This window comes from Tyto alba, unplaced genomic scaffold (assembly GCF_018691265.1).
Source record: "Tyto alba isolate M040663 unplaced genomic scaffold, T.alba_DEE_v4.0 Super-Scaffold_13, whole genome shotgun sequence".
In the NCBI taxonomy this organism is placed as follows: Eukaryota; Metazoa; Chordata; class Aves; order Strigiformes; family Tytonidae; genus Tyto; species Tyto alba.
The window spans coordinates 12670817-12814995 of NW_024881275.1; the positions used below are offsets into that span (position 1 = coordinate 12670817).

At 41.2% G+C, this 144179-nt stretch overlaps 3 protein-coding genes and 2 long non-coding RNA genes across 5 annotated transcripts in view; 3 read left to right on the plus strand and 2 right to left on the minus strand.

Annotated features, from left to right (window-relative positions):
- Positions 1 to 48835: 48835 nt before the first annotated feature.
- On the plus strand, positions 48836 to 88986 carry LOC104357822 (atrial natriuretic peptide receptor 1). The gene is made up of 24 exons (XM_033001528.2): positions 48836 to 48844; positions 55129 to 55225; positions 57963 to 58095; positions 59310 to 59318; positions 60518 to 60641; positions 62619 to 62723; positions 63354 to 63456; positions 64949 to 65094; positions 67738 to 67810; positions 70065 to 70212; positions 71685 to 71771; positions 72037 to 72180; positions 73051 to 73172; positions 74795 to 74936; positions 78458 to 78528; positions 79458 to 79543; positions 80507 to 80626; positions 81507 to 81600; positions 82402 to 82489; positions 83247 to 83386; positions 84545 to 84697; positions 85597 to 85695; positions 87974 to 88065; positions 88593 to 88986. Exons 1-24 carry the CDS (start codon positions 48836 to 48838, stop codon positions 88755 to 88757), a joined length of 2550 nt encoding a protein of 849 aa, XP_032857419.1. The 3' UTR covers positions 88758 to 88986.
- On the minus strand, positions 80354 to 100527 carry TMEM215 (transmembrane protein 215). Its single transcript, XM_009963312.3, has 2 exons — positions 99586 to 100527; positions 80354 to 80416 (listed from the first exon to the last, which is right to left on the minus strand). The coding sequence occupies exon 1, from the start codon at positions 100325 to 100327 to the stop codon at positions 99608 to 99610; it is 720 nt and encodes a 239-aa protein (XP_009961614.3). The 5' UTR covers positions 100328 to 100527; the 3' UTR covers positions 80354 to 80416; positions 99586 to 99607.
- A 247-nt stretch (positions 100528 to 100774) lies between these two features.
- LOC122152901 lies at positions 100775 to 111028 on the plus strand. Its single transcript, XR_006164876.1, has 3 exons — positions 100775 to 100901; positions 103488 to 103577; positions 109967 to 111028. It is a non-coding gene; the product is annotated as an uncharacterized LOC122152901 (long non-coding RNA).
- A 29240-nt stretch (positions 111029 to 140268) lies between these two features.
- Positions 140269 to 140835, minus strand: LOC116963792. Its single transcript, XR_004408393.2, has 2 exons — positions 140726 to 140835; positions 140269 to 140544 (listed from the first exon to the last, which is right to left on the minus strand). It is a non-coding gene; the product is annotated as an uncharacterized LOC116963792 (long non-coding RNA).
- Positions 140836 to 140915: 80 nt separating this feature from the next.
- The window catches only part of TOPORS (TOP1 binding arginine/serine rich protein, E3 ubiquitin ligase), a 4732-nt gene continuing 1468 nt past the window's right edge, over positions 140916 to 144179 (plus strand). The window contains exons 1-2 of the mRNA XM_042788035.1: positions 140916 to 141093; positions 142106 to 144179. The exon at positions 142106 to 144179 is cut by the window's right edge and continues 1468 nt beyond it. Of these exons, the coding sequence (XP_042643969.1) occupies positions 140929 to 141093; positions 142106 to 144179 (2239 nt within the window). The 5' untranslated portion in view covers positions 140916 to 140928. The remainder of the gene's footprint in view (positions 141094 to 142105) is intronic.

Sequence of the window (144179 nt, forward strand, 5' to 3'; positions counted from 1 at the left end):
CATCTATAAAAAAATATCCAGGTTTCTGCTTTTTTGTGTTCCAGATTGCTTTGATACACAGTCATTACTATTCCTTCACTGGAATGAGGCTTGACCTCTAGTTTTGAATTTCTATCAAATGGCAGTGATATGCATGAGTTATTAACAGTAAAGACCAACTTAATAAATACTTTATAATTTTCTCAGCAAAAACATCTATATCAAGGACAGGAGGAGTAGGAAGAAAAGGATGCGTCATAGTATGAAAGGAAAAATTTGGTCTAACTTTGAAAGCAAATGCCCTGCTCAAGCTCAACTGCCATGAGAAGTGATTTCACTATGAATAGCTGTTGTCTTAAACTACAGATGAGAAAGTTAGAGAAAACCTGAAAGCCTCAACAATGACACCTGACAAAATGCAAAGTTTTTAAAGCATTCCTAAGATATGATCGTATTGGGCACAGAGGTCAGACAGACTGGTCTCTAGTTCCCCGAACAGATAGATAATCATATTTTATTTATTTATTGAAAAAAGTAAACTGGGAAGCAAAACCAAGCACCAATAGCTTGGAAGAGCTGTAGAGTATGATTAACTCCATGTAGTTTTACATAGGGTAGTATGCCACTACACAACTTCTTCAAAAGCCATCATTTATGCTTATTTCACTTAACTTGAAGAAAATAAAGAGAAGACCTATTTCTGCTATGTTCTCAAGGAATTATTTTTCCATCCATTCTTTGTGTAGGAATTCAGAGAGGTAGAAAATTTCATGGAAGCTTTTCCATATAAAAACATGGTAGATGAGGAAATAATAGTACTGGTTTGACATACTGGACTTTCTGGGAAGTTTTAAGTTACAGAGGAGAAAACTAGTCTTATTTTCTCAGCCTTTGGTGAACTTTGGCAGCATATTTAAAAATTTGTAGATGCAAATTAAAGAAAACTTTAAGAGCAGAGAAATCAAGTCCTCAGTAAAAAAATATGCAAGATTTTGAATAATGCAATTCTAGTATTTAAATTTATTAATTATTAATGTTACTATATCACACTACAATCATAACCCTCAACTACTTTGTACCCATACACTGTATTTTTCTTAAACTTCCCCTAAAGCAGCTGCCAGTGTCAAGGACAGGATATGAGATGGGATGGTCCACTGGTCTGAATAATTTCTGTGAACCAATGCCTGTGTCATGGTTTAACCAAACAGCAACTAAGCACCACACAGCCACTTGCTCACTCCTCTGCTGGTGGCATGGAGGAGAGAACTGAAGGGTAAAAGTAAGAAAACTCATGGGCTGTGTTAAGATTAGTTTATTAAGTGAAATAAAATATAATAATAATAACAACAATAATAATAATAGATGGTAATGAAAAGGAAAGTAACAAAAGGAGAGGGAAGTAAAACCCAAGACAAACAAGTGATACAAATGAAAAACAATTCCTTATCACCAACTGACCTAGGCCCAGCCTATTCTTGAGCAGTGGCCCCCCCGGCCAGCTTTCCCCCTAGTTTATATGTTGAGCATGACATTATATGGTATGGAATACCCCTTTGGCCTGTCTGGGTTAACTGTCCTGTCTGCGTCCTCCCAGCTTCTTATAATCCCATCCTACTTGCTGGCAGGGCTGCATGAAAAGTTGGAAAGTCTTAGTGTAAGCACTGCTCAGCAACAACTAAAGCATCAGTGTGTTACCAACACCATTCTCATCTTCAATCCAAAACACAGCACTGTACCAGCTACAGGGAAGAAAATTAACTTTATCCCAGCCAAAACCAGTATCACCAACTACACAACAAGAAATGCTAACTATTGTAATTGCAAAGTTTTAAATTTACAATGCATTTTTGTATCCTTATGTAACTTTGTGGACTTAACTGTGGGAGCAACAAACTGCTGTCAGGGACAAACACCCACTGAAACAGGGTGTTTAGACCAAGAATAAAATTGGCCTACATTATTTAGAAGCTATATTTCACTTTCAGCTGAGTGGAATATTCCTTTGAACTTTACTGTGAAAATTTTGAGGAGGGGATGAAAAATAATCAGAATTGCATTGCAGTGAGATTACTCCATGATTTGCTTGGGTGACAACGTGAAGCACAAGGTCAGCAAGGGTCAACTTTATCCAGGGAGTTTAGAAGCTGGCAAATCTTCACAGTTACAGAAGACATCTGCGCATCACAGGTTAACAGCAAGAGCATAATTCATACCATGGACTATCTACAGGAACATGGTATCAGCAAAAGAATCACTAAGTATCTAGTGTTCCACTTTATGATAGTCTCTATAGGCTCAGCAGAATTACACAGACTTTGTAGGTATAGGCTTCTTGAGATAGTAGGAAATTGAGTATTTTATTGCTTTGGGGTTAAACATTCAGTAATCCCTGAAGGTCATGGTTAACATTTAAAGTCTAAACCAAACCACTGAAGAAATCAAAGCAATTTACTCTGGGGCTGCCAGTTTGTTCATTAGACTGCAGAGTTCCAGGTCAAATTACTTGAACGTGCTTAACTTTGAACACTGAGACTTCACACAAGAGTACCCTATCTGAGCAAAAGGATAGACTCAGAATTTTTTTGATAGATCATTGTCATAGAACGGTTTGGGTCAGGAGGGACGTTAATGATAATCTAGTTCCAAACCCCTCGCACTGGAAGGGACACCTTCCACTTATCCCTTTAGATGACATTATTTTCACAGGAGAGAGTTTGGTGCAGGCATCTAGATGTAAGCAATAGCAACAGCAAGCTAGCTGGGAATAGTGTGGTTCTGAAATACAGTGCAGGTGAATCATGACAACAGCATTTATAAAGCAAAATATTATTGCTTGGGGACATCTATTCCTCAAAAAAAAAAAAAAAAAAAAGAGAAGGTTTCCTCATACAACAGTGATGACTTGATGACTCTCATTTTATCAAAGCTATGATTTTCTATCAAGACACATTTTGAAAGAAAAATTTCAAGCACTATAATCACTGATAATGAAGCACATATGCAAGCACTTCTCTGGTCCAGAGACCAAATGAGACATTCATTCAATTATTTTTTTATGTAGCATTACACATCAATACTAATGGTATATATTAGCCTGATATGAATCAAAATATAATTTGGTTTTCTGAAGGATCTTCCATCCAAAAAGAAAATCCCATCACACATGATTTATATTGCTTAACTTTAAAATCCATTCTTGAGGACTGTCTGGTTTAGTAGTTTTTGGAATTAGCTCAGAACGGAAAACATCTTCACAAGAATTCAAGCAGATTCTTTTTTCCTACTCAGGTTAATTGTCAATTTTCAGGAATCATCCAAAAAGTGTTCAAATCTCAGTTCAAAGTACAGGAGCATACATTTTTAGAGGGAAGACACTAAGCTTCCACTGCTATCTTGAGCCAACAGGAACCAGACACCATGTAAACCTCTGTGAATCTGGGCGTTCAGGTTACACAGCTTGTTCAGGATCAACATCTTGAGGGAGAAAGAGCCCTAAAACCAGAGCACAAAAATGTATGAAAGCAAGGAAATGTTAACTTGTACGCCTGTAACTGTAGTGAGTTACTGACCCATCCCTCAGCTGGGCTTGTGAAAACAAGTAATACTGAAGTGTGTTTTTCTGTCTCATCCTAGAATAAGGCACTACTTGTGTACCACAAAATTTGTGCTCTAACTACTTAGTGATAAATCTGTCTTAAATTACAGCTTCTAAACTGCATTTCTTTATGTTTAGCATTGAATCTGAGCACCTATGATTAAGGTACGTTTCTTTCTGAGCAGGTGATTTGGGGCAGAATGGCTTACTGGTTCCTGAGAAGCTGGGCTAGTACAGGGCATGTTTCTGTATAGGTCATTAGTGAATGATGTCATGATGTCATTAGTGATGTCATGGTAAGCTTTTTAAGCCCTTCTTGGGATTGTGTTGCTCTCTCTGATGTTCAAAGGTTCCAGATCCCCTCAGCTTTTGTGGAGTATAACCATTAATTGAAAAAAAAAAAAAAAAAAAAAAAAAAAAAAAAAGAGAGGAAGATGTTAACAAGACACTGTGTTGTGGAGGAGCCAGGATGCAACTCATTATACCTCCAGTGAAAATTCCTACCCTCACCATGTTATGGGTAAACTGAGCAGGCAACTCTTAATATCCTTTCTTCCGTTTCCATGCCTTCCAGATTTCCTAAAACATACCACCTGAAACACACAGCAGTGCCAAGTTCACAGCCATGCAGCGCTGCAAGCGTTAGCATAGGGTCACCAAGAGAGAGACAGACAAACAGCAGGACATTGAGAGCTAGTTTCCAGCATTCCTGCAAAAATACACTAACTGCATTGTGTGTTCCCTGGTGGAGTCCATCCAGCCTTGCCCAGATTTCTCTGCTTTCCAAGAAGTTGCATTTAGAAACTAAGTTGTTTATACACCTTCTTTGACTGACTCTACTAAGTACATTGGCATGAAGAGTCTGAAATGTCTCTCCTGACTGTCGCCAAGGTAAATGGACAGAACTTCATACTGTTATTTCACATACTAAACCTACTTTGCTCTTCTGCTCATTTCTCATTTACTTGTAAGGTTGTAGGCTCAGGCAGAGCCACCAAATGCATACACAACATGTCCAAAATCAGATTAATAGCATGACGACAAAGGATGGGAGATTGTATACTTGAAGCATCTTTGGATGCATTAGGGAAACACCAGGGTCAATAACGGAAAGGAGAGCTCCATCAAAAATGATGGTAGAGAGACTTAGTGCCTCCAATATGGCAATGCTACCAAGGGAGATGGGGCAGGGCCAAGACACAGACTGCATGCGTATCTCTAGTTTTCATTTCAGCAATAGCTAATGAGTGCTACAGACATCTTAACCTTTTCCAGGACTTTGAGAGCTCTTGAAGGAAACTTTGATGGACTTTGCATTATGCCCTCAATATAAGGCTTACTAGTAAAACATCTTAAAATATAAATGGGAAATTAAAATGAGAGCACCTACTTCTGCTATCGTTTCTATAGTGTTTATATTTTCCCAACCTGCAGCTGTCAGCACTCCCACAATATTTTTCTGTTTTAGAGATTTTTTTCCCCTCTTTTGGTTAGATCAACCTGTTGGGAACCTGTGGTGTATATGAAGAGAAAGCTGGAGCAGACTGGGGACAGTCAGTTCAAGTAGGTTAGGAAGCAGATGGTGCTAGGGTAAAAGAACCAGCACAGATGATTACCCAGTTTGTGCACAGAATCAGCACTGGACTAAACTTCTTCCGGTCAGGTTAAGGTCCAGCTGTCAACTTGGAATAGTCATTAGTTAAAAAAACCCAATATTCACAAAAGATACAAGGCAAGCAGAAGACCTCTCAAAAATCAGACTACATAAAAAAAGCCAATTATCAACATGTACACATGGATGGGTGTCGTGGTTTAGGCCTGATTGACAGCCAACCACAATGCAGCACCTCTCTCTCCCTTCTCCTCCAGCAATGAGAAGGGACAGAGAGCCAGGCTTGGGGTTCAAGTTAGGACTGGGATGGGGGAAAATCCCCTTTTTATGATCACAAGCAAAAGGCAGACTCATTAGGGGAAGAAAAAAAAAGAACATACATTTATTACAGACACTAACAACACATAACAAAGTAAGACAGTGAGAAGCATTGCCACATCTTGACAACACCTTCCCCCCACCCCTCCCTTCTTCCCGGGCTCAGCTCTGCTCCCAATATCTCTACCTCCTCCCCCAGTGGCGCAGGGGCAGGGAATGGGGGGTGCAGTCAGTGCTGCCACTTCCTTCATCTTCGGTGAGGGGAGTGTCCAAAACTTGTTCCCCGCTGCTCCATTGTGGTCCCCCTCTCACAGGAGACAGTCCTCCACAAACTTTCTCTGACTTGAATTCCTCCCACGGGCCTCAGCATTCCCCACACTGCTCCGTCATGGGTCACTAACTTCCTCCGACTGGATTCTCTTCCACGGCTGCAGCCCTTCCCGAGCTGCTCCGGCGTGGGACTCCCCCGCATGCTGCAATCCTCCCAGCACTGAATTACAGCAGTGGGGCTGCCTTTTCCCACGAGACCCCGGCCTTCTTCAGGCACAGAACCTTGATTATCCGAGCAGGAACAACAGGCCACAAATCAATGTCTGCTCCACCGTAGATCTTCATGGGTGGCAGGGGGGCACTGCCCTGCTGTCTCACCACAGGATACAGGTGGGTCTCTGCTCCGGCACACCTCCCCCCTCCTTTCTTCCTCCGTTCCTCCACTGACCTTGGTGTTCATGCAGCTGCACCAACTCCTCCTCACAAGTCCCACTGCCCGTCACCACGTCCCTTCTTAAATACGTTATCGCAGAGGCGCAGCTGATGGGCTCAATTTCCCAAACAGAAGTGGAGCTGACGTGGAGCTGGGGGAGCTTCGAGAAGCTTCTCACAGGGGGCCGCCCCGATAGCCCCCTCTCCTGCCACCAAAAATCTCCACCACTCACTCAACCCAGGACAATGGGGCCTTCAATCTGACCCCTCGTCCCTGCCTAAGTGGCCACCACTGCATGACTGTATTTGCATGCACGTTGTTTGTGGCCATTCTGCAGGGACATCCAGCAGACCACCCTTTGTTAAGCAGGCGTCAACATTTACTTGCATCAACAGCTGAAGCTCTTGAAGGAAAAGGCTTCACATGCAACTATTTCAGTGTGTACATCTGTGTGTCTTGGATGGAGTGCAAGTCATCTATTTTGCCCTTGAGCATGTTTGCATGTCTTCGTGTAGCAGCATTGGAACATCCTACCAGGAGCTGTCTCTTGAAGTCTGAAGCCTTGCACATGCAGTAATTTCCTCATGGGTGGTCTAGTACATATGCAGGGAGTCTGCTAATATTTTTTGGCTCCACCCACGCAGCAGTCATTGCTGTATTCAGCCTTAGGCTGGAGGGCAGATCAGGTTATCTATTGTCAAAGTATAGGGTCTTAAAATTGAGAATAAATCTATTTGGACTCTGAAAAGAGTTTAGATAACATTTCATATGCAATCAGAAATGGAAGTTGGGAGAAAGAAAAATTCATTGCATGCAGATATCTGGAACTTCTTAGCATGAAAGGAAAATAACTGATTTACTTCCAGAAAAACAAACTGCTTCTCATGATGTGATTTTAGGAATGTCTATAAAACCACAGTTTTGCTGAAGAGTAGCTCACCTCTTGCCTTTCAGAAATCTTGTTTTCCTCAGAAGGCCTCTGACAGCAAGCCCAGTGCTCAAAGGGAGTGTTTATGTGTGCACAGAAAGCTTTACGGTATTTCTCTATATTAAAATTCTCAGTTACCTCTGCAGCTAGGAGCTAGAGTTTGCATTTATTTTTTTTATGCCTTCTAAGTAGATAACATTTGCTCAAATTCACAAGACACCCATTCATCTACCATGTGATCATGAACAAGTTTAACAGCTTGGTTACATTACACAAACATATAACATCTAAAATACTGATCCCACTTTCCCCTGACAGATTAATTAGAAAGGGAATTCCTATGCCCAGCTACTAAAATGTTTTCTCAAACACTGGAATCTTATTTTCTGTCTCCCAAAAGCAGGTCATGTAAAGCCTATAAATGGGAGTTCTAACTACAAATTTACTTATTTTAATTATAGAGTCTAAAGGTCTTCCAATTTCATACTTTGTTTGATGGCAAAAAGTCAGGAATGGTTGAATAGAACACCTGATACAAGAAGCTAAGGGAGTAATGAGAACAGAGAAAAGCAACATCAACAAAAGTTTGCTCTTCAGCTCAGCCTCAGACTGATTTGCCTTCCAAGCACATCCTGTAACATCAGGGAGGGTTACAAGAGGGCAGCCTTGCCTGAAATTATTTTATATGCTAAACAACAGTGGTCACTGTACTCCCACAAAGATGAATAGATGAAGGGAACCGGAAGGAAAAGAAAAATCTTAGAAAGGTAAACTTTAATTTCTCACTGATCAAAACTGCAATGGTAAAAGACTTCAAAGTTCACATTGATACACAGTTGTTTGCAGACTTCTTCAGTTAGGCTTCACATGAAAAGTATTTGATATTTTTTTCAGCTGTCTAGAATCCACTAATGACTGCAAATTAAAGAAAGTGAGAGGCTAATTATTAAAAATAAAGGGACTTTTAATAAATCAGAGAAGTTGAAAGATAGAAGAGACCAGTTAGGCTATCTCAGCAAGCCCAGAGCTCATCCTGACAGTACATTTCCAGAGCCGTGTCCAATCCAGTTTTAAATGACCAGACAGTGGGATTGCCTGTGTTCTACCAGTCACATCAGAATATGCAGATGTAACACCAACAGCTTCATAGATGTTGTGTCAGCACAATGCCAAGCACATAGACAAGTTGGAAGAAAACTATCATCAGACAAGTGTCAGCATTGGAGAGGTTGGGACCCTTCTCAGGACTCAGGTGAACTGCAGGAAAGAGGCATTGTTCTGGTCTCTGTACCGTCTGCTAGATTTGAGAAGCATTCTCACCCAATTCCTACCCCATTAATACAGATAGCAATGAGAGTGACTAGAAATCAGGAGGACTCACACACAGCAGAGTATTTCACCTCCTGATTTTTCATCCCACCAGAATTTTTTGTTATCTGCACAGAGCACAGATTTTCCAACCAGCAATATAAGGGCTGTGGCTGACCTTAGGACATAAACTCTAAGTTGAAAAAAGAACCAAAGATGGATCTTGCTAGGAGGTCACCTTATGTGGTGTGTAACAGTGCTGTGTGGGTCAAAATGGATCTAACGCTTTTGTATGTGAGAGACTTAACAACCCATTGGTTGAAAGTTTCAGGGAATGCTTTTGTCCAGACTTTGTCTAGGGGGTTTGAACACAGCAGAATTTCTCTCAATTTGTCTTTCAGTCTTGTCTAAGGAAAGGACAATGACAACATTGGTTTTGTCAGTAGAAACAAGTTCTGCAACTTCAAGAAGACCACAGTCCAAATGTCTCACATGGGCCAGAAGCCATTCAACAGCTTCAGGACATTCCCATTGTTGTTGCATTTACCTGTATGTATTGTAGTTGATTGTGGGAGTGTCTACTGTGAATCCTCACTTACAAAAACCTGCATCACTATTCCTTCCCAGGAACAATGTGGCTGTCGTCTTAACAGTAAAAGGATATTGTGGGACAGCACTAGAGAAGTAAGAATTTAGATTATTTTATCTAACTCTTGATGGGCAAGTTGCCATGAGAAACAGCTTGGCTTCACCATAAATCCCAAAGAAGTTAGCTAACTCAGTCTGAAAGTAGCAACTAGAGAAAAGGCAGCTTTCCATGTGGTTGGAAACAGTCTCAAGGTGACTATCCAGAGCCTGTGCTATTTTCAAAATGAAGACAAAGTAAGAAGATTGCTTCCTGCCTTTGTAGTTTCTTCCTGGGGCACCCACTGGGTCGTGTACAATCCAGAATAACCCAGTCTAAAGGATTTATCGCAGCAGCTGAAGACTCGTTCATTTTACACTTACCAACATTTCCTTTTCTGAACTGAGTGCACTCTCCCCACTTTTTACCTCGTTTTTCCTCTGCACCGAAGTTGATTGCTGCTTGACCTGTATCACAGCATCACCTAAAGCTATAAGGTTCCTTTATCCAGGAGCTCTGGAGTATGCTGTTTGGAAGGGGTTCTTGCCCTCATTTCATGCCAACTCTTTTTTCATATTAATACTTTGAACTTGGGGGAGCTGTAGGGGAAGGGAAGAAAGGGGAGTGTTTTCGTCAATTCAATTAGAGGTGCACATTGTAACCAGGACGCAGCACAGTGCTGCTTTGCGTTACTGCCACATGGATCTCATTTGAAATTAAACACAGAATCAGAGCTTCTCATGTCATTTCCAAATGAAAACCAGGTGTTTCCAACCCAGAAGTGCCATGCAAACATTGTGCCATATTTTGTCTGAAAAGGTTAAAAAGCTACAAACATCACAAAAAAAATGTCTTGCTGACCAGACTTTGAAAGAAAGAAAATAGAGAAATGAGGACCCTGGTTTTTATTCTTTGTATATCAGCATTTGGAAGGAGTGTCTGCTTAAGAAGGTGACCTACTCTCTCCTCAGTACCATTCCTCTTTAGGAAGTTTGTCTCAAAGCTGATTTTAAGAAATAAATGGTTATAAAGCTCTGCAGAACTAACACTTTTGCAATATGTTGCCCTGTACACACACTAGATATACTGATCACCTTTGCAACTGAGACTAGTGTAAGCAAAATGTTTGCACACAGTAGGAAGGACACCAGCACAGAGCAAAGAAAGTGTAGGCTGTTGTGCCTGTTACTGAAAACGAGGGAAAGGAACAGACTTGAAATGCCATTGCTTCACACTCTGAATAATATGGAAAAGTGTTTTTATTTTATATCACTTGGTGTCAGGCCTCTCTAACCATGCCCAGGGAAATAGATAAATAGACACAGCACTTGCACGAAACAGAGAACGTGGGTATGGAACATGGAAACTGAGCTCTGGTTGAGAAATTGGGTTCTTAAGAGTACACAATGTCTCCCAAATATTGCAGTACGAAAACACAACAAAATTGCTGTTTCCTCTGTATTAAAGTGACATTGCTAGAGGCAACTATCCTGAATGGCAATAAACACTAATAAATCAAGAGCGCATTATTAAAGCAGTAAGATTAAATAACAAAAACAGAGTTTAATGTCTTTAATAGATGTTTGTTTGTGATCAGTTACTTGAAGGATCAGACTTCTATGACGTTCTATGCAGTGCTGATGCTTCAATGTCCTCGAAGACATACTTTGTCTGACATGCCAGAAAACATAATCTTGGATCCTCGTAATTCATCTATAAAACCTAACAGCAACAGAATATTCACCTAAAGCTGCATGTATGTAAGTCCTTGAACATGAAATGGAAGAACAGGATCAATTGATGAGTTTTACGTGAGTACTTTCAATCCGACAGGCAACTAACTACACCGTCCTCTGAATTACACTATTTTGGGGGTTGTGGTGCTGTCCTGTTTTTACAGTTTGAAGTCAGCATTAAGTAAATTGCAGTGTATTATCCTCCTCTGATTTCTGGATTATGATTTCCTTTATGGCTCTCTTGTATAGAACTAAACAATTTTAAAGGAAGTAGAAATTAAACTGATTAGCAATGGAACATGATCTTCAGCAGTGAAAAAGTTGTCCTCACTTTTCATCAGTGTTGATTTATTCCCGCTGTTCTTTTCCACTGGGGACTGCTGATACAGTTATACAAGTACTGAAGACTGCTATCCACATCACAATCAGCTTTATTTAAAGGTGCATGAAGAATTGTCTAAATGGCTAAGGGATGGATATTTACTATCACAGCATTCATCAAATAGCCATTTCAAATTAAGACAAAAGACGCTGCCTGAAAGGGGTAAATAATGTTATTCAGAACAAAGCAGAAAGAGTGCCTCAGTGTGCAGCAAGAACTGCTAATCAATACACTCCTGTGCAGTGCCACCATAAATACATTTCTCTTTGAATCTTCAAAATAATTCTGATTCATGTAGGAAGTTGCCACATGACTTTCTAGAAATATTTTGTTGTATAGAGACCTGGAAGTTAGGGCAACAAGTCTATTTTTCTGAATAAGCAGGACACATTTTCAGAAAAAAAAAAAGTCAATATTCCTCCTAAATTAAAGTAATATTTTAATGCCGTGGAACAAAGGTATTATACAAACATTACTCCATTCTAGCAAAAATGCTTGCCTTTGCCTACACTAAATCTGATATTTTTAAGGTTAGATCAATGTTGTCCACACTGAAGAAAAGCAAGTACTCTTCATAAGGAATAATGTTTGCTTACTCAGCACTATGAAGGGTATTAAAACCATTAGTACTGATAAAGTACTCCTCAAGGAGAAAAACAAAACAAAAAAAAACATATGCATTTTCCCTTTTCTCTTATCAAAGATTTCTATTCAGCATCCAGAAAGGCACCTAGCTGTACACAGTCACTAATATAAACATTAATTGCTCTAGAGTTTTCTAGCATCCGTTTCCTTTTGTAACGACATAGTCTTCTTTTCAGTGGCATGGTGAAAATACAGAGGAGGCCATGAAAGCATAGAAGTGTTGGCATTGATCCCTCTGTCAAAGAGGTAAAGACACTTCACATTTGTCTTTACATTGTTCCCCTTCCTTCCACCACTCTTGATTTCTTTGAATAGGCCTATACTCCTTCCTATCAAATAAATTTAGTTCCAGTCCTTTTTTTATAAAAATTCTGCTTTACTTTCCAAATGGTTAATTTATGAGCAAACATGTTTGACAATTTTCTGTGGTCATCTGTGATGGGTTTCTGTGGCCACCTGTGATGGGTTTCTGTGGCATGGTTTTTGGTGGCAGGGAAGGGGGCTACAGCGGTGGCCCCTGTGAGCAGCTTCTCAAAGCTCCCCCAGCTCCAAGTCAGATCCACCTCTGGCCAGAGCTGAGCCAATTAGTGATGGTGGTTGCACTTCTGTGATAATGTATTTAAGAAGGAGAACCTGAGGGGGGGGAACTTGCAAGGGAGACATTACGAGAAGGATGAACACTGAGGTCAGTGGAAAGAAGGAGAAAGAAGTAAGGGAGGTGTGCCAGAGCAGAGGCCCCTGTATCCTCTGGTGAGACAGCAGGGCCACCACCCTTCCACCCATGGAGGTCCACAGTTGAGCAGAGGCCAACCTGAAGCCTGTGGAGGAGCCCACACCAGGACAGGTGTCTGTTATTAAAGGAAGCTGGCACTCTGGGGGGAGAAGCGGTCCCTCTTGTTGTAGTTTGGTGCTGGGAGGACTGCAACATGCAGGAGTGACCTACGCTGGATCAGCATGGGAACAGCTGCATTTCATGGGCATGGGAAGGACTCATGCCAGAGAAGGTTCGTGGACGACTGTCTGCAGTGAGAGGGGAGCCACGGGGAGCAGGGGAGGAATGTACGGCCTTCATCCCCCATCCCAAGAAGGAAGGAGCAGCAAGCTGACTGTAACCCCCATCCCCTGCCCCCTGCACCACTGAGGGAGGAGGTAGAGACATGGGGAGCAGAGCTGAGCCTGGGAAGAAGGGAGGGGTGGGGGGAGGTTTTTTGGATGTGGTGGCGCATCTCACTGTCCTACCTTATCTGTTAAGTGTTGTCTTTGCTAATGTTTGAATTAAAGTGATGTTTTCTTTTCTTCCCCTAACAAGTCTGTCTTTTGCCCATGACCATGGCCAATGGGTGAGCACCCTCTCTGTCCATAGCTGGAATCCTCAGCCATTTTGCTTCATTTTTCTCCTTCCCATTTCTGATAGGGGGAAGGGGTGAGTGAACAGCTACATGGTGCTCAGTTTCCCTCTGGGCTCAAACCATGACACTGTCTATGAACCTTTCCTAGCCACATCCATGACAAGAAGCACAAAGAAGGACACAATTTCTGCAAGACCCAAATTCATAACAAATAAATTATTTACAATAAATAAATAAACAAATAAATAATATGACCTTAGGCTGGTTCCTGGATGAGTCAGCAGAAAACAGATTATGATGTAAAGCGAAAGCCCTTTAAATCTGCTTCAATACTGCAGACAGGTTGAATAAATTAATTACCTTGTGTAAAGACATGCAATATCCCCCCCAATCTAAATCATAAATGCATTAGAAATTAAGCCATGGAGAACTTTATGACTCACACTCAGAAGATATTTACTTTAGTGGCTGAAAGTGTTGCTTAAACCATCTTGGCTGTGTGTTGTGGTGGGTGTTTCAGAAACATTTATAGAAGAGGCCAGACACGCCTGCTTCTTGTAACAGTTGTGCCTCATCTGGAAAATTCTCCTCAGTTCTGTGTAGGTCTGACCTACAACACCTAATGGTAACAACAGGAAAGCACCTCTGACTTTAACAGTAAGGATCAAATCATACCAGCCACCTGTGTTTCCCTTTTGCAACAACAGTACTGCCTTAAGTAATTTCTATTGCTGACAAAAGTTATTTCTCTTTATTCATCAAGGGTCAAATGTCAGTTTATAACCATGTTACTGCAGGTATCAATAAACAATTATTCTTCATACCACAGGATAAATGTCTAGCTTTTACAAGCATTCTCATGACTTGAAATTCTGCAGCAAAGCCAAACAACAGGTTTTTATTTGGGTTTTAATGGAGCCAACTTTACCAGGGGAAAGCCAGAGCTGTAATCTATTTAGATAATCTTAAATTTCAAGGATAACATTATATATCATGTAATAAATGTCTTGAGTTCAGCTAGGATGAGGTTAATTTTCACAAGAAGCTGGGAGGGGGCACAGCCAGGGCACATGACCTGAGTAAGCCAAGGGCATATTCACCACCATGCTGATGTCGTGCTCAGTGTATAATTAGAAGAGCTTGCGGGGGTCGTGTGGGTTGATGATTGCAGCTCGGAAAGGGCCTGAGCGTGGGGTACTGGGTGGTGAGAAATTGCAGTGTCAGTGTGTATCACTTGCTTTATATATTTGTTTTATTAGTATTGTTGTTGTTACCATTTTATTCTCTTCTTGTGGTGTTCTATTAAACTGTCCTTATCTCAACTCATGAGGGTTTACTGTTTTTTTCTTCCTCTCCTCCCATCCTACTGTGGGGGAGAAGTGAGCAAGCGGCTGCCTGGTGCTTTGTTGCTGGCCTGGCCTAAACCACAGCAATAACATAATATATATTGGGCCCAAACCCATGCACATGGAGACAGATACTCATCTAGGCTGATCCATGGTAGCAGTACTGACTTCAAATGGGTGTTTTGCTTTCACCATCTGTTGGACTGGTCCAAACAATGATAGTTTTAAAAAAAACATCACAGCAACTTTCAGGCTAAGACTGCTGGAAAATTCAGAGGCCATGGCTGTACTGTCTGATTTGCTGGTATCAGAGACCTGAGCTAAGGGATTTTTGCTTTCTGGCATCTGTCGCAGCCACTAAAACCTAAAAAAGTGGTAAGCCTTTCCCTCCAGACTTCTGCCTGGCTTCCTGTTTACGTTCTGACTTTCATCATCTTTCTATTTTCTTCCTGAGGAAAACAGTCTGGTCTCTCTTTGGCTAGCAATGCTTTGCTCCCAAGGCTGAAAAGTTTTCTGCTGGCTCTGATTAAGAATGACACTATCAGGTGAGAGGACAGGCTTTCGCACTTGTACAAACTCTCAGAATAACCTTGATGCGAAGAAAACGCCAGTCATACTGAGCCAATGAGAAATTTACGAGTTTTGTTAGGGCCAAGATTCATTAATATGTGTCTGTTCTCCATGTTTAATGCTTAACTGAAAATTAATTTTCTGTAAGCAGCAAAATTGATGTTTCCTTCCACAGAAAGGAAAAAATCCATCCTATTTAAAATAGCATAAAATCTCATTGTTTGAATGACAAGGATAGCACTGTTGGATGGTATTTTCAAGCATTTGTGCTCAAAGACGATCTTTGTCCAAGTGATAGAGCAAAGTTCAAGACAAAAATCACTGTACTCCTTTAGCTAGACTCGGAAAACTCACTTATTATCTGGCTTACACTTTCACAACAGCCAAAAAAATGTTAAGCAAGCAGCCACTGATAACTCTAAAGGATCAGTCTGAAAATTCACAAGGCTAATTTTCAAAAAGTATTAAAATATTTACACTAGGGAGAATATTCAGAATTCTAGCAGTAAATATGCAAAAATTCAGTAAAATGTAGAGAACTTTGGAAATGCCGGCTTCTGGAAGTAGGACAGTTGCTAACCACAATGATCAGGAAGAACTCACTGCAGAGGAGGTAATCCCATTAAAAAAAATATATATCTCTGATACTGTTTTTCATATTGATCAATTTTGAGAATTGTTTACTGCAGTGCAATAACCTCAATTCAACTGTTATTATTCTACAGTGAATCAGTAGGAAATTTGCCATCAGCCTCAAGGGTTGAGAAACGCTGAAGTCCACAGCCATATCAAAAAGCACATGATAGACATCAAAAAAAGCTATTACATTATTTTTAGCAATAGAATAGAATAGAATAGAATAGAATAGAATAGAATAGAATAGAATAGAATAGAATAGAATAGAATAGAATAGAATAGAATAGAATAGAATAGAATAGAATAGAATAGAATAGAATAGAATAGAATAGAATAGAATAGAATAGAATAGTTCCAGTTGCAAGTGACATAATACAATCATCTAGTCCAACTGCCTGACCACTTCAGGGCTGACCAAAAGTTAAAGCATGTTATTAAGGGCATTGTCCAAATGCCTTCTGAACACTGACAGGCTTGGGGCTTCAACCACCTCTCTAGGAAGTCCGTTTCAGTGTTTGACCATCCTCTCAGTAAAGAAGTGGCACTTCATGTCCAGTCTAAACCTCCCCTGATGCATCTTTGAACAATTCCCCTGTGTCCACAGGATCCCAGGGAGAAGACCTCAGCACCTCCCTCTACAGTTCCCCCTGTCAGGAAGCAGTAGAGAGCACTGAGGTCACCCGTCCCACTTCCTTTTCTCCAAACTAGACAAACCCAGAGTCCTCAGTTGCTCCTTATAGGATATGCAATAATTAATTTGCATTTAGATAAAGATAGCTTAAAATCAAATCCATTTCCTAGAAAGTCATATGCACATTTTACAGACTAAAGTTCATTCTAAATTCAGATTAGTCACTTGCTACAAATTCTTCACTGCTGTCCCTAAACCACAGAATAAGTAATTCCAGTTAAATACAGTTTCCATTGAAGTATTTTATAAAGAACAAATTTTTCAACAAATTTGACTTCAGCCTTGTGAGTCAGTCAGTCACCAGTGTGTCACATTTTCAAATTTCAGGAAGAGTATCTTGCTGAAGAAACAAATGACGGATTTGGGAGCTTTTAACTTTAGGATGATGCTGATAAAAATTACAAAGACTTGTCTTTTCTGTAGGCTTCCCTTCCTTGGGACTGATAACCTGGCTTAAACATACGAATACATACAGCATGGTAAAACAAAACACATCTTTAAGGATTTAATTTCTGATAGGTGAAAAGTCCTCTCCTGGTCAGACAGCATGCAAGCGTTCCCTTGATGTGCTGCTGGCTTCAGCAGCGTTGCACACTGGCACTCTGTTGACATCAATACCAATAGAGAAGTTCACAACCACATAGGAGAAAAGTTGGAACATTGTGTCCGCCAAAATTCAACAGGAAGTGCTCTAAACTCTCCTAGACATAGCTGTTCTGCTTCATCCTTTTCAAGAACACTAACACAAGAGAGATAACAGGATTTTCTGCAGCCTAACAGTACCCTACTGTTTAATGGCTGTGCCTGCTAGAAATCAACATCCTGCAGGTTGAAGTTTTATTTCATGACTTTTCAGCAGCACAGGATCATTCCAATCACCATTATCTGAAGGAGAGTTTTCAAGACTTTAGGTCACTTGTGACTGGAGGCTGCAAGAGGGTGTATGTGAACCATTAGTATATTTAATAAAGAATTTGAAAAGCCAGCGATTTCAGCCCTTCAGTGATAGCACCCACATGATACAGCATGAAACCTCCCTCTCCACTCTTATCTTTAAAGACAGGATGGTGCTGATCCATCTGCCTTATGCAGAGAAACAGCTCAGGCACCACGTACTCTCAAGAAGACATGGACAAACCAGGCCTGTACTACTCTGTTTCACAGACAGTTGCTTAAAGAGTGTCAGATTATTACACTTTTTTTTTCCAGTGAATAAGTGTATTAATTTATGCATCCCTCCCCTGATATTCTCCAAGGAACACTGGGTCCAGTCCTAGTACCCATTCACTTCTTTCCTGTGCAACTCTTCATCCCAGTTCCCAAACATGGAACAATGGGGGAAGGAAAGACAAGGCAGTTTTTGAGTTGTCGGCCAAAAATTTGCACCTGTAGGAAAATGAGAAATATCACTTAGCTTTTCTAGTGAAAAATCCATCCTATGGTGCCCTAATGGAGAAGAAAAATAATTTTAAGCATAAGAATCTGAGAAACTCTTCAGAAACTTAAAATTAAGCAAAAATAGTTGGCTGAACCATGACCACATGTATTGGTGAACAGACTGAAAATAATTAGTTCAGTGCAAGTTATTGTGAGTTTCTGATTACCTCTGATCATTAAACTCAGAATTGCATCACTGCTTATTGTCCATTTATAAGCCTGCCTGGTTTTTTTCACATTTGGAATATCATTTTATCTCACAAAGAGTATATCCTCCCAACCCCACTGCAAATCAGTGGAAGATAGAAAAACTAAGCAGACAATAGAACAGTGGAAAGATGCTTTTGTCACCTCGTGCTCTGTCACTCCCCACCTGAGACAGGAGAAACCCTGCATTCTCACATGCATGTGAGTTAAATGATGTGGTTTTGCCTTTCATGTTCAGAAAGCAGGAAGGTGAAAAGCAGGTGAAAAAATCAGAGGTCAAGAAGTGAGATGCAAAATTTACTTGTTATGGTGAGAGTCACCTACAGCAGACTCCATCATACATTTAGTCATGGACATAATATAAAAGATAAAAGAAAATCAGCTGACAAGCACTGTGGCAGAAGAATAAGTATCCAGACAGTAAATCTTAACAAAATCAAACAGGATAATTCTCTCAATCTCACCTCACAAATCTTCATTGTATATTCTTTTGAGGTTACCTTGCATCACGTTTGTTGGAAGTATTTCAGTAATCATCAGCACAAGTAACAAGAACTATAGCATTACACCAAGCTGTCTATTACAACAGTCTTCCAAATCCGAGTCCACCAAGGAAGAACACCGAGGAAATTTCATCAATTCTTGAGTCACAAGAATTGTTCCATAGGTATAAGGATGGAACAATTTCCTTCCCAATATACTGGCCCCAATATGCCATAAGCTATGAATACTTTACAGTGTCTTGATTCACTACAAATGCAGGGATTACTGGGAAAGAGGTAATGAGGCAAGCCAAGAGTTTTCCCATATGGTTTCCCAATGAAGTCCTGTTGCTCCTTGGCCTTTAGGTGCCAGAAAGCAAATTAACTGCAAGTTTCTAAGTCTGAATTTCTTACTTTTTTATCATTCTAAGGCAAACTTCAAGGATATATTTTGGAAATACTAAGAAAACAGGAAATTATAAACCATAAATTGCAGAGAAGAAAAGAAATGAAAGTTCTTATAACTGAGAAATTCCCAGAGCTTGTGGATTTCTGACAGAATAACTCATACTGGCTGTATGAGCTGTTTTCAATAGGAGTAGGTGTGCAGAAAACGAAGCAGCCTGAAGCATAAATAGACTTTAGCTAGGACAATTTTGATTCAACAATCATAACAGTTTGTGAGTTTTATGAACAAAAGGAAAATCCTTTCAAGACACTCTTTTCACATCTGAAAGCAGAAGCAGCTCAGTTTTGAGTACTTTTTAGATTAGTAAGTTATCGAGACAGTTCAGTGTAAAATACTTGCAGGGTTGAATAGTCAGAGGCTCAAAGAACCAAAGCTGCTGTTTAACACAGATTCCAGAAGACACAGAGAGAAGTATGTCCATAAACACATACCTAAAACATATGACATGTCTCAAAGTAGCCCCTCCATATCTGATGAGAAGAATTAAAGTGTCATGAAGCAGGCATTTAAGCCTTGGAAAATAATTCCTTTTCTAAGGGGACAGCAGAAACCAGTGTTGGTTTCCTTCTGAAGACTAACTTACAGGCTTTGTCTAAGGGTCCAAATGCAGAGGTCAAGACAAGAGTCAACCACAACATACACTGCTGTGCAGATCCAGGACAAGAATTTTTAATCCTTGTCATCACATACCTAGAATCATAGAATCAGAATATCTCAAGTTGGAAGGGACCCATATGTATCATTGAGTACAACCTCCTGCTCCTCACAGGACTATCTAAAACTAAACCATATGACTAAGAGCATCATTCAGACACTCCTTGAACTCTGACAGGCTTGGTGCTGTGACCACTTCCCTGGGGAGCCTGTTCCAGTGACTGACCACCCACTCAGTGAAGAACCTTTTCCTAATGTCCAGTCTGAACTTCCCCTGATGCAGCTTCATTCTATTTCCTCATGTCTTATTGCAGGTCACCAGATAGAGATCAGCACCTCCCCCTCTACTGCCCCCCTTGAGGAAGTTGTGATGAGGTCACCCCTCAGCCTTCTCCAGGCTGAACACAGTCCTCGTAAATCTTGGTCTTGAGGCTTTTTTCACCATTTTGGTTGCCCTCCTCTGGACACACTCTAATAGTCTGATTTCCTTCTTACATTGAGGTGCCCAAAACTGCACACAGGACCCAAGGTGGGGCCACCCCAGTGCAGTGTAGAGCGGGACAATCACCTCCCTTGACCGGCTAGCTGTGCTGTGCTTGATGCATCCCAGGGCATGGTTGGCCCTTTTGGCTGCTAGGGCACACTTTTGACTCATATTCAACCTGCCATCAACCCAGACCCCCCAATGTCTTTCCATTGTGCTGCTCTCCAGCCTCTCATCCTCCAAACGGTATGTATAACCATGATCACTCCATCCCAGGTGGAGAATATGGCACTTGCTCTTGTTAAATTTCATATGGTTGGTGATTACCCAGCTCTCTAGTCTATCTAGATCTCTCTGTAATGCCTCTCTACCCCCAAGGGAGTCCAGGGCTCCTCCTAGTTTAGTATCATTGGTAAACTTATTTAATGTACATTTCATTCCTGCATGAAGATCAATTATAAAAAAATTGAAGAGCACTGGCCCTAAAATTGAGCCCTGGAGAGCCCTGCTGGTGACTGGCCACCAGCCTGATGTAATTCCGTTTACTTTATATTTTTGCATCCGACCTGTCAGATAATTGCCCACCCAACGTGTTATGGATTTGTCTAGCTGTGTGCTGGACATTTTACCCAGAAGGATACTGTGAGAGACAGCATCAAAAGCTTGCTAAAATCCCAAACCACCAAAACTACTGGCTTGCATTGGTCAACTAGGTGGGTGACCTTGTCATAAAAGGAAATCAAATTGGTTAAGCAGGAATTTCCCCTTGTGAACCCCGGCTGGCTATGACCAATGACTCTCAGGTGTTTTTCATTAACTCCAATAATAACCTTCTCAGTAATTTTACCAAGCATTGAAGTGAGACTGACAAGCCTGTAATTACCAGGGTCTTCCTTCTTTCCCTTCTTGAAAATTGGGACAATATTTGCCAGTTTTCAGTTAACTGAGACCTCTCCAGACTTACAAGACTGTTAAAAAATAATGGGGAGAGGTCCTGTGACGACATCAGCCAGCTCGTTCAGTACCCTGGGATGAATCCCACTGTCCCTGTGAGAAACTTCTTGAAGCTCCCCCAGCTCCAAGTCAGCTCCACCTCTGCACCAAAACTGAGCCAATCAGCTATGTCTCTGTGATAATGTGCTTAAGAAGGGACCTGGTGAGGAGTAGTTGGACTTGTGAGGAGGAGTTGCTGCAGCTGCATGAACACCAAGGTCAGTGAAGGAACGGAGGAAGAAAAGAGGGGGAAGGTGTGCTGGAGCAGAGACCCCCCTGTATCCTGTGGTGAGTCAACAGGACAGACCCTCCTGCCACCCATGAAGATCTACAGTGGAGCAGACATTGATTTGTGGCCTGTGTTTCATTTCGCATGGTTGATCAAGGTGCTGTTCCCAAAGAAGGCCAGGGTCTTGTGGGAAAAGGTAGACCCCACTGTTGTTGTTCAGTGCTGGGAGGATTGCAGCATGCAGGGGTTGTCCCACACCGGAGCAGCTTGGGAAGGGTTGCAGCCTGTGGGAGGGACTCCAGTTGGAGAAAATTGGTGACCCACGCTGGAGCAGTGTAAGGAAATGCTGCAGCCTGTGGGAGGGACTCATGTTGGCAAAAGTTTGTGGAGGACTGTCTCCTGTGAGAGGGGGGCCACAATGGAGCAGGGAACAAGTTCCAGAAGCTCCCACCACCAAATATTGAAAAATTGGCAGCACTGACTGAACCTCCCATTCCCTGCCCCTGTGTGCCGCTTGGGGGAAGGAGGTAGAGATATTGGGAGCAGAGCTGAGCCCGGGAAGAAGGGAGGGGTGGGGGGAAGGTGTTCTCAAGATGTGGCAATGCTTCTCACTGCCTGACTCTGTTAAGTGTTGTTAGTGTCTGTAATACATGTGTGTTCTTTTTTTCTTCCCCTAACGAGTCTGCCTTTTGCTTGTGACCATTATGGGTGATCTACCCCTCCTGGTCCTATCTTCAACCCCAAGCTTGGCTCATCTGTCCCTTCTTATTGCTGGAAGAGAAGGGGGAGTGAGTGGCTGTGTGATGTTCGGCTGCCAATCAGGCCCAAACCATGACACCCATCAGGGCCATAGGTTTACGTACATCTAGCTGGAGCAGCACCTCAAGTCATTTGAAGTTTACCATTCCCCCAGTCACAGTCTTCCAAGACAGGGCTCTGGGCATTCCATCACCTATCATCAGTGTTGAAGACAGAGGCAAAGAAGGCATAATAAACATCTCCACTTTGCCTATGTCCCTATTTGTGAGGTGACCAATCTCATTAAGCAATGGACCTATGTTATCTCTAATTCTCCTTTTGCCATTAACATATTTTAAAAATGTCCTACTACTCTTTTAAAATCTGCTCTACCCATTTAAAAAAGCTCTACTACCCACATATATGCAAGAAGCAATTACAATTCTCAGGCTCTGATCTTCAATGGACTCAGCAGCAAGAGCAACAAGGTCCACAAGATGAACATGCACTGTGCAGAAGTGATGCTGGTTTCCAGTTTTAGAGATGCTGCTCTTTGACATGTGGGCATGTCCCAGACTGGCAGGCCCTCCCCAAGTCCAGGAAAGTTATGGGCAACAAAGCTTTTAAATGTCATCTGCTTCTCTCTCTTCCACATATGTCTTGAATGTACCAAGTATGCCCTGCAGCTCCTGACAGCACTCAGATGTAGGTCTAGGCAAAGAGACTTACAAGCATATAAGCTTTCACTTTTCATCTAAGTCTTGCCCATTTTCAAGGTCTAAGTGACTTCCTCTCCAAGGTTCTAGGTGCAAGGGGCCATAACACCTTCACCCACTACCAGCATTTTTATAAAGAACCAGTCCAAAAACCGCTTGCCAGCAAGCTGCTCTTCTGATCAACGCCTGCTCAAGAGCAAGTCCTGCTGCTTCAGCAACCAAATTCTTCCATGACACTTTGATCTAATACCACTAATCCCTGAGCAACAAACTATTGAACAGAGCGAAAAAAGACCATCAGAGCTCCAAGAACTATGTATGAGCATATATTCAGTACTCTGCATTGATCTGCTGACATGTTAGGTCTAGATATAGCTGAAGAAGTGCCTCTACCCTTAGAAAGGTTAACAAACCTGTGGAAATTTCAGGTTCACAGCAGAATTGATATTTAAAACAAGTATCATGGACAGAGGTAAGAGAAGCGGAAAGAGAGATTGTCCATTAGGGACTTTATCCAACAGAAGAGGCTAGCATAGAAGTTGAGCATGCTTGCCATATGAGATAATGAAAAAAGTAGTTCTTTTCCTTCTTTCAGTTGACACACATCAATAAAGCAAATTAAGACATAAAATGATACTAAAGACTGAATTGCATGGCCTTTGCCCTAACCAGAATGAATGTGTCTTCCAGGGGAAAAAATAGTTTAGATCATCAGTAACAGCAATATATAAAGAGTCAACATTTGCTTCACTGCTTACCTCATACCAGATCACATTTTTTACCTATTTTGTTCCTGTTGACAATTTTACCAGCTTGGAAACAGAACGTTGAATTTCTGTAGGAATTGGAATGGGTTTCCTTCCTCTGTTTGCTACTTTTGTTGCTGCTATCTTCTCACCTGATGGTCATAGGATTGCTATTTCAGACCTCAGGGTGTTCTCTGGTCAGAATGCAAAGACTAACATTTTCATAATCTCCAGAGGAATTTTAGTATTGTTAAGACTTGTGCAAATATATTTCTGGACTGCTACTCGTCCATTTATATAGGAGGGGAAAAAAAAGTCTTAATCTTTGTTTCCTGTCTCACTGACCCTGCTTCAACACTGATCATGCTTTTTCATTTGGACAACAACTACTGCAGCTAGATCTAAAATTCCCATCAGTTCCTGTGGACAGGAGTTTAGGCTCTTTGAGGTCATCTCCAAAACTGGTCTTCAGGTCTTTGCTGAGCCAATATTACTCTTGCTTTCAATGTCACCCGTGAATTCAATTTTAAATGTTCTCTGGATACACTTCGGCATGAGCCCATAATTGGGGAATTAGGGATCACTGTTCTCTAATAACTCAACACTGCTGCCTCTTTCCTGCCAGATCTGTGACACGAGCTGAAAATTAACCCGGAGACTCCTTTCTTCATCCCACCCAGCAAGGAGCAGCAGCAGCTGGGTGAGTTATCCGTCATGCCTCTGACATAACACCCCAGCCCGTGCCACGGCCGTGGCGTGTGGGAGAGGGAAGCAGGTGGCACATTTCTACAGGAAGAACCAATGCCTTGGCAAGAGCATCGCAGCCAGCAAGTCTGATCATCCCAAGCACGCAGCCACATTTCCAGGCCCCCTCACCATCACTTAAAGAAGCTGTGCTATTCCTGCAGGTGCTCCTGGGCCACAGCTTGGAAAGCAAGTGTTCTGCCATATGGGGCCCTGGGCAGGGAGCCACCACTGAAGATACGTTTGGCACGTAGGCCTGCTGTTAGGGAGGAGATTAAAGCATACTGCTATGAGTGGCGAGGGAAGATGAGACTCCCACATGACATGCCATTATCAGCAGATCACAGGCAAGTGGCGAGACGGCTTCAAATCTGATTTTCAAGATGAGGGCAGCAAGCCTGCTACAATACTAGAAACTGAATTATCATGAATGTGAGTCTGACAGGACATTACACCTGAGAGATGGCTGAGGGAGAGGGAAAAAATGCAGTACAAACATTCAAAATTCCCTGCAGGAATCCCCATGAACACACTTTCTGTCCTTTGAGCTATGTACAGGAGGCTACCAGTGTAGATGAGAGGGAAAATGTCTCTAACACAGACATGACAGCAGATGTCTTTGAATAAACAATTTCAGGGTGGGAAAGAATAAAAAAATATAGTAATGAATAAATAGTTTGTCCACAAATTTAAAAATTGCAATACATTTCTTCGTGAACTTCTTCACAGTAACAGTGCATACTATTAGTTGCATCCTTGTGTGTGCTTGAGTTACACTATGCATTTTTCTCTCTGTTCACTAATTTCCTTCCAAATATAGGAACTTTCTTCTGTAATGGCATGATTTAATTCACCATGGGAATTGTCATCTTAAATTTTATCCAGAAATTAGATTGTAACTGCATACCAAACAGCAAACAGTCACAGTGGAAATTTTATGAGCAAAAATTTCTACGTAGGAATGAGACTGCAAATATTTGTGAAATAGAGAAATTAATGAGAAGAGCAGGATAAATTAATTATTTACACTTTCAATCAGAAAAACCATGCTTCTAAAACAAAATGTTCTTGCAAAATTAAGCTCCATACTGTGTGTTGCATTGCACTGCATGATACTCCAGGAGAATACCTATCTTAATTAAACACCATGTTCTTAGGATGTTCTACATATACTTACAGCCTACATATACTAAACTGTTCTGTAGAAAAGATCTGGCACCTTAATATTTTGGCAAGAAGGGGAAATTTAGTTAGGTCTAGACACAGATTGGCTTGAGCTTATATTAATGAATACTAATAAATAACTTTCTCACATTCCTAGAGTCACAGAGTATGTTAGCTACTGCTTGCTATCTATAAGCAAGAAAACTGTCACTGATCCCTTCTGCCATTAATTAAATTAATTACCAACTACAAATGAAGGTAAGCAGTTCCAGTAGGACTTATTTGATTACCTAGATCAGCTGTTTTCATCAAAACTTCAGTGTGCTCAACATCAACAACATAGTTAGGCAAGAACTTAGCGAAACAACATCCAAAAGAATGACACATAGACCGGCTAAACTGTGAGACAACAGAGCTATCTCACTGAATCCACTCCCCAAGTTAATAGACTAGCAAAGCTCTTCCCCAGCAAAACTGACAGCGTTTGGAAAAATACAACACTGAATACAAATACTGCAACCTTTAAACATTGTTCTCAAGCCAGAGCCAAAAAGATGTTAGCAACTTCATGTCACAGGAACTTCAGCTGTGGTACCATTTTACAGTCACTCTGTCACATGTGTTTAAAAAAAAAAAAAAAAAAATCAATGTTTAACCGTAAGAAGGTTTTGTAACACTATGTAGTACAAGCATTGAATCAGAAAGCTGTGGTAGATGAGGAAGAAAACAAACATGAGGCAACAGCAAGTAACATAAGGCTGCCTCTCCAGTACCTCATAGCAGCCTGGGTACAGCCAGCAAGGCACTTTACCTTGGAAACTGGCTGCCAAGGTGAAAGGAGGCCACCCCACCCTGACCATCCCACTCTACCTGGCTGCGGGAATCCCCACTGCCAGGCAGGAACATCGATCGCAGGGTGTACAGCATGGGAAAGCAGTGCCTGAGGCATTAGCATTTATTAGCGGTCCTTTTGGATGCCAGCTATTAAGAAGATATAGAAACAGTGGGGTTAAAACCCCTGACAACTCCAGATGTGAAGGTAAAGCAAACATAAAGGGACTCCCTGCTCAGTATTACCCATCTTTTTCAGATGCAAGGAACAAACCACTATTTGGAAGAACTTGTGTCATCTCTAAGGGCAAACAGCAACAATTCATATAAGAGAGAAATGCAGTGAAATGATACCACCATAATAAGACAATACTGGCCCCCAGTGGTTTTTAAAAGAGGTCATGCTTGGGTTTTTTTGTGAGTTTTTTGGTTTGGTTTGGTTTTTGTTTTCATTTTTGGTTTGTTTGTTGGTTTTGTTTTTTTTTTTTTTTTTTGGGGGGGGGGGTAGGGGTGTGGGGGGTGGTAGTTTCTGTTTTGTTTTGGTTTGGTTTGGTTTTTTTTGCCTGTAAAGAACTGTTTCCTTCCACAACAGATTATTGATGAATCTCCCACACCTTGCCAACTAAGACCAAAGTAAAGACTGTGATTTATTCCTGAGCAAGAATGCATAAAGTTTTGTTTCAACTCTTCTTGATTCAGTTTTGGCATTCAATAATGTAATTTGTTGTAGCAAGAAATAAGATGCAGGAGCGTTTCCGTCCAATGGAGTTTATGCTCTGTCAAGAGCTAGGCGGAGCAGAGACCTTCAGTCCCCTCTGACTCTGCCCAGGTTCCCATACCAGGACATCTCCCTCTGAAGTCAGAGTATCTGTTGTGCTGGTTGTCCTATCCTTAACTCACACTTATGGCATGCCCCACTTTATTGTTTACCTAAGAAAGTGTTAAACACAAGACAGCATAGTTCCCTAAACTTTTCTTACTGCTATGCTAAGAGGAGTGGACTATGTATGGGCTATGTATATGTTCTATTAATATTCTAAGGAAAGCTCTAGAGTATGAATGAGAATAGGAAAAAATGTTTTTAGTCCATTATTTGTCACAGGAAAAATACTGTTGTGGCAAAACAATTTTTCTTAATCACTTTTGCAGTGGTTGACTTATGTAAACACCATCTGCACAGTCACAGAAAATCAATTAAGCAGTGAAATAAACTGAAAAAAGAGATCTATATAGCGAGGGCAAATGACAGAAAATAAAGAGGGGAGCCATTCTCCACTCTTCTCGAAAAATATCCGAGGACTCAGGGACCACCACCTGCACAGCTGTACCTGGGAGGTATTTAGAGAAGACTGTGGGAGAAAGCTCTACATGTTCACCTCTTTTGTGGATGTGGTGATAAAAAGTCCAAGATTTTTTCCACTTCTTTGAAGGCCACTGAGCCTGCAGACATCACCTGAAAAACCTGAACTTACAAATACTCAAGGGAAGCATCAAGAAAATGCTTGACATGCAATAGCAACACTGTATAGCAGAAGCAATCCAAATCCTACCTCACCTCATGGTAAGGAGCAGTCAAAAGAACAGGGAAAATACATCTTGTGAGAGGACTAACTGGAGTGTGGGGATGAGAAAGGAACAGGCACAGCCTTGTTTATGCAGGACTTGAAACAATAGCAAAGAGTTGCAATGTTAAGCAGGGAACACAGCATGGCTTTGCAGTGAAAATCCAGGAGTCGGAAGAATAATGTATGGATTGGGCACAGGAAAAGGCTCTCAGAGAAGTATGCTAGCAACAGAAACTCTGAAAAGACCTTTCCTTTGGTCCATGCTGAATATAGGTAGAACAATTTGGGCATTCATGTACACACTCCACAGAAGACTGAACTTCCTCTGTTGTCTGTGCTGCCACTCTGACTTAGGACTGTGGGAAAGCAGTTCATTCAAGGTTATGCTTTTGCCCTCTGGGGTATAGTGGGCAACTGAAATGGCAGATTCATGGTTTTCTGATAGGAATTTCTCCATCCAACCATAGCATCATCTTTTGGTTGCTACAGACCAGAGCCAGGCTCCTCCTGTCAATAACATGACTATAAAAGCTGATGAAGACCATTACCAGCATAATGGGCTCCTGCTATATATATTTTTTGTTTTAGGTTTAACAATTATGTACCCAAATTCTGGCTTTTTAGATGTCTGTCTCAAAGTAAACCTCCCAACCACATACTGATTTAAAATTCTAATCCCTCAATGCATTTATGTTTATTCACAAATGTAAACACATACTTCACTCAACTGGAATCTTTAATGAAGCAGCAATACAAATAAAATTACACAACTCATAAAAAGACATACTGTAAACTTCACTGATGTTCCCGTCTTTACAACAGTTGTCAAATACTAAAATACCTGGGCCTTACACCAAATCAGAGAAAAGACATATGTAATTATCACTTTATTCTACTTGGCAAACCAGTGTAAAACTGGATGGTTCTGTCAAGTCAGAGAAAGATGGGAGAGCGCAGTTTACAAGATGAAACTTGTTAGAGCTTGAAACATCTGCCTATATCTATCTACTCAGAGTCTTTAAGAAGCACTTGCACACTGGCTCACATTTGACTCAGCTCAGTCACATACAGTGTTCAAATTTATTTCCATAAGAAAAGAAAGAATACAATAACCCCTAGCAGCATTGCAGGAAAATGGCTTAGACTCAGACCTCCATTACAGTAGACACAGTTGCCACTGGTCAGAAGATTATAAGGCCCACTTCATCAATGTGTGTTTTATCTCCCTTTTTTTTTGCTCGAGTAGTCACACCTCCTTCACACAAAGATGAATTTTTTTATTTCACTGAAAAAAAAAAAAAATGGAACCAAGTAATTTATTTCATTTTTCACATTTGACAAGTTTTCAGGATTATAAATTCCACTGTATTAAATATCTTTCAAACATGAGACCAGATATCTTCATGTTTACAACACATTCTTTTGTCACAGCTTGTCAAAACACAGACAGTCTTGGAAAATCTGAATAAGCATTCATAACACTATTTTAATAGTCACTGGTCACAACGTTGATTTATTTGCTCTCAGAGTTGTTGTGCTTGTTCTCCAAGTTGCGTTATGTAACACCTCACTTGCTGTACACGTTTGCTGTTGTGTTGTTTATCACCTCTGGGTGTTGGGTTAAGGTTATCATTTTGCTGCACTGTGTCACACTGGCTTTGTGTGACACAATACAGCATTTGTACTCAGCGTTGCCGTCATCTCTGTACTTCGGGAACCATCTCTCAGACACTATCAATAATTACACCTTCTACATTTTCTCCTTGGCGAGCTAATCTATGGGGGAGACACCTTCCTCCATCTTCCTTCCCCCCACCCAGTGGGATCTGGACTGGCAACATAGGGATGAATTATTTATGGCTTTGTGGGCCCATGACACCTCAGGAGGAAGAGATGCAACATATAGATGGGCTTGGAATCGAGGGGTGGACTCGACCACGGACGCTATCGCACAGGTTACCCATGAATGATAAACATGTGCTGCGATCAAGCAAGCCAAGCAGTTAAAGCATCTCTGACATGGAGGACAATGGCTGAAATATAAATATGGGGAGGCCTGGCAGATTGACTATATCACACTCCCACAAAACCGCCAAGGAAAGCACCATGTGCTTACAATGGGGCAGACACTGGATGGCTGGAACCATATCCTGTGCCCCATGCCACCACCTGGAATGCTATCCTGGGCCTTGAAACACAAGTCTTATGGTGGCATGGCACCCCGTAAAGAATTGAGTCAGACAATGGGAGTCATTGCCAAAACAACCTCATAGACACTTGAGCAAAGAATATGGCACTCAGTGGGTATATCACATCCCCTATCATGTACCAGCCTCGGTGAAAATCAAACATTAGAATGGACTGTTAAAGACTACAGAGAGCAATGAGGGCTGGGACATTCAAACATTGGGATACACATTTAGCAAAAGCCACCAGGTTAGTCAACACTGGGGGATCTGACAATCAAGCTGGTCCTGCCTAATCAAAACTCTGCTGTACTGTAGAAGGGGATAAAGGCCCTGTAGTGCACATAAAATATATCCTGGGGAAGACAGACTAGGTTATTATTGCCACAGGCAAAGGCAAACCCATCTGTGGGATTGCTTTTGCCCAAGGACCTCAGTGCATTTTGTAGGTAACGCAGAAGGATGAGGAAGTCTGATGTGTTTCTCAAGGGCATTTGATTTGGGGTGAGAAAAGCCAATGGTTAGAACTGTATGATCTTAAATGCTTTGTAAGATTCTATGTCATCGTTACTCTGGTTGCTATATGCCTTATCAATGGTATTACAATAAAAATTACCCAGATTAATGAAGACTAATTTTGATGAAACTGGGCAAAGTGCAGCGATGATAGAGCCAAAACTGGCTTCATTATGCAACAATCCAACACCACACACCACCTCTTCTTCTCTGAAGGCCTGCTATGACAGATGGAGCCCAAAGTCATGGACTAAATGAACTCTACAGACATTTTAGACAGATGGCCCATAGAATAAGGGAGTGATATCTGCATGTATATATCAAAGAACATGAAACTATGTATTGGAACGTGTGGGACCTGGGCATGACATAAATAATAGAGAATAAGGGGTGAATATTGTCCTAGTTTCAGCTGGGATGGAGTTTATTTTCTTCCTAGTAGCTGGTATAGTGTTGTGTTTAGATTTAGGATGATGTTTTAGTTATTGTTGAGCAGTGCTTACACTAAACCAAGGACTTTTCAGCTTCCCACACCACCCCACCAGCAAGTAGGCTGGGGTTACAAGAAGGTGGGAGGAGACACAGCCAGGACAGCTGACCCAAACTGGCCAAAAGGATATTCCACACCATATGCTGTCATGCTCATCATACCAACTAGGGGGAAAGCTGGCTGGGGTCTGCTGCTTAGGAACTGTCAGGGCATTGGTTTGTGGGTGGTGAGCAATTGCATTGTGCATCACTTGTTTTGTATATTCTAATTCCTTTTCCATTATTATTATTATTATTATTACTATCATTATTATTATTATTACTATCATTATTATTATTATTACTACTACTACTACTACTACTACTACTACTACTACTACTACTACTACTACTACTATTACTATTTTCCCTTCCTTTTCTGTCCTATTAAACCATCTTTATCACAAACCACAGTTTTGACTTTTTTTTTTTACCAATTCTCTCCTTGCCTCCCACTGGGGGTGGTCAGTGGGGAGGAAGTGAGCGAGCGGCTGTGTGGTGTTTAGCTGCCTGCTGGTTTAAACCATGACAGTGGCCACAAGTGTCTTTGTTAGCCCAGGAAGTTTAAAACCTTATAGTTTTAAATGAAGTACCCAAGGGTCCATTTTGATCACAATATCTTAACACACTCTTTAACTCAGATGCTAGTTTAGCTCCTACCTCTCTCTCCTCTTATACCCAGGAAAACCTAACTGTACTAGTTTAAGCAGGTGCTTAATGAGTTGTTTTAAGTGATGTGCCATCTTCACTTTTGTAGGGAGACAGGGCTGACACAGTGGCACTGGAAGAACAATGGTATCTTCACTTGGGTAAGGAATGAGCACATCCAGAAACTTTTCTAGTAAGTCAGACTTGGAGCAGTTCTGGGTGTCAGGTGAACACAACACCATAGCATGTCCCTCACTAAGTGCTTTGTTTCAGCCTTCACAGATGAGATGGATCCTCAGTTCATCCTCACCCTGGCATTTACTAAGGCCCTCAGCGTCCTGCAGAGAAAGCTCAAGGACCGTTATCTCATTGCCTGATTGAGCAGGCACCTGTGCAATTTTCATACTCTGTTATGATGGTGCAGGTTCACTACCCCTCCTTACTTCCTCCAGATAAGTTTTGTAATAAATTCAAAATGACATAATACTGACAGGCAAAGATAAGTAGATTAGCTTAGAAGGGAAAAGAAACACAAATGGGGCTGGGAAAACTAGAATTTAAAAGGATATGCTTAGTGGTTTGAGTGGATGTGATAATTATAAATGTAGGATTTTGTTTCTTAGATTTAAACATTCAAATATAGATTTTTCCTCTATACTTCAGAAAGGGATTTTTTTATTAGAAAGATGCAGGTCAACACAAGGATTCAAGAAACCAGTGTTTTCAAGGGAACACGTCTTACTCTTGCCTCAGGAGGTGGCCATTAATAGCTAAAATGCCAGTACCTGAGGTAGGTAAATTTGCAAGGATTAACAGAATGGAGAATTGTTGCAAACCTGAATTTAACAGACAATCTGTAATCTTACTGGAGCATTTACACTTGTACATAAAGCAAGCAATTAAACAGATGCCATGAGCTCTTAAGTATGTTATTCATGCCGTTTAAGTTTTTTTCTGAGAAATTACTTTAATATATATTTCTAGTTATAGTCACAGCAATTAGCAACACAGAGAATCAGTCCTGCTCTTGTGACAAAACTCTTTATGCTAAAGGTCTAGAAATTGTACCCTAAATTCATGAGAAGGGAATACAATTGTTTCTAAGAGCAAAGCAAGGTTTTGTTTTGTATTTTTTTTATTTGCCATTCCCTTAGCTCTGACTCTTGTTACAAAAAAGCATGGCTTTATGTTGTATTGTATAGACTCTTACTTAAAAGCTAATAGAAACCCATATTAAAATTAAATTCCATGACGTATCTTTTTAGGCCTGAGTGACCTACTTGAGACTTAGGTAATCCTTAAGTACGAACTCAGTAAAGGTTGGTTGGTTGGTTGTTTTCCCCTGAGATCGGAAATTCAAGCAAGCAAATCTGAGACCTTATATTTTTCAGCCAATATTGTACAAATTTCTCATGGCTTTTTTTCAAGTATGGTGACTTCTTTAATACAGATTTCCAGAAATATTGCTAATTTTGTGATGCATAGGTTGTTTCCTTTGCTCTTTGTACGATGAGGCAGGTCCTCCTTGTTCCCTATTTGGAACTTGGTTTTCTTACTGAAGCCTGTAAGGTCACAATTCAGAAGGCTGCTGCTCAGAAAACCACAGCAGTTTCAGGAGTTGTGATCTGAGTACCGAATGCAATAAGTGCTGCAACAGACAAACTGACCTGGAGAAGGAAGCTTTACATACTGACAAAAAAGTCATCGAAGGAAAGCTCCTTTCACAGAAACCGTTATGACAACAGGGAACACAGTGACATGACAGTGATGACTGTGCCAGGACGCTCTGTGGCCACAGCCTTGCTCTACTTATCTTTTGTCCCCTACATACTGTAACTCCAGAGTGAATCCTTCTGAAATCCAGTCCCTTTTTCTTGGTAACAGTTTAACATACTGAATGAAAGTACTGCCTTGGTTAGATGGGGTCATAATGTAGGCTATCAGCACTCTCCAATCTCCAGGAAAGTGACAGCCATCGGGAGTTGCAGATGGGAGACTCAAGGGAACAGTTCGGAGGCCTGACGCTTTCTCAAGGCATCTTCCTGATGGGCCATAGCTTCATGGTACTAAGTCAGGTGCAGAGAATGAGGACATCACACAACTAGCCAGAAACAAGAAGTTCCTCACTTTTCTAAGCTGAATGGTGGCCAGATCTGAGAGTAGAGATGGCTGAAATTGTCCCGCAGTAAGCGGTATAGCACAAACCTTGGGTAGATCCCAGCCCACCTCCTGGCCTTTCTCAACTTTCTAGCTGTGTTTCTTAACCTCAACTGTTTTTTGAAGCCCAGATACATTGCAGCCCATGTTTCCAACAAGCCATGGGCATACAGGAGGAAAACAAATATATCGTCAGAGTCAATCTTGTGCTTGTCAATGCAATTCAACAGGAAAGGCAACATGCTGGCAATTATGTGAGCCTTGTAATATCAGAGTCCTCGTTGCCAAGCACAGTGCAGTAGATTTGAATTAAAGTTACGTGGTTCAGTAAAACATATTAACATGATGAAATAAAAAACTGACTGCATTTTAAAATTCAAAATCAAAATTTGAGTGTTCCAAGGCTGCCATATCCTGTAAGGAAACAGAATTCAGATGATGTGCAATACACAGGAATTGGTTAAGCGCTATTGAAATAACTTACTATACTAATTTTTTTAATATTCACACATCTGTAAAGAACACTTCTGAACACTTTAATCCCTCTTTCAAAATAACCCACAAATCTGTGTATTCAGAATTACTTTCTGGCAGCTGCTACTCAGTACAAGGCTCACCAGAACTGACTGTATCTACCTTTTACCAAATTGCTCAACTCAGCACCTAATAAAAAATTTTAAACCTTTGTTTTATCATGTACTCATGTCTGCTACTTCAGACACCTTTAAATGTGCATGACTCATTGCATGTTACACATGCCTGTCAGTTCAAGACAATTCTTCTCTCCTGCCCTTCCTGGTAAAGGGTAGGAAAAAGATGAGCAAGCAATGAACCTACTGCAGAAGTAATGAGGATGCACTTATATATTTGTATGCATATCTGTAAAACACATGACCATGCATGACTTCCCTGTGATGTCCATAATTAATAGTTCTGCCTGCAGAAGGTCATAATATCAACCCCAAACCAATGTTTAGCATTACAAAATTGTCAAGCTGCTCACACTCAAGAATACTGACCAAGTTTAGGTTGTTTTTTTTTTTTTTTTGTTTGTTTTTTTTTTTTTTTGTTTTTTTTTTTTTGTTTTTTTTTTTTTTAACTACACTTCGATGTATAAATCAAACAACTGTTGAAATATACATCTGCATGGACACCTGCATGTTTAATGCATGTAGGGTGTGCAAACATTTTCTAGAAATGATTAACATGGCAACTGGACATGAAATCTTAACTTTCTTAGAAGGTGTTTTGAACAGATTCAAAGCAGCATTTTAAATGGAGTTACTTTTTCCCTGTGATTTCTAAGGTGACAGGCTGCATCCAGCCTAGCTCAGCAGGAACTGAAAGCTGCCATTATCGAACAGTTACTTACCAGCCCACATGAAATGAACTGACACAGTTAACTTGACCCACACAGGCCCAGAATCAATAAAATTGAAATATCTTTCACCCTTCAATAGGGCACAAGGACAGGTGACCAGCAAATGCAGTAATTCCATTCTGGAGTGCAGTTGTGGGCTGGTATCTAACAAAGGCATTTTAAAGCGATCCAGGGATATTTTGTCCAGTACCTATTTTCACATTTTTGAAAGGGAGAAATCACTAACTAAATTTAGCTCAAATTCACGTTTTTATGAATGGCAACATATGAAGCTATTGCCACATACTTGGTTCTATCAAATGGTATAATAAGCTCTTTTGTACAAAGTTTAGTCACACTTAGAACTGTTCCACTTTATCCGAACAGCATCTATTAACATACAGAAATCATCTATTTCTCAAGAGTTTCCTTCTCTTTTCACTAGTGAGGCCAATAGCAGGCTCTCTATAATCGAGGCATATTAACTGACTTTCAAGGAGGAGCCTAGTAATGTATGCATAAACCTATGTAGCATGCAGTTTTTTATATTTTACATTCTTCTTACATCTCCAGTGATCAGTTTGGCAAGAGAGAAAGCAGGTTATAAAACAGAAAACGAAATCTTTGCTTTAACCTGTCATAGAATATTTCTTAATTTTGTTCTCCTGGGATTGTTACTGTTAATCTTGAAAGTGCAATACAAGGACCACTATATGCTTCTGTACTTATCATTAATCATATCAGTCACATCTCTGAAGTTACGTAACAACAGAGACTCTGTTATAAAATTCAAGCAATGCTGAAGGACCGTAAAGTCAGAAAACATTTGTTGTGTGGATGGCTAACAGAAAAGTCAGTATTGTAGCTGTGTTTCCATAGATTCCTAGGTCTCTTTCTTCTGCTTCTCCAAAAGATGTATAGAGATTTTATACCAGTTAGTATCAAATAATGAAAAGACTATTTTCTTATCACTTCTCTAACCATTAATCCATACTTTTCAGTGCACATATAATTGGCATGTAACTTAGAAATTCCTATGAGTTTAAGAAATAAAGTATATTATCTATATAGTATTAAGAACACAAAATATGCGAATGTGAAGTTTGCACATTCGGAACAGAATTTTAAACTTAGGTCTATTTAAGTATTCTCCAGTTGCTAGAAAAGCTCTGCAGTTTCATGTTGACACCCAGGACCTTCATGCAGTTGCTTTCCTTGAGTTTTACTTGTATCACACAGTTGGCAGGGGACATGCAGCCATGATTTACAGACTCACACTAACTCTGCACAGCTGTGAAACCCACATTTACCGTTTGCACTGATCTTCTTCACCCTGTACCACAGCCTACAGACCTGCCTTGAGAACATGGAAATTACTCTGGAACAGAAATGAGAGTGAGTAGAAACATCTAAACACAGTTAGATGACTGTTGTCTTTAACAATCCTGTGCAATCACTGTTACTGAGTAGTAAAGTGTTAAGATCACTGTTTCTAATTAAAGACCATTCATTTTACTAACATTTTTCTGAGTTTCCCAGAGGAATATATTCACACCACTTTAGGGTGGTAAGGTTTTTCACATGTGAAACCCAGCTTAGCAATTTGTCCTCACAACACCAACACAGGAAATCAACAGCCCTAGTTTAAGAACACCATGTCCCCAGAGCAGCCTGGCTCACCCATGGGACAGCTGTGGGGCATCGAAGCATGGTACAACCAGGGAGGTTTAAGAATTATCCTTGAGATCCTTGTTTTGCAGAGCAATTCCTCCTCTTCTTTGGGACGTTTCTCTGGGAAAAGTCCAGAAAATATAGAACCAAAGGACTCTCTAGTGGGTTTGCTAGTAAAAAAAAAATGTATTTATAAAGGAACTGGATAGAAGACACTGATGTTTTTGTCATGTTGTGTTACTTCAGTTCAGCAATGCCATCTGGGATAAGTTACTCTGTGTTCGGTACTGGACCTATATTTGTCTCCCGTGATGTGCATGTTCCCAATTTAGTATTTTTTCCTATTTGGTTTAGCCTACTGAAACTGCTGCAGCTGCTAATGCTCTAGAAATTCCAGGAAAAAGAGAACTTATGAACCTATGGCCTTCATATTTTTTCTGAGAATGCTCTTGCAAATTAGACCACACCACACAGTATACATTTTTTTTGTATGAGGAAGGTTTACTGCATAATAACCATTTGGCTCACGTAAGCTCTGTCAGCTTGTCTTTCATCAGAGAGTGCAAACAACAAAAACAACGATGTGGTTTTCACTTTCCTATCAGATATGTCCACATAGCCTATGGAGCTACCTAACCTGAGCACAGACCAACTTCTCATGATGCAAATTATGTTCCAAAGTACCAAAAATCTGAGGAAATCAAGTCAGGGGCCCAGGGTTTCTGCAGCTAGCCTTGATCCCCTACTCAGACCCTGAATAACTTTGGCTGGTGGGGATGGTCTGGCACTTTCCACAGCAAGTGCAGGACTGGCAACCTTGGGCACATCACAGAGCACCGGTCTTCAACAGAAGCAAAAGCTGGTGAGCACTGAGCATCCACAATGTCTGGGATTGCTTTGTTATTCTTTTTTCTTCTCTGCAGCTCAACCTGCCTTTTATAAACTGAGTCAATTAGCACTTCTCTACTGTACGTGGTAGGGTAGAGGCAAGAGCAGCTGTCAGGACACGGCAGATAAGGGTGGAAGGGGAGGGCGGGTGGAGGACAGCTGCAAGCAAGTCTCCCTGACAGATGAAACTCCCCAGAAAAGCAAGTGCTGCCCTGGCAAGGGGGCCATCAGGAAGGTGAAGAAGGAGATCCCGCAGCAGCCACATTGTGGGCAATAGGCTGGCTAGCCCCACGGCTGCCCCGTGTCACCCGGAGGGGCAAACTCCCGAGGAGCTGCCCCACGCATCTTCCTACCCCATGCTGCTGCGGGCAGCTGTCCCCCAGCTTGGGCTGCCCGCCATCGCCAGCTGCCCCGAGGGCTGGGGGCAGCCCAGGCCGCACAGCCAGCCTGCCTGACCCTCCCTGCAGCCTGCCCGCTGCCATCTTCCCTGGTCGCCACAGGCCGCCATCTTCCCTCGAGCCTGGGGAGGCGCAGGGCAGCCATACCTTATGCAAATCTGCCATCTGCTGGGGAACAGTGGGTGAAGGGAGGCTTTACGAAGCCGTGCTGCCTGAGCGAATCCCAAATGAGTAGTAAATACTAAAACATGGGCTGTTTTTGTTTGTTTTTTAACTTTCGCATGTAGCACACCACAACTTCTCCGACACGTGGCATGCTTCTTAGAAATCCATGGGATTTGGCTTTTTTTTTTTGGCAAATGGAATATGCCACAACTGCTGGGTTCTCTTTGGCTGTACAGCAGCTGATGGTTTCCCTGCTTGGCTAGGAAAGTCAGAAGCTCTGCAAGGCTCTGTCATTGGGAAAAACTATGTGGCAACAGGGTCTGCAGCCTGGGGCAGGCCCGTCAGAGGCATCGGCTCAAGGACCTGGGCATGACCAGCGGGAAGTGTAAAATCCCTGGATCCCCACAGGTATTGGGATCTCGCAAAGCCGCCTCGGTACCTTGGTCTCTGCCTCACCACACTACAGGCCCTGGTGCTGTCTGGAGGCCTCTGCACCCCCATGGGCTGCCACCATGCTGTCAGCATTGAGAAACACGAAGGCCGAAAGCAAGCCGCGGGGAATCTGGCAAGATTCTGTCCCCTGACCACAGGGCAGCTTGTTAAAACTGAGGGTGAAATGATTTTCAAGTCCAGCCAAACAAACTGGAAAATGCTGCCTGACTGTTACTCTCTCTCTTCTTTGAAGGAGGTTGCAAAGTTGAGATTCTATCCTCACAGCTTAGTGGAAGCCTTTTCCACAAACCATCCTCATTTTTAACCTGAAGAAATGCTGTAGCTCTGAGAAGATGTGTCATATTGATCACATCTCAGCCTTTCTGCTGGGGCTCTCCTCTGCAGACCTTTAGCTCCAGATATGCTGGTGGTTGGTGATGCTGATATTTCTCTATTAAAAGCAAAACTGACAATCAGTAATAAATAACAGTTTAATTGTTATTTCAAGTAATTGCATATTAATTTGTACTGAACTAAATCCAGTAGCTGAACAAAGAAACATCACCTAAGATTATAGATGACTTTAGATTAAATGTTTTATGACAAACAGTGGATCTGAGTTTGTAACAGGCAGATGGCTGTTACAGATTGTTATAACTACCTTTTACTTCTGTTAACAGGGAGTAGTAACTCCAAGTTCAGGTTCTCATATCAGATGTAGATCCCATTGTTTACATTTGAGTATTTTAGCTATCATTCTGTCAGCAAAAAATGCTGCCAAGGAAACAAAGAAACCAGTCCTGGAAAACAGTTGATTGCAGCATGACTGGTAAAGTCTCGACAGGTGTTTCTAGATTTTCAAATGTGGTCCTTAGTAATTCCTTGGAAAGTCTGAATGGTGCCAAATAACTAGGTCAATGTCTTCGTTTTGAGTATTTTTCTTTGCTGTTATTTGTCCCATAAGAAATAGTTGATAGTTGCTCTTACTGCCCCCCATGTATAAATTTTCATTCCTTCCAGTCCTCCCAATAAGTCAATCAAAGTGTCAAGGGACTAGAATAAGTTATTCAAATTTTAAATGTATTAGTGAGAGCTGAAAGTGTACTGTTGATTCAGAATACCATATTCCTCTTTTATGTGATGCCCCATTGTGTCAGTTACTGTTGAAAAATAAAACGAAGACAGAAGGTGAAGCTTTTATAGATAGAAAATCAGAGAATGCCAGGAAAGCTAGTGGATTTCTGTTGACTAGACCACAAGACTAAAATTCCAAGTCTTCTAGCTTTCAAGTGCTCAAGCTGTGCAGAATTCCAGTCTGTTTCCGCACAAGCAAATGGCTTGCTTGTCAAGGACTGAACTACGGCACTCGCCATGTGTCCTTAGCCTGCACTGTGATCTCTAGCAAGTCACTGGACATTTCCATGCATTATTTTCCCATCTTTTAACACACACCCTAAAAAAGGGCAAATTTTATTAAGCATTGTTCTTCAATACTTTAGACTATTTTGCATCTTATCACAGAGGCAGTTTTCAGGAAGACATTCTCAAAATGTTACCTTGTGTTGACATACAGAACATTAATAAACATCTTTGGATGGCCACAGACATCAGCCAGGTCCTACATTGGCCGAGCAGCAGTTAGCAGGTACAGCTTAATATAGTGGTATTGCCTTATAAAGTGGGAAGTATCTTGTTTGAAGGACAAACTCTGTCTTGTGCACTACTAAGTCAACCATGTACTCTAGAGAATTATGATCTGGAACCAGCTGATTTAAAATAAAAGGGATTATCAAAGCAGTCACACTAGTCAGGAATTTGAAAGGCAGGATCAGTTGCCCTTAACTGATATTGTCAATTGTTTATGAAGCAACCTCTACTTTCTTCCAAAATAGATAACTGGGACCTCGCTATTTATTGTTTTTAAAGGAGACAGTGGCACTAGAGTCATTATTAGAAGGATGAGGAAGGTTACAGGTAAAGCTCTACAAAATGCAAGAAAGAGAGTTTGCACTTATTTCAACACTGCTCACAATGTATCATTTCTTCTTAAAAAACAAGAACCAAAACTGATATGAAATTACTAAGATAATACAACTTCCTGAGAAAAGTAGATTTTTGAACAGGGCTCTTGGAAAGTGTCTAAGGCTGCAGCTTGACTCCTTGTGGGGAAAAAAGGGGTGTTTCCCAGGCACTAAAAATCAGCCTTTAAGGAGGAGTGGAAATAGATGAGAACAAACTCTTGGTGTCTATGTTAATCATAGCCTGGTTGGAAGCAGGAACACCTGAACAAAAACCAGTATCGGGATCCTAGAAGTTGAAAATTGTACTCAGAATCTCTGGCATTTGAGCTTATTTTTAGGAAAGAGGCCAAGAGGTTATACTGGGTACTGAATTTTATTTAACGTCAGCTTGCAACTACTGTCTATAAACACACATACACATAGCTGTAAGGAGTCCTATTTATTCTTACTCTGCTCTATAGCATTACTAATTCATAATACATTATTACACATAGTTTCCGGAGAGCCAATCAAGAGTCAAATACATAGCCATTTGTAATGATTCATGAGGATTTCTTACCTGAACATTTCCTGGAGGACTTATGTTAAGCACTAGAGTTTTCATATAAATTTTAAAAATTTCAGTCTACAATTACATGTTATAATTATGTACCACATCTCGCCTTAGTTCAGAACTGATAAGCCAGTACAGCTCAGCAGCAATCAACCTTTCACTCTTGTAAAACATATTTTCTAATGTCTAGGTTGTTATTTAGTCATTTACTTGCAGCCTTGTTTCAAAAATAGGAAAGCTGAAGATGAGCAAAGTTCAACAAATTACACTAACACAGAGCAGGTCAGTCTATGACAGAGGTGGAACTGCTCCTCATGTCTGGATAGCACAATCCCATCCACATTTTTGAGCTACACAAAGTCACAGAGGTAACCCACCAGACCATTCAAAAATCTGTTCATATAAGGATATCAATCTCCGTTAGGTTTTCACTGGCAATGACATCCTTAGAGCATTTTAGTTTCAATCACTGAGTCAGTGGTAGCAGCCTGTGGACTGATATGCCATTCCCTACATCTGTTTCTTTCCTCTAAGGAGTTTTGGTCTGTCCACTGTTAAATACCTCTTAGTTATAAACTCTGACAGACCTCCTCAACTGAGACTACGATTTGAAATTTTTAAGACTTGAGCTTTTGAAATGACAACTACAGGGATCGAAATACCTGGATCATATAGTTAGAAAGAAAAACTCAAGTGTGTATACACGGATTAAAAAAATAGCTTTCTTTGCAAGAGCACTGAGTAGGTCTCCTACTTGTGGTAAACCAGGAGCCATTAATTATGAGGCTCTTAAGAGTCCTATTTTTAACAACCATCATAAGCAAGTTTATGTTAGATGTCTGCATGAGTGCTGTAAACTGCCTCCTTAGCATTGTCTCGGGAGAGATTCAATAAAACTGTAATGCTATCACTCCACTGTGCTTATAGAGAGGTGGAACATGCCATAACACAGTTTCAGTTGCAGCGAAGTTAATAAGTTCTCCAAGTACTGTTATTTTCTGTGACTAAATGTGATGAGCCTAGGTTTGATTTTTAACTATGGGACGAAGGGCTTTGTCTATTTATTTGTTTTTACTCTGGTGCCCGAGGAACTTCAAAGTGGATAACAGAGTCACCACCTTCCTGTCTTTTCTAGTTGCTGAAAATGCTCTCATTTTTTGAGGTATCCCAGCACTTCCTAGGTCCTCTGTAAATTCATCTTCCATTAAAGAGAAAGTCAGAAAAATATGTCCTTTCCACTAGACCTCATCTTTTAGAGCTACTTTTCCTCTTTTCTGCAGAAAATAGCTCTTAGAATAAGTTCTGCTGACAATATTTTAAGCAGGTTAAAAATATATCTCTATCTATCTACCTATCTCTCTCTCTTAGTTTTAAATGAAACAGTTAGAAAAAGAGATGTAAGTGAAATTCGTAAGACCCAACCTGAAAACTGAGGTCTTTTAAAAATACATTACATGCTCCAGAGAAAAGATATTTAAGCTAGAGATAGAAAAATACAGACAAATGAGTTTTAGAAGTATTATTTTTTTACCAAATTTTAAATGAAGGTGAAAAAAATACTGAGGAGAAAATAGAGTTAATCCTGGAAATTGAGACAGGCTATATTTTTCCCATAATTTAGCAGAGTAATAATGTCAAGCTGCTAATAAAAAAAGTTAGAAAGTCCCGAAATAATTATAGTGGCACAATGATGCATTCTGGGACAGCTTTGACAAAACTGATTAGCTCATGGAATAGGAAACAATTCTAAATGATATTGCTTGAAATATTTTTTGGTGTGCTGAATGCCTAATACAGTCTAGGGAGGGAGAAATTCAGGTTACAGTTCTGCAGCCAACAGTAACTGAAGGCTTGTGAACCCAATAGGAAGATATGAAAACTTAGAAGTTTCTCCATTCTGCTTAATCCAAATCTTTTAAATCTACTGCTGTAATACAGATTTGTTTCTTATATCTGTTTCCTTTAATTCAACACTGTGACAAAGCCAGAGTAAAAAACTTCTTTCTAAAGAATTCACCTTCTTGGTGTTGTTTCTTTGTATGGCTCTCACTGTCAGTATTACCTCTAATGGGTGAGACAGGATTCACCACTGAGACAGAACTGAGATTCTCCAGTAACAGTAAATGAATGTCACATATACAGAATTATTTTTGTGATTCCTGCTGTCCTAGGACTAACGGAGTTAAATATGTGTATTCTTGAACTAACTAAAAGTATTAACAGAAGATCAGCATCTTGGCTAATGAAATCACCATAAAAAAAAATTAAGATACACCTCTACCTATTTCCTTGCTTGCCTGTCAAGTGTCATTCTGAACAAATTCTCATTGCCATCTCCCGTTACTTATGAAATCACAGGGCCATCTTGCAGTCTCTGCTGCACCACTGGCCAGCATTCAGCAAATCTGTTGCCTCAGTTTCATCTAGCAGTCAGGGTTTCCAGTCAGGAAAAAGGGGACAGTGTAACAGAGCAGCTGGACTATGTCTGCATCCCATCGAGGGCACTTTCAGCCCAGAAATCCAGTGAAACACATTTGTTCAACACATAGGTAAAACCATTTCCTCACTGTGTGATGCCAGGCACATGTAAACCTTTGTCCTCACAGCTTTGGTCTTTGATCCTGCCTGCTACTCTCTACTCTGCTTGCTGTCCTGGATACTCCTTGCTCTGCTCCTTGCTCCTTTAACCACAAACATTTTGGCTATTTAAATTCTTTTAGAACACATATAGCCTGTAGGACTCCACACAGTCCTATTTGTCATACAAGTCCAGACAACTTGGAAATGTTATTTCCCTCTTCTTCCCAGGATTTAACATTTATACCCCAAAACTTTTTCTTGGGCACTTACCAAACCTGGTTATACGTACACAGTTACAATACATACATTGCAATACTCTGTATACTGTGTGAGTATATTATATGATTCTCTCACAAATCATGACTTCTTTTTTAAACAGAAGTGCTTCCTAAGCACATAAGAATGGAGTGAAAAGTGTTTCTTCTTAAGAAAATCAGAGTATGTCCCACCGGTTACATGCTGTGAACACAGAATAATGCAGTGAAATGGTTCTGCTAATTATAGGTCATGTTCATTCCATGGTTGGAAGTGAAACTGATCTCACACCACTCATAAGAGAGAAGAGAATCCTCTCTGTGGAACCAGAAAGATCAGATTTTAAATATATCCCAGTCATAATACACAAAGATGTAGCTATTTCACAAAAGCTTACTAACTCAGATTTGTGGGGGGTTTTTGAAGCAGAACAAGGTGTAAGTTGGTTTAAGACCAGACTTGTGTGCTGGGTATTTATCAAACCAATGGTACATCAGAGGGAACAAAAATAACCACTGAGTTATTTAAGAGAACGATCCACTTGTTTAACCAAAGCCACATAAGTAATCTTCTCTTCACCTTTATGCTAGCCACAGATCCCCAGTGGAATTTCAATTTATATCTCTTACATAATCAGAGCACACTTTTAGGGGAGAATTTGACCCTGACGGAGGCAGGAGGACTGGAGAGACTTGCTAATAGTCATGTGGTAAAAATAGTCTTTTCATAAGCCCTGCATGAAGCACGGAGAATGTCTTGAAACATGCCCTAGCTAGTATCAGAAATAGCTGAGCCAGAGATGAAAAGCATCCTTCTGCTCAAATGTAAAGGGAAAAAAGCCCCTAAGATATTCTATAATAGTCCTCATGAGTCACTCCAATGTGCTAATGAGTTTGTCACGAGCCACCATTTAAAATGGCATCCCTTTCTCATCAGCACAGAAGCACACCAGTTACCCAGACATTCTTGTTCTCGTTCACTCCTTCTCTCCATCAATCTAGAATATACTAACATCAGTCTCATTTCAGGGTCTGTAGAAATCAGTCCTCACAGCCCAGGTGTTTATTCACAAAAAGAAAAGTGAATAAGCCTTATGATCCCTGGGAAGCAGCACTTTCTCCAGGAGAACAATTTCTTTCCTAGTTTTGCCTATACAGCATATCCAGTTTCCCTACCTTTTCTGCAGGTAGCTTGGTTCTTTAATCCCCTGTTGTCTGAGAATAGTAGGAGATTTGTCCTAGTTCGTGCTTGGAGGGCTAAGGATTTTGTGTATTGTTCTTCCAAATTAATTACTCGCATCTCTAAACTTGCCCATCAAGTATGGAGCTGCTTATCCAGCTTCCATGGGTTGTAAAGAAGGCACTAATAAAGTGAGTTTTTTCTTCTCAATGAAGTATGGAGTACAACATATATACAAGTTAAAAGTCATGTATTAATGGGATAAGTACCTGGGGCATGAGGAGAGGACATGGCTAGTCTTTCTTATGATTCGGGAAAGAGTGGTACTATAAATGAATGCAACAATTGGTAGTGGTCAAGCATTAATAGAAAGCTATCATTGTTAAGAAACTAAAGTGCCTGCATAAATTTTATAAAAATCTCTATAACCACAGCCAGTCTGAAGCAAATATTTTGAAGTAGGAGTGTGCCTGGAAATGAGACTAAATCAGTGGTAATAATGTTCATTTGAAATTACTAGAGAAACCCCAGAAAATCCCAAGATATTAGTAACATCTGTGTTTGAAGTTAACTGTGCATAGAATTCTGTCCTGATAATTACCTGCTTACTATGAAAACAATTTCATGTTTGTTTGTAAAGTGTAAGCTTTTTACAATGATTCATGCTTGCAATTAGAAAGAGTTTAGCAAAAGATGCTGGAGAGAGGTGACTCTATGAGGTTTTGAGCAAAACATTTACATTTTCCTTTCTGGGTAGAACTTTGCCTTACTGAGTATTTACTCCTGAATTATTATTTTTTTTTCTTTATTTTACTGCAACATCACACCTGATTTGTCCTTGTCAGTGAGCAGCAAGGGCAGAGTGGTCCCTAAGGGAAGGAGATGTAGGGTGACAGCAAGACAGGCAGAGTAGCATCACCCCTAACAGAGCCCAGGTCTACAGTGCCTGATGAGGGCAAGCATGACAGGTGTGGAGATATAAACAGGGTCAGCTGAAAGTGGAGATTGACAGATGAGTCCATGATGATGAGACAAGTCTGAAGCCAAGACAGGAAGTCAAATCCATGTGTCAGGGTCAGGATTCAGTTCAGCAGGGTGCCTGGCCAGGTATAGGCATAGGTGCAATGTAGCTCTGGCAGAAAACAAGTGTGAGATCCCAGCCTAAAATAAGCTCCTAGATAAAGGTGGAGAGCCTTTTCAAGGGCTTCTTGGGCAGCTCTCCCTCACATAGCTTCAAGGCTGGAGAGCTGCACTATCAGTGCTGGCCCTGAGATCAGGCAGGATATCTTCCAGGAGAGAGGGTTATGCTCAGGACCCTGGTAGCCTATGTCAGGATTGTGAGTGTTCCCCTTAATTACTCACTGTACACATATTTATACAAAAAACAGAGAGGATTTTTTTCCAAGAAGTAAGTGGTAGTAAACCATAGGGAGATTCAGTAGGTATCAGGCCTCTGGCTTCTATTCATGACTTTGAGAATCTCCTGATTTCAAAAGTTTAAAACCCAAGGATTTATTATATAGGAATTAAATGATAAGGGAAGTTAGGGGTCTGGAGAAAAGTGTAAGATGAGAAGACACAGCTCAACTCCTAACAAATATTTGTCAGAGCAGAGCAATGGAATACTTCATGGCAGAAGCATATTGACACCCCATGCTTCTTTTTAACCAGACTGCACTAGAAGCCGTTAAGGATAACACTCTGGAGTGTGCTCTCTGAAGGGAGAGAGATATCAAAAGACAGAAGAGAAAGCTAATTAGTAAGTAGATCTAGGCAATACAAAAGTGAAATAATGGAAAATAAAAATCCTCTTTATAAATACTGACTTACTGTGACTACATTTCTCCTTGCAGTATGTTCTCAAGTTCTCCATTCTGAGACTAGTATATTATTTGAAAAAGCAAAGACAAGAGCCAGAGGTTTCAGTCAAAGTGAGGCTGAGCCCTAAGTCAGATGATAGTTGCATGTGGCCACAAAAGGATACCTTGTTTTATCCCAACAGGAAAGTTACATCACATATTTGGGTTTCAAATGCAAAACAGTTTTCTTCTATGTCTCTTCTTCTCTGCCAGCATCTGAGCCACTGTTCCTTGTGTCAAAGCTACAGTGCAAATGGTAAATTGATCTTAGGGTGATAAACTTGACAGGAGAAGAAGTTGCTGGTTCCCCAGTGTTTTCTGACAGAAGGAAGGCATGTCTGACTTCAGATAAAGTAATGTACCCAAAGCACCAGAGAATCCTAATGGCAGAGAAATCTTTTCAGGTTCAATAGTATCTGAAAATCCTCAGCTTCCCCCACTATTTCTGACGAACAGTCAGTCACAAAATGGTCTACAAAATGACATTATGCCAAACTAGACATTTGTCAAATTTGCTCCACTTGAAGCACAGATTTTAAAAGCTCATAGAGACAAGGTCTCCATAAGTAGAAAAACTGGTATGTTAAACAAAGACTGTTTTTTAATTCTTTCTAGAAATGTGACATTTATTTTAATTACAGTATGAGAGTGCTTTTGTGATTATGATCCTGGTCTGCATTTGGGATCACTTGTTTGCATCCAAAGATCCAGGGAAAAAGTATCCATTCCTGCTGTTGAAATCTGTTCTTCTTAGACTTATACATTTTCTTTAATCACTCTCTATTTCTGTATTATATTGCTGAAACTAGCATAATCCTTTTTCCCTGTGAACAAATGTGAGAACACATTTGTGTGAGGCGTCTTGATATGTAGTAACTGGTAGAAGACAGGTTGGTAAAGACTTCAAGCATGTGAAAAGTATACATAACATCTTAACTATTCTCTGTGTAGCTGGGATAAGTACTGAGCTGAAATCATAGCAAAATAGAAGCAGGTGGGATTATAGAGAAAACTTTCTGATGAGAAAGAGTAGTGAAGCATTGGACTGCCTCACAAAGGAAGGAGTAGATTCTCCACTCATGAAGGTCATTAAAAATAGGTTAGGCAAACATCTCTCTAGCCTGACATGCAGAAATGATCATGTCTTGAGGAAGGAAAATAGTTTTGACCTCTGTTTCATTTTGGCGCCAGTCCAAAGAGATGATCTAAAAGGCTAAATGATCCTTCAGTTATAAAAGGCCAAGAGACCCCCTGTCTCGATGACTTCTCAGTGTCTCTTAGGAATTCCTGATTGCATGAGACCCTAGAAATGTGGAAGCAATTGTGGATTATGAGGGTGTCTTTGGCGGGGGGGGGGGGGGGGGGGAGAAGGGGTGTGTGCAATGTCAAAAATGTGCAGTACTAATGTGCATAAAAATATGGGCAGAAAATCATTAAAGAATTCTGAAAACAGAAATGAATCATGCAATGAGAAGTGAGGAGGAGAGGATAAACCCATTAAGGCAAAACACAGATTTCATTTGAATGCTGCTACAACCAGTGGATCTTAGGAGCATGATACAGGTAAGAACAGAAATGTCCCTTAAGTGTCATATGTCACTGACACCCCGATCTTCCACAGTAGATCTTAAGAGCAGCCAAGTTTGCTGTTCTTAAGCACTGCAGACATCTATAACATTTCTGCCTGTGTGGGAGGTCTGAAAGATGGGAGGCATTTGAGAACATCAGTGATGTTCTGCTAAGTTTCTTCCCAAACAGAAAACTCAGATTATTCTGTGCTGAACTGGGACCAGTTCTTAAGCCTCTCAGGCAGTCTTCTTATCAAATTGAAATTCATTCTCACGTTCTCAGATTTGCTGAATGTCCTCTGAACAACTACAGCACTGACATGCTGCCATATAGTAACAGAAACCCAATGATTTATTCAAGCAAATCCCCTGATGCAGAAATCTCTTTTATGTACTTAGTCTAGGATTTTCTAAAGGTTAACGTGTATCACTTTGAAAGTGAAGTTCCTGTTGGCTTGTCTGAGAACTGTGAGTTCAGGTTTTCTTATCCAATCCTTTTAGAGGTTTTTGGTCATGTGTTATATCAAATTATTAAGAGTAACTACATTTTCACCTAGAAAGATGATCACTGTTACCTGTTAGTTTTGTAGCTGTGAGAATTATTGCAAAATTCCAGATGTCATCATTCTTGCCATCTTCTCTTTAGAAGAAGAAAAATTACAGATTGCTTTACATGATGAAAATCCTGGAATGTTGCTTTCTTTCCACAACAGCTCAGGTACTGGTCAATCCTCTAAACAGAGAATAGTGCATATTCTTAAACAAAAATAATTCTTCTTCATGTCTGTGACATATCCCAGATGATAGATATTTTTGTTTCAAGTTTTGATATATTTTCTAACATGTTTGAGATGAGTTAAATATTTAAACTTCTTTAGTTAGTGCTGCAAAACAAACTTAAATTGCAGCAACAGAACAAGCCTTCCTGTGATGCCCCATGAACTAGAGTTGACATAGGAATGCATCTATAGAAGCATAAATTTGTTCAACATTCCCAGTAACTTCAGAGTCCGGTGAAGGCTACCTGCCACCCTACCAACACCACTTGCATTGTTGAGGTTTCTGTGAGTTTATGAGGTATATATAACATTGTAGGTATTAGTCAGAAGAAGCACTTTCTTAACTGTAGTTGTCAATGTCCCTAATTATCTTTTTAGAAAAATCTTTCTCTGATCTGTCATGCTTTCATACTGCCTCCCAACTCTGTTCCTTTGTGTAAACTATGTAACTGCTCGCTCCTGCTGGAGCTGAGTTAAACTGTCATCAAAGATTAATCATCTAACATTAACCTTTCAGATCTTTAGTAACAAATATGTCATTACTTCTGTTTTATTTTATGATTACTGTTCTTTAAGCCCAAGGCCTCTTTCTTCAGAATTCTCTCAAACTTCAAGTATTTGGGAGAGTGTGTGAGAGAAATTAAGTGATACTACAAAGTTAAAGGATGGTGTGTGTGCAAGGCTCAGGAGCCTGCTTGCAGATCTCCAGCATTTCACCAGACCCACACCTGTTGTCTGTTCAGCACTTCCAGAAAATTGAGGGCACTCAGTACTTCTGAGGCTACTAATCTACTACAAAACTTATGACATTGTTTAGTCTTTTAATTAAATTACCAAGAATTCTGGAGAAATTCAGATGTTGTTTTTTAAATTTGCTAATCCAGGCTCAGCTGAGGTCTGAGTCTCACTGAACCACAGGAACACACATTTGTGTTACTTGAATAAAAGTTTGTACCCAGAACGGAAAAGACAAAGAGTGAGACAGAAAAAACACTGACCCAGTTAAAACTAATGCAGCAGAATAATAAAAATATTTTTTAAAAATGCAGTTGTAACCAGATCAGATTTTTAATCCAATTGTCCAGTTCATCTCATAAGCAGCAGAAAGATTGGAGCACCAGCACCACAGGGAGAGCACACAAGAAGCCCATGCTGCAAGGCCTCTTCTAACACAAATACTTGTTTGTGTCAATGTGGAATTACAAGGCAAAATCAACACCCTTTGTCTGTGGGACTGCATTACACAGGACAGCAAAGCACTTTCTGCAGGCTGAAAATGGGCAAACAAATGGTTATGGTGAACCAGCAGAGGTGTGATCACTTGCTGTGCTGTGGTAACATGGGAATACCCCAGAGGTCTGGGAATTTCTGTGGGTACCCAGTGGATCACTGCTGTTGAGAAGGGGAGGGGCAGGAGGCCATCAGCGGCTGCCACCAAACTCCCAGGTGAGAACCTGACATCAGGATCTTTGCTACACTGCCCCCAAGTGCTCCGTTTGTGACAGCTTGTGCATGAAGAGGAAGGCGGTCCTGAAACCAAATTGCTCTCCAGGGGAATCTGTCTGCCGCTGTTCTGCGATGAGACACTAGAGGGAAGCGTCAGAGTGCGCTGGCCGTGCCTGCTCACCACAATCGGAAGCCTTGCTGCTCTGTTATGATCCCAGTTAGAAAGGCACTCAGACTCTGTGTCGTTTAAAATGCTTTTTATTACAGGTAACACTATAAAATGAGAATAGGATAGATTACCTTACCTCCCTTTACATGCTAGGAGCCCAGAGCGGTGTAGCATTGAGCAGGATGACAACTCATGTGCAGGATGAACATAATCTGCATAGTGAAATTTTGTATTTCATGAACTTAAATTTTAACTACTGATTTCACACATGAGAACACAGTTCTGATAAATGTTATCTTTGGAAGTCAATCATTTTGAAACTTCAAATGAGCCCTGGTAGTGATTTTTTGAGGTTGTTTTTTGTTGAAAAAATTTTCTTGCTAGAGAATTTAATCTAAATAAAAATTGTTTACTCATCTCTATCTGAACTTCAGCTTGTTATCAAGACACAAACCATCTGGAAAGTTTGAATGCCAGAATAAATAAGTATTTTCAAGGATATTTGAAGCTTTCATCACAGTAATTTTTGTTTTGGTATGTTGCTGGAAATTGCTTTCCTAAAATATTTGAATGGACAAAATTAGCAAGTTTTATTCAGCAATATTTTAACCATTGCTATTGTTTTCTACAAATATTGCATATTTATATTTTAGTTATAAGGTTATTTTCAAAACATTAATAAAAATACTTGTTTTTACCAATATCTACAGTGATATTTCTCATAAAACTCTGTTATATCTATATTTCCTCTCTGTTTGGTAGTAGAAGTTGTTATGGAGTTAATGAATGAAATGGAAATAATGTAGCTTAAGGGACTATCTTAGCACAGCCAACACAATAGAAATAAACCTGTAAACATAAAGCTCTTTAATAAACTTTATCTCCATCAGTAGAAATTACCTATTTTTTTTCAGATTAAGAGACCCTTCTAAGAGAAGAAGCCAAAGAACTGTGTTATTGTACTAAGCTAGTCAAGTGGCTGTAGGCAGAATTCAGTTAATCTATGCTAAACTCATTCTGTGTCAATAAACTCATTTGTAGTACAGTGCAATGTTAAGATGCTAATGCAAAATGTGTGACTGCATATAACTTTCAAACAGAAAAAGCAGCAAATATAAAGCGAAGATTATTAGGTTTGTGATGGCCATCTCACTTTATTCAAATCTCTTTCTGATTTTCTTTATATACAGAGATTTGTAGATAAACCTGCAACATGTGTTACTCACTAAGCTGGAAATCCCTTCTTTTTACTGTGGTTCAAATACTTGTATTGCAAAGTAGTCCTCACTGGTTGTCTTTTTAAAATTTCCAGTGCTTAAACGTAGGGGTGGTAATGTGTTTCTCAAATAGCTGGGATAGATTGTTAAATCAGATAATCACCAGCCATTCTGATCTATCCATCTTTAATTCAGGATTCCCAAACCAGCTCCTTGCCCTTGGCCACCGTCCAGGTGTTCTGAACTTGGTAATAGACAAGTAGCTATAAAGGTAATGTGTGATCTTAACAGTCCTTGAATCATGATATTAATGTCATGTGAATATTTGACAGTCCTATTAAAGAAAATAGGATCAGTCTGGTAATCTTTTGGCTGCTGTAGGGTCTAACAAGTTGTAATCCTTAGCTTCCCTTCCAGCAAATTCCTTATTAAGCACAAGATATCCTAAAACAAATCACCAGTAAAACCTCTCCAAAATCTTAATATATGTATAATTATTTTAAGCAGATAATTCTAGCAAAAAAAAAGGCCTTTTTTTTTTCCTCTTCTCTTTCTACCATGTAGCCAACCTGAAATTATACAAAGACTTCCATATATTGAAACCTATGATTTAGGTGAAATGGTCATAGTAAAGCCCAGGAAGACACAACAAATGAGGATTAGGATTGCACTACAAACATAAAATTCCAACCTAAAATATTTGTATTCATCTATACAAATATCCCTTTCATGAGTGAATCTGGACAGATTTTTTTAAATTGACCTACAACCCCTTTCAAGGTAAACTGGGCACACACTGAGGTTTTTAGTGCAATTTTGATGCAATAAATAGTGAAGTCCGAGCATTTTGACTAAGATTCTTAATGTCAGTTTGGGCTGAGAGCCAGAATTCCAGAGAAAACACAGGGAAATATTCAGCAGAGCTGAATCACAACTGAAGTTCTATGTTGGCTGTGACTTCAGCAAACAGAAATAGTGATGAACACATCAATGTTTTTAGAGTACCAGTGTGGCTAGGCAGAGGTCTGTTTCACCTGCTTATGTAGCAAGACACTTCACAGGTAGAACTTGTCCTACACCTCCAGGGACTGAGAAATTGAAGGCAGAGGGTCTAATACAATTCAGGCTGGAAGGAACCCCAGGAGATTGCTGTAGTCCAAGCTCTAGTCTTACAGTTCATTTTACATCGGTGACCTTTTCTTGCCTTGCACCTCTCCTCCCCCAGGCCCAGCAATGTCTCTGTGTTTATGTCCACAGTATTGATTCATCTGCTCGAGGGTCAAATGCTGCCCAAGTTCAACAAGGTAATGAAATAAAATCCTCCCACTGCTTTTCTAGCTTTGAGCTGACAGGGGCACAGACTTCAGTGGTCTGAGAGCGGGGCTGCCCCTAAAACAAGTGATAATTTTTCAGAGAGGTTCAGCAGAGGTGCAGAGGGGTGTTTCCACCATGCACCAAGAAGAAGTGGGGTAGGGGAGAAGAGGGAAGGAGGAGGAAGAACAACTGCAGCAGCTGGAGTTGCCAGGATCAGCTTGCCTAGCAACCCCCTGTCTTCGGCAAGGGCATCTAATTCAGTAGCTACAGCAACATCAGAAGCAGCCCTGACACCTGGCGAGCTGGGTGTGAGTTAGGGAGCATGAGAGCTGTCAAAACACCAGCCTCAGGGCTCCGAAGCCTCCTCAGTTTATTGGTAGGTAAACTACATAGATCTGCTTACCAGAACTTACTCCTGTGGTCTGTGCATATGGGAAGAACTGCGTATGGCTTATTGCAGTGAGACAGCTATTTAGACTAGGCAATTGTTGAATGTTACTTTAGTAATGCAGAAAACAATAGTAATAGAAGAATATATTGGAAAGATCAGTTATATAATTCTATTTTATTCCACAAATACTGTGATAAGTAATTGTATAATCCAGTAGGTGATTATCCTCCAAAAATATATAGAAAAATAGTAGTCGATTATTCGAATAGAAACTATTGTCTTTTACTAGAAGTGGAGTAAGACCAGGGTGCATTACCATAATGTACTCTGTTCTGTTCATATATACCCTAGAGTGTATATTTTAATACATGATTAATATATCTATTATAATATATGTACAGGTATAATAGATATTCTGCTCCTGTTGCAATTCAATCTGTATGTTATTATGATACTGTATTCTACCTGTAATAGGCTTATTCAATATTAATATTATCTATAGTTATGTATTTTAACACTTACATAATTAACAGTTGTATTATTATAAAGGTACAACAGAAAATAACTCATTCAGAGACTTTGGGTGTAAAAGATTAAAAGAAACAGAGCAGTTTGGTGGAGCGGAGATTTGCCATTTTAAAAGCAAACAGAAAAACCTCTTTAAAATGTCTGTTTGCATATGGTCCTAGAAGCAACCGCTCTTTGTAGAGGAAACCTTTTGCAAGAGAAGGATTAGCTAATTTCTGGATAGATCAAAATAATATACTGTTCTAGTTTGTATACCCCTATAAAGCTGTAAATTTTTGTTCCAGAAGTTGAAGAGAGCAGAATGTACCAGGCTATATTTCCACATTTGGTTTAATATCTTTAGAAGAAATATAAACTTTGGAGATGGAACTCATCTTTGCCTTGTTCCCATACTGTCTTTTTTTGGAGTATATTCATAGACTTTTTTTCTGGCAGGTGATATTAGTGGAAGGGTGGCATGATTTAGATAACAAAGACTATGACTGTTGGCCCCTGGAAAAACCAGATGAGTATAATATGCTGGACTGTGGAGGTGAGTGAGTCCTAAAGCTGCTCAAGATAGAACATCTCTTCCTTAAGAAATGGTTGAAAGCCCAAAATTTAAGTACTCAGAATAGTACCTAATTTGTGATGAATGTTACGCATGGTGGAAAGCACCTGAATCAGTGACAACCTCTCTTTCTACAAAAATAAGTGTAAAAAAACAACCAAAAGATGCTTCAGGGAAATTATTTGTCCAATATTCATTGGTTCCAAAAGAAAAAGTAATAGCAACAGCTGAATCCCTTCCCCCGGACAGAAACTGAAAACATTTTATTTCTCATTAGAAAACCAAATGCAACTTAATCCAAACAAAGCAGGCAGGCAGCTCTGCATTGCAGCAAATTCTATTGAGTCATTGCTGAAATTTTGTAGTGTCAGTTTGAAAGTGGACTGTGTTCAAACCCTTCAGTCAGTACGCAAAATCACTGATTCTACACATCATGCTTTTCAACCTTGCTCAAAACTGTGTTCCATGGATATTTAAAAAAATCTGAGTTTTTAAACTGCTTATTCTAGTCAGTTTAAAAAATGAGTTTACACGATGAGATAATAAAAAATATATATATTTTTTTTTTATGTTAGAAATACACTGTTTGAGATTGGAAAATAATTAAAGAGCAACTGAAATATGGGAAATTCAATTTAAAAATAGGAAAAATCTTTTCTTCTGTAAGGGTTATCAAATAGTAGAACAGGTTGCCCAGAAACCAGTTGTGGTTTCTCTGTCCTTGGAGATTTTCAGAATCCAGCTAGACAAAATCTAGAGCAACCTGCTTTAGGTGACCCTGACTTGAGCAACACAGGTTTGGACTAAATGATTTCCAGAGCTGCCTTCCAATTTCAACTGTTCTGTGATTTTGTGGCTCTCTAACTGATAAACAACTGATGTAAAGGTACCCTTTTGTTTCTGTTGTAAAAGATAAGACCAGAGACAATGTGTTTCAATAGGGTTTTTAGAAAAAAACAAGAACACCTGAGAAACTAATACTGATAAAACACTCCAGGAAATATACTGCTGTGTCATGGTCTGAGCTCAATATTACAACTAAACATTTTCCAAACAGTTCCATTGGAACAGTAAAATTCAAAGACTACCTAGATGATCGTGAGCTTAGACTTTTATCTCTGTATGAATTCACTATTGCTTTAACATGAAGCAACAATGTATCAGAACAGATGACTTGTTTAAAGATATTCTTACTAATAATCAAAGTGTGAACTGAGTACAAGGGAAACGAATATAAGTGTTTTTTTAAATTAACATATAACATATACCTTTTACAAGCAGTTTTAGAATGAACTCCAGTCTCTATCCTGTCTTTCTCTGTGGTTCTTCCTTGTCATCTTCTGGGCATTGCTGGAAGCAAAGCAAGAGGCATATACTGTAGCCTCATTTCTGTGGATTTAACACAAGATCTTCAAAGCATTTAGGTGTGGGAGTATCTATCGTTGAAAGAAGAGTTTTGTTTATCTTTGTGAGACCTTCAAAGGGAACTAGAAAGTAATTTAACTGAAATGTATGCTGACCTTTTGCCTTCTCACACATTCTCTGAAGATCAGCTCTCTCTTACCTTTTAGTGCAAATCGCACTAGCATTTTTCTGTAAATCTTTGTGTTGTAATATTTCTCATAGTGTTAGCATTTATAATGAGTATTTACTTTTCAAGGGAGATATGAAATCAAGAGGTTATTTTACAATTTGCTTCTTTATATCTGAAAGGGAATTACACTTAGGGGGAAAAGCAGCAGCTTCACTAACAGTGTAAGTGAAAAATACACTTATAAGAACAACTCTACAGTAACAAAAGAGTTTATAATTGAACAACAGCAACACGAAAAGTGAGGATCTCTTGAAGGGCAGGTTTACCCATCCTCTGCTGAAGGGATTTAAAACTTCCTGACAAACTGAGCTACACACTCGCATGATGTAAGTAATTTCATGTGGTGTGAATTAAAACCTTCATCCAATAATATGGAAAGATGTAGGTGAATGGAGTGGGAAGATTTTGATAGTGTTGTTTAATAAAATGGATTAAAAATTTCTCCCACCTCTTATTTAACTTAATTCCCAGGCTCAGAGCAGGTAATATGGTGTTCTTGTTCCTGGTGTTCCCAGGAACAAGAGAGATGACTCAGATAAATCATCTTTCCCAGTAAAACTGTAGAAATGGAAAATGACAGATGTCTGAGTAGCACTCCTTCCACTGTCCTCTGTTCTAAATGTGATATGGTTGTATAAAATGAGAATATTTTCCTAAATATATAATTATTAGTATATATCATTTATGTCTTATGAGGCTAAGGGTTTTGACTGAATTTTGTGTTTGCTACAGTTGTCTGTTTTTATTCCATACTGAGGTGTGCCTCAGTGAAAGCAGCTAAGAATGAAGAGCAATGTTTATTGCCTGATCAAAGAGGAAAACAAATATATCAGGACAAGCAGAACTGCATTATATTGGAAGCAAAGTTACTCTATATAAGATGATCAGACTTTTTGTCATATTTCTTCACGTGCTTGATCTTTTCTAAGTGAGTGTCAGAATAATTCAGTTAATATGCATTTGTGTTTACCTATATAGCCACTAAAATGGATAACTGTTTTGGGCTCATAAAAAGCAATAGAAAGGATAGATGAAAATCACTACAGAGAAAGTTTTACATTCATATGCATCTGAAAAGCAGAAAAGTATAGCAAATATCTTGGCCCATGTTTGTGTTGTTTCTAGGCCTGGAGATGGCATGGGTGCAAAGGCCTCCAGAAAAGGCTGTGAGTGGGGAATTCTTCAACGTGACATATGCAGTCTTTGCTTCAGACAGCTTTTATCAATATGCGGTGAAAAATGGAATCCTTTCTCACAGGTATTACCTCCTATGCAAATGCTTTCATGGGCATAAGTATATGGGGATTCTGTGTGTACATTTTCAGTAACATAATTGGAACACATACTCTGGGGCTTCTTGATAATTCCTGCATCTCTTGAGGTCTCTTATAGCTCTTTTGTCCTGTTATTTTCCCTTCTGCAATATCTCTGCTCTCAGAGCAGCCATCATGGCATGCTTGACCACATGGTCAAAGATAGGGCATGTCATCCTCTATCTACATTACTGTCTCAGTGCAACACTGAACATCACAAGGAATTTACAACTAAAGCTTAAGCATGATTCCCAAGCTAACTGTGTCTTACACTCATTTTAATCTCAAGTGTGTTTGAATTGCACAACATGGATATGAAAAAAAGGCTGGCCCAACCCTGAATCCACTGAATTCAGTAATGAACTTCTGTTGATTTCTGTGGGATTGAAATCAGTTCAAAAGCTGATATATCAACTCAGAGACTGTGTCGGTAAATGTAGTCAAAGAAGTTAAACACAGAATGTTTATGTGTACAAATCGAGATCAGTAAAAGGTTAATACACCCTGATTTTACACTTTTGTCTGTACACAGCAGTTCTCTATCCATACACAGCAATGTCTGGGGCAGATGCTGAAGCTGTATTTCCCCACTTTTTGTGCTATACTTGGTTAGTGTAAGAGATGTTTATAGAAAATCACATTTTTCTCTGCCAGTCTGCATGTTCACATTGCAAAGTTTGTATTGTAAAAGCTGTTATCCAGAGATTTTTTTTTCTTTTTTTTTTTTTTTTTTTTTTTTTTTAGTTGAAAGAAGAACTATAATCTTATGGCAAAAAAAAATATATTATATTTTGATCATTTGTGTACTGTGGTTGCACAGTTTTGCAAAATTTGGTTATTTTCTGAAATTTATGGCTATTAATGGTTCCAAGAAATTAACCATAAAGCAGTTTTTTTGACTGCTTGGAAGTGAATCTGTTTTTCTAGTCTTTCAAGGAGACCCATTCCATTAAATCTGTAAGGAATTTGGAAAATTCTGTTCTGTGTGTACTTACACATATCTTTACATAGAGGCAGATATCAAATATTTAAAAAGAGAGAAATCTATGCTGCAGTTTTTCAAAGAGGTCAAATTTGCACTTCATTTTAACTAGAATACTAGCTGGTTGATTCAGTCTTACAGTGGTTGACCCAAATATGGCTGAGGTTGGCAAGTCAGCATAATTAGGTGAAGCCATGATGAAGATACTGAATAAAAAATACAGAATACAGAATAAATTTTAAAAAGCAGACAGAAAGACAAATACATGGTGGAATTAGGCACCAAGTTGCTTAAGTACTTTTTTTTAACTCCCAGCATGGGCTCACAGGCCAATAGATTTTAATATTTTATCTGTTTAGATGTCTTGAAGATTGACAAATTTGCTTATCTCAGGTTTCAAGAATGTCTATGCCTTTGTAAATCTGGCCATGAATATAATCTATGTCAACCTGATCTCCTATGTTTGTGTTTATTTCTTTAATCCACTCATTAATGGCTAGTTTTTTCATTAAAAACAAACTGAAAAATAAATCCTGGTGTTCTGGTATTGCTTTATAGAGATCCATCACAAGTGCAAAACAATTGATCTAACCTGTACAACTAAGTCTGCCTGTATTTACTGAGTAAACCATGTTTACAGAAAATTATTTTATCTTAAAGCTAAATTTATTAGGGTGATAACCAGCTGAAAGTGTAACTGAGGAAAGAGTGGGGAAAAGTGTTGCATCACACATTTCCAGGTAACTACATCCATTTTTCACAGATGAACTTTCAGAAGGCCCAGCTTGTTTTGCAGAACAGTCTATTCATAAAGTCCAATTTCTGCTCTAAAATTTTGGTTTGAAGTATTGTATCTGCTATTATTGTCAATATAGTTTTTTTTTTCCTTGGCTGCTTAGGTTGTGGAACAAAAACTGGAATTGAATTATATGTGTGAATCACATGCATAGATAAAGGTGTATAATTGAAAACACTGAGACTGAAAGTATTCAGGGACACATACTTCTGATAGTGAAAATAGAATAATGCTATCTTCTTCTGTGCCAGATGTAGTGGTGTTAAGTAATCCCATCTGGTCATGAAGCCAGTCTAGGGAGAGAAGTGGAGGTTGGTACCTGCTTGCAGCATAATATCTGCCAGAAGTCCCTACCACAGGGCAGTAGACACTGGTCTGGTTGACAGCAATCTTGATTGCTGTAGGAGCACTTCAACCAGAAGCAAAAAAAAAGAGAAAGAAATGGTGTAACAGTGTTTATTTCACTGCATATGTTCTCACTGCTAATTTTTCTTTGCATGGCAAGGAACAGGCTCTCATGTACTTGTTGCAATGTGGGGGAATAAGGAATGAATATAAAAGTTTCTCTTTCTCTCTGCTGCTTGGCTAGCAATGCTACTGCTGCGAAGAAATTCTGTGAGGAGCATGAATGCCCTGACAGCTGGAAAGATGCAAATGGGGAGAACTGCTGTGTCTACCATGCTAACATTCACTCCTGTCCTTTGGCCTTCATGGTTAGTATAATGATGCAGCATCATGTGCTCTGTTCTTGCTACTGGATGAGACATTGTAATAACCGGATTCAAGTTTATGAAGTCTTTCTATGATTACAATTGGACCAAATCTATAGTTTACTAAAACCACTGTAGGGATATCTGTCAGTTTTAGATTTGTTTTGTACTGGATGCTGAGGCTGCAAAGCACATAGCTGGATTTTTGGACAAGGCAGTATTCAGAATCTCTCATTATGATTATTGGGGCTGGTTTCATCTATGTGAGGTTACTTGAATCAGATCTCTGTACAGTCAATAAAGAAAGACAGATCATTTAATTCTAAAGCAAGAAGTTGGAGATGTTACTGTCTCTGAAGTTTATAGAGGGAACTTGAATGATTTGCTTGAATTACTGAAGCCAAGTGGGGTGAATATCACTGGCTGTGACTTGTAGAACTGAAACCTGTATACGTGTGTCCAGAGATGGAATGATTTTTCTATATTAGATCAGAGCAAAAAAAAAGTATCCAAATACAGGATAACAAAATTTGTTCATTCAATGTAAGCAGGATCCGTTCTTAACTTCTCTTCTTGGCTCATTGTAAGACCCCGTCCCTCTTTGAATATTTAAAATTCTGACTGTAACAATACAACAATACAGTTTGGGTCTTTTTTTTTTTTTTTTTTTTCTTTTTTTTTTATCTGTGAGGTAAGCCTTACCCTGCATAATAACATTCATGAAGTTGCCCAGTCTTTGTAGATGATCTATCTTCTGGCAATCTGACACATTCTTCGTGATCAAAGATGGTGTAATAGAATATCTAATCTATACATCTTGCAGCTATTTCATGTACCCTTCTGTGTGAAGGCTCATTGTCTCCACAGGAACTACAGCTTATTTCTTGGCAGTCCCTTCTTAAGGAGCTGTTTTATTAATAAGTCCCTGGGGGCCTTAGCTGGTACCAGGACTTTGATTTAAAAGAGGAATCCATCTGTTGGAACCACCACAATAAAACTTTTGTCTAGAACCATAGTAAGAACTTCAACATCCCATCACTGTGGTGACCTTTCCACTATTCCTTACTTTCACAATTATCTCTGCTTGGAAAAGGTGAAAGCATGTAGCCATCATACATCACCTGGCTTCCTTGTAATACTGTAATTATTTAGTTCCTGCTTTGAAGTCTAAGCAGGTTACCTGTCATACAGCAAGAAGGCCATGAGTATCATTGTGTAAGATTGAACATATATTTCAAAGCAAGCTTTTTCCTTTATTCAAAAGGAGGTTTTGTTGTGTTGTTTTGGTTTTGGGTTGTTTATTTTTTTTCTGTGTCATGACTTTTAAAATATTTTATCTTGGTTAACATGAACTCCATTTCTTTTGATTTGGTCGATGTCTTACAGTGCATTGCAATAAATGCACGAGTAAATATCTGCAGTTAAGAGATAAACAATCCTTTCAAACAAACAAGAAACTGCAAGATTTTCAGACAGCCCAAATAATCCTCTATGGTTGCAATTGCTGAGAGGTTTACATATTAACAGCTTTACTGAGATATGCCCCGCAAACAGGCACAGGAGACATGCCTGCCTTCTTCATTAAAGAAAAAATAGGAAACTGCAATAAAATGCCTTTAGAAAAATATAAAAATTGGGATATGATTCTGTTTCTGATTCTAATACAGCAAATCCTGAAAAGGTGTATTATCTTCACAGAACTACTGCAGTTAAAATTTGGGACCACATTTTGGCTCATGTATTTTAAAAAGTAACATGACATTTTAACTCAGTATAGGAAAAATTGCTTCTCTGTTATTTTATCTTTTACTTTATCACAGAACAATGATGCTTGTGGTTTGACATTTTAATAGATTTGGTTATAAAATATCACTTTATTTGCTGCTAGAGTACACAAGTCATTTTAAGAAAGTAAAAGAGGAGAAGATAGGATTTTCGTTGTGTTGTGGTTTACTGACATAACCAATATGTCTGTTAAAGGGTAGAGGAGGAATATGTGGTCCATGGATCCCAGATGATGGCCAGATATTTACTCACACTTTGTCTACAGCTGGCAAAATGAGCCAAAGAAACTGGACTGCCAAGGTAAGGTATATTTATTGCATACAGCATTTCACCCAGTTTGCTCTTTTCAGAGCTTATTTGGTAGTAGTTTAGTGCAGTTCATGTACATGTAATCCATCTCATTTATTTCTCAGTGTTATGTGTGTAAGTGATACTTATGGCTGAGTAATATCAATTCCCAACTGACTTAACTTGGGAAGTAACAGCTTTTCACACTAATACTCCTTAGGCGCTTAGTAGAAGTATAGGGGTGGGAGGGAAGAAAATAGCCTAATCTGTCAAATGGGCAGATCGCTTACATTAACAGTATATTGAACCATTGACTGGGCTGTGTTGCAGGTTAACATGGTCATTATGTGTCTTCCACCCGGCAGAAGTAGCAGGGAAGAAAACCTGGCAGAATGCACACTCTGATAACCCTGTCTGGTGAAAAGAATACACACCAGGAGGGGAATCAGATCTACCTTTCCCACAAGATTTGTCTCTACTGCTTCTGTTTGACTCCCCAGTCAAGGACAACTGTCCTTCCTGATTCTGAAAAAATGCATGTATTCTTTTGCAAGACATCACAGTTGGATAATTGTTTTTGTAGTGCCCTATTGTATGCAAGTGAAGTTTTGATGCCTGCTGCTTTATTTGCTTGTTTGGCAGGTTGTTTTAGTTCATGTGGGTGTGACTTCTCTCATTGCACACATCAGAGTTGGAAAAATGCAAGTTGCTCTGGAAGCAAAAACCACTGTCCTTCCTGCAGTAGGTATGATATAAAATAAAGATGTGAGGGAATTGCTTATTGTCTGCAAATTTCAATGCTTTTATCATTCATGCACGGTTACCAAGAGCAAAAGGCACTCCTAGCCCTGCTTACCATTGAAAATACACAAAAGTCTTTCTAAAATTCATCCTCACGTAACACTGAACATCTGAAAAAGCATTTGAGTTTCTAACTTGTGTATGAATCTAGAACAGTAGGAAGCCACTCTTGTCAAATAAGTAAAGTCAAATACCATGACCAATGGCTTCAGGTACTACAAAGCTTGATGGGGATCTTCCAGTTAGTATGTTGTGAGGGTCTGGACACTCTTCATCTGAAGGGGAGCAGACTGGCTTTATACATATTGGAAAGGTAGAAACCCATCTTGGTTCCCTTGTTCCCATTAAAATTCAATTGCTCCCAAAGGCATCAGTCTCTCATACACTTTAGTATAGCTGTGTGCAGGGAAGCAGAAATAACTGTAACAGTTCTCTTAACAATGTGAAATTTTAAAAGTGGACTTTATTTAATAAACTAAGCAGACAACCTCAAGAAAAATATTGGGTAAGATAGGAATGTCATCACAGTACTCTTGTTAGCTACTCTTCTGGAAGTTTGAGAATATATTTCCCAATGTTAAGAATTTGTTATTCATTTCAAGACAGCTGTAGCTGATTATTCCAGGAAACTTGTAATTTCTGAGAAAATAAATTTTTAAAATGCAGTTCTACCCCTGAGGCAGAAAGTGGTTTCTGTGATTATCCTGGTATTATACTGGAATTAAATGGACTGAGGCAGAATTAATACTGAGCAGTTGGGTTTTATTTTGTTGAGGCTTTTTAAAAAAAAATATATTACATAGTGACAGAATAATACCTTCAGCTCATCTCAGAAGGCTGAAGTACAGCATGGTATTAGTTTAGTCAGAGGTAAAATTGAAACTCCATTCAGGACATTGGAGAAGGAATTTTCTCCTTTAGGGCTTTTGTTTTAAATCACATCTGATATTGCTGATAATTTTCATAAGACCGTGGAGAAAAAGATATCCTTGAAGAATGGGTTGCAGGGTTTCATTCTGCAGTATCCAGTGTCTTCTGCTGCTGCTGAAGAAGGGTCATCAGCTTCTGGGGATCTCAAGGGCTGGATTAAGTACAAAGGATACAAAAGACAATGCCTGACTTGAGCAATTTTGAGTCTCAGAAAAAACAGACGGACAGTGAGAAACAAAGTAGTGAAGAAGCGATTTATTCACAAAACATGTCAAAGTCTCTGATGTCATTAACAATTTAATCTGATCAGAGATATCCTGTATCATTTTAAAAATCAGATTATTCTTTTAGCTGCTGGGGTGCTATCTCTGGATCTTCAAAATTGATTATTTCTGGTAGTCTGAAGTTTCCCAGCTCAAGAACTGTGTGTTTAAATCCTAGTACAATCTCATTGATATATGAAACTGCCTTAAAATATTCTGATATGTGTTTCCTTTTCTAATCAGTCTGTGGAGATGGCTTTTGTGAAGAAGAAGAAGGCTGCTCTATCTGTCCGGCCGACTGTGGGGAATGTCCACTGTCTGCTGATGCTAGAATAGCAATTGCCTTACCAATATGTTTAGTCTGCACCAGCTTCATTTTGACAGTCATAGTAAGTATCCTTTCTCTTGTCTTCTATTTCCTTTCTCTTACTTCTATGATTTGGTTAGTTAGAGTGGAGCTCTCTCTTAGTAGAAGGATAGATTTTCTTCTGCATCCAGAGCCTGTGTGCTATGGAACAAAGCAGAAGGAAGGGAAACAACCTTTTTGGCTTCTTTATTAGGAGAGGCTCACTGGGCTAGGAATTTCGATCCTGTAAAAGAGAAGACTGAAGAGGAATCTAACAGAGGGATGGATATAGAGTGGTAAAGGAAGAAAAGGTTTTTCACAGCATGGGAACCAGAGGATGCCAGTAAAGAGTACTTTTCACTTGGAATAAAACTTTGTTAACAAATTAACTGCTTTAAAACCTTGTGGAGGCCAGAAATATAAATGAATTCAACAACAAACTGGGTAAATTTGTAAAGAGATTAGCTTGACCATTATTCTCAGAATCCAAATACAATTTATAATGGAAAGCCTTCAACCTGGGATATTCTCAAAAGAAATAATGGGAAAAGGATCTTTTGTTTGTTTGTTTGTTTGTTTGTTTTTGTTTGTTTGTTTGTTTTGTTTTGGGTTTTTTGGTGATTTTTGTGTGTTTGTTTTTTGTTTGTTTTCTAATAGGCTCATTTTCTTGGTAACCAGTTTAGTTCAGTTCAAGGTGATTCATTTTGCATAATAGTTATAAATTATTACAGATTCATGAAGGAAAAACAAAAGGGGAATGAGGAGAGAGGAGTGTTTGAATATGGGAGAAGTAGTTTTGGATACTTTTGAATGAAAATGTCTGTATAAAGAAGAGACAGAATGCTGTTACAGCTTATTATTTCACACTGCTTCAGGGGAAGAGGACCTACATTCCATATGTGTCTACATCTTGAAAAAAATACTTTTCTGAATTTCATAACAAGGATTTAGCAGGTGAATATGACAGCTGTAGAGTCATTATGCTGACTATGTACGTAATATCATTTATTTGAGTTTGGCCTATAAATGTAAATAGGCAGGCTCCTCTTTCCTCAGGGATTCCTTCTCTTTCCATCTTGTACTGCAGTTGCAGTGAGCATCTGGAGTGCACAAGTGCAGTGAGAGGGAATGAGCAGAAGGCTGATTGCCCACCGAGTGAGGTACTGCAGGAGGCCTGAATCACAGTTAGTTTTTTTTCTCTATTCTGTGCCCCTCTGTGTGGCTTTGTGATCTGGAAATGGAAGTAGTGTTGAAAACTGTATGAGTATTTATAATCCACAGTGCATTTGTGACAATGTGTTGATAATAACTGTCCTGTAAAACCATATGATCCTAATAAAAATGTGTGATCTGACAGGTGAGAAGTTCAGACAGTTTAAAATAATTGGCATTTTAGAAAGAGAAATGGAGTTTATTGCCTTGCATAGGCTTATCTAAAGATCTTGTAGCATTTTTTTTTATTTCTGCTATTTTCCTGTAGGTTTTCAGGTTTATTTTTTTCTTCTTGCATTTCTGTATGTTTATTCCTGCTAACTTCTGCAGTAGCATCTTCTTTTCTTGTGTGTTTCATTTAGGTAATAAATAAACAAGATACAGAAGATCCTTTTATCCAATTCGGTAATTAATATCATGTAAAAAGAACCATCTGGGAAACTAATGCTTTCTTTAATCATTCAAGTAGAGGAGAGGATTCATCTGATATCAGTGTCTGCAGCAAGCCTAGTGGTCACTTCTAGCTAATATGTCTTTGTTCAGTCATACCTTTGCAAGATAAAATGTAGAAGTCTTCTCAAAACCCTTTTGAAATAAATGGGATTACTTGATTTTTGATTCAGTGAGATCTATATTTGTCATAAATTTCTACCAAAATATCAACACAACCTTCACACTACGTTTCTGGCATATTATCTGGGTGACTGTTACCTCTTTCAGTGTATGCATAATTCCCAATATTCAATTTCACACTGTAAAAAAAAGGTATAATAATGGTAAAATGCTGCTTTGGTTTGACATTTTGACATTGACTGCAGTTGTAACAGCTGTATAAAAACAGCTGCTCCTCTTCTGAAAGTATGTGTTTGCACTTTCTATGTTAGTTTTACATGTCAGCTCTGCAGAAAATCAGATCAAATTATTAGCTTGATGTCTTCTTTACAAAGTAGCCACCAAATCCCTACCAAATATTCTTTATGATAGAGTAATTGACATAATATGACCTCATTTGTGAATCAGAGGCTAATTCAATTATAGGACATAAGATGTACTGCTCCTTATCTTGAGGTTGGGATGTAGTGTGTTCCTGTCATGCACTTACATAACATAGGACATTCCATTACATGAGGTGATGTAAACTACTCATCTGATGTCCAGGATGAGATGTAGATATAGTGCATAAGAAATCTTGACAATAATGGATAATTTGTAGCCAATGCAAAATATCACATGTTATTAGATTCTAAAATATAGAATGAAAAGTTCTTTAAATACTTATTAGATGCTGTTTTATTCTAAACCTATTATTAATACTCCTGGTTCTAATGTTACTTATAAGATATATGTTGGATGCCTAAACATCAGATTTTGTTTGAATACTTATAAACTTTCATTTGAAAGAAAATAATCTCTGTTTTAATTCCTTCAAAGAGAGCAGAGCTACATCAGGAATTAATTTGATTTATTTTTGTAGTGGTTTCAATATCAGAAACAAAAGATGTTTTGGGATGAAAGCTGGATTATAGATTTCACCTGTATCAAACAAGGTTAGTTATTTGTCATTTTGATAATATGATCAATTTCCTTAATAATTTTGTGAAATAATTTCAATTGTAAGTACATCTTCCTGTTTTAAGGGTCTTAAAAAAGGTGAACCAATTTGTAAAAGACATATTCAATATTTCATCCCTGTAAGGTCTGTGAGCTGATCACTGGTATTTTTGCTCATTGAAGCTTTGGATCGCAAAGTTATTTTCAATAGTTTCTTTCTTTTTTATGGTAATTTGTCAATTAAAATAGACAGGCCTATCCCAAAATGAACAGATAATGTCTGGACCTGGACAAAATGAATTACAGTTTCTTCAGTGGATGTATAATTTTGTATAATTGCTCTCACTAATTTGCCCTGGATTTTCACAAATATAATAGGGGATATAATGAGACCTTAGTTTCTGTGATTGTATGCTGTGATAGACCTGCTGCAAAAAAGAATTAATTGTGGACAGATTTTTTTTCATTTTACCTCTGGATATAAAATATGATTTAATTGGTTCCAATTAAACATGTTAAGAATCAAATCAAATGTTATTATATGCTTTACTGTGCTGCACTTAAAATAGGTACGGATTATTTACTTTGCTGTTCGTTGTTTTAGCATTCAGAAAGAAAACAATGACTAGACTCTTAGAAAGGGTAAATCTGTAGAAATCTGCTGAAGTTGATAGGTTTGTGCTGACATACACTCTCTCACTTTCTGTCTCTATGAGGAATTACTAGAAAGATGTTTGCTTTACCAGTGTTATGTCATTGTGTTGCTAGTAGAGGTGTCAAGACGTTCTTGTGTTAATATGTAGTAGAAATACTTTCAGCCTTGGACTTGAACATTAATTTCTGTGTAGTTCTGGTATGATATCCCCATAGCTGTAAAGACCAGCTGTTGTCTTAGAAATTAATTTGAGTACATAAACCATTGCAATCTGGAATTTCAATCCAGATTTGTGAAAACAAAAATGGAACACCCAAGGAAAAGTGTCTTTCAATATAACAAAAAGGAATACAAATTTTCAGCTGATAGTGAATTAGAAGAGGTCATAAACATCACATGGGAGGAGAAACAGTAGAAAGAGACTGAGGAATATTAGAAGCATGACCAAAATTAACACATTAAAAATGAATTTGAAAAATCCAACATGAAAGACATAGTTTTCTTGGGGAGGAGCCTGTGAGGAAACAATACTGTTTAAGACCTATTAGTGATAATTAACAACTTAAGAGTAATGAGGACTGATGATATTATGAGATTTAGAAACAGGCAGTAGGTCTCCTCTGGACAAAGCTGTCCAGAGATACCCATAGTTTCCTGAAATATAAAGTTGTCTAAATGAAAACACACCAGCAATGTTCTACCCAGGGTATGTAGCCTGTACTGTGAAAAATTAGCTTTATTTTTTCAAGTTAACTCATTTTTTTGGTGTATTGCACTGTATATATTTATATATATACATTTATTCTCAAAGCTATCTCAGGGATCTCTAATAGATTTCTGCGTGGAATACTGTAGAGAGACTCTAAGTATCAATGCAGTTTTGAACTGTGTATGGATAATACTATGATGTGGAAACATGGCAGTCCTAATGCAAGGTGTGATGTTGAACTTCCTCGGCAACACTGTATTGGATACTGATATCAGGGGGAGTTGAGATGTTTCATCAGTGCTGAGACTAATTGGCTAAATATAGGTTTTAACTGGAGATAGTGAAATAATATGTAATTCATCGATTTTATTTTGAAATCCATTTTGTTACCTTGAGCTGGTCATCAGAGATTAAAAAACATACATTGAGATCACTGATTTTTTTTTTCATCTGACTGTAGTGTTGCTCTCAAGTGACTTCCCTCTGGTGTCAGAATCACTTCCCACATCCCTGTACTTTACAGTCTTCTAGGAGCTTCAAATAGACTTGTTAAAGTATGGCACAGGGCTTGCTCTGCTTCCTTGGGTTCTGTCCTTGGCATCTAAATAGCAGCAAGGGCTGATCACCCCAAGAGCAGAGAAACAAAACTTGCATCAGATCCTGAGGATTAGTGGGAAAGATCTCTGGCAATGAATCACCTCTGGAACATTTTTACTTTTTATGTAGCAGTCACATTCCAAGCAATGGCTTTCTGTCTAAAGTGTTAACAAGACCAACCAAGATGCAAAGATTTTGAGAATTCCCTATATTTCTTTGCCTCTCAAGTCTCTACCTTGGAAATAATATGCATCCTCAGGTGCCTTCTCTCACCCCACATCCCATATAGATCACATATTACAGACAGCAACAGGAAGCATGATGAGTGCTCCCCCTGCGCCCAGTGACTCCAATGCCAGCTCTATCACTGCTCTGAGCTCCTGCACAGCAGCTGCTAACATGTCCAGGAAACAGTACTTCACCCAGACTGGGAGATAGTAAGTCAATATATTATTAATTTACTGCAGTACTTACTATAATATAGTTTCACCTTGCTTTCTGGTTCTTGCCACTTTACTGTTGATAGGTAGGGCAAAAGTTTGCATTTCTCCTGTTCGGTCAAATCCAGTAAGTTAACATCATCACCTGATTTCTGTATCACATAATGGCTGTGGAATATCTTACATGCCAGGCTTCTGTTTTGGTTATCATTTCTCCTTTTCTCTTGGGGACTTGTTAAAAGACTGTGACTGCATATGGTGTCTTGAATCCGTTAATGAATGGCCCTTACTGTTCAAATATATTTGGAAACAAGGGTTTTATGTATCCTTTTTTCTAAAATGCAGGCAGAGCACAGCTAGGTTCTTTGCACTAAAGAGTGGCATCCTATACAGTAACACATTAGAAATCTTGTCCTTAAAACAGCTGATGTGACTGAAGATACAGAGCATTTCACTTTTGGATCACATTATAAAGGTGCACATCCTATAACTATATGGGCAAACTGTATAGTCATATCCTGCTATCCAGAAAGCAATTTTTCCCATAAAAATAATATAATTAGGTGTTAGGGGTGGAACATGTACAAAGATGGAACTAATACCTACCATTTGAATAGACAGGGAAGGATCTGTACTTTGCAGGATAGAGGAGCTTACTTAGGATAATCAGCTGAGGGAGCAGCTGCCTTTTCAGCATAGATCACTCTTCTGGAAAATCACAGCCACATCATTGATGAGACACTGTGTCCAGCATAGATCTTTTACCATCAGCATATTTGCTGCTTCTTTCTGAATGATGACACTTTCATCATCATCTTCCTCAGATGAATCAAGGTCAAACATGTTCATCAAGGTATAAAAGATATAAGAATGGGGCATTCATTCTCACTGGCAAAGCACCCATACCTGCCACACCACAAACCCAAAATTTATACCGTGAGTATCACTTAAATTCCTGTATGTATCTCCAATGGAATCCTTTATTCTTCCAAGGAAAATTGCTTTGCTGTCTATCACACTCAGCTGCTTCATCACTGAGAATGCTTCATTCCATGAGAACAAAAGGATGTTACATATCAGTGGTGGATCTCCAAAGCACTAGACAGAAACAACAGATATCAGGGATGTTGCTGTATGTGTTTCACTAGTTCTGACATTTCTTTTGCTTCTACTTCGTCATCCAGATGCCTCAATCAACTCTAACACTCATGTTCCAAATGTCATCCACAGATCAAGGATACTTGAATGTAATCAATAATGCTTCCCCTATCATAGAAACAGGTTGCTGACACCTGTCATGTACTCAGATTCAGAACTACACCCACATATGGGCATGCTTAAATTCTGTGCCTCATCTTTAGAGACATGAAACTGTCCACTGTAGAAAAATTATCCAGTTCATTTTTGTAGTCTGTCTGACTTTTGAAGATGGCCTAAAACCCTGTGAACAGCATTTTATTCTGTTTCAGTGATGGTAGAACAGTAGCTGTAAAGAAAATAACGAAGAAGGCATTCACACTGTCAAAATCCATACGTAAAGAAGTAAAGCAAGTGAGGTAAGAAGTGAAACCTGAGAAGGGTATGTTGTTCCATTTTTACACTGGTTATTTAGGGGGGTTAAAATTGGTCCAAATGTCTAAATTCATATTCTTCTTCCTTTCAAACTTTGCTTTGACACCAGATTAAAATCTCCTTATACCTGTTTTGCTTTTCTCTCTACATTGTGAGACAAGGTACTTGGCTTTACAGTTACCCTACAAACAGTAGGAGGGATGTCCATGAAAATTGCTGGTGTGCTGTGATTTCTGTTGATTTTCACAGAGAACTTGACCATCCCAATCTCTGCAAATTCATTGGAGGTTGTGTAGAAGTGCCAAATGTTGCCATTGTGACAGAGTACTGCCCCAAAGGCAGCCTGACTGATGTTCTGCTCAATGAAGACATTCCTTTGAACTGGGGCTTCAGGTAGAAAAAAAATTTTGAAAACCTAAATGACACAAACTGTGATATGCACTGTTTAGGACGAGATGTTAATTTTAGATAAAGTCTTTGGATAGACAGGCCTGCAGTGTGATATGGAGAGAATGAAGAAGAAAGAAAGAAAACAAATTCAAATACCTAGCCCAATTTGTCTTGTGGATTTTTGAGCAATCATATATTTAGCACTGGTCATACTAGGCCAATGATTTTTCAACCCACTTCTAGTTATACTGCAGAACTGGTTTTAAACCTTTTTTTCCCATGTAACTTCATTTTGTTCCCAAATACCTTGGACATTCTCATTTAATTAAAAATCACTGCATCTCCCTTTGTGAAGACATATTGGTGAAATGATTAGCATAGCTACAAATACTTCATTATATTTACCAATGCAGAAAATGAGATCACATTGTCAATGAAACTTCCACAAAGGCAATGGCATTGTTTTCTGAGAAAAACCTTGGCACACTCTTTCTACTTTTACCTTATGTTTGCCTTCAGCAAAGAAAAATACTGTAAGGGAGGAAACCCTCCAAATAAAGTGAGAAAGTTAATAAAAAAATGTTTCTCTTGTAAACGTTTGAAAGCACTCTCAAGGATACAAAGGTACTGGGAATTTCTAGAAGAAACTCAACTGTCTGGAAAGAGGCTACAGGCCTTTGGACTTAGACAACTGAGTGGCCATTAAGGGTTTTTAGCAACCCACCTTAAGTGTTTTGGAAAAATGAGCATGGGGACACAAGTTGAAATCTATTACTGTCATAGGGAGGCTTTCTATTAACTTCAGTAGGCTTTGGAGCCACCCTTGAGTGAAGGTTTAATGGAAGTACTGGCTCACTGACTTTTGTCTTTCAGGTTTTCTTTTGCTACAGATATTGCACAAGGAATGGCCTATCTTCACCACCACAAAATGTATCATGGACGGTTGAAGTCTAGTAACTGTGTGATAGATGACCGATGGGTTTGTAAAATTGCAGGTAAAGAGAAAATACGAAACAAAATTTCAAAACTGTCCAGCTAACCCATGGATGCATATGGATTTCATACTCAACCCTCCTCCCAAGCACCACCACATTGACATTCCTGATTATACAAGCCTTCACTAGGAGTGTCCTGTGCTGAAGCAAGTTTCATATTGAGTTATCATGTCAATTCCTTTAACATGTGTTACTGATGCATATGTCAGATCCCACAGATGATAGTCTATCAACATCAGTCTGAGCAGAAACTCTGTCTTACTCTCAGTTTTGATACAGAGAGAAAACCTAAGCCATGGACAGTGCTGTAAACATGTGGAATAGTGCTGACTGATAGGTAAACACAAGGTAGTTTCATGGAGTAAAGCAGACTCTACTCAGAGCTTTTCAGTCCTGTACACAAAACTGAATGGTATTCTCTGAGAGACAGAGCTACATGTCTAGTCTGCTCCTGGTACAGGAAGACAGCTTGTCTGGACAGGAAAACCACTGGAGTGTCTAGTTTAGTTTGCAGCTGCCAAATGAATGAAAGCAATGATCATCTCTTCTACTTCATCCCCAAAGTAGTTATCACACTCTATAACCTGCAGCCATCTTAAAAACAGCAGCAACAGATCTGTTTTTTAATGGTTCATCCTATGACTAAGGTTCCTACACAGGGCCATGACTGCATCTCTAACTCATTTAGTATCCTGCTGCCTTCAGAACTGCCTACTTTTCTTAGAGCCTGTTCTGGATATCAAAAATTGAGATAGGTGTATTACAGCAACTGCATCACCTTAGTACAGCTCCTCTGAATTAAATGGCATATCTGTGAAATTGTTCAGAAGTTAACTGGTAGCACTATAGAGACTTGAAATATTCATGGTTTATCTGGATGTGATAATGTTAACAAACCTCACAAACAACCAATGTGGGAGCTATCTGAAAAACTCCAATGACCTCCAACATAAAGAATGAAGCTCTAGGACCATCTCAATTAGAGGTCACTTCAGGCAAAACCAGACATCTGCATCCTGCCTTCCCATACACTCAGCAGAGTGCTGTTTATATCAGAAAGAAAACTGCAGTCAGTTGTTTTTTTCCTCCTCTCTAATGCTGTCACATGCTGAGAACCTCTTCTATGTTAGGCTAAAAGAATAGCTGCAAAGATGTTTTACATTTATGCTGCCTTTGTTCTGAAGCTAATGTTGTGCAAGCAAAGCCCACCATCTGATTTTTAGTAGTTATAGCCTGTCTAACTTGTAATTACTCTAGCAACCTGTCACCGCAGATAAGGATCAGGGGATGAGTAGAACAGAAACCTGTATTTGCATGATCACTCTTGCAATGAAGTGAGCCTATTCTCTGACTATAATTTTATAAAATCATAAAATAATTCTGATTGAAAGGGTTCAACTTCCCTGCTGTCATGCAGTCTCACAAATATTCAGTTTCCAGATCCTATGTTTGCAGTTGGTTTAGAGGGACAAGACCACTGGACACACTATTTTTAGACTAAGATGTGTATTTCAAATAGGGAAAATCAATTCCTTTAGACTAGTTTTGTTACTGTCTACTAATGTACATGTTTCAGAGAAGTACCCACTGAATAGTTTGCTTCCTGTTTTCTTCCATGTTAGATTATGGTTTGCAGTCATACAGGAAGGAAGATTCTCCTGAGAGGTCAAGCTCATACCAGCAGCATTTGATACAGATTTACACAGCTCCTGAAATCCATTCCCTTTCAGAGTTTGAACCCAATTCTACGACAGACATCTTCAGGTAGTTAAATCTTCCTGTTTCTTGCACTTAATAATCTCAAATTGAATGTTCTTGAATCACAATTAGTCTCAACATAATTCTGTGGTCACTCCAGGTTTAAGTTTGATTGTATTTTAAAAAGGATTGATCCTGGAATACAGAACAGCATAGATATCACAGGATCTTTCAAGGTAAATAAACAAATACTGAATTCACTGACATTATATAAATGCAGAGTTGGTCTAATGACTTATGAAGAATTACTCTGGACTGGTAGATAAAAAGGTGTAAAGATCTGCTATTATCTAGTTATACTTTCTGGTTGCTATTTCTTACAAAAAAAAAAATAGATTATTTTCAATAATGGCAATAACTTAAAAGTTAATAGCATCAATTTTTCAGGATGTCATAATGCACAGTTGCATCCCATAATTTTGCAGTTAGTGTCAATGCATTATTTTGCTACATATACACATTGACAATATTTGATTTGCAAAGAAAAATTAGAGGTAGGAAAAGGAAATAGATGCACTAGTGAATAGCTTCATCCCTTTCCTTTCAAAAGCCTTTGTAAGAGATCACTTTGCTTATTTGGCTATCAGGTTTAGCCTTGCCAGTGATAGATAGCTTCTATCCAACCACTTTTCAGATAAACAGGATTACAATTGAATTTTCAGAGAATGATAATCCCATGAAAAAGTCATTGAACTACTTTTTTAAAAAAATTACCTATATTTCTTAGTTCTTGTGATAATTTTCTGCATTAAGTAGGAAAATCACTGTGTTCTTGATGTATTCTATTTCATAACAATGATACTTCCTCTGTCTGCTTACTCCCAGTAGTATGATGAAAGCGTTTGAAACAGAAAAATAGAGAATGATACTACAAGATGTTTTGTGGCCCTTTCATCTTACCTTTTCTTGCCACATTCCCAGTCCAGCAGAAGTGTTCTATTTTCTGGTGACTTTGGTAGCTAGGATAATGTAAAGAACTGGTATTCAATCAGAGGCTGAAATGCTGATAGTTCAAAAACAACCGAGCAGAAGAAGGCATAGATATTAGCACTGTTTATTAACAACATTTACCAAAGAGGAGCTATGACTGCCTTTTATCAAAAGCTCTAAGTTTTACTCTGGCCTGCACTAGACCACAACAAGTGCTTACTGCCTTAAGTAACTGTTACGGAGCTTTTATTGAAAAATTAGCTGCAGAAACAGAGAATGTTGTTTAAATCTTCCCCTTCTTTCAATTATGATTCATTCAAAATTATATGGACTGAAGACATGATTTTACATATAAGATTTACTGGATTAATGCACATTATGCTGGTAAAGACACATATGCATATAAAATGTTCTAGAACATTATTAAATGTAATTCATTCTACCAGATTATTTAAGCGAGAATTTGAGGTCTCAATGGTATTTATATCTATAAGCTTAAACATGCTCGTAGAATTTGCTTCAAAATAGCTCAGCTAAAGGCAGTCTGTTACTGTGTTGATATTTCTGACTATTGTCATTTGTCATGTGTTGGTCTTCACATCTTAGAAAATACTGTGCTCCAACTAAGCAGTAATTTTAAAATTGCCTTATGTATTTCAATTTATCATTGCCCCACAGCCAAAATGCATTCCAGAAATTTTTTCCTTGGTGCCTGTCTGGTTCACACTTTGCTTCTGTTCAGGTTAGATATCAATACTTGACTCTGCAGGCAACCTGGCCTCCTAAAGCCATTTCTTGCCAAGAACTCCCCTTAAAATAGTGCTACAAGATGCTTTGCTCATATCATAGATAACTACAATGAACTTTTGACAGATTCAGTGAATGCTTGCTGAATCTATCTTGCCATCAGTCCCTATGTCTGAAAAATCCAGGTCTTCTTTTGTTGTACTGCAATTAATCCTTTCTTGGTAAAAAAGAAAAACCAGCAAGAGATGAAATCAGAAAAGGGAGAAAAGTAATGTGCAGTCAGGAGACAAAGGTAGAGATGTACCCTACAGCATTAAAAGGGTTGTCTTTTTAACTGAGCTATTCAGAACCTGCATTTTAATACAGTTTGTGTTTGATGGTATGAGCAGCTGCTAAGCCTTCCTTATACATGTGTGTGGGCTCTCTGGCCAGGGAGCAGTGTCCCAGCCTTGAAATCCTCAGTTTTTATCCATGCAAAAATTCCATTAATATTCCTGAAGGTATGGCCCAAATAAAAAATGCGTTGAAACTGCAGGAGTGGGACTTGTAATTTTGTGTGCTCTTACAGATGAATCACTTTTAAAGTTCACCAGGGAATGTGTTGGTCAGATGGGAAAGCTAAAATGAAAATGAGAACAGGAGCATGAAAGAAGCTTCTGTTTGAGTTGAAGAGGCTGTTTCCAGGCACAGTTTCTCCTAGATTGGCTCCTCTTGATTTGTAATTCCTATGTGAATTTCAATATCCACTATGTTAGGACTTTTTTGAGAGGTGCTGTTGAAGCTGAGTAAAATTGATACTGCTTTGTCGGAGTTACCATCATCTAATTACTCTCCTTGGAAGTCTGTTCAGCTTTGCTGTCTCACCTGGATTGGTATTCCTTTCTACTACCAAATTGCCCCAAAATTAGTATAAAAATCTCATTAGATTAATTTATACATTATTCAGCATGGTTTATATGCATTATTTTATTAGCCAGTGTTGGCCCACTGAAAGATAGGTAGACATGCCTCATTATACACCTAGAATACTTTACAAAGTGGAGCAACCATTAGTAATACAATAGATTGCAAACCAATATTCCCCATAAAAATAAGTGTTATCGAGTAGATGCACACAGAGAGTTAATTATTATACACTTTCAATACATAGATAGTCAAGAGCCTCTTTATCACAACTGCTGACTGGAGGAGGTGATGTCTTCTTAGACATCACTGTTCTAAAAGATCTCTAGTGAGTTCAATAAAGAGACTGAACACCCAGTTGTTACCCCATTTTTTCCATTCTTCACCCTTGATGAATGTTTTTGACCTTGGCTCACCTGAGGAATATGATGATGATGAAAATATAATTCAGAAATAATAAGCAAAATTTCTTACTGTAAGAGATCTACTCTGGACACAGTGTCTCATCATTGACTTTATGGAGATCTAGAAATTATCTGTGCTGAAAAGAAGCTATTCCTCCAGCTGACACTCCTGATGAACCTGCTGCTGCCCCTTGATTACAGCACAAACCTGTCCTGTATGTTTAATTGGTAGGTATCATGTAAGTCCCTGCACATATCCTCTCTGGATTCCATTAATTCTTCTAGAAAAAATTGCATTGCTGTCCATTAAACTCAAATGCTTAATCTCTGAGACTCATAATTTTGAGGGCAGCCTGCTATAAAATGATCAGTGACAAGTCTCTGAAACCTCTGAAAACTGAGCAGTAACAGATATCAGCACTGTAGATCCTCCCTTTTGGGATACTGAGCTTCAGGGGAAGAATAGGAAATCATGCAAAGAAAAAATCACTGAATTGATTAACTGTTACTTCATTAACATGTTGGTTTGCTTTTATTCTACAGTTATGCCATCATTTTACTAGAAATTGCCACAAGAAGTGACCCTATGCCAGTAAGTAAAGATGAACTTTCAAGTTTGAATGACAACTTTGATTTTGTTTCTGCTGAAGATATAAACTAAACTCTGAGTAACTGCACCTTTGATTTAATTTTTGAGCATGCATGTTCTTCTCAATTTTGTGGGTTCAAACTTAATTCCAATGGAACATGCAGTCAGGTGCTTCCTCATGTATCTACCAGTCTTCCCTTTGGGACTTTGAAGAAGAGTGTATGACAAAAATAATGTAGCTCCAAAATTGTTTTTTGGTTAGCTCTGTGAGGCTTAATGGCAGGGGGGAGTGGAGGGGAAGGTATGACATAACATCTTCCTTTTTCTCCTGTTGTTCATTCCCTTTCCTGTACAGGACCTTTCAGTGGAGTCTTGCAGTGATAAGAATATGCTAGAATAGCAAATGAGCTGTTCTCCATAAGGAAAATGTCTTATTTGCACGTGTTTTGTGATCTGTGCTAAATGGCAAACACAAAAAATGCATCTTGAAATTGAAACCAGATGCTCTGGATATGTAACCATGTTCTGTCTGAAATGATCTGCTTAACAAGAATTCTGACAATGAAGATCTGAAACTACCCTTCTTCCATTTCTGACAGTTTGTGATAATAGATAAATGTAGGCCCTGTGTTTTCTCAAAAGTTTCACAATATCTTGCCAGGTATTCTTTTGTTTCAAAAGTTGTTTACCTCAAATAAAGTCTGAGACTAAAGTCTTTCAGCCATTGAAAATCTTTTAGAGAAGACCATCCAGTTTAGGCTGAGTTATATCTATTTTTTTTTTTTTTTTTTCATGTACTTTCATGTAAAAAAGCTGATCTGGAAGTGATAGGGAAAGCATCATAAAAGTAATTATGACCATAATAATATATTTTCAATGGGTGTTATGAAAAACACACAACTTCTTTCAACATTGTTTAATACCTTTTTCTCTAGAAAGATGATGTGCATTCAGCTGAATACTCTTCGTGCCCACCTTTGGCAGAATTAATTTCAGGAAAGGCTGAGAATTCTTGCCCATGTCCCACAGATTACATAGAAGTGAGTAAGATAATATTGTGTACAAGAATTATTTATTGAAGTGAATTTAAGTCATGTCACAGAAGTTTTATGGCAATGATGAATGTAAACAACACAGAAGTCAGGAAGTACATCTCAAACAAGGCACAATGAAATGCTTTAATATCCTTAATAAAAAACCTGTCATTCTGACAAATAGAAAGTTTCAGTTGTCCCCTCAAATTGTAAGTGTAATAAATGATGTTTTTAATATTCAATCATTGATTTTTGTGCATTTTCATTTTATTATAAAGTGTTGAGTTCCATACATATTTTATATTAGCAATGTCTATTTAACTTACTGGCAAAGAACTTTTAAATAGCGAAATATGTGTTGCAAACAAAGAATGAGTTTGTTTTGATTCTCATACAAAAGATCTATATGTTCAGTAGCCTCAAACTGCCTATAAAACAAAGTACACCTCCTCCCAGTTCAATTAAATCAGAACAAGATTGTGTCATCGTTTCAGTTTAAGGGTTATCTAATTCACCTTTGTTAGTTTGTAGCAATCTAAATGTAACAAAATTCTCATAAGTAGCACTGTGTTTTAGTCAGGAGTTAACATTCTTAAGAATTAGTTGAGTTTTTAATCTTTTGTGAATATTGTGTACAGACAAGTCCTCTGAAAACAGTATGTGACTCCAACAGCATAACACTGTCTTAAAGCACAAGACAAGAGCTTAAGTGGTGTTTGGCAAAAGGAATGTGTGCATCTAATTCATGATTTTCCACAGCAGCATTTTCATGAACTAACATCCTTCATTCAACACAAATCTGTAGAACTCCAGAAACCCCGGTATAACTCTGCCACTTTTCACCAGCTGCAGAAAGGGCTTCACATGCACATTTTGAAACTAGAAAATAGTTGTATTAATTAGAAACACTACATGAACTTGGAATGACTATTTGATGTTTGCTCTTCTCTCTCTCTTTCCCTGCTGCAGTTAATCAGAAGGTGCAGAAAAAATAATCCAGCCCAAAGGCCTACATTTGAACAAATCAAGAAAATGTTGTATAAAATGAATCCTAATAAAGTTAGCCCTGTTGACATGATGATGACTTTGGTAAATTTAGTGTTTTAATCTAATTCAAGTCAATCTGTTTACTTGAAATAACTTTCACCTCTATCTTTCGGGTTTGGTTTTGACCTCACAACTCTTTTTTGATGAGAAAAGCCATATTTATTCTTTCAGCTCTGGTGGGCTTATTCTAAATGACAATTCTGCCTGAGATCCAGCTTTCCTTCTCATTCCATTTCTGTAATTTTTTCTTAACTTTCTTAACTTCCTTGGGCTGGAACACTTTTGTTTCTTCAGTCAAATGTTGTTTTATTTTGTTTTGTTTTGTTTTTTTTTATATAATGCACTTGCAGGAAACAGTATTCCCCTTTTCCAGTGTCAGTGGTGGTCTTACAAGACTGGGAGTATAGAACCCCTGCATGCGCAAATAACATGTTTACAGATGCATTTTTAGCAGAGTATCTTAAGCCTATCAGCAGTGAAAAGAGACTCCTGCCTTCACAGCCTGTTGTCTCATACAGAGCAAGGATGCAAAAAGCTTAGCAAAGCATAGCAGGATAGTTTATGAAACAGCACTTTGAGATTTTGATCAAAGATTGATGTTCCTTCAGTTTTGATACCATATTTTAATCCATGTCTGAAGCTTAGTCTATGCATTAGATTTGACCCCTAATGTTTACACTTTGAAGAGTCTGGAATTAGCTCCTGCTCTCTTATGTGTCAGCAACAATCTCTAAACCTAGAATCATAAATTTACCTAGGCAGAAATATGATGTTTGGATTTTGTAAGAACAAATTAGGTATCTCAGAAATTAGTCTTTTTTTGTATAAATGTTTTCAAAGCAAAATCTTTCAAATGCTTAAATCCAACTATTACTCTGTTTCAGTAAAAGGATTATTATACATAATTCTCTGTGTTATTTAGATGGAGAAATATAGCAAACATCTAGAGATATTGGTTTCTGAGAGAACTCAGGATTTAATGCATGAAAAACAGAAGACTGATCGCCTATTGTATAGTAAGTTACAGAGCAAAAATATTCAATATTCTTCTCAATAACAGCTTGATTTTAACTGCTTAATTACAGAAAACCTTTGATAGGTGATTATTTAATAGATAACATTTAGTTGGAAATTAAATAACATACTTGTTCCTTTCAAATCTGGAAAGATATTTAGCTACCTTTTACACTTTGCCCCCCAAAATCAGTGCAATCATCCGAGAGCTATTACTCCAGAATCCATAATGCTCTCACTTCGATCATGGTTGGCAATCCTTCTACACAGTTACAAATATTGGGGAATTGGTTTTGGTCTAAGGTTACTTTTATGGCAGTTTATCCTCTGAAATTCTGCACGAAAGAAGGGATAAAGGGACAGGTATAACACATAGGAGAGAAAAAAGAAAAGCCTGTGAAAGTGCAAGATGGGAGAAATAAAGATCAAAAATATGGGAGAAGCGATAGCAAACAAACTTCACACAGGAAGAAAACACTAGCAAAGAGTTGACAAAGAAGGAGTTAGTAATATCCCAAGTCACATTATTAGAATCTAACTTCACTCTGACTTAGAATGTATAGATATTGGTTTGTTTGAACTAAAAGTTATGGGACATCTGAAAAATCTGGACTTGTTATCAGTGAGATTTACTGTGAATTCTCACATTACATCAGAGCAGATTTTGATGGTAAAGAGTGTTTTCACCTTCAGAATATTTCACATTTGCTGACATTTCTTTTATACGTTTAAACAAAAAAAATCTGTTTATTGTGTGTTTTTATCTATGTCAAAAGAGTAACAACCTCTACTTTCTACAACAGGTATGTTGCCAAAGCAAGTAGCAGATGACCTCAGGCAGGGAAAACATGCACAAGCTCAAAGTTACTTAAGTGCCACCATCTTTTTCAGGTAAACAAAAATAAATGATAGGACTAGAACTGACTCCTACTGAAGAAACTTCTAGGTTTCTAGTGGAGGTGAATCTCCTGAGTACAGAATTTCTATCTAAACTGCTATTTATCATGCCACGTGGCACCATTTGACTCTGCAAATGTCTTTCAAAATTCTCACATCTCTCAATTTTTTATTACAATTACTTAAATAAAAAAATTAGATTACTGTGGAGGTTTAACACACAGCGGTGTGTCACTTTATGTGTGTTACACATACATGCATATATGTTTCATAAAATAGGCCTAAGTAAGGGTTCCAGCATTTAGCTGTGTAAAGGAAACTTGTCTATCTTTAGAGTCCAAGTGGATGTAAAGTCTTTGACTTGTTATATGTGCATGAAGCAACACATAAATTTCATGTCTTCATTTATCATAAATGGACAGATATTAAGTTCCCCTTTTTCATTTGTACAAACCCAAAATTGAAGACTACTTAGTCTGTTGAAGATTAAAGTCTTGCTGTAAAAAATGGTTTACTGAGTTCTTAAGCAAAATGACTTAGGTCAGTCGGTCCTTGTAAATGGAAGTAGTCTGTTTTCAGTTTAAGGAGATGTTTGAAGACAAAACTATCCTGTAAGATCCTTAGCAAAAGAAATACTTAAAAAGAGAAGGCTGAGGTAGTTCCACAGAAATTATTACTGTGTGTTTAGGATTACCAATCTGCAATGTTTAAGACAGTGAATGAGTATGTTCTTTTTGTTGTGTTTTAACAGTGACATTGTGGGCTTCACTCAGCTGTCCAGCAGCAGCACACCTTACCAAGTGGTAGATCTCTTGAACAAGCTTTATACCACTTTTGATGAAATCATAGATAATTATGATGTCTATAAGGTGGAGACAATAGGAGATGCCTGTAAGTTCCTAGAGCTGTAGACAATGATGGTGCATGGGTATTTCAACAGGATAGAGGCTGAATTGATGACAAGGAAGAATAGATGAAGGTAATTTGGAAAACTTATTATCACTGGGAAGACCACACAAAACAATTAGGGAATAAGTCCTAGAAGAGCCCTAGCAAAGTTTAGGAATATTTTCCTGCATACCTTTCATAATTTCTACAGTTGATGAATGTTGTGGATGGTACAATGGAGTTGAACAAACTACTGCTGATGTTTATTTGGTTTCTATGACCTGTAAGGTCTGACTTTAAACCATGGCACAGATTAATCCCAGCTGACAACTTCTGTTTCACAAGAACACAAATGAAAAATATACTTTTTGCATGGCAGCATAGATGCCATTTCACTAGCATTATTACCTCCGTCTTTTTTGCAAAGACCATGACAACCTTCCCTCTCCTAATACTCTATAGGGTCTTGGCTGCCTCTTTTTTTTTTGGATTTTTAGGAAAATGGTTTTCTATTTGCTACCATGAGAATCTGCTGTGGATTGACTATCATGAAAATTGAGTTCCATCAAAAACATAGCAGAATCTAGCAGGATTTTTGGATGAGACAGATAAGAAATCCTGTAAGAGATGTGGGGGGAAAAAAAAAAAAAAAACAAAACACTCTTTTTTGTGTGGCATAGTTGAACACATTCTGGAGCATAAAATTAAAAAAAAAAAAAAAAAAATACACCTGAGGGGTCCTGCAGAGACCTGTCTCTTGTCCAACACAGGAAGAGTCAGTGCAGAAAGCACAGGACAATGCCTAGTAGGAGTCATTGTCTCTATAATATATGCCCAAAGACAAAGGGCATTGAACAGCCACTTTCCCGCTCCCTGTCCCACTTCAAGCATTCTCGGTGAAGGGAGGGAGGAAGAAAGGTTGGAAGGGAATAGATCTTAAAGAAAAGTAAGAAAGAAATCTGTCATTTTTCAGAGCCAGGGTAATTACAAACATGAGCTGTTGCCCTATCCTTCATTTGTTTCTGGCTTTCTCTGCTCAGCAGGCTAAACTGTGCCACAGGATATGAATGATATGAAGGAAGCTTTCCTAACTTAGGCAGCATCCTTTGGTAAATCTCTGTGTAATGCCAAAGGTTAACACAGTTGCATTCCTGTGTTAAGATATGGTGGTGTCCGGAGTACCCAAAGAGAATGGGATCCTTCATGCCAGTGAGATTGCAAGCATGGCTTTAGACCTTGTGGATGTCTGCAAGACTTTTAAGATCCCACACAAACCCAACACCCTCCTAAAGATAAGAGCAGGAATCCATTCAGGTATGTTGAGAGCACTGCAAAAGAGTCCTTCTCTGGTTTAACAAATGTTTATGTAGTGGCATTTCCTCTCCATTAAAAATGAAGTTTATTTCTTGACATGAGATGGAACACCTCATAGAGGTCATCCCAACAGAATAAATAATTGGACACCTGGAATATTTGGAACATAACGTGGAATACAGCATTGGAAACACCACATGGCCACAGTGTCTTTGATGATGTGAATGAGGACTGACATTCTATGTCTGTTACTTGTCCTTTTCAGCAGTTCTTTTCTCAAAATAGTGAGTTGGTTCTTGACTCTTTGATCTAGCCTTCACTCACAGACTCCCGGCTCCCTAGATCTAAGCTGATGTGTGATTGCAACTCCTTCTTGATAGACAGCCAGAGCTGGACATGTGCTGTGCATCTGCCAATTAAGCAGCTTACATTGTCTCAGCAAGAGATCATATCTTCTATACTTTAAATCCCATGGGGCTGACATGAAGGAACCAAAATGCCCATTTTCTGCCTTCAGCAGGAGTAGGTTACTTCCTGTTCCTGCTTTTCCATGTGACTAGTGAGCATGTGCTCACAGCTCCCATGGGTGTCATTCCTATCTCACTGCCCCTCAAAATATTCTGTTGTCATGCTGAAACATGATTCTGCAGGTGCCTTAATTCATACACACTCATCACTTCCCCCACTGTTCTCTTTTGAGGTCATTTTGCAACTCCCTTCACGGCTCTGGAAGACATCTGTATGCCAGGTGTTTAACCCATATAAGACAATACTGACACTCAGTCATTATTTTGTTAATGAATGAGATATAAGGTAATGTAGGAAGCAGACATGAGTCTGTATGACTGATTATGTGATTTACAACCACAAAAATACCTTGTTTTCCTTTTTTTTAACAGGGGCAGTTGTAGCTGGAGTTGTTGGGACCAAAATGCCACGATATTGTTTATTTGGAGATACTGTGAACACAGCTTCCAGGATGGAATCTACTAGTGAAGGTAACAAAAAACAAACTCCAGATGTGGTTTTAACCATCCCTTAACGAGTTCTGAAAAAATGTTATGCTGAGTTTTGAGTCCTTTCTTGTTTAAATGACTGCAAATCCTGTAAGGATGGTGTTGATTTATGGGTTCAATCTGTCTGTGGTATTCTCTACAACATTTGTAAGAAGATCTGTTCATTTCCCAAGTCTCAGAGAGAGGCTTTGATGGTTTTGAAGTTTTCTACCATAAAAAAAGGGTAGGAATCAGATAAAATGAGATGTGAGTGGGTATGTTCACTGTTTCTATTCCTTCCTGACACCCAGCTGAATAAAAAGTTTTTTATGACTCCTCTTTTTCACTGATAACTTCCACTAATGGCGAATACAAGAGATGGTAGGACGGCATGGGAGCTGTGATGGTCTTTAACCAGCATAGATTATATATGTGTCCTGCAGCAAAAAGATTAAATCATGGAGATACCCTCACTTTCATTTCTTTCCAGGAGATAACAGAGCTACATGTTTAGTTAGCAAGCTTCATCTTTAGCCAGTATGAGAATTTGAACCTTAACTTCTGAAATATTTTAGCCTGATCTACAACAACTATGAAGAAAAAAAAAAAAAAAAAAAAAAGAATGAGGGAGTAATACCAGATCAAACAATGATGGCTTGTTTATGTTTCTTCCATTCATGAAATGCAGCTGAATACTTTTATGGATCACACTGCAATACTTTGTAAATGGAATTGAATTTGGCAAAATCAAAGGTGTTTTGAAGTTTAATTTTGTGATTAAAAAGTGATGCTTTCAACATCTATCATGATCTAATAAACAGGGCATAAAGACAGAGGAGTGGACCTACTTGATGGCTTTGAAAGTTTAACCTGGGGATTTGAGAATCAACCAGGATCCATGATATCTCACCATATTATGCACTTTTCCAAAGCAAATGCTAGCCTGAGTGGAACACATGTGACTTCATTTTCCTTCTATTCAGACTCTCAGATAACTCCTTTCCTTTTCCTTCTCCTTTCAGGCTCCTTGTATCATCTCATCTAAACTGCTTCAAAATCTGCTTCCATCATTCTTCATATTTCATCTCTTGTTCTGCATGTCTATTTCTCATATGGCCCATCAAAACCATAAACTTAAAGACAGAGCTTCTTATCTTTTAAGCATTTCTTTTATCCCCCTGTTTCTCTGGCCACATACATCTGAGGATCTCAAATTACATTAACATGTTTTAACCCTACGACTTTAAAATAGATAAATTAGTTACTAACAATGTAAAATAAAATTACTGTCACCTGGGATCTGAGTGCTAGTGTTTTATTCTCAAGCAGGATGATCAGTTAAAATGCCAGTATCTACTGGAAAGATTATTTCAGAAATATGTGTCAGTCTATTTTGAAACATATATTTCCTGGTCTACAGGGAGTGTTTTGCGACTTTCAGTAAAAGACATTTAAACAAACAAAATGTGGATGTTACAAAACTGTGATTTTTTGATATAAGAAAAATCAATAAGACAATCATAGCCAATCCTAGTATCTATCATCTGAGATCTTTTTAAAACAAAGCAGCATAATGATTTACTCTGTATTGCAGAATGTTAAAGACAGAAAAAGGCCAGGCTTTTTTTTCATCAATTTTCCAAATTTTAACAAAATTTTGCTTTGTAGCAAAAGTAGGAGTATTCATAATTTGTTCTATCTGTCTTCCTCCTTGGTCCTTCCTCCATCATTTGCAAAAGGCAGGACAGCCAGGGTTTACATGCAGATAAATTCTTAACTAGGGAAAAATCACATTGGTAAAAAAAAAAAAAAAGGAATCAAGGTAATATTGTCTCTTTCCCCTGTTTTTATTTACAGGTCTGGAGGAAGAGCAAGGATGGCAGTTTCTTTAATGTTTAGACTTTTCTGAAGTACAGCAAAGCACTGGCTCTTTATTGACCAAGATGGTCAATGGTTTTCCTCGCAAAATGAATAGGGTGCTTGTCAATAACTCCAGCCAGGCAGCTATTAAGAGTACATAAATAATACTAGATGCAGGATGTGAAGAAGAGTAGTGTTTGTTGACAGCCACATATTTGTCCTGAGATGCTCTCAGAAAGGGTCCAGGATGCTGGACCTTGTGTGCAAACATTTCAAATAACAGAGGAATAACAGCAAAGACATGAAAAAAGCAAGAAGGATTTTATTAATGAGTCTTGAAATCTTTGTCACACAGAGGGGGATGGGTCTGTCTTAAATGTTTTGATTGTTACGATAATATGACAATTGTCTCTTTTTCCAGCTCTTAAAATACAGTGCAGTTCAAGTGCATACCAGCTGCTGGAACAGATTGGGGAGTATGTGTTAGTATGCCGTGGGAATTTACAAGTCAAGGTGTGTATGCAATATTTATACTCAGCTTTTCAAAGAAGAGAGTGTGAAAGTACTCTGGAGTCCCTTAATTTTAACCGATGCAGTCCTCTCTGTCAGAGTCCTTGGGTTAGCCTATTTCCTGTCCCCGAGGAGAGCAGGCTCAGGTTTTAAACCAGGACCAATTCCATGGGCTTGTTCATGTGACAAACTTGATAATTCAGAGATGAAAGACTTAACCAAACTTGGAAGTATGTAACTGCTTGAAATCAAAAAAGGTCATTCAGAGATATCATAAATCATCATAAGAGTTCTATAAAAGGACTAACATACTTCTGGACCCAGTTCTGGATGGGGATTCAAGGAATTGTTTAAATCAGTAGTGCTGCCACTATATTTTAAGGAAAAGTTTTATGTCTCAGTTTTCCTGTATGTAAAATGGCTGACAGGCACATCGGTCTCCCTTTGGGATTTGCTTTGTGTTAAAATAAGAATATTATTACACAAATGATGGGTAGTATTATAACACTATGGTTCATTTTCTTCCGTAGGGGAAAGGAGACATGATAACATACTGGCTTGAAGGTAAAAAAGACTCTTTTACCCAGAAGGCAGTCACCAGCACTTCTGTGACTCTTCAAGACCCCAGAAGAGCTTCGTTTGGTTTGATACCAGGTGTTCTTTCCAGTGATCCTCTCTCAAGTCCTGCTTACTAGCCACTCACAAAGTCTAGCATCCATCCTGCTTTCAGCCTGCTAGGTCACCCTTCTGAATTAGAAAGTAAGAAAAGAGATAGTACACCCCTTTGGCCTTGTGGATGTATCATTTATTCACAGGTATCTTTCTCCCACCAGTGGCAGGAAAAATACAAAAAAGCAAAAACATCTGATGAATGATACATAAGACTGGCCCACCAGCTGCTAGGGCAGAAGGTAGCTCCCAGTGTTACTTGTTGATTTGGTTTTGCTGAATAATCCCATGCCAGAAGCCTCCATCACTTTAAAACCAACTGGCTGGACATTCCTGCCTGTAAGCTACTCCTAAAGGAAAGAAGGAGAAAGTGTGGCATTGCTATTTAGTGGTGTGATAAACCTTGTGGTTGTGATTAGCTTTGTGCTTTGAAAGGGAAAAATGAGATGTTATTGTGTCGGAAAGCAAGGTCCATTGAAAGAGGAGCATGAAGCAGTGCATTCATAGTGGATACAAATTGAAATGAGAATTTGTGCTTCTGCTTCCATTTCATCCCCATTGCCTGGAGCACAGAAAGAAGAACTAAGAAGAAAGTCCAAGATATTTCCATAGAGTCAACACTTAGTGATCTCTGCCATCTTGGTACAGGGATCTGAAAATCTTGGGAGAGAAATTAAAGACATTGCATACTGTTGCTAAACAGAAGAGAGTCCATTACAGCTGCTCTTGTCTTTGGCTGCTCTGGGATTTCTCTGAAAAACTGCTCTTAACTTTATCTTACATTATGGAGTTGCTTTGACTAAAGTGGAGGAGAAGTTACTATTGCTGGCTAGCTGTCTGACTGTGAAATCAGGCAGCCCTCTGAGTCACTGTGTAATTTAGGATACAGTTTAGAAAAGGTCATTCCTGAGCAAGCATTTCCTGTAAAAAGAGACCCTTCACTATCAATGGAGTAATCTGTTGATGAGCATGGTTCTGTAAGCACTGCTAGTGTTGACTTTCTTTAAAGACAAAGCATATGTACGGTGGACTTTGTTTATACTTTTTAGGGTTTTATTTATGACAGTAAATTACCTCTCAAGACTAATCTATTTTGAAGAGTTTAGCCAGTTCCAGCTGGACAGATTAATGAACAGTCTAACAGAATTAGATACATGAAATAGATGAAAGAAGGATGCCAAGAGTCACAGCCGTTCCACCATAATTTGAACTGGACTGGCCAAAGCTAACTGAGAAGAGGTGAAAAAGAAGGACTGCGAATGACAGAGCACCACTTATTCTTCCATATTCTGCTCCCTTACCCTCCAGTCTGTCCCCAGTCCTAGGTACAAGTACAAAAACATATATGTACATGCAATTTTTCTGGTATAAATTTGTGTAGTTTAAGTAACTGACTAGTTATCCGTGTTTTCACGTATCTAGCATACTTTTAATGCTGAATATGTGCTGTGTAATAGTAGTAGGAGAATCACACTACCATGTTTCTTCAGCTTCTATGGGAAGTAAATGCAGTGATAACATTAGATTTTTTGGAGGTGCCCAATAGAGATAGAAAGCTAAATCTTCCTGAATTATGTAAGACTTATCTGAAATCCACAGGAAAATATAGAACATTCTGAGTGAAATTCTGTCTCAGAAGTCTGTGGGAATACTACCACTTGAATGGGACCAGAATCTCAGCAACAGACATACTCATAGCCGATCTTGTCACATGAGATCCCAACTTAGAGTCCAGCCAAATTTTTTAAAATTAAAAATTTTAATTGGTTTCACATTTTTTTCTAAACTTAAAAGATTCATTTGCATATTTTTGAATTTCATATGGTACACGGTACAGTACAGTTACCTCATTTGTAATCTTAGCAAAATAAACCTTTCAGTTAGCAAGAGCCCAGAGATGTCCTTTAACACAACCATTTCCTTTACCCAAATACTACCTATTGTGAAACTTTCTGCTCTATTATAGTGCTGCATGATGTATTACATTATTCTTTTAATGAGTTAGCATAATTACACTTTTATTAGAAAGGTGCATATCATAGGGATTTTTATCGAATATGAATGTGAAAGCATGTGCTTTGTTATATGTTCATCGGTAAGATCACTTCTGTAAGAGTACTTCAGCTTTAACTCTTGTCCTTTACTTTAGTGTTGTTTTTAGAATTAAAAGCTTTAAAATGAGTGTCTGCTGAGTTTAAAGTCTTCTAAGTAGAAATAAGTGATGAGTGACCATGACCAAGTTCTCATGATTGACAAACTTCACCACTGACATGTCCTTGTGTAATGTTAAAATTCTACTAAAGATAGTAGAGACACTTTCTCATTTCAGGAGGCTTAGAGTCTGGTGATTATCTACAAAAGAGGTACAGCTTCAAGAACACCAGTGTCAACCTACCTCTCTGTTTTGTTGCTATCTCTTGATTGTCTCCTCATACAGAGCATCCCCAGAATGAGAAATAGATTATTTTCTAAGATCTGTTGAATTTGTGGTATCTCTCCTGAGATTTCAAGTGGTAGTCCTTATTAATGTCAGTTTGTCTGATGACTGTGATGAGATGACTGTTCTTCCTCCAGAAGATGGAAGTACAGGGTAATGAACGTTATAGATGCAAATGGAAGTGTCCTCAGTCAACTGGCAAGTATTTAAGATTAATCTTGGGCATTTTGACAGATGTAGTCAGTGCCTACAGACATATTTCATTGTCAACTACCAAAGTAATAGGTAAGTTTCAGGAACATGAGCTGTATTTGGTTACACAGATTTTTATTAGAAGTTAGCTACAATGCAGCAATCATTAGAGATTGTATGACATAGCAAATTCAGCAAAGGTGGTTTCAGCCTAAAGCCTGTGAGTTGTGCTTTGCTTTTTTCTCCTGGGGATGGCATTGCTGCAGAGATAGTTTTTTTTTCTGTATTGTTGTGGCCACATAAGCATATGTATGTATAATAATATGCCTATAGAATATATACAATATAGAGAGAATTATATATTCTTCTACATATAAAACTTGTCTGGCTATAAATGTAACTGTATAGAGAGGTTAGTGCAAATCAGTACCCAGTAGAAGGACACACAATTGTTGACAATTGTTGCCTTGGGTTTCTACTCTGCAAGCATCTCAGTTTTTGAACCCACCAAGGGAACATGGAGTGGTGCTCTGCACAGAACTTCGTATATGAGGGCAGGTGGTCTTTATAGCACCTGCAAACCAAAATGCTGTTCCACTTCACCACTCAAAATATATATCCTTGTGTGGGATGGCATTTGTGGCGATGTTACTGCAAATTCAGATCTCCAGAGAGTCCTGTTACAGCTCCTGGTGTCTCTCGCTGCCCAGGAAATGTAGCAAGGAAGCTCGTTGTGGCTAACACTGTAGCTGCTGACTAAAGTCCTGATGACCTTGGCAATGCAGGAAAGCGTTTACCAGCTGGTAAAGCTGAAGTATGACAGCCAGTAAGGTGCTCATCTGTGAGATGATTTAAATCCACAGAGATTCGCATTCCAGATGTATAGTTAGTCAACTAATCCAGCAAGTATTCTTTTCTAAATTGTCACTCTATACAGATAAATACGTGATGTGATCCTCCTTTCCTAGGAGATTATATCCCTACCAGGAAATGGGAACACAATTGTAATAATTGAGCTGAAGAACTGAAGGTGATATGTACTTTATAGGTCACTTCAGTTCTTCACTCTGTGGCCATTCATTGTCTATGGTCATGCAAAATAATGCAGGGGATACTAATACTGTATTCATGATGGGGTGATTTTATGGAAAGACTATGAATTCTGATTATTGTTTACTACAGCTCCATCTACATACAGGTGAGGATGCAGGCAGGTATGTTAAAAAAATCACACAATGCAAAAACTGACTTATGAAAGTCTTTAATTAGATCGATAAACCTTCACTATATTAATTCAGTTTGAATGTTGAGGAATAGACTGCATAACCACAATATTTAAAAAGCCCAACAAGTAAAAAAACAACAGTTAATGTATTTCCAGGTGTAAAACTTCCTAAATTTTATTCAAACCATTGGCATCGGAAAAAGACTTTTGCCACCAAAAAGTTAGTCTTTATCCCCTAGATTAGGTAGCAAACATCTTTTAATTAGCTATTTATCGATATGTACAGAGGGTCTCCAGTTCTTCTTGCGTAAACAGAAAAGTTATCTGTTCCTTCCTACAGCTAATTAGTCCAACCAGAATTTATTTTTTTTAAAAAAGAAAAATGGAACAAAATCAGGTGTTCTTTGCAAACAGTGTAAGGGCATAGCATGAGTGTTGAGCCTGACTGGGTGGTCAGAGGATGCAGGGTCTCTTTAAGATCTATGTCTGAAGAAGAGATTGGTGTGAGGTTCCCCAGCATGTAGAACATCTCTCTCTCACACCCCATTCAGACCCCCAAAACCTACTAACCTAAATTCCATCCGAATTTACCTCAAGAGTAAGAGTCTTTAGGTTTTTAGAAGTGTCTTTCTGGGACAGTCCTTTCAGACCAGTAAAAAGACAAGGCTATGAAAGATTAATCTGATTATTCTCCAGCTGGCCACCATCTGCTTTTCAGCTAACGAGTACTCCGTCCTCCTAATCCCTGTCTGATTTTCCCCCTACTTCATGCCAGTCAGTGTAAAACATTGGTTTGTACTTTATTACATTCTAAATTGGAATTCAAAGATAAAATCATTTGAAATCCATTCTTCAAAGAAAATAGGTGAAAATTCCCTCTCCTCCTAATTTAAAATTTGCTAAAATGCACTTTCTGATGTAGAGATATAAAACAACCAGTTTGAAATGTAGGAGAGTGAGTTTTGTATAATTTGTTTGTGTGAGAACCCTAAAGAGTGAAACTTTTAAGAGAGCATGCGTGAATCTACATGGTGTTATTTAGTGTCTCATATTATACTAGCCATGGTTCTCTGGTTCAGACAGGGAACCAAGCTACCCCATCTTCTGTATTTGCACCTCACCTTTCCACTGAACTAGGTTTTGTGCATCCTTTTTGGAACTAACTTCTACTGCTGGATCCAGCAGTTTTCATACAGTACTAAGTTTGACCTTGAAGCTCCATGTGAAATTTTTACTGTTACTCCATTGTAAATTTTGTCTTGGATTCCAATGGCAATAGGATAGGTACTTCCTAGCCAGTGAATGCCAAATACAAAGCTACTGTAGTAGCATCCTTATGTTCATGAGTGCATGTAATTGCTAATGATTATCACTGCATTTCACAGAAAATACAATGGTGTGCAAATAAGTGTTTTGATGAGATCTGAAACAAATCAGCGTTCCTGGCATCAGATCCCTACTACATACCATTTTTTTTTTCTGTAGATCTTGCATCCTGCCTTCAGGCAGAAAAATACTCTCTGTCCCTACCTGAGGAGCCTATACAGGGTAAGCTACCAAAGAGAAGCTATACATATGGAATAATGCACTAAACATATTGCTTATGTGACCAGAATATAACACAGTTCATCTAACAAAGTAATAAAATACTGTCTGTGAAGCCTTTTTCGTCTCTTTTGATTTCATGAATCGTATCTCTTTTTCTGTTCTTGCCTCACTAGAAAAAACTACAGAGCCAGATTTTCAAAGTGTTTAACCCTTTTCCACTCCCTAAGTAATAAAACTGTAGGTTGAAAAAATACTAGTACTAAATATCTCAAAATTGACCAAGGGTTCAAGGCTCCCCAACAGTTTGGGGAAATGCTGAACGCAAAGCACTGGAAAATTTCAGCGTGGGATTGGTAAAGGAGCCAGAATTTCACAGTTGTTATAATGTAACACAATCCTGGAACATTTAAACTCTACATATCCTGTTGGAAAAACTGTGTGACCTTAAAGAGCTACAATGGAGTTCTTAGAAAGATTCTCTTCTCCTAAAGGATAGAAAGAATTTTAAATTGCAACAATAAGCTTGAGGCAGAAAGTTTGTGTGAGGTGTTGAAAAGACAGAGGGGTCCTCTGAAAAGATCTCAAAATAATATATTGTTTTCCTTGTGCATTCTGTGGCCTGCTCTTGCAAAAAAATGTGTAATATATACACACTATGTATGGTGCAGTGTTTGTCAGTAAAAACAATAAGCATAAACACTTCTGTGTGCATCTGACAATAGGATAGTCAAGGCTAATCCATGCAACTGAACAGAAAATGAACTGTGATTTAAAAACCAGTGATAGCTGGATCTCCTTCTCTGGTAAAGACATACATGGTCTGGAATTCCTCCACTGAGAGGACTGATAAATTAAAGGTAATGTTTACCAATGAAAGTTTGCTAGAGAGCATTAAAAGTGAATTCTAGATCTGCTTTCTGTGTTTCTTCTAAAGACCAGACATAAAACAGCCCATAGTACCAGAGAAGTAACAAACCTGCTGACAGTCATCCCAGTAGGGATTGCATGTTCAGACCGGCTGCAGAGCAGAAACGGGCTCAGCATGAACTGCTTTGCAGCTGATGCCCCATGCTGTGTGTTAAGAATGTGCCAAGAAAACTCCTCTAGTCTACATACTAGGGAACTCCTCTGCAAGGTTTAATACCATTGATATTAGTAACTTACACAGAGACTTTTCAAGACTCAGAAAAATTCCCATGTCAGAACTGCATTCTTAAACAATATGGCCTTACTGGTGTGTTGAGATTCAAGTTTTGGAGTGCAGATTGTGCTCTGCATATAAATTGATCAGTCTGTAAATGCTCATGAAAATCAGGCTGGAAGTGCCTTGGAGGCCTGACAGTCACCCACCTCTAACCCATCTCTACAGCACCTTTAGTGTGAGGGTATTACATAGAGATGCAAAATCCCAGGCCTGCGCTGCAATAACTGACAATTTAGTTGGATATCTCCACATAACAGCTTACATGGGATAGATGATGTAGGGTCAGATTCTACCACCCTGGTCAAGAGCAGGAGCTCACTCTGCAAACAGTCTGATATGTACCAGGAGAAATGCTGAGAGGGGGTCACTGTGTCTGTTACTCTGCTAATTACAACATAATAAATAGTTACTGGAGCCAGGACTGTGGATAGGGAGGAACTGCTTGTGGAAGAGCACTACATTTCTGCAGAATGTAGATCAAGGATACAACACTGGTCTCAAGGGACACACACCCTGAGCACACTCACCTCCCACTTGTTCTGTTCCAGGCAGAAAGGACCAGCTATTGTTTAGTGCTCCAGGAGCACACCGATTAAAACTCCCAGCTTTGTGTTAAAGGCTTTGCAATGATCAGCTTGTACGACTGTAAAAATGCTGTCTATGACAATAGAAAATTAAACAAAGCAACACAGAATTGCCCTGTTTATCACATTGTTTCTTAAAAGAAGCTAAACTCCACTCTAGCACTATGACAAAATCTATTCTAAAAATAAAGTTTATATATCTTAGGGAATATCTCTGAATGTCCAAATCACTGATTTTCTTCAAACAGTAATATATGCCCTGCCACGCATACTGTAGGACCAAGCAGTATGCATCAACTGACTTCAAAGAGAGCAGTCATTACCCCACAAACAGAGCTCCACTACAACTGCATGCATTTTTTGGAGGATATCACTGAGGATAGAAGTGGGATGCTGATCCAGAAGTGTTTTAAAGGTAGCAAGGACAGAAAGAAACTCTCACCTCTGGGTCATGGCTTGGAATCACTCCTTAAACTGTGGTATTCTGAAGACAAATTCAGACCCAGAACTAAAAGCTGCCTCTGAAAAGCAACATGATTATTCCTGCTTGTTCCAAGATCAGCACTGGTCTTACAAGTTCTAGTGGCCATCAGAAGAGACCACATGAGCTGAATGAAAATAAAGCTCAATTAATTCTCTGGCCTGTGCATGGTATCTGCATTAAAAACTTGAAGCTGCTGGCATGCCATCTTTGATTAGGTAAACACTAGATTTCTACTGGCAAAACTACAGTGTATGAAAAAAAATCATTTTATTTAAAATAAAAACACCACAAAACCCTTTCATTTTTAAATGGATGGATTCTTTTTTTTTTTTTAATGACCAAGTTAATCAATTTCCATTTCATTCTCTGCTTAACTAGCAGAAAAGACAGGAAAAATCATAAAGAAAGATATTCCAGAGGCAGTACTAATATATTTCTTTAACTTCAAATTCCATGTTCAACAAAAAACTTTAGTGGATTATGGTGGATTAGCCTAGATATATTGCTTAAACTTGTATTTTATTATGAAATCTTACCTCCGTTAAATGAATAGAGCAAGGACTTTGTAAATATCATGTTTTAAACATATATTTTTTTATATCTCTTTCTATATTGTGGGAAATTTTCACTCCCATTAAGATCTGCTTTAATGTAAACATTCTCTTGTTTTTACGCTAAGAATGGAATAAAGCACATGACTCAGATCTGCGTGGCTGTATCTCAAGTTATATATTTACCATTCTATTTCTCACCAGAGTTTGCTGTCTTGCCTCGTAAAGCCCCATATAACTTTCAACAGAGAACATCTAATCCTAGACAAAATGGAAAAACTTGACCTCTTCCTATATATATTTGCAAAACTGTAGAAATCTAGGTTCCCAGCGGGCTGACGCTTTGCTCTTTTTTGCGAGGCAAGTGACTGCTCACAACCCTGGCAAAGGCAGTTTGCAGCTAGCTGGTAGCCTGTTTTCTCATGGTCAGTCTGATCTTCAGGGATGCTGAGCACCCATGGGCACACACTGGGACCCTCACCTGCTTCCCTTGGGAATACAAATCAATAAAAAACCCTATTCCTCATCATGTTTGTCATCAGTATTTTAGTTGTTGGCTTCAGAGGTCATGAAATAAGACTTCCCGGTACCATCAAAAAGCTGTTCTGTACGTTGCAGAATAAGGTCCTGCAGTGACTAAGCCTGCAGGAGACAATCTGCCTGACAACAACAGAGTGCTTTCACGTGGAAGTGGGAGTTGAACATGCCAGGGAGAAGGTCTGTTTTTGTGGAATTCCTTTGCTCAGTGGAAAAAACTTGGGCTGTACAGAGCATAAGTGTTTATTTATTTCCAAAGTACTGCTGCTGCATGACAGAGCAGCAAATCTGCCTGTAACAACCTATTGAGAGACTTTACCTGACTCAAACTAGCTAGTATTGTTCTAATCCATCCTAATAGCATCCTGATGCCCCACCAAAGCCTGGCCAAAGTGTTAACATATTGTTTAGTTTGAAAGAAACCAAACTATTTTATGTAAAAAATTGTATTTCCTCCCTCTGGAAACCTCTTCAGACTCTGGTTGTCTGTAGTGATTTGACATAACTTCCCAAACAAACAAACTAGTGGATGCATAAAATTTCCATTCACTTTCCAAATAATTCCACAGCCAGTGAAAAATGGCTTATTTCAGTGGAAAATTCCTTGCCACTTTCAACACAACATCTCAGGATGCTACAAAGGAAAGGCTGTTTTTCCTCTTTCCTACCCTAGTAATTCAAGACATTTTGTCTGGTACAACTTATGGTTGACAAAAAACAGCTATGTAAGAACAGTTATTAAGACTCCCATTACAGAAGAACTTTTTGGAGTTGTGAGAGTTTAGTTATAGGAACTGGGACTTTGTGAGATGCTAGCAAATTATTCTATGCTTTAGTAACCATTTTCCTAAGAGCTTAACCCTTAGAGTAGCTTAGCATGCACATCTTATTATACCACACCTCTATTACCTACTTAGTAGAGGCCAGATAAGATTTTTATACACAGCGTGGAACATGCAATTTACTGTTGGATGGAATAGCCAGGATTTGCGTTTCTGTATGTAAACTGCAGAGTCAGATTTGGAATGGTTAATCCTCATTAATCACTTTGTACTTCTCTTGCTATGTATACATAAGCTGTAACTAAAAACATCTGTCATCCAGGTCCTCTGTTCCCTCCCCCAGCAAAGCATGGCTTTGAGACCCCTGAGTGGACTGTAACCATTCATCACCCACAGTGAAACATCTGGGATTTTGGAAAAGGCACATGAAAATTACATTTTTGGAAAAGTCTGATTCAGCTCTGAACACAACCCATAAAAGTCTATTCCTTGAGCGACTTCAGAGGTACTGGAATATATTTTTAAGACCCTGAATCCACTGACATCTGCTCCTAGTCTCTGCAAGAACTGTGTCATGATTATATTGTAATCTCTTTGTCAGGTATGCCTATAAAATCCAAAACTGTTAGAAACATTCCAGTGAACTCAGTAACAGTGGGAATGAAGCTAAAACCTGTACCTTGCATGCCACTGCTGATGGATTAGCTTTTGAAAACTCTCCTGAGCCTATGTGGCTCCTAGGAGACTTTCAAAAGAGCCCACAGGGTCAGCACATTTGATTCCCTGAAGCAGAGGAAAATAAAATCCTGCCAGGAGGAAGAAAGAGAAACATATCACTTCTACACTCCCTAACATCAGCCAGCTATTGGAGTGCATGCTGACATCTCTCAATCTCTCCTAAAATGAAGTGACACTGTTGTTAAGACCCATTCAGCCACAGATCACCACATTCTTTCCTACAGACAGCCCCAGTGTTTTGATGCAGCTCTTGATCTCAGCTGACAGTCACTGCTGCCCTCCTGCCAGTGTGTCTATGGGCTTGGGTGCAATAAGCAGCAGGAAAACAAAAGGGAGGGAAAGGGAGAAAATAAAATAAAAATGTATTTTTTTTTTTTTTCCAGAATGAAGAATTGAATTCTTTAACCTTTAAACATGCTTGTTTACTTACAGGAAATATTTCAGGCACAAAAGGTTTGAGTATCAGTCACATACCACGTTAAATTGTAATAGTATCAGGATTGTCCCATGCAGTGCAGTCAGCTATATTATCCCCTATCAAGAAGTTGGAGTTGTAGTTTTTGTATACATACATATATATAAAATATGCATCTTTCACACTATGGTCTCCTGGTCCGAGTTGACTCCAGTAGGGTTTATGTAACAACAGTATCTGTCATAGGGGCTGTTCTCTTTGTAAGAGCAGACAATGATACTGTCTTTAGGAGCAACAAAAATGTTGTCTTCAATGTCAGGGCAAGCTGCATTTTCTCTGGTGGGAGAAGAGCTCTTCGCCTCCAAGGCACTGTACGTGGAGCCATCTCCCACGAACACATTCCCCGGCATCTTTGGGTAACAGGTCTCCAGGTATCTCAGCATCTCCTCCTGCTCCACCTTCCTGATGAGGCTCTTGCATTCTCCCATGGTGGTGGTGGTGGTGGTGGTGCAGATGGACACGGTGTCCTCACCCCGCAGCACTCTTCTGTCCTTCTGGTACACTCTCTTGGCCAGCTCGTCACAGCTCCCCTTGCCAGACTCCAGGTCCGAGGGTGTCCTCAGCAGCTCCATGACATCCCTGTCTGTGACTTGCTTGCAGCACGGACACTTGTTCTTGGGCCACTTGGTGCAGCCGTCGGTCTTTCTGGTGAGGGCGATGGCAGCGATGCCTGGCAGGCAGATGGCCGGCCCGATGGCCAGCAGCGGGATGTCCCCCAGGGTCTCTCCCTTGATGCCGGACACGGTGAACATGAAGCCAAACACCAGGAAGACGCTGACCAGAGCCACCACCAGCCCCGTCCGGGGGTTGATGTCGTCGGGTCTCATGGTTCGCACCATCCTGCTGCCGTGGAAGGGACCGCTTTCCTTCCCCGAGGCAGGCCCTCGGGGTGGGGGGTGTGTGTGGGGGGGTGGGTGCTCCCCGGCAAGGGGCTGAAGTTTCCCAGGCGGCGGAGCGCGGAGGCCCCCGACGGCCAGCACCGCCCGGCTTCCCCTCGGCGGAGACGGAGTCGGCGGGCGGGCGGGGACCGGGGCCGGGGCCGGGGCCGGGGCCGGGGCCGGGCGGGCGGGCGGCAGCCGTCCTGCCTCCTCCCTCCCCCGAGCCGCTCTGAGCCGCGCTCCTCCGGCCGCTCCTCTAAGGCGGGAGCGCCCCCCGCCACCACCGCCCCCCGCCGGCAGCCCCGCCGCGCCCTCCCACGCGTGACGGCGGGCATGGGGGGTGTGGGGCTCAAACCCTGCAAAAGGGAGGGGGAGCGAGAGGGGAGGGTGGGGAGGGGGAACAAGACACCCAGGCAGTTTCCAGCAGCCGGCGGGCGGGGAGCAAGCTGCCACAAGGGACACCTGCCCTTCCTCCTCCTCCTCCTCCTCCTCCTCCTCCTCGCCCAGCCCCGCCGGAGCCCCGCAGCAGCCGTGAGTACGTGCACCGCTCACGGGTGCCGCGGCGCGGGGGTCTGCGGGGTCGGGAGAGAGGGGGAGAGAGGCTTTAGGAGGGCGGTCCGGGGAGGCTCGGGGGGCTGTGTCCCCCCCACCCGATGGCAACCGCTGGCAGCTGCCGCCGCCCCCGGGCAGGCTTCCCCTCCCAGGCGGAGGGGACTGGGGGGGTCTGGGAAGCCCTCGCCGGACCCCGCGACAGGGGTCCGTCTTTCCGCGGGGGGCAGCGGCCGCGCTCCCGAAAGCCGGGACTGCGCTCCCTCGGAGCCCCTGCCTGTGCGGGGCTGGGGTCTGCGGAGCCAGTTCTCCTCCGGGCAGAGAGCAGCCCTGCCTCAAACTCTCCCGAGTTAGGTGCAAGGGGAGAACAGGGCTTTGGGAGATGCCGTGCTGCTGCTGAATTTCAGCCCGGCCCGTGGAGGTAAAGCTGTTCCCGGTGTTAACCCCTCCCCGAGACCCCAAGAATGAATCTAGCAGTCGGGATGCACCTCGCAGTGTTTCTCATGCTGTCTAAGACCTGCCATAAATCAGCTGTGGTGGCAATGTTCTGTGTTTTGATTCACATGAGTGACGGTAATTCAAAGTAAGCCCCACCATCTGAACGAATATAGCAAAGTATCTGAAATGTGTGGGAATGTGGAAAGGCAGGAAGGCCCTTAATGAGCAGCAGCATTTTCAGGCAGGTTCCCTCAATATCTAATGTGCCAGTGACATAAAGGAGTAAATGCTTTCACCTGGGGCAGAGATACCAGGAGATAAGAAGGAGTGACACGAGAAAGTGTCCAAGAGCATTAAAAGAATAAAAAGGGACATTCAGAACCAAATCATGAAACTGTGGTTTCTGTAAGTTTTCCTATTAACATGATTACTTTTCCTCATATTAAAAATTTGAAAATTCGGAGAAGCCATTTTAGGAAACACTCAAACCTCTTGCCTTTCAGCCATATAAAGGCCTAGGTTTTATTCATCATCCCTATAGTAAGTACAACATGAATGAAGCACCTCTGTGTTGTAGATTTCCAAGTTGTGTTGCAGAGAGAAAGCCCAAGAATATCTTCTCATTAATGGTGCACAACTGCTGCCATACAGGACACTTTCTTCATAAATGAGGCATCACATGATAGCCTTTGCTGTCTTAATTTGAAGGAAGAATAAGTGTGAGAGCAGAAGTACTCATACTGGGGAGAGGTATTTTAGGGCGGTGGCAATGACCTGGTTTTGAGATTAAAAGTTTGTAATGGACCATGATTATTGTTTGAACTTGTCCTCCAGAAAGTTGTCCAGTAAAATCCATGCTGAGCCTCTCACCTGTTGCTGAGAGGGCTGAAACAGGAATAATTTTGACTCTATTAGGAATACCCTCCATCTTGGCTGAAAGACCTAAAAATCAAAACCTTCCAGTTAGATCTCAGCACAAGTTAACTTCTACTTTTGTCACTGTGCAGGATTTAGCAGGGTGAGAAACTACTGTAGTGTCTCAGCTCATATTTTCTGGAGTGAGAATTTGCTGCTTGTTTCCATCTGCTGTTATTCAGATATACAGCTTTTATGTCCTCACATTAGAATGAATAATGCCTTTTTTACCCGTCTGTTAAATTCTGGATGAAGGGAAGTGATTAACTTTCATCCAGTCTGTCCTACATAGCTAAAATGTTGTAAAGATTGTTATCAGCAAGGATGTGTTGGTAACTAATGCTGTGAAACTCACCGTACCTACTCTCTGACCTTCCTTCATTGCCCTCATACATTTGAATAGTCTTTAAGATTTCCTGTTGGGTTGGAAATTGGTCTTTTGCTGAAAAACAATGTTGCTTGGGAATAGCAATTAGCTGTAGCTGCATTCAGCAACAGTCCTTCAGAGAAAGGAAAATATCAGTAGATGACACAGAAATATAAATATCATTAGTGGTATCAGTGGAGGGGAAAAAATACCCTAAGAACTGCAGTACATGTCAGAAGATCTAACAGGAACAAAAAAATGGCCCTTCAAATTTAAGCGACAGGGTTACTGAGATGGAAGAGAGAATGCCTAGTTTGGAACAGAAAGCTGTTAGTGGGCAGAAAAATACAGAAAATGTCAGGAAAAAGGTGAAACTAAATGTTTCCAAGTTGTGCCTTTGTGAGTGGTTTCGAAGACTAACAGTATGAAGGTTGTATGCTTCCTGGGGGGGATATAAAAGGGAAAGCAACCACCCCATTGCAGGAAAGCATGCTACAATTGTTAAAAGTGTCTTTCCAAGCTAGAAATTGAGATCAGCAAGCATCCACTTACATAACTAAGCAACAATGCAAATGGTTGAATTTTCTATCCTGTTCATAACTAGAGAAAAAAAATTACTCCTTTGAGGTGAAGCGTGTTTCAGTTGTGGTGCCTTACACAAAAGGTTTGGATTAGTGCAGTGACTGAAAATCCAAATTATTAGTTGAACCGATAATAATGGTGATTAACAATCTTTTCTTGCTATTACCCATAACTTAGACTGTTCACTCAAAACTAAATTGGAGCTGAATTTAGGTAAAAAAAAAAAAAATGTGTTATTATTCTATGCTGTAATTTTGTCAACTCTTTTAGGACTGGTCTAATTGGATTAGTCTTTGGAAGAGATTTTTGGGAAGATCTAGAATTCATTAAGAGAAGACCGAATGGACATCCCTTACCAGGGTAGGCAGAATGCTGATGTTGGACACGGGTCACATGTCATGCATAAACAGGGATATTAAATGGTAAGCTGGTATGACCTGGACTGGGACACAATATCAACTTGCTCACCATGCATTACCCCTATATATTCACTTAGATACAAAACCCTTTTTGGTCCCACATAACAGTTCAGTGTAACTGGTAATCAGGTAGTATATGTCATTCTCTCAATGTTTGAAATTCATAACTGAAAGTAGCGGCCACTGTTGGTAAAATATGTAAGCATTACTCAGGTTGAAAGCTGCTACAGAATTGTCACCTACCCCAACTCCTTATGGCTGTGGTGTGGAAGCTGGAAAACTGCAAATTAGAGCTGACTTCAAATTGAAAACAAAGATTTAAAATAAAGAGCTAAATCAAAGTATAGTGACTATTATAGTGTTAGTCATGTTAATTATTGCAGGCGGCCAGAAGTCCTCAACCTCCTTTTTTATCATCTCAATCTATCCAATGTAAAATATAGAAATTTGAATGGCCCCAAATGAGTAAAACACTGTTCAGTATTGGCTAGGAAGGTGGAAACTTTAACACGTCAAAGATCTGAGAGTCTTCAGCAGTCCTGGTCTCATGCAGTGGTCTGAGACAAGGCATCTATATAGGAATAACTCATACTTCCAGGAGAGTTGGATCCCTCAGATAGGGATGACCCCATCTTCTTTTTTATCTCCATTACTTTTAGCACTTGCCACCTCAACAACGCAAATGTCCTCTAGCCTGCATTTGCTGACCTATTATACTGATGCTAAAATATCAAGGATCAGCCAATCACATTGTTACTGTTTCAACTTGAAGTAATGTTTTAGCTCAATCTCAGGCTCTTTCATAGAATCATAGAGTAGTTTGAGTTGGGAGTGACATTTAAAGGCCATCTAGTCCAACCCCTCCTGCAATAGGCAGGGACATCTTCACCTAGATCAGGTTGCTCAGAGCCACGTCCCACCTGACCTTGAACACTTCCAAGAGTGGGGCATCTACCACCTCTCTGGGCAACGTGTTCCGGTGCCTCACCACCCTCATCGTAAAAAATTTCTTCCTTATGTGTAGTCTGCATCTACCCTCTTTTTGTTTAAAATCATTACCCCTTGTCTTATTGCTACAGGCCCTACTAAAAAGTCTGTCCCCATCTTTTTTATAAGCCCCTTTAAGTACTGAAAAGCTGCTGAGTTCACCCCAGAGCTTTCTCTTCTCCATGTTGAACAACCCCAAGTCTCTCAGCCTGTCCTCATAGGAGAGGTGTTCCCTCCTTGAATGTGTTTGTGGCCCTCCTCTGGACTCACTTCAACAGGTCCATGTCTTTTTTTTGCTGAGGAGTCCAGAGCTGGACACAGTACGACAGGTGGGGTCTCACAAGAGCAGAGGGGAAGAACCTTCAGCCTGCTGGCCATGCTTCTCTTGATGCAGCCAAAGACATGGTTGGATCTCTGGGCTGCAAGCACACATTGCTGGCTCATGTCCACTTTTTTATCCACTAGTACTCCCAAGTCCGTCTCCACAGAGCTGCTCTCAGTCCCTTCATCCCCCAGACTGTATTGATACTGGGGGTTGTCCCAATCCATGTTCAGAACCTTGTACTTGGCCTTGTTGAACCTCATGAGGTTTACATGGGCCCACTTCTTTGAGCTCGTCATGTCCCTCTGGATGGCATCCTGTCCCACAGGTGTGTCAACCACATTACTCATCTTGGTGTTGTCTGCAAACTTGCTAAGGGTGCACTTGATCCCACTGTCTGTGTCACTGATGAAGATACTGAACAGTACTGGTTCCCATATGGACCTTGAGGGACACCATTCCCACTGGTCTCCATCCCAAAACCGAGCCATTGACCACTACCCTTTGGATGCAACCATCCAACCAATTCCTCATTCACTGAACAGTCCATCCATCAAATCCATGTATCTCCAATTTAGAGAGAAAGATGTTGTGGGGGACCACATGAAAGGCCTTACATAAGTCCAGATAGATGATATCCATAGCTCTTCCCTTGTCCACTGATGTCGACACTCCATCACAGGAGCCCATTAGGTTGGTCAGACAGGATTTGCCCTTGGTGAAGCCATACTGGCTGTCTCGAATCACTTTCCTGTCCTTCACAGGCCCTAGTATAGCTTTTAGGAGGATCTGTTCCATGATCTTCCCAGGCACAGAGGTGAGGCTGACAGGTCGATAGTTCCCAGGGTTCTCCTTTCTACCCTTTTTAAGAATGGGTGCAATGTTTCCCTTTTTCCAGTCACCAGGGACTTCACCTGACTGCTACGACTTTTCAGATACCATGGAGAGTAGTTTGGCAGCTACATCAGCCACTTCTCTTGGGACTCTGGAATGCGCCTTGTCAGATCCCATAGACTTATCTGTGTTCAGGTGCCTCAGGTGGTCACAAACCTGATCTTCTCTTACAGTGGGAGGGACTTTACTCCCCAGTCCCTGCCTTGTGGTCCACCCACTCGAGAGGTGTGGGAAGAGAGATTGTCAGTGAAGACTGTGGTAAAGAAGCTGTTGAGTACTTCAGCCTTCTCCTTGTCTGTTGTTACCAGTTTGCCAGTCATGTTCATTGGGGAGGGTATACTTTCTTTGAATTTTCTTAATTACCATAGAGCAACCAAACCATCTATCTAGATAAGCAACTTCAGATGTGCTACATCTTTCTGGTTTTATGTAGGTTTGATAGTACAGATCAGAAAAGAATGGACAAGATGGATGTGGTAAAAAGGGTACCAGTTGAATGACATTTAGATAAATTTTTCCAGCACTTCTTTCTTAAACCCTTCTCTGAACAATCTGTTTTGCAGATCTGATTGACTGCTTCAGATGCAAATGTGGCTTTGTGTAAAAGCAAAGCCTTGCTCTGACCAGGAAGTATTGTAAAACCCATTGAAAAGTGCTTGTAGCATATTTTTTAGCATCCTAAAGTGAGATAGATCTGGGAGATGGTGTTTCAAATTAATATATTACAACTGACATCTGGCCTATCTATAACATCTCAGCCATACCATTTGAAGACTCCACAAGTCCTTAGTAACATCACAGGTGAAATTAGACTCTCCTTTCCACCTTCTAAGATCTATGGCACTGCTAAAACTTGACACAGCTTGATACTGCTTCTGAGTGTGGGAACATGTAGGTCCTCTATAATTTGGATACGAAACACAGGACTTGTTTTGCTGATAAGTTCTCTGTGAACTGGGATGCTCAAGTTGCAAGCTTTTACTGCAATGCTTTTGTGCACACACTTGAGCCATCCCATTAGCTTGAGTAGACTATGTCATTCTGCTGAGGTCACTGACACTTCAAACCTGCTCAAGAGCTGCTTCACAAAGTCCTTCCAGTTTGCTATCTATAGCAAGTACTCCTTGCTGAAGGTGGGCGCTGAATGCCACATCCACCTTCAAGACTTCTTTAACATTATGTTTTCCTGGCCACATCTGCAAAAGGAAGTATTTGCTAATTTCTTTGTGCTTTGCAAATGTGTGCTGTGATCCTCATACGCCTCAATTTACAGATTTTTTTTTTCCATTTGAAAAACCTTGTTCATTGAGGTCCACATACAAAAATTACCTTATTTATATTTCTTATGGGGTCTGTCTAGCCAAACCTTATGGATCTTCCGTCCATCCTAACCACTCCCAAAGCCCCGGGTGGTTTTCTGTCTCTTCATGTCCTCAAGCATAAGAAGTTCACCTGTGGGAGGGTTTTTGGACTGTGGCTGTTCACTAATGCCCCTTGGTCTTGATTTCTGCACGCAATCATTTCTGCTTCACTGCTGCTTGCTGGCTGGTTGGCTGTAGGTCAGATGTGGAAGGACTCTTGTGATGAGAGAGTCCTATCAAGAACCAAGTGGCAAAAGGAGAGTAGCAGATGCCTGAAGGTCTTGTGCTTTGCCACTGAGCCATCACACCGGGAGTGGGATTCAGAAGCCCTGATAATGAATCATGCATCAGTCTTGAGGTGACCTCAGGGAATTCAGAAGGGTTGCTGTGGAAGAGGTACAGGCTGTTTTATGAGTCACATCATCAGACAGTAAATTTGCACCATGGGAGGAGAACCCTGCCCATGTAATTCAGTAGGAACTTTGACTATCTGCATTATTCTGCCTGGTGTGCTTTTTCCCTTTAGGGTACTTCTGATTAAATATACTTTATTTCTTCTATCTAGAAGTACTCAGACAAAAGATGCAATAATCTCAGGGGAGTCAGCCACAAGTACTGTGTGTTATGCATAATGGTGAATAATAGGTATTTTGCTTTATCCCAAAGAACACAGTAAATTGAAGCCCACAGTCCTTTAAAAGGGTCTCTAATTGAAGTCTCTTGTCCGTGGAGAGAGAGAGTGAGAGAAAATAACCCATGCCAGGTTGTCTTGACCTAACTCTACAGAAGCAGCTAGTGATTTCAAATGTGCTGAAACACCTTTAAAAACTTTTAAATAAATCATGTGGAAATAACCACATACTAGGGCACTTGAAATGACTAATTCTCTCTGTGAAACTTGCTGACACCCTTCCTGTCTCCTTAGGAAAAGTTAGTAAAAAACTAAGGGAACTGATCAAAATAGTACTAGCAATTCATGTTACTTGCAGGGTCTTGAAGACTGGAACTTCCCAAGCCTATTAAAATTGAAACAAATGAAATGGGGATGGGTATCGCCAAATCCCCAATCTACAGCTCATTTAGACAATGCAAATATCACTTTTTTAAAAATAATTCCATGCTGTGGATGTGAAAGAAACAGTGAAATCTTTGTCATAACAGTACTGGTTGCCTTCCTTCTGATTACTTTGTGCTACATCTGCATCTTTTCCAAGATGTAGCATATAATCCTGGAAACCACTTCCAGGCATATGAATGACATTAAAATAATCAGGAGTAGTCTGCATTGATTACCAAACAGAAAGTCATGCTTGACCAACCTGTAAACCTTCTACAGTGAAATGACTGGCCTGGTAGGTGAAGGGAGAGCAGTGGATATTGTATACCTGAAATTCAGTAAGGCCTTTGACACTGTCTCCTATAAGATCCTCATAGACAAGCCTCATGTATGGGTTGGATGAGCAGACAGTGAGGTGGATTGAAAACTGGTTGAATGGGCAGACCCAAAGGGTGGTGATCTGTGGCACAACATCTAGTTGGAGGTCAGTAGCTAGCAGTGTACCCCAAGGGTCAATACTGGGTCCTTCAACATCTTCATTAATGATCTGGATGATGAGGCAGAGCATGCCTTCAGGAATTTTGCAGATAACACAAAACTGGGAGGAGTGGCTGATAATAGAGGGTCATGCTGCCATCCAGAGGGACCTGGACAGGCTGGAGAAAAGGGCTGACAGGAACCTGATGAAATGCAACAAGGGGAAATGCAAAGTCCTGCACCTGGGGAAGAACAACCCCAGACACTAATTTATGTGACGAAGACTGCCCAGCTGGAAAGCAGCTTGGTAGAATAGGATCTGGAGGTCCTGGTGGACACAAGGTTGAACATAAGCCATCAGTGTGCCCTTGTAGCAAAAAGGGTGAATGGTACCCTGGGATGCATTAAGAGTGTTGCCAGCGGGTTGAGGGAAGTCATCCTTCCCCTCTACTCAGAGCTGGTAAGGCCAAGAGTATTGTGTCCACTTCTGGGCTCCTCAATACTGTACAGACATGGAGACAATGGAGAAAGTCCATTGAAGGGCCATTAAGATGATTCAGGAACTGGAGAACCTATCCTGTGAGAGGTTGAGAGAGCTGGGACTGTTCAGCCTGAGGAAGAGAAGGCTCAGGGAGATCTCATCAATGTATATAAATGTCTGCAAGGAAGGTGCGAAGAGGACAGAGCAAAGCTCTTTCCAGTGGTGACCAGGGCCAGGGCCAATGACAGTGAGCACAAATTAAGACACAGGAGGTTCCTTCTGAATATCAGGAAACACTTTTTTACTGTGAGGACAACCAAGCACTGGCACAGGTTGCCCAGAGAGGCGGTAGAGTCTCCATCCCTGGAGATACTCAAAAACTGCCTGGACATCGTCCTGGGCGACCTGCTATAGGTGACCCTGCTTGAGCAGGGGTGTTGGACCAGATGACCTCCAGAGGTGCCTTCCAACATGCACCACTTTATGATTATGTAATAACAGAGAAAATGATGGATGAGTGTGAGTGTGTGTGCATGCATGGGCTGAGTAGCCCCTCATCACCGTATGCACAGGTGCTGGATGGAGGAGAAGGGCAAGGAATGTTTTACTGGAGAAGGGGATGCAAGCAGCTCTCTTTGAAGGGGGTGAAACCTGCTCAGTGCCCCAGGACTTCTATGGGGGGAGGAGTGCAATGTGACACAGGGGATGGGGCAGCTGTGTCCCTGAATAACATGAAATCTGTTTTTTTCAGGAGGCAGCCTGTCTGATCCCTGTCAAGTGCTGACAACTTCCCTCCCACATCTGCTCCACTGGGACCGTCTGCCATCACATTGTTGCTGTAGTCCCATGGTGGCTGCCCAGATCTTGGGCACCTCCCTGGCAGCTCCCCTCTCCACTGCCTTTGGGAGATACCTGCCGCTTTGCCCACCACAGCCCCACTAGCTCAGTATCTCAGAGGGTTTTCCTCTGGCAATGACCTCCAGCAGCTGTGGGGACACAGAGGCTCCTCAGAGGACATGTCTCACCTCAGCCCAGCTAGTGGTGGCCACTGTGAAGAGCTTTCAGGCCTTCTCTAAAGTCCCAGGGGAGAGTTCTGTGCTACCAGACAGGTATCTCTCAGCTTCACTGTCCTGGTGTGTAACTCCCAGAGCTGGCAGTAAAGGCAGCTGGTGATCAAACCAACAGCACTGTACCCACTGTGCAATTCCCCTTCTTGCGTTTGGCTTTCAGATGCACCAGAGACCAAGGTCAGGGAGTAACAGAAGTCTCTCCAGGCTTACCTCCCACACTGTGAGCTGCTGGAGACTGCCAGCAGAGGAAATGGTCTTCAAGTTTGTACTCATATGTACCAGCTGTGGGGAGTTTTGGGGGAAGGAGGGGTGGAAATGGTTGTTACAATGATGTTGCTGTTTTCCTCCATGGCTAAGGCATCAAAGGGGTGGGAAAGAGTAGTAGCCATAAGGTCTCTGTGATGGAGTAGAGAAAAACAAGAAGTTCTTTTGTCCAAAGGAAAATGCCTGTGCGTCACTATGGCCCTTGCATGCCACTGGCTGCCTAAAAATCAAGAGCTGACTTGTATAGACACCATTCATAAAAGCTCTCGTTGACTCAATAGTGGCTAAATGTGTGCCTGATTGACCTTAGTGCCCTACTAATTGGGCAGTTACAGGGGCAGCTACTTCACAGATTTTTATATTTCCTTTCTATGGACTCACTGCCTTTCCCTGAAGCTGCACTCACAATGTCCATTAACTAAGCCATTGCAGATAATGAGATGATGACAACCATGAGCCAATCTTGGTGCTGCTGTGTTGCAGAGCAGTATTTAAAGGTAGGTTTATGTGTTCATTGTGCTGGGAATGCAGCTGTGTGAATGCCTTAGGCATAAAATACATTATAGTGTTTACTAGATGAGGAGATGTGTAACCACAAAGGGTGAAGGATGGTGGTGGGGGAGGACTTTGTCAGTGCTACACACCTTTCAGTGTAATAGTCTGTTCTTGTATTTCAAAGGCATTTGGTGCAGGGGGGGTGGTGTTAAAGTTTTTACTGCTGTGCACTTGGACTGGTTGCAACACTTAGAGCTGGTAAAAACCTTGGATGCTAATATCGGGGGATATCAAATGGCTCCTGATTGCAAGCGTGGGTGTAAATACACTGCTAATTCCCTTTCTGTAGAACAGACCTGTGTCTCTGAAGAAACAGTGAAGGATGCTGTAAAAACATCTACATATGTTGTGGAGGAGGAGCAGAGCACAAGAAGGTCTTCAGCCAGCCCCCGGGAGTGAGGGGTTGGTGCAAACCAAGCCTCTGAGCACAGGCTCAAAATGGCCAAACCTGTCCCTGTGCTTACCTTTGCCTCCCCTGCACTCTGCTTGATGCAGGGGCAGCCCGGACCACCCGGGGCAGTTCCCTTTGGACGAGGATACTGCTTACCATCCCCCATAGGTGGGCTTAGCCTTGCTGCTGGGTTTAGAGGGCACCAGTGAATACTTACCCAGTGCGTTTACTATTGCTGGTCCTTCTGAGCTCATCACAAGCCACCCACTGGTAAGGCCCCATCTCTACATCCAGCATCAGGCGTGAGATGCCCTATGTCATCTGTCGAGGGATCTCCAGACTAGGTGGAGACACTTGGGCCATGTTGGCAGGCTCTTTTCTCACTCTCCAGGCTGCTGCGAGGTATTGTGCAACGCACGTGTGCAAAAATTTTTAATTCACTTCGCCAGAGAATACATCTTTCACTGGTGTGGTGGTAGGGAAGGCACAGTAGAGAAAGTTTTATAAGAAGCTTTTTTTCTCCTTCCTGCAAAGCGCAGGCCTTTTCTGCTGACTCTGGTGGTGTTTTGGGTCCCCAGTGTACTGCATGTGTGGGTACTGTCTCTTCAGCTGGGCTTTCACATCCCCACTCCCAGAAGTCCTGTTACAGCAGGACAGCAATCAGAGGTCTGGCCTCAGGACCTGCAGGTGAAGAGGCTGCTAAAAGAGGAGCTGGTGTGCCCCCCACTCCCCTGAATGTCACACTGAAAGTAAACGGGCACAGCTTGTGCAGTGACACTCTCACCCAGGGTGAGGACCCTTAGGTAAGCACATCCTTGGCCTTCCAGTTGATCCCAAATACCCACTTCCCATTACCAGTTTTCATTCTCCATTCAGGAAGCAACCTTCGGTTGAAGCCACTGAATGTGGGCTGCAAAGACTCCTTGTCTAGACAGACAGCTCATCTCAGGCACAGACACTTGGCCTGGACACCCACTCAACCCACCTCCCTGCAGAGAGTGGGCACAGGTCAGTCTGGGACCCTTGTGTGCTGCTCTCATGGTCTCTGAAAAACAGCAACCAGCCATCGGTATACACTGAGAAGTACCCTGTGCTTTGACAGGAAGCTGCAATGTGGTGAGATGAGTAATTAATTAGCCTTGTGCTGCCACAAGCATTTCCAGTCCCAGCTGACAACAGACTAATTAAGAACCTCCCTGTGGTGTCTATTTTAGATAACCATTTACTTTGGTACAAATTAACAAAGGCTTTTCTAATGGTTTATTTCACAGGCGACTCATTAGATTAATTTATGGGGCAAATAGCAGGAACTTGAATAGACATTTTGAGTTCCCAGCCACCAAAAGCCCAGACAATTTTGCTGAAGAATGCTCTAATTTTATCAAGTCAAAACACTTGCTTCCTTCTGATTCCTTCTGTCATGTTATTTGTTCTAGCCCAAGTCCAGAGGCTTTCAAAACTGAAGGTGACCTTGTATGTGCTGGTTCTTAGGAACAGGGTAATGCCCTCCCCCCCATCCCCCGCCACCTTGTACATGAGTGGTCCAGCTAATCTGAGGTGTTTGCAGACGGAGCACCGTGAGTGCTAAGTGTACTCTGTTATCAGAGTCATCTGTTTCAGCATCTCAGTGAAGGTTGAGGAACCAAACCTCATGCTACACCTATGATCCCTGCATCTGTGACCATGGGAAACACTGATGCGTGTGCTACTCCAGGGGTTTCAAAGGATCCCCTGCAAAGCTTAATACAATCAGAAAAGCGCCCTACATTCCTCAAATGTCAGGCAGGAGTGTTCTTCTCTTCCACATTAGCTTTCAAATGTTAAGCTTGACCTTGCCGAACAACTGCACAAGCACAGTTTGTCTTTAGGGTGCTGCAGGAGTATCAGATGTGTTCTGGACCAGAGTAGGGACATGGGTTGACAGTGAACACAGAATCAACCCGGTTAGCTCCACGCCAGGATCTGTCCTAATGGGAAAACACATGCAGGATTTTACCTTCCTTACTGCTTCTGTACTGCCTCATGTTTTCAAAGTATAGCTGTGAGGGTGAAATATTTAAGTTTGACCCCAAATCAAGAGTGAGTAGATGACAGCAAAGATGGAACATTGGACCTTATAGCAAGGGTTCACACATCTTGGGAAGGGAGCTGAGACTTTGGGCAGGAAAAGAAAGAGAAGAACATGTGCTGGAAGGTCTCGCTGGGGTAACAGGGCAGCACTGCAGCAGCAACAAAGTTCTTAGTGTGGTTTTCAGCAGGGTACAGTTCTCCAGGCATCTGAGATAAGATACTTCTGTCAGCGCTAGAATTAGTTGTAAAAGTCTATTTAAAATGAGTGTTTGAGCTTCTATTATATTTTCTTTTTTTCCTCTGTAGGGATTCTAGCCATTTCTCTGTTTTCAAACACTGGTTAAACTTAAGTTAAAGCCTTAGAGATTAATTTCTCTTCCACATTTGGTTGAAATTATGTTGTGGATTTGCATACAGAACAATTTCATTGGAGAAGTTATTAAAACTAGGGATGCCTTACTACAAGTCATCTGCTCAGAGCCACCTGCTTAGAGGCATACAGATCATCTTTGTTGATGAAAGGGGGTGTTTTCATGCTTTTCTTCCTAAAATGCTGTCCCAAACTGGAATATCTAGATTCTTCTGTGGGCTATCTTATAGGAAGTGAAAACGCAGAGCATTAGTGGGCTTATCAATTTGCATTTCTCAGCACCTAATTGTGTGTAATTTTTGCCTCCTCTCCACCCCCAGTGATTCTGCGTGAGCAGAAATGGGAACATTTCCGCTGTTTCATGGCAACAGAGCTATGCTGTGGAGGCTCCACAAAGCCGCGTGCATTATGATTTTTATCCCCTGTTGCAGGCTGGCGGTGTGTAAGCTTTTCCTTCCCAGACCTCTCTGACCCTTTCTGGATGCAAGCAGCTACAGTGAATATCAAGCATGACTTTGCCAAATCTATCTGCCCTCCCCCTCCTAATCCTTAAGGCTGTTGATGATTTCCTCCATGACTGGATGAAGGGATGCTGGTGACCCACTTCCTGAGTCTGAAGGCATCGTGGAGCATAGGGTAGCTGCAGTGCCCAGCAGCTCTGTGGAAGCTGAGTGCTGGCAGCCGGGAGGCAGCAAGGGTTGAACACAATTGCTTCTGAAATGCACACTGCGCACTTCTCCCCAGCAGATGCTTCTGCCAGAGCTGCGTGACAAAATGTGCTCTCAACTCACAAGGCCAGACTCCTCGCAGGTGTAAACTGGCTCAGCGCTACCATCTTCAATTTCTTCCCACTGAGGAGCTGTCCCTGCAGTCTCTGCCGAAAGCCTCCAAGGACTCTATTAAACGAGGGGCTTCTTGACCTTTTATCCGAGGAGTAGCTTTATCTAAGTGGCCTATGCCACACTGATGCAATTTGCACCATTGCCCTTTTCTGGCCAATCCCCTGAGCATTTCATTGTGGCCTCCTGAGGTCATCGGTGCTGCTGTGTTAACTCCTACCTGGTGAGCTCCTCCCTTGGGTGAGCTCAGCCTGCCAGAATAGTAAATTTTATTACCAGGCACCCATGTCAACTGCTAAGTGCAACTGGTGGAGCTGCAATTGTCACTCCTTCCAAAACCATCAGCTGGTTGGTTTTATTTTTTCAACTTTAAATAGCTGCTTACAAGAAGGTTGGGTGGTTTCTAAGCATGCTGTGTGCATAAGACTCCCCTAGGTTGTAAACTCACATGTCTTTTGCGCTTTGGTGTGTTATCAGATGGGGGTACTTGGGCATGTCGTGGTGCCTGAGTGTCTGTCTGGCCTCTGAAGCTGACCTGATGTCTGCTGCTTACTTTGCAGAGCAGAAATTCTTCATGGGACCATGAGTCTAGGCAAGGCCTTGTGGGTGAGCTAGGTGTAAACTCCAAGTAACAACAACTCACTGTGTTACATATTTCTCTGCACCGGCTTGCTCAGCCTCAGCAGAAACACTGAACAGCGCATCGTACCCAATTATGCAGCTTTGTCATTTTCAGACTCTCCCCAAATATGCATCTTTGATTGCTAGGTACTATCTTGCCTCCAGGTCCCATACATTTGCATTCAGTTTGTTCCGTACTCCTGGCTCCCTTCAGGGGCAAGGCTATCTCAGGGACAGTGCAGTCTCCTGCTAAACATGCTGGAAACAGGCCATGAGGTATGTAGTCATTGGTCTTGAACTGGAGAGTATGATCCTATTTCTCAAGTAAGGGTTCTGGTTCCTACTGTAATTCCCTGTCCTAAATCCTACCCTATTCTGCCCCGGGGAAGTCATCAGCTGCTGTGTTATCCCATGGCTTGCTGCAGGGTTGCTGTCTACAGCAAAGCAAGCTTCTAATGGTATTTTAGAGTTCATTCAGACCCTGTGTCTCTGTCAGGGTCTTTTCCACAATTCTTACCCAGGTGCTAGCTGCAACACATGTAATCAGGCAGTGGGACAAAGACTGGATAAAAGAATTCTCAGCAACATTCAACAGATTCATCCACTGTGATCAAGTGCCCTGTCCTGACCTTGTTGAATTTAATAGATATTTTGCTAATAACCTCAGGACACCATGACTTGACTCTCCCTGATTTGTGGACAAGACCATTATAGCTTTGGGAGGAACTAAATCCCTTCCCCTACTCCTTGGGTGGTGGGGAAGAGACATGTATCATGCTTCCTCTTTGGATGATGCATGTTCTCACAACTGGCAATTATCTGAGACAGTAGCTGGTGTAGCATCTGTCAGAGACGTGTGCTGTGGCAATGTCTATTGTCATCATATATTTAATCCTGAGTCTGGAAGATGGCTCTTTCTAGACAGAGCTGAGCTGAGGCTACCTCCATGATTGTAGCTGTACAGTTCTAGTCCATGCAAACACTGGTGCTGCAGAACCTGGCTTTGAAATTCCACTTCTTTTTACTCCTTCATAGCAGACTAGGTAGAGGAAGGGATGTTGAGATAATTTCTTGATCTTCCCTCAAGATTTATATTTCTGGAATATATCTCAAATGTACTTAGGGAAAAGGAATTAAATTCAGCAGTATTACTGTGCTAGCAGAGCAAATGTTTTGCTGGTGGTAGCTCTTTCCCTCTGCATGTTAGCACTGAATTTGTTCTGGAATTCCTGAAATGCCTTTAAACATTTCTTCTTTAGAGTGAGCCGAGATGGTCCCTTGTGTGAAAGTTAGCTTTGGGATGAAAGCACTAAGCCTCTTACAAGAGCAAAGCTGTGCCTGTGTTTAGACTCATTCCATCACCCTCTGTGGCATTTCAGCTGATTCCTCTTTTTATGCCTATCACCTTCTCATTTCCTTTGGCTGAGATCCCTCTTTCTTTCTGCTGAAATGTTTGGAGGGCAGGCAATTCCCTGGCTGCCTGCAGAAGAAGCAAGATCAGCTTTCAGCATTGAGTTGTGTAACAGCTGTCCACTGTCACTACAGAGCCAATTTTGGGACAGAGTCATCAGCTTTGTCAATCCATATGTCCCAGGGAGATTTTTACTGGATCAGAGCTTAAGTGCACATTAACTGGCTCAAATTCTTAAATGTACATCGGAGATCTGAAGTGATGAATGGGACACCCAGCTTTCATTAATGAAACAAAACTGTAATTCACTGATGTAAGCTGAAAGTTTCCATGAATTCCAGCTATCCATAGGTACATGATCTCGGAAAGATTGTCTTGTGCTCACCCTGGTCTATATGTGAGTGTATGTGAAAGAACAAGAAAAATTTTAGGATACTCTGCAAATTTTGCTTTGCTTTTTTAATAAAGCTTGTAATTGTCAGTTTTGTGCTTGTGAAAAGCATATCACAAACCTGTATGAACAATACCAGGGTTTCTGTTTGACAGAGCAAGTGTAAAAAAGGCCTGGTGGAAGCCTGCAAAGGTACATCGTAGTTTTCTAATAATAAAAATGTCTCACTCGTCTTAGATGTGGGACACTGTGTCCTGGAAGATAGCCTCTTGTTACCTAACAGCAGAGCCTCCTCCAGTGAGGGCATGCCCTAAATTGCTCTTTACAATTGAATTCATTTCTGAACAAGGCGACAAGACCCCGGGGCTGGTAGGTCAGCACCACACAAGCTGCATCAGATACCAGGTGGCTTCTGCTAGAAGGACCAGCATCATCCTGTCTTGTTGGCATGTGCCAGGCAGCTGATGGGCTGCAGAACAGTGTGTGGAGCTCAGACAGTTCATGATTTACATACGTTTGCAGGGAGAGCTAGATAACTGAAACATCATGTGCTTCAGATGAGTCGTCTGCGGAGAACTTGCTACTGAAAAGAAAAGTCTCAGGACTGAGTTTGGGCATATTTTTCTTTGTCTAAACTCAAAAGCATGATCAGTTTTGTTTGCTTCACTTGCTTGGTTTGCACTAGTTACATTTTTGTATGATACTCTTCTTTCAGCCTAATAGTGGCTTCAGCCATTACCATAATATTCCTTTAACTGAATCAATTTAAATAAGAAACCAATCACATCTGGTGCAAAATTCGCTGAGTGATTGAGATGTGGGCCTACTCAGTAGCTCATGGTCTGACATTAGCCCTAGGTCACTTCTCTGTAGGGTTCTGAGCATCCACAGCATGACAACTGCCTTCAGGGTAGCCAAAGGAATGAAAAAGTGTATGCTTATTTATTTTATTTTAAGTAACTGTCTCATGTTGTAAGCAAACTAATAAACATACGTTAGCCGGATGTGGAGCATTTATAAATCAGTATAAGCAGCTCTGTTCCTCTGATAAAGTCAATTGGTGTATATTGATTTTCATCTTCCTCTGATCAGACCTGCCTGCATGAGATTAATCCCTTGAAATTATCTCGTCTTTGAAAAGTGAATTTGGCCTATTTCTTTGCAGCACAGGGTAGCTTTTAATAGGAAATGTTGACCCAGCATTCTGGGTGCTTTTGGACAATGGGTTTCATTATGGAAGTTCCTATAATAATTATTTCCAGGAATAAGCTGTTTTTTTCAGTCTGGATAAATTCCAGCTCAAGTAATTACACTCTGCCTTCCTCATTTCTCCCAAAGGTCCAATTAATTCAGGCGTTCTTAGCATAAAATTGTTACATGCTGCTACTGTACGTGGCTAAACAGCTGTTGTACTTCCCCCCAACGACGAATACATCTCAGTGGTGTGTGAACTGATTCCCTTACATCACTCTACTGTGGTGTGCCTGAATTATTTCAGTGCTCACAGTCCTCCAAGGAAAATCACATTGGTTACGTATACTTTTATCACGGTCTTCCTAGTCCTGCTAGTCTTGCTCATCCTTCTTCACTGGCTTTCTCATTTGGAAGAGAAGATGGAAAGAGGCAAAACGTCCTGCTGGTTAAATTTGCTTCTGGATCTTGCACCACCAAGGGTGGGGAAGGTCTCAGAGCAAAGGGTGGCATGTTGCCAGAGCTGCTGGGCACACTGGGAGGCTTTACTCGCACCGCACATGTTGTTCTGAATACCTGAGAGGGCACCCACTACTGAAGTAATTAGTTACGTCCGGGTTGCTTAACAGGCCCGTGACACTGATGTGTTTGCTGTTGTCCATTTATAGTGAAGACAGTTTTAAAAACCCAGACAGTGGAGATGAGAAGCCTACAGATGCAGCAATGCCTGTTCTGCCTTTTCTTTTGAAAGCATTTTAACCTCTGCTTTTTTTGGTGTGATTGCAGCAGGAGTGCACTGCTTTGATGCCCACCTCTAAGGAAGCTCCCAGCTCTAATGATCTGGTGCAACTCCCGTGGTTTGTAAGATCATCTGCAGTGCTGATGCTTGACCCTTGTTGGCAGACCAGCATTGCCTGTCCCATCAAGGGCTTAGAGCTGTAAATGAAGGGCTTTCCCAGCCTTGTCCAGCTTTGGAAAGCTTGCCCTTGTCATAACCACTGTGGTACTGAGGCTGTTTCAGCATCAGAGTTGAAAGGCACAGCATTTTGCTTTTGTAGTTTGAATAGCTGAAAAGCGCTGTGCTGCCCAAAGGTAACCCCCAGGCTGCACCACCTGCCTGGTGGGAGCTCTGCACTGCCGGGGTGGCAGCTCATGGCAGGAGAGCTGCAGTGAGAGAGGGTCTCAAGAAAATCAAGCTGGGTATGAGAAGGATCAGGGTGGGAGGAAGTTTCTCTACCATGGGCTTTGCTGTTTGACCTTCAGGGGTCCTCCTGGACATGCTGTAGGATTTCCATCTGTGTGTGTCAACCCTCAGCATCTGCACTCAGGTCTGCAAGATACAGTGGGGGATAACTTTTTTGTGTGGAGCTGCAGTAGGCCAAGATAATCCACACTTCTGTCTCTTCTGCTCCTGTGGAGGCATTTATCTTTCAGCCCGTGGGGGCTTGAGGGATAGGATTTCAGCTGTCAGCTTCTGGGTCAGGCTGGCTTCAGCAGGTGGAGCAGCTCTAGGAGGGAGATGGTTCAGTGCGGGGTGTCCTGCAGCGGTCTGTCTCTGATGTTCGTCGGGGTCTCACTCAGTGCCGGCTTACAGCTTCCTTCCTGCATGGCTGGCAGGGGTAGCTGTCACCCTACCAGACCCCTCTTCCGACAGTGACACCGACATCCTCCGGCCACAACACGGAGCACTGGGCACGGGCTTCAGCCATGGAGGTGACGTGTACCCAGCCACCGGAGAGCCTGCCTTTCCTGAGTGTGCTGCTGGCGTCAGCCAGCTCACGTTTCATCCGAGCTTGGTCTGGAGGTGGGCACATTCAGCACACATCCTTCCTGGGGAGGGTCTGTCAGCCCCGAGACTTTGTTTCCTCCAAGCCAGTTGACTTTCAAGGAATGATGTGGTGCAACTGACCCAAGGGTAGAGAGATAGTTAAAGCCATTAGGAAAACAGATTTCATTTCATATGTGTAACTGAGCAAAATGACTCTCTCCAGAGTTCTTTACGCATAAAAGTAGAATCATACCATCTTTTTCTTTATCTGCCTGTCTTCATAAACACACCTACATGATGCTTGAGTACCATGATGTTGCAAAAGCAAGATGTTTCTGATCTCTTGACACTAGGGATGTGGTCTGTTTGCTCTTGGAAAACTTTGCCTTGGCATCCACGAGGTGAGACCAGCACTTCTCAGGGCCAGGAGCACATTTTCTTGCCAGGAGTAAAGCTGACCAAGCTGAAGTTTTTCTGGCTGCACCCATGGTCAAGTCCTGGTCAGGTCCTTTGCTGATATCAGTGGTTGTGAAGGAAGCTGAAAGCAAAGACCTGCCCTTCCTTTCCCTGGGGAAATGTTTTGAAGCTGAGCATTATTGCTGGCCCCCCACTGCACTGTGTCACAGCTGTCAGCAGAGACATCTCTGCCTAATCTCATACCTCCTCGATCCCGATTCTTACCCTGACCTCTGCCTCTGACCCCAACCCTGACGTACCCTTGCCACTCTGCATTCCAGCACCTGCTAACAAGATCCTTGCTCATTCCTGCCCTGCTACTGCACCCCACTCCCTGCTCATCCTGCTTTGCAGGGAGGCTGGTCCTCACTGCTCCCTGACTCCTCTTTCTTCCCCACCTGATCCATAGGTTTGATTTCTGTCCACACAAACTTCCAGAGCCTTGTGGAAGTCTGTCCCAGGGGGGGCAACCTTGTGTCACCTCAGCATCCTAGGACTTTTACTGGGTCTCTCTGTGACAGGCTGCTGTGGTTTAACCCCAGTCAGCAACTAAGTCCCCCACAGCCACTCACTCACTCCCCACCAGTAGGATGGAGGAGAGAATCAAAAGGGCAAAAATTAGAAAACTCATGGGTTGAGATACAGGCAATTTGATAGGTAAAGCAAAAGCTGCACATGTAAGCAAAGCAAAAGAAGGAATTAATTCACCCCTTCCCATCAGCAGGCAGATATTCAGCCATCTCCAGGAAAGCCAGGCTCCATCATGCAGAACAGTCACTTGGGAAGACAAATGTCATCACTCTGACTGTCCCCCATTTCCTTCCTTTTCCCCCAGATTTATATGCTGAGCATGATGTCACATGGTTTGGACTATACCATTGGTCAGTTGGGGTCATCCGTCCCAGCTGTGTCCCCTACAAAGTTCTTGTGCACCCCCAGCCTTCTTAGTGGGGCGGTGTGAGAAGCAGAAAAGGCCTTGACTGTGTAAGCACTGCTAAGCAATGACAGAACAGTGTATTATCAACACTATTTTCAGCTCAAATCTGAAACATAGCCCCATACTAGCTACTATGGAGACTATTAACTCTATCCCAGTCAAACCCAGCATGCTGGGTGTCCTCTTCGCCTTGCTGTTGCACACCCTCATAAACGATGACAAAATTTTCACATAACCTCAAACCTTTTTAGAGGGGGTGCCTCACCTGAGCTGAGGTGCTGGTCTTATCTAGTGCGTCCCTATGGGTGTGCATCTCGTTAAAGGAGGGCTGTGAGTCTGTGCCTGCTGGCCTCCTCCCCACACCAGCACCCGTCCCAGCAGGGGTAGCAGCTGGGAGCCCTCCTCTGCAAAGGAAAAGGAGTGTAAGGAGCTGATGCTGCAGTACCCTGGTGCTTGGGGTTGATGCCAGGGGCTGGCAGCAATCAGGCCCCAGAAGGTGGCTGGTGCCCAGAGGAGCTGCTGAGAGCTTGGTTCTGGGTTATGGGCTGCTCAGCCAGAGCTTAATTTGCTCTTTACCTTGTGCCAGATAGGGAATCCCTGTGGGGAGCAGACTCTGGAACCAGACTTTCCCTCTGGGCCTAGGGTGTGGGGACATTAAATGGCCATTTTCAGGATGACCTCCTGCCTCTGTGCAACAGTCCAAGAGTCCAGTGGAGATTCAGCTCCCCTCATCCTCTTCCTCAGCTTTCCCACTCTGTTGTCTCAGTTTTCTTCATCTCCCTGTCTTCTTCTTTCACCTTAGTGTCTGCATGACACAGATCCACATGGCTTCAGCAGAATATCCTTAACCTGCAGCACTACAGAAGGCTGATGCTTTCTTAAAACGATGCCACTTTCTATTTATACCTGCTCTGAACTACAGGAGCCTCAGACCAAGCTGAGGAGGTCTGACCCACTGCTGTGCACTGATCTTGGCTGCTGTCTCCCTGCACAAGTCTTGTCCTGCCAGTTCTTCAGAGATGGCTTGGACTCCAGGTTGTGTCTGTTCAGACTGTGGCCTCATTACAAGTTTGTAACAATAACTTGACTAGAGAGGGTAGGAGGAGACTTGCATTTTCAGATATGCATATGCAAATGAGGATGCTGGGAAAATTAAAGAAGAGTATGGGGTTTTGTTGTTTCCGTATCTTCCCCCACCCTCATCTACTTTTTCTTCTGCTGCTTTCACAAGTGCTGCAAGAAGTGAGATCACTTGCCTTACAACACTGTGAATTTGATGTGGTATAGCACGAGCATGCTTGTGCTCCCCTCCTGGTTTATTGTGAATTTGTCTTTTTAACATGGCTTTTTTAAACAAGAGTCTGATAGTAGTTTGTATCATAAGGAAAAAAAAAAAAAAAAAGACTCTCCATTTTTGCCTCCCTCAATCTAGGTTGTTTTTTCCTTATGTAATGGCTGGGTAAGTGAGTATTTATTGCATTTATTTCATGTAGTTGATTTTCTACTTAATGATATCCGTTTATGCAGTACTTTGGCATATAAACTGGGGGGGGCACCATGTAGTTTGTTTTACCTTGCAGGCAAACCTTCACAGCATTTACCAGACATTCTACTGGCAGCCAGTTTAACCACATATCCATTGTTGGCACTGAAGGTCCAGCATTTCCAATAGGAAGCACATGGGGCTTTGAAGTAATTTGTAAACTACATTGTTGTGAATGTCAAAATAAGTTATCTTGCCTGGGAAAAAAAAAAAAAAATCTAACACTGTGGGATCCAGATGGACACCTAACTTTCCAAACTACAGGAATTCTAAAATGAAAATGTGAAATTAAATAAAAATCAGACTTTGAAACATTCCTAAGTCCCCAAGTTTCACCCTGAAAGACCTTCTTAGATTCTCAAATGTCTAAAGCTCAAAGCATGTGGATTATACTGGCTTTACTGAAAAATTTTTTTCATCATTTTTTCACTCGGGTGTTCAAACTCTGAAACAGAAGAACATGAGGCATAGAACCAGATTTGAGCATTTAATATATTCTCCAGAGAAAATTGCTTACATAACTTAAATGTATAGAATCAATGAAGTTCATGCCTTGCAGCATCAGCCTGACTGAGAACTCACAATGGCTGTAGAGCGTGCTGGCTCCCCAAACCAGGCTGTTCCAAATTAGCTGTTTAGACATCTAAAATATATTTCCTTTAAATAAATAAATAAAATTAATTGGTTGAGTGGAGGATCTCTGCTGCTTACCTGGATATACTGTTTGCTGATGGAAAGCTGAGGTTGGAGTGGGACTTCATAATTTATTGCGATTTATTTCTGTTATGGCCTGACTGTTCATGGACAGGTAAGAAAAAGGAGCACTTTCTCCAGCTGCAACATAACAAGGTGACATACACCAAAATCTGCATTTCCACTGCGTACAGGGAGCAGTGTGGGGAGCCCCAAAAGCCTTGCTGTGTGCTGGGCTCAGCTCTCATGGAAGAAGGCAGGATGTGACTGGCCATACACCTTTGTTATTCTCTCCATTGTGGTCTCTGCTGGACCTGGCACATCTGGTTTATAAGGAGCTGCTGTTACAGGAGCAAGTCTCTTCAATCCCTGTTCACAGCTGTTATTTCATAGTTGTTGGCTGGTATTTTTTCACCATTAAATAATCAAGACATATGAATAGATAATTGTAGGATGACTCTAGCTAAAGCTTCTGGTAAAATCATTGTGCCCTTTGTACTTCTGTACAATTTTCCAGGTAAATTCTTCAGTGCAGAGTTCTGTTCTTGTCACAGGATCTTACTCCAGTTCCTGCAGTCCCAGGGATGGGATGCTTTTTCTGACTTCTCCCCACCAGGGAAAGCTTGGGTTTCTCAGCAGCCTTCATGCCTGCCATGAAGCTCCTATTCCAAGGCCCCATGTTTCTGCACTTAGGGCTGTGTGCTCTGAATGTGTTGCATTCAAGCACCTGGTGCTACCCAGGATCACACAAAGTGATGCCATGTAAGTTTGGAAGTGCCTTTTCAACAGGCACTGCAAGGAGCCTTCTAAGTACGATCTATGCCAGCATGCCTCTCTGAGGAGGATGGAGTCATAACTGGTTTTATTCCTCTGCTTTTGAGGTATTAGGCACAGTCATTGTGTGGGTAGGCTGGAAGCTGAGATGTTGTGACCTAAAAGGACAATATGCATGGAATTCTTGAAAGGTGAAAAGTTCTGTACATGTGGTTTCACCTCATTGTGTGTGGAAAGGTTTTCACTGCTGTCCTTGCCTATCTTTGAAAGCATGTGATTTAATTTCTTCCCCTTATCAGGAGAGTTGCTCATGCTTTTTCCTCCTCACCTTCCTGCTTTTGTATATAGCTGCTGCTCCTGACACAGCTTGTGTCTACCTCATACAATGCCTGCTGTCTTGCAATTCAAAACTGCCTTTGGTCTTGAGCAGGGCACAACTAAAAGCAAAGCATATCACAGCCACAGAGCAATATTGCCTCATGGAGCATCTTTGAAATAACAATCTTGGTTTCTCACTTTGCTTAACAGCTTCTGTTTCAGACCCTTTTGACCCAGTTTTTCCAGGGCTTGAGAACTCATTGCCTGCTTTACATGGTGTCTGCTGTGTTGCTCACTCTGTTCAGTGATTTCCGCTTGACCTTTCCAGTTTCTCTTGCTTCTTTGTGATCAGCCAACCAAAGGGCAGGTGTTGAATAAGTTTAAGGCAGCAGGTTGCTAATGAGGACATTGTTCAGCCAGAGCATGTGCATCCCTGAAGCAGCGAGAGGGATGACGGGAGGATGTACAGATTGCTGGTAGAAGGGGGCTGATCTCAGAGAGCCTGAAGGATTTGCATAGGAGAGCCTGTGCCAGGGAATATTAAATATTACTCCATGTTCAGAAATAAAACTCAGGAGATACTATCATGCTGAAAGGTATTTGTCTGTATCTCCCCCTCCAGTTGTTAACCAGAGAACTCCTCAAGGCCACCATATAATTTTGCAAACATTCAATCCCTTCTGTAAATGGCTGCATGCTGTACACATCTTGTCTGTTTGATTATGATGCTGGTTTAGACTGTATATGTCCTTTCATGTCCAGGAGACTGAATCTGTGTGGTTTTTCTTGGAGAATAATATTTTTTAAAGTTAAAGAACAATTCTATTTTAAAATCTGTTTAATTTTATCCATTCCCCCTCCAGAACATGGTTATTTTAAAAGGTAAAATAGCTCAGTAGGTTCTAGGAACTGGATGGCTTAAAGGAGCAGTTATGGAGGCTAAGCCTTTACTTTCCAAGCTGCTGACTCAATTCCCATTCACATATTAGTAAGCAATGTTGTCATCTGACAGCTGCCTGCAGCTCACATCAAAATGAGATGGTGGTTCAATTCCAGTCCTTGAGGCTGAAAGGAAACTGAAAGAAAACAAAAAAATAATAAGACCTTCTTATTTGTCCTGCAATCTGGGACCCTGTGGGCACCCTTCGCTGAGTGCTAAGTACAGAGATGGGAGATGCATGTGGTGCACTGCCTGGAAACACTCCTTATCTCACTGAGTAAACTCACTCCATCCTTTGCAGGTCAGGATATGACTTGTGCTCAAAGGTGCTTATCAGTGGGGATGAGCCAACTAGCCAAATGGGAATCTTAAAATGTGGTGGATGCTGGTTGCTTCCTGTTAGCTGAGAGATGTGTACCTGGTGGCTCAATTTTATTTGAAAAGACTCATGTTTAAAGAAGCCTATAATTTCTGCAAAAATGCTTACAATTACTTTGGCATTCCTGAAAGTCTGAAAGTCTTCTGAGTATAACACACTGCAAGGCTTTGCAGGAATAAGGAAACAAAACTTGACCTCAGTTCCTATGTTTGCAGAGGCATGTCATGGTTTGAACTCAGAGGGTAACTGAGCACCACACAGTGGCTCACTTTCCCCTACCACCCAGCACTGAGGAGAAAATAAGTAAAGGCTTGGGATTTGAGATAGGACAGGGAGGAATAAATCACCCATTATGGTCACAGGCAAAAGTCAGACTCATTAGGGGAAGAAAAAAAAGAACATAAATAAAGAACATAAATTTATTAAAGACACTATCAACAACAACACTTAACAGACAGAGTAGGACAGCAAGAAGCATTACCACATCTTGAAAACACCTCCCCCCATACATCCCTTCTTCCCGGGCTCAGCTCTGCTCCCGATATCTCTACCTCCTCCCCCCAAAGTGGTGCAGGGGCAGGGAATGGGGGGGTGCAGTCAGTGTTGTTGCTTCTTCCATCTTCAGTGGGGACAGCTTCTGGAAATTCTTCCCCCTGCTCCATCGTGGTCCCCCTCTAACAGGAGACAGTCCTCCACACACTTCTCTCCAACTTGAGTCCCTCCCTTGGGCCGCACTGTTCCCCACACTGCTCCGTCATGGGTCACTAACTTTCTCCAACTGGATTCCCTCCCACGGCTGCAGCCCTTCCCGAGCTGCTCTGGCGTGGGACTCCCCCGCATGCTGCAATCCTCCCAGCGCTGAATTACAGCAGTGGGGGCTGCTTCTTCGGAGGGTCCCAGCCTGCTTTGAGTGCAGCCACCTTAATTGCCTTTACGGAGCCCCTCCCAGGCCATAAATCAATGTCTGCTCCACCATAGATCTCCATGGGTGTCAGGGGGGGGCCGCCCTGCCGTCTCACCACAGGATACAGGGGGGTCTCTGCTCCAGCACACCTCCCCCCTCCTTTCTTCCTCTGTTCCTCCTCTGACCTTGGTGTTCACACAGATGTCACTCCTCCTCACAAATCCAACTCCTCCCAGGTCCCTTCTTAAATAGGTTATCACAGAGGAGCAGCTGATTGGCTCAGTTTTGGTGCAGAGATGGAGCTGACTTGGAGCTGGGGGAGCTTTGAGAAGCTTCTCACAGGGGGCCGCCCCGATAGCCCCCTCCCTTGCCACCAAAAAACCCCACCACTCACTCAACCCAGGACAAGGCACCATCAGATCTGTAGATTGATACAGTGCTAACATGGTGCCATAATAAACCCACATGTGTTGCCTTCAGAGCTTGCTCACTCAAACCCAGGACAGCCTGTAATCAGAATATTGCTGATTTCACACCTTGATTTCAAGTCACTAAAAAGCTGCATAGGTCCTCTATGAAGTAAGAAGATTGGAAAGGGCAACACAGGGAAAATAATCAGTAATGCCTGAATTCCAGGAAACAGAAACTCCCGTGGGAAAATACCTTTTCAATCACTTATATAGTTGTCCACTGAAAATCCCAGGGCCAGGGTGAGACATCAGATTAAGCCCAACAGGTGTGCTGGATAGCACAATCTGGATAATTTAATGAGTTGCTCCAATAGGTATTATAACTGATGTGAATTAATCTCTTCAGTGCATGACTGGATCTCATTGTCAGAAGTCACACTGCCTGGTCTGGAAGAGGGTGCAGCCCAGAAGATCAGTTCAGCAAGCAAGACTAAGCCATCAGAAAGCATTTTGTTGTAGGCAGAGATGTGGTTCTACCTGCTGCTTCAATACTGTTCTATTCATTCTTGCTCTAATTCGTGAGGGTTACTGTACCATGATGCTGCCCAGTATTCAGAGACAAATGAAATCAGAGTTTATTACAGTGTTGGTCTCCTCTGGGTGAAAAAACAGAGCAGAAGAACCCACCTCACATGGAGATTGCCCATCTCCTCACTCCTGTGTCCTCACAAGTTTTATTTAGAGATACACAATTCACATGCCAGCTGTCCCTTGCAAATGGTTAGTGGCAAATGCAACTCACCCCAGATATGATGTTTCCTTCTTACGCTAGCTCTGTCCTCACACAGGAAAATCCAGACAAGGCACTTCTTGTGTGCACAGGAGGATTTGGGAGTGGAGGGATCTGCAGTCAGTGTTAGGAAGGAGAGGTGTGCGTTGAGACCAAGAAGCTCAGGACGTGCCTTTTTGTTCAACTTACTGTTCTACTATAGCATCAGCCTGATGGAAGGCTAAAAAAACACAAGGGGGTTGATTTTTGCACTGTCAGGTCAGACTCTGTTCAGGAAACTGAATGTATTTTATAAAATATGCCCGTGTAGGTAATTGTGCATGTTGGAATGTGTTGCACTTGGTTCGTGCTAAAAATATTTTCTTGATTCTTTGTTACCTTTGTTCTCATTATAAAGTAATTGATGAGTTTGTCTTTAAACAATGAGGATCGCCTGATAATTTTGCAACATTTAGACAGCTTTGTGGCTAGTTGTCTTTCTTCAAGGCCAATAGGAGGATATGAAATACATTGACTGATGCATAACTCTTAAGGTGAGGCACCAGAAGCAAGTCAAGAAGGCAAACTGGAGACCTAAGTTGCTGATTATAATTCATATGTCAAATATTCATCTCAAAACCAAAGGAATTAGACGTGAACAGGAAAAATGTCTGTATTCTCACACCATGCACAGGTTAAATTCTATGTTGGTCTCTTTCTCTCCACATGTTTTGTTTAATAAAGGACGTTGTTTAAGGTTAATTATATTAGTTTCAGACATCTTTGGAAGCCATGGAAAGATGAAGAGCAGTAAATAGATGAGATGCTCAGGAGAAACTCACTTTCTATATCTGGCTTTGATGTTGCCTCATCCCAGTGGCCTTATGTGCCTTCTGAAAAATTAATTAATTCAGATCACTTTTTTGGTAAAACCTTTTGTCTCAGAAGACATAAGCTTGTGAAAGGAGAAGTCCATGTTTTTTGCCTGTCACAATATAACCTTCTTGCCTTGCAGCTTCTGTACTTGCAATGCTGGGCAGTTTCAGGGACAAAAAGTACAGATGTCTGAAATTCAGGCAGTGGTTAACACACATTTTCCCACTACTGCTTAAACTGAAATCACTGAGAGATTTTGCAGTTAGCATTGCCCTGGTGTAGCAAGATCCCCTTATAGCCCTTGCTCTCATGCACTGGTGATTTATGCCTGACTCACATTTTTAAGGCACTCCCAAGAAATCAGAGAAGAAAGCAATAATTCATTGAGCTGCCTGAGATAAGCCAGTCAAGGCTGGCCCATGGGTGAAAACTGAGACACCAGATCATCTAGTAAAAATTAGATGGCCTGGAATGTGGTGGTAAACATAGCTGGAAAATTTAAGCTAGATACCTAAATCTTGGATGGGTTGTGTTATGAGACACAATGCCTGTCTTGGTTCTCATATGTTGGCCTTTTCTGTTTCATGCCACAGTACTTCAGCTTACCCATACAGGTGTGAGAGAAGAATGAGGTCTTTAAATAGGTAAAGATTTGTAAACATGGAGTATAAAATAGGTGCTATCTTGTGGATTTTGATTGCCATGTTAGTTCTCTGTGCTGCTTAAATGCTTCATTCAAGGCTTTTAATAGCAATAAAAGACATCATCACCTCTGTTAGGAGTGAGGCTCAATATGATGTCTGCTTCAGTGTAGAGTAAGAGTTTGTGGCCTCAGTCTTTCTGATACTTCAAAACTTTTACTTTACTATTTTCAAAGGAACATTGTGTGAACTTAGCAAAAACCTGACTTCAATTTGAGTTCTTAAATTTCAATTTGTGGCAAGATGTGCTTAAACTTGTTATAAATGCAGCAAAGTGAGGAAGAAGCTATTTTCTAATTCTTTTCAAAGGTATGACTTTGTGTGTGCTGAGTTGATCATGTCAGGAAAGAGTCAAACTTTAGCTGGTGGAGGTGGCCTCATTTTCTCAGGGGCAAGTAGTTTCAGAAGTCTCTACTGGTGCACTTTGTCGCCTGGAAGGGACAGGGAGACGTGCCTGATCTAATTCTGACAGTTCTCTACATTTATACGCATACCATCAGTCTTACTCTTTTTTCATTTGGGCCTTTCACACAACACTAGCAGGGAAAGAAGCATTTCTTTCAGTGAAAAATGTGATTGTGAAAACGTAAATTATCAGCAGGCTCCAGACATAGCTTGCTGTCTTCTGAAACTATTTGTAACTCATTTTCATTTAGCACTTGACATTGTCTGTTTAATTCAGCACTGAAGTTTCATACAGGTTTCTAAAGCATCACTTACAGTTTCACTATCTGACTTCAACAGTAAAAAACAACATAGGTGAGCGATGTTTAGCTCGAAAGAAGCAATAAGAGAACATATGCTTTTTAAGCATTAATAGAGGAATACTACTAAGCTCTTTCTAAAATTGCTTCCCAAAGAAGAAGTATCCAGTTTTCAAATGAGTAATGGGTACTCTTTTCCCAGAATGAGCCAGAGAGTATTTATTATCAACATTGATGTGGCTGAGAGAGCTACATTGGCCAATGACAGATTACAGTATGACCAAAGTATTTTTGAGATGTACTTATGTATCTTTCTTCCTGTTCATTAAAGACTTCCTGATCTGAATTTATCTAAAGAATATTTGGCAGAGCAATCAATATACTTATTCACAGACTAACTGTGAGTGAATTTTGCACAGAAGACACGACCAGGAGCTTATACCAAAGTCTACTGAGATCTGTGTTAAGAAATTGTGGTTTTCTGAGCTTTTACTATTTTGAGAAAATTGAAAATTATATTTATTGTCTATTCAAATGAAGAGTTGGTGATCTGAGATACAACCACTTTATAAATCATATTAAATTACATATTTGTACATAGACTTTGTGCCAATACATATTAATATACTCTGTTGTATCTGGTAAAGTAATTAAATAGTTGTTTCTGAATTCTCAACTCTGCTAACATTTGTTATACAACCTTTCTTTTTATCCAGAAAAAAACATTCCTGTGCGATATTACTTTTTTTTTTTTTTTTTTTTTTTTTTTTTTTTTTCTGGAAGGAAGAATTAACGGACCGTTCAAAAAGAAACAACCTCTGCCAGAAAATGTGCAAATCAATCATCTGTGAGTCTCTGATGTCCCTGCAGTCACTTCTGCTGGGCAGCCTACAGGGGATGGAAGAAGAGTCCTCTCTGCCGACCTGCTTCATCCTGAGGAAGACAGTTTGCTACTGCCTGCCAGGTGGAGTTGTCTCCCCTCATATCCTACCCTTCAGACTAGGATTGTCCCTCTGTCTATCTTCCTCTCCAGCTTTCTCCAGGTTCAGAATGAAAGGCAAGGAAAGTGTTAGAGGAGAGGATTCACCAGGGGCAGAAAGAACACCTGGAGAGACCAGGCACTGACAGAAATGTCAGTTGCTGTAATAACCACCTAGAATTAACAGGCTACTTAAAAGGAATGCAGAGCAAGTATTTGCAGAAGATGAAATTTGCCCCTTTCTCTGTGAAGTGCAGCTGAGCTGGCAGTTTTAAAAAAAAATCTGCAGAAGCTCTTGAGAAAAAGAAATAGATTGTCAGTGGGTTTGAGAAAATAATTAGGCTGGTCTTGGGACAGCAGGATGACTCTCTTACTACGGAGTGCTGGTTCAGGAGCAAAACCTATGTAAACTGTGATAAGATTATCCTACTCCTCTTCTGTTGGGCCCACTTCTGTAAGAGCTGGACAGTGTGATCACAAGTATTTGTGTCCTGGACACATGTAATGCAAAGAGCTCTTCTGCAGAAAGAGGCAGGTAACTGCAGATTTCAAGGAGTACAATTTTATTTTTTTTTCTCTTCCAGTTTATTGCAGTGGTAGCCATCAAATAACCATTGCCTCAAGTTTTTAAAAGTCAGACTCATTGCCTTTTAACCTGAGGCAGTCCACTGTGACACTACAGGGGTTTTTTAGTTAATCTCTACATTCCTCCACTGTCATCCGTTTGTAGCCCACCACTCCCACCATAGTTGTGGCTGTTTTAGTAGAGTTTCAGAAGGCTTTAATAAAATGTATATATTAGCTGTTTTTTTTAAAGGCTCTTTAAAGCCCTGTCTAGCCTGGAAAGATGCTCTGGCGTGGGGCCCTCAGGAGGACTGTGGTCAGTTGTTATCTCTCAGCTTGCTTGTGAGCACAGCCAACTTTCCAGCTCTTTTCTCCTCAACTCCTACTCAGGGAAACAAGCATGACTGTATTTCCCTTCACTTGTTGTTTTAGCAGCAGTTCTACATAAGACTGTAAACTCCATGGGATGAATTCTGTCTTTTACGCTCCCACAAAAATTTGGCTCTGTGTAACGATTACATGTGCCCCCAGCACAACAGTGCTGACAGACCTTGAAGTCATTACCTGCAGCATGCTTTGGATCATGGCCTAATGAACTGCAATTATTTGAGGAGGGGTTTACTATTAAGCTGAGCTGACACTTTTATCACGAGACCAAATCCCTGAGTTCTTTACTGAGGCAAAATCCTCTTGGTTGCAGTCAATAAAATCTGTAGGCTGTGGCTGGATGCTGCATGACTGAAGCAAAGCATAATAGTTTAATTGACCACCTTTTGGATTGGTATGTAACTCCTAGTAGGTACCGTATATCAGCACAGAAATGGACACTGAAATGTTAACATTGCTCAGTTTAGTTCTGTTGAGGTGCAATACCCAAACAGCTTCTCTCTATGGAGAGGACAACAGAATTACCAAGGCAGGGGCTGTTGATTTGAAGTCATGGACTTTCTTCTTTTAATCAGCAATGGGATGATAATGGAAAAATTCATTCAGCTGCAAATTTCATACAGTATGTGGTCCACAAACCTTTGGAATACAAATACTGTGAAAATGCAGTTTGAAGTGGGTTTGTTGCAAGCAGAGACCAGCTGAACTCTGCACGGCATCAGGACCCAGGGCCCACTGCTACATGCAATACAGTGCATTAGAGTGCTAGCTAGATACAGTATTTGGGTGGATCTCATCCCTACGGTCTGATCCTGCAAAGAGGATTTGGTATGTGATTTAGGATACCCGACTAGAAGACACTACCAAGAGATACACAAATACTGATTAATAAATAGCAGCCCTACATGGATTTTAGTCTGGAGCTTGTTTATAGCTAGTCTGATTAACTGGGTTTGCATCCAGATTCTGGAAGTTCAGTATGCACTTCCGTATGTGAATAGTACTCTTGAAATCACTGGGAACAGCTATCAAGGTTGTAGCAAGCTTCATGTCAGCCACTGATCTGAAGCCTGCTGCAGATGTTTACATAGAGTGTTTTTTTAAATTGCATGTTTTCATTGACTTTGATAGGATTATTTGCCCCAAATCATGGTGAGTTGTTTGCATGGATATGGGATTTAATCCCCTAGGGGAAGTCTCCTTTTCAATTCCTTTTCCTTTTCCTGCGCTACAAATTTCTACTTGCATTAGGCACTCCTACCTGCTGTGAAATGTATTGTCCACTCACAGCTACATCTGAGAAATTACAATAAAGAAGACAGTGTGTGTTATCCTGTGCTTGAGAGCCTCTGTAGAAATGTGGAGTGACAGAAGGATGACTGAAGCTGATGAAAAAAGGGATGATTATCAAGATGCATAGCTAGCAAATTATTTCAGTAGTTTGGGTTTAAATCTTTTTCCTTTTGGGCTCTATTGCTGGCACTGAGCTTTTGGTTCATGATGAAAACAACATACATTTAGTCTTAATTACAGTTCATTGCTTCATTATTTTAGTAATTTTGTTTACTTTGCTACTTGAATCAGCGCAAGAAAAGAGTCAAAATATCATTTGGAATAGAGCACTGGGAAAATAACTACCAAAAAATTAGAATGTTGGTCAAAAATATATTGTCATGTTGACTATAATCAGTAACACTCAAAGTATGAAGCAATTAAATGCTGTCCCTATCTGCTGGCAATGTTGTACTCTCAGCTGCTGTTATTTCAAAATAATCCTCATCTGAGTGGAAGAGAATTCCTTCTGCTTTTCCTCAGAGTGACTGCTGCCTTCCTGTTCTTCTGTGTGATGTGTGCCATGGAGGAGGGAACTAAAGGAACTTACTGCATATGTTTTTCTAGCTTACCAAGTCCAGAATTCACTTTCAGAGCAATCCTGTGTAGTCACAAAGCTGTACTCAGTTAAAAGATTATTGCGATATTATTATTAGAAATTTCTGCAGCAACAACTTGCCAAATGAACCGTTAAAAGCAAACCGGACTCACTGAACCACAATAAAATTCATTAGAGTCTGCTTGGGGCAACATACGGTCTTTGAAAGTCTTTATCTTTTTAACCATTCGTCTCTTCCAGTGTCTGTGGCAGAGCCCTTCACCTCTCTTTTTATCTCATTTGAATGTAAATAGCCGTTTTGAAAACTGCAACTTCCTTTTAGTGACAAGCTCATTTGGTGGTGTGTCACTGTGAAATTGGGCTATCTACTGACATGCAGAAATGTGACATAGGGGGAGAAAACAATCTTTTTCTATTAAAGGAAAGGGTATGTTCTTTCTGTTTTGGGACTCTGAGTCTTTTTAGCTGTTGCTTTCCCCCCTAAACTCTGAGTACCTCTTTTGTGGTTGCTGGTCTTGAGGCTGAAGTTTCAGAGATGCTAAACCATTTTTTCTTCAAATGATAAAAAGGAAGGTCCAAAACTGATTTCTGTAAATGGAGGACCCACAATTAGAGCCCATGGTCCAAACTGTGAGCAGTAGCGTGCCTGTGCCTTAGAGAATGTGCCAACACTGCCGTCTAGCTTCTGCAAAGGTTTTGTATGCTTTTGATTCACTTTAGTTGCCTACATCCATGTGTTACACAGCTTTCTCAAGCCTCTGATGGCAAGTCAAGGTCCTGTAGCATTGAGTTCTCTTCAGATATACATGTTCCTTTCCACGGAAATGTTTAAAGCGGTTGCACCATGGGATGAGTGATGGCAGATGGCTGCAGCAAACAGTAGAGGAGACCTGAAGTGACAATGAAGCAAGAAAACTCTCATCCTGTATTTGCAGATAGGGAACTGAAACTTGTCTGTTCAAATTTTTACAGGATTTTTGGCAGCAACACAACTCAGAGAAACCAGTCCTAACTCTGTTGAGTGTTTCTAATCAAAAAGCACTGGTAATGTCCTTGGACAGGGTCCTCTGACATGTCACCCTCCTTTGGGCTTAGTGTTGTCTTCTGCTCTCCTGCGTCTGTCTCTTACCCTTATCCTTCTGTGTCTCATAGCTTTATAGCTTTTGCTTTTTGGTCTGTGGTGACCAGGGAGTTACTTGTAGTCTGAAGTACTGTCTTTAGGTTTATATTCGTTTTATGACTGCTCTCCAGTGGGATTTTAAAAGATCGTTTGGTTTCCATTTACCATGAACTTGCATGTATTTACTGAAATCTGTATTTATATAACTTTTAGGTTACAGGTGGTATTGTATAAATAATAGAGAGGTTAATGAAAACATATATTCAATAATAAGCAGGCAGAGGGCTCTATTAAAATAGTTTGAACTTGCACAATTTCTCCATTTTCAAACAGCATCTAATGCAGGAATGACGCGAGTATGTTCCAGCTTCCTTGCTGGTGTTATCTGGGAGAAATTGATTATCATCAATATGTTAAAGTGATTTAAAGCCAAATTTAACCCACAGTTACCTGGCTAATGTTTTTGTGTAATTTTTGTCTGTTTTCAATAGTCTTCATTAAATAACTCAGCTATATTAGCTATCCTTACATATTCTTATCAACCTTGTAATTAACATGTATCCATGGGTACTGTCTCATGTTAGTGAAGCAAGGTCGTATTTGAAGGAGCATCTTTTGTATCTGTTGAAGCAGATGTTAGTGTGGCTACATACCTGGCTGAATCAATTAATCATTTCATTAAAAAAGTCCGCTTAGCTATGCTAATCAAAAGCATACTGATCACAATTTTTCCAAACAACTCCCTGAAACCTAAGCAAACAAACAAAACACTTCAAGACTAATAAACCAGCATTGCTCTGATAAATAAGCTATGCTTTATTAAAAAGGATTAAAAAGAAAGAAAGAAAAAAAAAGATCTGAGGGAGATTTCATCTGCATTATGAATATATTCCTTTAGGGATGATAGCATCAGCAAAATAGCCATCTCTGGTGATCTCATCTGAATGGTTAATGCTGCCTAAACATAGTTATTTGCTGTACCATTTTGAATGTAACAGGAAACACATGCTTTCTGCTCTGCACTGCATCTTCATGAGTGAGGAGAGCATGATGGATGCTGAGCACTGAATCCAAGCCCTTCTTGTGACATCTCAGAAGCAAGTTGAGGAGGTTTGCATGTGCTTTTTGACTTCTGTTAGCAAGCACACGAGCACAAGCTGAACAGAGTTTGAAAGGGAAGGGAAGGTGGAACATATAACATATGTGGTAACACTGTAAGTGAGCAGCTTCAGAGACAGCTTGTCAGAGAGAGGTGGCTCAGTGTATTAAGAAATGAGACAACTGGCATCAAAACTACATAGGCAGTACATTTTTAATACTGCTGTTCATGAGATGCTGAGGTTATATTCTCAAATTTCTAATGACTAGATATGTACTAGAGTTCTTCTTAAATTGCTTTCAATCCATGTCTCAGGAGCTTGATCCTGGACAATGATCCTTATGGCCTTGTCTTCAAGACAATGCATAACTTCTGGGCAGAAGAATCAGAGTGAAGATTTACTCCAGTGTGGGAAATTGAGCTGAAGATAAACCTCAAGTTTCTGGGATTTCTCTGGAACTCGCCAGTTTATGTTTTATGATGATTTTAGTAGCACAACACAGAGACTTTTCTTGCTGAGGTGGCAGTTTCAGATCCTTGGGATGTACATGATTTTACTTCTTGCTTTCCTGAAAAAGCTACTGTTATTGGACAAGTAGCAGAGGCAAGCAGAAGGGTGAGCCACAGAGACAGGAGCTGCAGGGTGTGTCCTCCCCACTAGACTCAAAGGAGGTTTTTCCCAACATCTATGGGGGCTCTGATCCCCCTCCCATGTTACCTGGGAGAAAAAAATGTTGCTTCTTGCTGCTGCCATCATCCTGACATGGCTTCAGCCAAACATCAGGAGGTGAAGCTGAGGATGTTTCTTAGACCCTTAACACTGACTCTGGCATGGTGCTGTGACGGCAGGACAGGAGAAGAGAGACAACAGTCAGGGCAGGGCAGTGAAGAAAAAGCACTTGAGACTCTCAGTTCTCTTAATATCTGCAGACACATCACATGGTTTTCTCGGTTAGCTGAGGACCATAACGTAAAAAGAGCAAGTTCTCTTTCTGCCTCCTTACTGTCACTGTGCAAGGTCCTAGTCAGCAGCAGGGCCACTCTGGGGTGTTTCATATCTGTTGTGAGCAGTCGTGGGCTCTGCCTTGGACTTCCACGGACCAGAGACAACGGGCAGATCCTGAACTTCCGAAGGCTGTCGGGTGGGCACCCCTGACCACGCCGAGCAGCAGCTAACCCGAGGAGGCACAAATTTGGCTGGTGCTGTGGCTCTCCCGGCAGCCCCGCAGGACTCCAGCCTGCGTTGATGCCGCGCAGGCTAGGGAGCAGTGCTGGGGACCATTTTGCCATCTGGTGGCAGCTCGCAGGTGAACCAGCTCCGTGTGGGCACCGACACTCACCTCCCAGAAGGAACAAGGCCATAGCGGGTGATTTCTGTCGCGGCGGCTGCAAAGCGGCACGTCGAAAGCTCGCAGCAGAGCCGAGCAGACCTAAACCCTGCAGTGGCTGACACCTGCCCACCTGCAGCTTCAGGTGCATGCCAGTGGTAGCACCTGAAATTAAGGTGGAGAAGCTATCAGTAAGAGGCTGCAGCCTGGGGCAGGCTGGTGGCCACAGGCTGTTTCTAACACGGCCACCCAGCCCTGTGCCCATAGCTCCTGCTCTTGGCGCCGTGCTTCTGGAGGTACCCAGCTGGGCAGGGGAAGAAGACAACTGCATCTGGTGACTGCTTGAACACCATGCTGAGGACAACAGCACACCAAAGCTGAGCTCTTATTGCCTGGACAACGGAGGATGATCCAGCTGTTCAACTTTGGCTCAGAGAAAAGGTCTGTGGAGAGGCTGAGAGCCTCTCTGCCAGCCCAGAAACCTTTGTAGGGGTGCTCCTGGGGTCTATGACAATTTTAGTATATTTGAGGGGTGATGCAAGTAACATGGGAGTTGCTCAAAAACCCCAGGAATCGAATCGCCAGAGCATCCTGCTGACCTCCTTCCCCAGAGGAGGTGTCGCCACTGTGCCTAAGAAAGCATTGTCCCCAGTGCCAGGGAGAGCCAGAGGGAGGGCTGGGGGTTGTCCATCCCATCCTCCCCCAGGGTTATGGGTCCCACTGACAACAGTTTGGGCACTGACGCTGCTACTTTTCCACAGCTTCAAGAGGTCAGTGGGTGGGAGGAGGTGCTGCTGGTCTGTGTGGACTGTGGGAGAGGATCTACAAGAATTCTGTTCTTCCCAGCTGTGTAGAAAACCAGAACTCCAACACAGATCCATTTAACTTCCAGAATTGCATATTTTCAGCTCATAAATGAAAATACCCCTGTGAAGAGCCTGGAACACCTTTCATCTTCCCATTATGGTACAAAGAGTTCCCGGAGATGGACTCTCCAAGTGGATCCCAACTCGTCTAAGAGCTAGCACATGCACACAGCATCTAGGAAGTTGACCGAGTAGGAGCATCCTGGATCAGATCCCTCGCATCATGCCAGCAATGGAGTGGGTAAGGGTGTTGGTGCCAGCAAAGGGCACAGGTGACAGTGAGGCTCTCAGATCCAGCTGCTGGGACAGAACTAGTATGTGTCCCCCAGCTGCAGCTCCTGAGGGAATCAGAATGAGTAAAACAAGTGAGTCTTGCCACCAGCATGTGAAGCAGGACTGCAGGTCATAGCCCAGCTGCCTGCTGGGGAGCCAAAGTGGTTGCATCTCCCCCAAACACCAGGTAAAAGTGTTGGAGGTGGAGATACATCTTAACAAACTTCGGGGTGGGCTAGCTGGTGAGTAGGAGGCCCTCAGTTCAGGCAGGATATCAGGCATAGGCCCATGCTGGTATCTGGGGAGACCTGTGGGTGTGGAGCGCCCGTTGGGTGTGTGTGTTGGTGCACATGTACGTGTTTGCTCGTGAGCATGAAGCTGGTCCAGCTGGTGTATAGAAGTGATCAAGAGGGCTGAGGGTACAGGGAAGTTACCAGATGGGCAGGAAGGCTGTGCTGGTTCTCACATGAACCCACCTGTGCTTTCCCTGGTGAATTTCACTCCTTACCGGCTGTAGAGGGGAAAAGGGACCTGGCTGGTTGTGTGCATGTGTGCCGGGTCTGTGTTTGTGTGGCAAAGTTTTGGTAGCAGGGGAAGGGGCTGCAGCGGTGGCCTATGTGAGCAGCTTCTCAAAGCTCCCCCAGCTACAAGTTGGACACACCTCTGGCCAGAGCTGAGCCAAGTAGTGACAGTGGTGTTGCCTCTGTGGTAACACATGTACGGGGAAGTTGGGAGGAGTGTGGGGATGACACCCATGCTAACATGAGGACAGTGGAAGAAAGGAGGAGGAGGGAAGGTGTGGTGCAGCAGAGACTCCCACATGGGCCATTGTGAGGACAGGCTGTGCCCCTGCAGAGCCCACGGAGGACGCCACGCTGGAGCAGGTGGCTGCACCCCAAGAAGGCCGGGACTCTCAGGGAAACCCATGCTGGGGCAATTTGCTGCTGGGAGGACTCTGACACATGGAGGTACCCATGCTGGAGCAGCTCACAAAGAGCTGCAGCCCACAGGAAGGATTCACGTTGAAGAAGTTTGTGGAGGACTGTCTCCTGCGGGATGGACCCCGCACTGGAGCAGGTGAAAGGTGTGAGGAGGCCTCCCCCCGAGGTGGCTGCTGAGACCCCTGTTGGTGTCTTCTTGGCACACACGGGGACGCACGTCTCTTGTAGATAAACGCTACAACAATCAACACGGAGAGATATTCTCTTTCCTAACTGCTCGCGCTTTATTTGCCTTCTCTTTCCTCAGCGCTATTTGCGCTTCATTTGCCCAGCTGACCACGGAGCTCCTTCAGCCTTCCAGTGGGTCCCTCCGTGCCCTGGGAGGCACCGCCACGCTCCCGCTCGTGTCCCCGGGGCTCCACCATAGCCTAGGGCCGGCCGTGGGCCAGCAGCCCGCTCTCCAGTTGCCGCCGGGCGACCACCCGCTCCCCGTAGAGGACGAAGCCCCAGGTAAGCAGTACCACGGCAGCCAGCACCTGCGGGACAAAAAACTGCGCGCTGACGGCGGCAACACCGGGACCCTCCCGTTATCTCCTCGGTGCCCGCTGCCCACCCTCCCCCCCCCCCCCACACACCGAGAGGAACACCCAGCCCTGCTCCCCGTCCCCGCCAGTCCCCCCCGCCGCGCCGCGCCGCGCAGCCGGCCCCGGCACACACCAGGCGGCAGAGCGGGCGCGGGTCCCTCCGCTCCGCCGGCGCCATGGCGGCTCCTCTTCCCCCCGCCCTCCGCTTCAGCGGAAGTGACACCCGGTGCTCGGAGCTCCCGGCAGGCAGCGCGGCGGCCCGGCGCTGCCTGGCTGGTGGCGGCGGGGAGGGCGGGGGCGACGGTCACCGCGGCAACACTGCTTCCGCTGCCGGTCATGGCGGAGCCGCTTCGGCGCCTGGCCGAGGACTTCCACTGCCGCCGGCCGCCGGGGGAGGAGCGGCGGGAGGCTGCGGGCTCCGGGCGCTGCCGGGCGCGGCACAAGCTGAAGTCGGCCGGGGACCCGGCCCCAGCCCGGCCGGGGAGCGACGGCCCGGCAGCGGTGAGTGCGGGCCTGAGGGCCGGGCCTGTCCGGGCGGGGCGGAAGGCGCCTGTGTTTGTGCTTGTGTGTTTGAGGCCCCCCCGCCCTTGCGCGTGCGTTCGTGACGCACCGCGACGTGCGTGCGCGCCCCCCCCCCCCGCCGAGCTGCGTCGTTACCCCCTCCCTCTCCACCCCGGCGCGTCCCCGTCCCCCCCGCTTTCCGCGGCAGGCTGTCTTCGCGCCCGGCGCCACGCTCCCCGACTTGCCGCGAAAGGTGGCCGGTAGCGAGTTTTGGAGTAGCGCGGGAACTTTCCAACGAGTCACAGCGCTTTAGCGGAATGCTGACGCCCGAAATAACCACACCCAGATAGGTGGGTTGGATGGCTAACTGCCTATTTTAGGTGCGCAGGCAGCATGTCCCCGAGGATGGGTGTAGGAATGACACCTGCCTGTTCCTGCTGAAGTCATAAAAACAAAGACTAACTCGGGCTGGAACACATCCCTGGAGATTGCTTAGTCCAACAAGCTGTATGTGGTCCATCACGAGTGTCCAGCAAAACGTTTGCAGAGGGTGCAAGAGCAGGACAGGTCCAGCTGAACTCGGAAACTGGTAGTTTAGTTTGACTGCAATTACCTGTTTTGACTTTTGCCAAAATAGGTTCTCATATTTTTCGAATGTAGATGCTGGTCTGTTTTGGAAGTGTGTTTTGGAGGATACTGTGTTAATCATAAACTTACTGACCACGTCAAAGTGGTTAGTTCTGAGTGAGGAAGAAGACAGAGTCCTGTCTGTTGCCTCTGTCTATGCCAGCATGATTCAGGCTCTGTTTAAAACTTGCAATGCTGGAGAGCCAGATCTCACTGTGAAGAGAAGCCAACCAAAGTAGTTTGGTCGTGCTGCCTCTTTGGTGTTTTCTCAGTCCTAATGTGGGGTTTTGCAACCTTAAAGGTAACTGTTACAAGTTTCTGTGTCTAGAATTTTGATACTTTGTCTCTCTGAGATAGCAATGATCTTTTGTTTCTTTCTATGTAGAACATGACTTCAGCAGACAAGGAGTTTTCAGAAGATGGCAACATTTCACCAAAAGCTGGCACTAGCAAGCTGCCAACAGATGCATCTCCTGACTCTAAATGCCCTATCTGCTTGGATAGATTTGACAATGTTGCATATCTAGATCGCTGCTTGCATAGGTTCTGTTTCCGCTGTGTCCAGGAATGGTCAAAAAACAAAGCAGAGTGCCCCCTCTGCAAGCAGCCTTTTTATTCCATTTTCCATACAATTCGTGCTGAAGATGACTTTAAGGAGTATGTACTCAGCTCGTCAGAAAACAGCTCTTTCTCCAGCCCTGATGGCCGGAGATTTCGTTACCGTACCACCTTAACAGGGGAACACCGCGCTGGCAGTTCCCCTTCCCGAAGGACGCTGTCACCTTCAAATAGCGGGATACTGTTTGAAGGGTTGTCGGGTGAACCAGTGCGGCAGAGAGATGGGGAGATTCAGCATATGATACGGAGGCTGGCCTCAAGGAGGAAGGCTAGCGCAGAGGGCAGATCCCTGCGGCAGATTCGGGAAGAGGACATGATCAGCTTCCGCAGAGCTCTGTACCGTACTGGCGTGCGTATTCGTAGTATTCAGGATGGTGGCCGCTATCGAGACATTTCATCAGAGTTTTTCCGCCGCAACCCTGCTTGCCTTCACCGGTTGGTTCCTTGGTTGAAGCGGGAACTTACAGTCCTGTTTGGTATCCATGGATCTTTGATTAGTATTGTACAGCACATTATCATGAATAATGTGAGCAGGTATGATATGGAAAGTGAGGCCTTTGCTAACTATATAAAGCCATTTTTGCTGAATTGGACTGAACACTTCTTACATGAATTCATCAGTTTTGCCCGTTGTCCTTTTAACTTGGAAGCATATGATCAACATGCCAATTATGACTGTCCTGCACCGTCGTATGATGAAGGAAGCCACTCAGACTCATCGATTATTACAATATCTCCAGATATGGCATATTCTCAAGGGCCAGATAACAGTTTGTCTGTGACTGGTCTTGATCAGGCCCCCTGGGATGATGAAACTCCAGGGCCTTCCTATTCCATTTCAGAAGATGTTCGTACAACCATAGCTTCTCCTCTGGAGACGTCAGAAAGTTCTGATGAGGGCTCTGCTACACAGAGTCGAAGAAACAAATTGCAAACTCAGTTACAGGCTAATGCTGACTCAAACAACAGTGACTCTTCCTCGGACAATTGTATTATTGTTGGGTATGTTAAGCCATTAGCTGAGAGGACACCAGAAGTGGTTGAGCTGTCCTCAGACTCTGAGGAGTCCATCAGGGAAGAGAAAAAGGAAGATATGAAGAAACAGCAGCCAATTCAGTGTCATAGCTGGAGTGATAGTGAACCAAGCAGGAGTTTATCACCACGATCCACCACGTATAAGGAGGATGTAGGTAGTTGTAGAAGCTGCATATCTCCTGCAGTTGAGAAGGCAGAGTCAAAAGATGACAACAAGAACAAATGTAAAGTAAAAGATCTGTCTCCACAGGACTTGAGCTGGAGCCCCTCTCCAGGGAGTGATACAGTATGCTCCCCTTGGAATCACAGATTGTCTAGAAAGGGAAGGTCCAGGAGCCCACGGTCCTGTTCACGGAACAGTCGAAGCAGTCATGGCCATCGTTCTAGGAAGGAGCATCGTAGCAAAAGCCAACTTAAAAGGAGACAATCAAGAAGCAGAGATAGTAGCAAACACAGGAGCAAAAGAAGCAGCAGGAGGTCGAGGACTCGTGACAGCAGAGTCTCTCTAAAAAGCCAGAGAGGCTCTCTAAGCTGTGAGAGCACTCCATCCAGAGAAGTAAGCAGATCACAAACATGTAGCAAAGGCCACAGCAAAAGGAGATCAAGAAGTAGAGACAGCGATCATTATTATATAAGAGACAATTACCACAGTAGATACCAGTGGGGTTATGCTTTCTGTAGTCGAAAGACGTTCGGAGATGGCTATGAATCCTCCAGCAGGAGAAGGACACAGTCGAATACCCTCTATTCAAGGCAATCTCCTAGTCCAGAATACAGGATACGATCATTTATTGAAAGGACAGATC

Excerpts from the sequence above, each read along its gene's own strand:
- LOC104357822 (XM_033001528.2), top strand. Across the intron at positions 65,095-67,737 it reads GCTTCATTTTGACAGTCATA|TGGTTTCAATATCAGAAACA; the intron begins GTAAGTATCCTT and ends TTATTTTTGTAG. Across the intron at positions 84,698-85,596 it reads AAGAGCAGGAATCCATTCAG|GGGCAGTTGTAGCTGGAGTT; the intron begins GTATGTTGAGAG and ends TTTTTTTAACAG.
- TMEM215 (XM_009963312.3), bottom strand. The coding sequence starts at position 100,327 with ATGGTGCGAACCATGAGACCCGACGACATCAACCCCCGGACGGGGCTG.